Source organism: Euprymna scolopes, chromosome 15 (assembly GCF_053919585.1).
Source record: "Euprymna scolopes isolate OS-2025 chromosome 15, ASM5391958v1, whole genome shotgun sequence".
NCBI lineage: Eukaryota > Metazoa > Mollusca > Cephalopoda > Sepiida > Sepiolidae > Euprymna > Euprymna scolopes.
In genome coordinates, this window is record NC_136496.1 from 111,476,045 (window position 1) to 111,620,223 (window position 144,179).

At 34.3% G+C, this 144,179-nt stretch overlaps 1 protein-coding gene across 1 annotated transcript; it reads right to left on the minus strand.

Annotated features, from left to right (window-relative positions):
- Window positions 1-29,031: 29,031 nt before the first annotated feature.
- Window positions 29,032-113,736, minus strand: LOC145294071 (NPC intracellular cholesterol transporter 1-like). Its single transcript, XM_080141073.1, has 22 exons — window positions 113,410-113,736; window positions 78,720-78,876; window positions 70,161-71,154; window positions 66,538-66,670; window positions 62,374-62,600; window positions 61,485-61,582; window positions 57,764-57,924; window positions 54,042-54,170; window positions 49,505-49,687; window positions 49,280-49,394; window positions 48,915-49,042; window positions 47,751-47,885; window positions 43,940-44,029; window positions 40,944-41,134; window positions 40,734-40,852; window positions 39,445-39,568; window positions 39,259-39,323; window positions 35,433-35,571; window positions 34,916-35,147; window positions 33,665-33,778; window positions 31,507-31,669; window positions 29,032-29,216 (listed from the first exon to the last, which is right to left on the minus strand). The coding sequence occupies exons 1-22, from the start codon at window positions 113,497-113,499 to the stop codon at window positions 29,113-29,115; spliced, it is 3,891 nt and encodes a 1,296-aa protein (XP_079997199.1). The 5' UTR covers window positions 113,500-113,736; the 3' UTR covers window positions 29,032-29,112.
- Window positions 113,737-144,179: the final 30,443 nt, after the last annotated feature.

Consider the following 144,179-nt stretch of genomic DNA (forward strand, 5'->3'; position numbering starts at 1 on the left):
TATCACACACGCAGGCGAATAATATTCTTTCTAGTCTTCTATTACCTCTACCGCGATCCCAACCCTTTCCCATTCATCCCTATATCGAAACACCCCTTAAAATCCCTCCCCTCTATTGGGTCTTATTTACATGCAACCAAATCTTACTTTTCACAACATTTGACCGAAACTCCTGAAATTAATTCTCTGTGACGAGGAAGACCTGATATTTTCATTGCAAAAGATTGCGTTGCTGGAGAGGTCTCTAGTTACTGGTAACTAGCTGACCGAAACATGCTCATGACTGTGTAGCAACATGTTACTGCTTATTCAAACACAAATAAAGAGCATATATATATATATATATATATATATATATATATATATATATATATATATATAAACCCTTAAACAGTTTATCATGGTAAAATAATTAATAGACAATTAATAACTAAAATAAATTAATAGTAAAAATATACATGCATATATACATATATATGCATATATACATACACACACATATATATACATACATATACATATATATGCATATATACATATATATATATATATATATATATATATATATATATATATATATATGCATATATACATATATATTCACACTGAGGAAGATCGAAGGATCAGTCGAAAATATGTGCTTTTGAAGGAAACATTCTTGTTTTTTTTTTCAAAAAACTTTTTGTATTCCTACACGCCAACACACAGGAAATAAATACAGAAAATATATAAACATTCATATATTTTTCGTATTGATTTTTTATTCATACATATTTATATTATTACACATATACATTCGAAGGCAAAAAAAAATGGGCCAAACAAATTTTATACATTTTATTGCACTAAAAGCTATATTGAACAAAGAACAATTGAACAAGGAAACTTAAACGAGACTAATAACACAGAACAAGACATTTACTTTAATAAATGCTTAGGATGGAATCGCATTCCTTTTTTATTGTTTTAAAAGATCAATCCTTTTAGACATGCTCTCAACCAAAGTGGAATACTGTGAAGAGGAGATGGTATTACATTCGCTTTGCACAGCTTCCCACATTTTGTCATTGTTCGAAAAGGTTCTTCCATCCAATGCACAAGATATTATGGACTAAATATTCCCGATTGGGTTTAAATCGGGACTTTGACCTGGCCAAAACATCACATTAATTGAATTATCAGAAAACCATTTTCCTATGACTTTAGCAGCGTGTGCAGGGGCATTACTGTGTTAAAAAATAATGTTCTGAGATATTTCCAGCTTCTGGATACTTGGTAACAGTCCTGTTTCTAATATTCAAATGTATTCCTTTGCATTGACTGACTTCTCACATCTAACAAGTTCCCCAAATCCTGCTGCAGTAAAAGTTCCCCATACCATTATCTCTCCATTCCCGTGTTTAACTGTCGTTTTTTGCGCAAATTGGTGAAAATCTTTCTCCAGTTCTTCAATTGCACCATTCGGGAACATCAGGAGCATCACTAACAAGACAAAATCTTGATTCATCTGACCGTAAAACTTTCCTGAACCAGTCTGTATCTTTCTTGCCATAATACGAGAAAAATCTCTTTCTATCATTGATGTTCTTCTTAGATAAAAATGGCTTCTTTGCACACCTTTCAGAAGAAAATCCCATTTCTATCATTCGTCTAGATATTGTATATCTAGAAAGAGAATTTCCAGTCCCTGTTTTGAATTCTTTGCTAGGGTCAAAGAATTAATATTTATAAAGTTATCTCAACCAGATGTAAAATCTCGATAAAACCAAATAGGAGATAGAGCTTATAATAAGAGCAAATAGTTAATAAAACATGTTAAAAAACACTTTGAAAAAGAGTTAAAAAACATATTTAATTTGAAAAGGAAACACTAAATAAGTGGATAGTCCTTAATCCGCGGAGTTTCGAAAAATACTTTCCTTCTCATCAGAGGGTAGGATTTAGCAAAATGCGGGATCGGATTTTCCTTGCAAAAGTATTTGATGAAACTACAAGTAAGTCAAAAATCTTACTTGATAACAAAAAGTGAAGCAGAGGGAATAGGGTGAAGAAAAAGGTGATTTCACGTGAATGTATAGTCTGGTGAAAGGTAAAGTATCCAATGACGGTAAAATCCAAAAATTCAAATCCAAGAAAGTTAGTTAAATTTCCATTCGCACAAGTAAAATCCAAGGGAATCGCGTAATTGGAAGACGGCCCAAAATAATCCAAAAGGCAGAAATCCGTAGAATAATTCACAAATAGGTACAAGGAAATAGGGAAAGAATTCCAATAGTATTATTAAAAGGAAGATAAGATATACGTTAGACTCGGCTGCCGAGGCAATGCGTAATTAAGAAAAATGAGTGAACAAGAAGAGAAAAAAAAATGAATAGTGATTGAATTTAATTTATAATAGAAAAGCCAATGTCAAAATGACTCAGACAAGATGACGTTAAAAGGCGCCAAAAATATTGAGCAAAAAAGAGGTCAACTGAAATGTACAATTTTTTACTTAAGAAAATATCAGCAGGAGTTATTAAAAGTCACAAAATGAAATTAAAAAAAAAAAAGGGGGAGAGAATGGCTGGTATCAGCAAATTCCGGATAAAGCAAGTAAGTGAATGCATATATTAAAATATAAGTAAATATACATACAGGATATGAAACGTTCTCTACGCTTTTGTAAAGCCCTTATTTTTGTCCACCGGTGACGTGATTTCGGATGCATTTGCATATAGCCGCCTGCGCTATGTCACAGTATTATAAATGAAACTATCGTGATAGATTAGTTGTTTCATTAAAAATAATGTTTTTAGGACGAAAAAAAAACATAAAAATATTAGTTTAAAAAGGGTTTCTTTCTCAAATTCAATATCGGAAAACAGTGTACAAAGAAAGGATTTGACTTACACGATGTCGATGGGTAGTACGAGGAGTAATCTGTAATACAGTTTAATTAAGAAACAGTGTGTGAGTTCTAGTAAAATGGTTGACGCTATACAGTCTTCTGGTGGTCTGGAAACGTTTTTCTTTTCGTGTTAACAGATAATGATGAATTTGTTCGTTCTTGCTCGCGACGGAACTCTATTCAGGCAAGATCCAAATTTATCACACAGAGAAATTATATTTTGCTGTTGTCTTCGATAAATAAAGACATTTTCTTCCTTTTCCTTATTCTCGTGTTCGTTTTAGTTTCTTTTTCTTCCTCATCTACTGCAACCGACATGTTCTCTGGGATCGCTTTCTGTCAATTGACTTCGCCGCGTGAAATAAAAATGGTCAAGAAAGGACCTTCACAGGAAACGATGTGTTTTTCGTCCCGCTCCCTGCACAAAACTTTTTCCCACACCTCCACACACTGTCCGTTAAAAATATATTCGATAAAATATATCTTTCACACGCTTAGATAAAGGCCTTTCCTCATGTTTCTTTGGATGGAAGACGTTAAAACGGCCTTAAATTTCTAACTTGATTACTCGACATTTGTAACTAATATATATATATATATATATATATATATATATATATATATATATATATATATATATAGTCATCCACATACAGTACTGTTTCGCTGTATCACAACTCATCAATGCGGCTAGACAAGCAACTACCCTAAGCCTAACCGTTACACCATTCTCAACCCAGGATAGGGAGCATTTATAGTCATTCACATAGTACTGTTTCGTTGTATCATAACTCATCAGTGCGGCTATGCAAGAACAATATAAAGAAAGGGTTGTAGTCGAGTTTTATATGCATTGATAAAATAATTAAATATTTGCAGATGGCGCATATATTTGATGGCTTTTATAATTGTAATATAATAGCAGTGTACGCATATCATTCAACGCATGTATGCATAACTAATGCATATCCAAATACGTCACAAGAAGGTAGTATTACGCTGACACTTGGAGGAAAAATTAGAAAAGAAGAATTACATGAATATTATACAATTTCATTCGAAACATTTCTAAAATAATAAAATAATAACAAGAAAATCGATTTTTTTATGAAAAAAGAATTGATCGACATTAATTCTGATAATTATCTTCAGTCTGCTTCCAGTCTTTAACCCTTCATGGCCTGTTTTTCTTTGTTTGTTTTTTAGAAGGAAGTCACCACTTATCAAGGCCCGGAGGCCACTCGGGGATAAGGGTTATTGCGTGTACAAAGGGTTATTGCGTTTACAGTAATCAATGGGATAATATCGTAGTAATCGCTAGTAATGGAGATCTGATGAAGTGTCTTGCTTAAGGGGGCGGTTTAGGAACTTGTTTATGTTGGACTTGAAGACATCCAAGTTGTAGTCAGGTGGGAAACAGGCAAACGGAAGAGAGTTCCACGGGCGTGCACTTCTAAGAAAGAAGCTTTGTTCATGGAATCTACGTTTTGATTTAGGCACAGATAAAGACTGGGGTAAATTACTGACAGTGGTTTCAGGTAGACGGGTGTTTTTCGTGAAAGATTGGCGAGGGAGGACCAGAGATTGGAGCTCAGATGAGCACTTGCCATCGAAATAACGATAAAACAAAGACAGGCTCGCAACGTCTCTTCTGTGGGAGAGAGGTTGCAGGGAAGAGAAAAGGGCACCCCCCACTAGGCTACGAAGTCTATTTTATACTCTGTCAAGGCAGGATAGGCTGTTTTAGCAGCTGCTGCTCAGATATGGAAGCAGTACTCCATCCTTGGACGTACTTGGCTTTTATATAGATAGAGAATTGCATCAGCAATGAGATATCTACTGGATCAATTGAAGGATCCCACCATTTTTCCAATGACCTTGGCAACAGATTGGATGTATGTGTTCCATTTCAGATCAGGAGTAAAGGTCAATTCCAGAAGCTTGTCAAAACATGGAGCCTCCCAAAGACGAGAGCGATCCATTTCAATTGATACCAGATGGTGATCAGAGCGTCGATGATGTAAAGATAGAAGCTTGATTTTAGATGCATTAAAAGTAATCAGCCACCTCTTCTCCCATTGTACCACGCGCTCAAGATCAGAGAAGAGAGAATCAGAGAGAAATTTTTCATTTACAGCCTTTGATGTATTGCCATAGATGGTCGTGTCATCAGCCTAGATGGTTGAGCTAATTCTATCGTAAATAAATACATATAACGACATAAATAAAGTGGGAATTGATTCAAACACGCCTTGTACGTATTAGTTCAGTATCTGTGTAGATGCCAGATACCTCCAGATTGCAATTGTCGATTGCTCACATTCAGTATGCCACCATCTGTCTTAGAGAGTGTAGGATTTCGTTTGCTGTCATAAGCAGACTTTTTTCAAGCACTATAAATAATAATCAAGGTAAGTTTATGAAACTTCAAGTATTGAACTTCATAATGTTTCTAGTTTCAAGACAATCACTGTATCATTACCTTTTAAACTAACTAAAATTAACAATAAAAGTTTTTTAATCATCTACATCATAATTTAGGCCATAAAAGTTTAATGATAAGAATATCAGGAATTGGTGAAGTAGTCGTCAAAGAAGGTTTGTTTTTTTTTAATCCCAAATAGTAACCCCTTTCGGTTCCAAATAAACTTTCATGTATTTTCTGCATGAACGCTGGTTCGGTTTGGATCATTGGTATTTGGTCCAGATCGGGTGTTTAGCTATAAAATAATTTCTCGAAAATACGATCAAACGTCGAACCATTTGTTAGGACTTGGATTCAAAGGAGATTTTTTTATTTAAAATGTAGAGATGAGGCAGCATGAGCCTCTGCCTTCGCGCTGTTTCAAGGTTTTCGCATGATTGCTCTTCTCATTTCTTTGGACGAGGCGTATGTTCGAAGATAGGTTTGTACTCATCATCTGAGTGAGGAAGGCTCGGGAATGCAAGGTTTGTCGCAGACATGTCGAATGATTAACTTTTTTAGTCGTTCTTTGATAGAAGATACTTTGTAGATTACTGCAACCGAGAGAGCCTTTTACAACTTCATATCCGATTCCTCGATCGAATGCCCTCAAAGTCCGAAAGGGGAATCGCAGTTCTTAACCTAAAATGATTTGCTTGGAGTGAATAAGAGTACAAAAAATTCAAAAGTTGAAGAGGTTTTTAATTTTTTTAATTTAATGTGCGTTTAATGTGACTATTAAGACTTGACTATATATATATGTACTATTATATAAAAGGAACTTTGTCTGTGTATTTGTGTGTATGTGAGTTCGTTCAGTATGGATTCGCAAACGACTGGGTCGATTTTTATTCAATTTCACACAAAGTTACTTCATGTGCCTGGCAGTGTTCCTAGATAGGTTTTGTGTCGGAATGTATCAGATAAGTATCGACAATTGAAATAATCTGATTGAAGAAAGAAATAGTCGATTTTAAACAAAGTTAACATCTCACACAGCCTAACATCACAAATGCATTTGAGAAGTTTTATTACCACACAAGCCGAAAGGGCCGACATATAAAATCAACAGTAGGCTTTTTGATGAGACAGGGGCGTGTTCAAATGAATGTTTCTGTTTAGAGCACAATTTCACAATGATACTTGACTTTTGCATTTTAAACTTAAATACAAGCCATTATCACCGCACAAGCAGAAAGACCAAGCATAAAAAATCAACAGTAAGTTCTTTGATATGATAAAGGCACGTTTGAAATGAATGTTTCTGTTTAGAGCACAATTTCACAATGATACTTGACTTTTGCATTTTAAACTTTAATTCAAGCTGTTATATATAAAATAATTTTATAAAATCAACAGTAGGTTCTCTACAGTGCAATGTAGACTACAATGCATTGTAAACTTAGTCACTGCAAGGGGCATGTAAAGCTCTCTCAATGTGTATCTCAATGGTTGCCCAATTAGAGCAGGCAATCAATCGATTTGATCGAAAAATGGGCTATTTCATCGATTTCGATGACAATAAAAATATGGGAGTGTGAAACATTTGTTGATCGTCATTCAATCCCGAGCAACGTCGGGTCACCCTGTTAGTAGCATGATAAATAAAATGATTGTGGTAAATTAGTCGTTTCATTAGAAATAATATTTTAGGGTGAAAACAAACAAAAATATTATTTGAAAAAGAAAAAGGCTTCTTCTCAATTAATAGGTTTTCTTAAAGAAACTAATTTGTACAAACATATATAAATTTTTTTAAATATTAACAAAATAACATCTGATCAGAAACAAATGACAATTAACATGTATAGAAATGTTATCTCATCACCAAGCAAGAATGGCCCAAATAATATTTCAAACAGCACCCCACAATAAAAACATACCCAAATCTAAACATCAAACAAAATCAATAACACACTAGCAGTCGTAAAATACGCTCAAATATTATATTTAATTTGTTCAGATTTCGCATATATTATTATAGAGTTGCGACTTCAAAAGTAAAAAAAAAAACAATATTTGGGTGCGATCAGCTAGAATCGAAACCGAAACCCAAACTGTAGCATTCAAAGCGGTTATGGTTACCACTGTACCGACATGACACACATATGAACTAATTAAGAATAAACTAACATGAATGTACAAAATGTATAACGATTTTCTCAATTTTGAAAATTATTTTGACCCCTTAAAACCTATTTTAACCGGCTAAAGACCCATAAAAGAACCGATCCATAAAAAGATCAATCATTTGAGGCCCCTAGCGCCGGTCGGCGACTTTTAGTTCGGAAGAGATAGTTTGAAAATATAGAGAGAGAGAGACAGACAGACAGACATAGGGAGTTTTATAAATCAGATATTAAGAATAGTTAAATTGCATACTCAAAAACCAACTTCATAAACAAGAAACATTGTAAAAACTTTCTTAATCAGTAAAAAAAAGATTGACCTGAAATGACCTTATAATGGTTGAAATGTCGTTAAACACAAACAAACAACACAAATGGGTGACAATAGCTGAATGGTTAACGATATGAGGTGAAAAACCGGTTGTGCCAAATTTGAGCCCAATTCGTTCCACAGAACCATTTTTATCAAACCCACACTTGACCTTGTATTTAACCTCCTGGAAACGATGTAAACAAAATATTTTAAGTGTAACCATAACCATTCAAATGGTGCAAACACTATTTGCACGTAAACTACTTATGGTGGTAAAGATGCAAATAAAATATTTGAAGTGTAACCAAATACCTCTGACAAGTAGTGTATGTGCAAATAGTGTCAGAATTTAACGCACTTGACACCCGCAATTAATAAAGGATGATGAAAAGGCAGGAAATAACAATTGGAATGGTCTTGCTTCAAAGCAAAAAAAAACAAATGCTGTACATGGAAGAGTTCCCACCTCAACCGAATGAGTTTTATTTATACTCGCGCAGACATCACATTTGTATTCAGATTGTTTTCCTCTTCTGAACTGCTGCTTGCAAACCTTCCTGGTTTTCTTATGTGACGTTGGGCAGTCTTAGGGCTCTAGAGAGATCCGTTTCTTCTTTATCCTTCTCCTACTCGCTTTCTCTCATGTACTATACCTTTCTGTCTCCCCTCCTACAAACTTGTCGTCGTAATCTCTTGGCTGTTGGCAAGTTCTGTCTTTAGCAATTCTTTTCATGTGTGATATGTGTTGTAAAATAAGTTTGTCATATCGCATTATAATTGCAGATTTGCCTCTGCGTTTTTTTACTCTCCATGGTGTTGGATGGTAAACTGGTGTTAGCTTATTGTAGTAGTTGTAGTAGTATGACACCCTCGGATTTTATGTTAGCTTTTTTGGCTTTAATCATTTTTCTTAATCTGTGTGATTTTTCAATTTATCTATTTCTTTTTTGTCTTTTTGCCGTGCTATTCTCCAAGCTTGGGTTTCGGACCTCTTTTGTAATCCTGGTGTGTTGATGTTTGTTTCTCTACCTATAAGTAGCTTAGTTGAAGTTTCTCCCGTCATGTAATGTGGATTATTTGGGTAATGCATTAGGAAGTTTCCTAAATGTTTTCTACAGTCCTTTCTTTCTGTGTGTCATTCCCCGAATGGCTTTCAACATGGTTGCAAAGAACCACTCGATCTCTCCATTAGCTTGGGGATGATATGGGGCTACCTTTTGGTGTTGGATACCCCATTCTTTGCAGAAGTGCTTACACTCTGAGGATACAAACTGAGGTTAATTATGTGATACAATAATGACTCAGGCCATCTTGATCTCGCATCAATTATTCTGATTACATAATTCCTGCTAAAAACAGGCTCACAGATGTTTACGTGAAGTATTTCAGAGATGCCTTTAATTTTAGCTATATGCACCGGACGGTAGTTTCTCTCCTGGTCTAATCTTCTGCATGGGATACAATCAGCTTATGCCAGCATCTATGTCTTTTATCAAGAAAAACTGTTACACTTTTATCCTGCCTTGACAGAGTTCAGAATAGACTTCGTAGACTAGTGGGGGAATGCCTGCAACCTCTTTCTCACAGAATAAACGCCACGAGCCTGTCTCAGTTTTATCGTTATTTTCATGGCAAGTGCTCATCTGAGCTCCAATCTAATGTCCTCCATCGCCAAACATTCACGAGAAACACTCATTTGGCTGTAAACACTATCAATAATTCCCCCCCACTCTTTATCTGTGCCTAAACCTAAACGTAGATTCCATGAACCAAGCTTCTTTCTAAGAACTGCACCCTCTTCTGTTTACCTGCTTTCCAGCTGACTTCAATATGGCCATCTTCAAGTCCAATGTAATCAAGTTCTTGATGAGTCGTTCCCCTGTAGTAATCCAATTTACCAAATTTACACTTCTAACGATTACTATGATACTGTCCTTTTGACCACTGTACACTCTTTAACCCTTATCCTCGAATGGCCTCTGGGCCTTGATAAGTGGTGATTCCTTTATAAAAAAAGAGTTTAAATAAATTAATATTATTTTTTACTATTAATTTATTTTAGTTATTAATTGTTTATTAATTATTTTTATCATAAAAAATTGTTTAGAGGTTTAAATAAATATCATCCTGGGCGAGTTCTCGTTGTACACACAGACAAGAAAATTTGCACTAACCCTAAGTCCCGGTGGCTACATTTTTAACTGTCTAGTGGTGAACCCTCCAAGCGTGACTAGACCATCACTGGTCACTGGAAAATACCGCTCAGATGCCCAGAACGCACAAAATGTGCACGACTCTAAGTCTGTGTAGCAACGCTGTTTACTTCGTCCGGCTGTACATCGTTTTGACTTTGTGCTGAGTTCTCTTCTCACAATGGTTTATTCTGTATCTTCATCGTCTGGGCGTCAAAGTAGATATGAAATCAACTGCACCTTCAATTCGGCATGCAATCAACAAATAAAGAAAGCCAAAAAAATTATTATTCACTGAAAGTTACAAGACTGATTGTTCATAAATTGTGACTAAACACAAATGCTCTGGGGATTGGCGGCTTCCATTAGAAAGGTCGGGGCTTGTCTCTTCACAGTGTAGATTCAGGAGTTTAGAATAAGGTGAAACTTAAGTCAGGGATTTCTCTCTGACTGGTGTGAAAACACCAGGCAGCTAGCAGAGTGTGTCTTAAGTCAGGGGTTTCTCTCTGACTGGTGTGAAAACGCCAGGCAGCTAGCAGAGTGTGTCTTCACTCAGGGGTTTTTCTCTGACTGGCGGGAAAGCCCCAGGCAGTCGGGTGAGTGTGTCCTCGAGGCTATTTTTGCCTTTCATTATGTTGAGAATCTCAGAATTTCAATGCACAATTCTCAGAAGACCAATTTCAGCAATTTTTGAAATTCTCAAGCTCTAAAAAAGTTTTTTTTTTCGTCCTTCCTTAAATCTATAATCTCTGGTTGCCACTCTCAACAAGAGGGTTCATTGCTTTCACCCTGCATTGGGTCTCTACCTTTCACCATCACTCACTGCTTTTGCTTCATTTGCATAAGCAAGCGTTTTTCCCAAGAGCCATTTCATATGAGTAAAAAAATGAATAATTTGATTATCTTTTGAGGGTGGTCAAATTCTCCAGACAACAATTAATAGACACTTGACTTTGTATCTACCATCTTGTTTTTCTTTATCCAAAGAAACTCATAACATCTGGCCTATATTTCAGGCGACCCAATAATAAATTTGGACGACCCAGAATTTGGATAACTGCTTTCCTAGCAGGGATAGCCTATTCTGATGAACTTGTCAAATCGCCAAAACGCATATTTAGACATAGGGCAAGAGTTTCAAACTTTTTTAATATATATATATATATATATATATATATATATATATATATATATGTGCACATAAAATGATGAACAATATGTAGGGCCCAAGCAAAGCTGAGCTGAACTGCTAATATATAAAAAAAGATTAAATATAGTTAAAAAGTCATATTTCCACTAGTGATGGGACGATTCCTATATTTTTCCCGATTCTGATACAATTACTGATTCCATATTAAATTTCCGATTCTGATACAATTACCGATCCCGTTTCTTTATGAATCTCTAAATATTTAAATATAGAGTCGTTATTTTTCCAGATTACCATAAAAACATATGCAAAATGTGGAGATATTTTCCCAAATGAAAAAAATACACTTGTGGGAATCATCTATCAATTTTAGTTTTACTATTAGTTGAAAAATAATAAATATTCATTATTTTATAATTATTAACAGCAAAGGTAGATTTTGCTTAAAACATATTCAAATAAAAAAGACAATTAAAAGAATCGTTTTTGTATCGAAAAATATGCACAAATTTTTCTGATTCCCATATGTATTTCAATTTTATTGATTCCAGATTCTGATTCCGATTAATCGTCCCAACACTAATTTCCACACATATGATATAATTTGTTTTAATTTTTAAAAATTAGTCCGTTATCAAGACCCATGGATTGACATACTCCAGCTTGCAGAATTCCACCAGGCAGACCAGAAAAAGAAAAAAAAACAGATTCTCCATTAATAAGGATGTATAGCATCGAAATATATCAAACAAATAAAACAAATAAATTTGTTTATTTAAAAAAAAAACAAATGCGTTGTTTTTAGCCTTCAAAATGTCAAAGACCCATAAAACCTACTAAACTGTAGAAATGAAATAGCAAAAAACTGTATACACTATATAAGCTTTACTTCGGGATTACAATGGATAATATAATAAGAAGAATAAAATAAAATAATTAAATAAAAAACTAAACTAAACCAACATTTAAAATAGTACCCCCAGTATGTGTAAAATATGGTCACCTATTAATTATACAAGTATCATACCAAAAAGAACAAAATACGAGGAAGTAAAATCAGCTGAACTTTTGTTTGAAAAATGTTCTGCTGTGTTGAACACCTTTTGTTTGAAAAAGGTTCTGCTATTGCCTAATGGAAATATTATCCCATGGGAGGGAATAACAATGAATCTGATTGATCAGTTAGCTCAACTAAACACCATGTGTATATATAAAAACACCCAGTAACACGAATTCCATGCATTTCAGCCTGACGATTCCCTATAGATGTAATAGAGCATGGATGCACGTGATGACAGCAGCAGCAACAATCAACATATGCAAATGACCGAGTCGTGTGTGAGCTGACGTCACAGCAAGGAAGACAAATATTGTCTGGCCTTAAATGAACCCAGGGTTGGATGTCAGAATTGACATCTGACCTTGAAAATTGTGAGAATGAGTAATTCAGATTTCAGGTATAGGAATGGTGCCCACCCAGGGACCTGGGGCTTAGGATTTCATGGCAAAATCTTATTGGCTGGGGAGAATTTCCACCCCATCCACATACCTTACTATATATACGACTGTCGTGCGAAAATTAGCCAGAGAGTGGAGAGTGGAGAGTAGAGAGTTTCAGATCAGTTAGAGTTGGGAGTTGAGCAGATTGCTTGTTGAATCCAAGAAGAGACGTGACCCCTCCCCACCTCATCCATCCGTCTGTCGCTGTCTGTGAAGAGATTTGAGACTTTGGAAAAACTTACTACGAATTGAATGAGAATTGTAAAAACATTTTTGTACATAATTTTGTGAAAATTAAGCTTCTGTAGATAGACTACAATTGTTTGTCTTTCTTCCTGTCTGCCGCTTCGATATTCGCTTTCAGCATACCAGATTTCATGTAACAACCTCAGAAGTCTAGATGACATGAGCCAAGAATTCTAGAGAAATAAGAGTCCTTAACCACCTTCTCGAGTGAGGCGTTACACCTGAGCTCGACAAGATACATCTGAATACGTGGTGAAAATACCTGGTGAACCAAGTGCAAGAGAGATCCAGACAATTGCACTTAAGGGAACGGTGAGGATACTAAAAAGAGCTCTAGGTTGGTTTCAATAAAAAGCAGGGGAATGTTGCAGCTGGTTTGGCTGCCCCATACCCAGCATGACAATCTTCAAAGAAAGAAAATGAAAATGAATAAATAAAAACTCAGGATAAAAACAGTAGTCCAAAGAATCCAAATAATATGAATATTTAATCCTCATCGCAAAAATTCAGAAAGGTATTTCAAATTTCTTGTTTGGTTTCTCTTTCTTTTGTTCAAACACAACAAACCTGTTATTCACACGCATCGCAAACATGCAACCGCCTCGTGCATGTTTACACTGTCTCAACATTGGTGACAGCAAGTGCTTTTCAACAATGATCATTAATTTGTTAGCGCCGAAATAGTAAAAGAAACGAAAAGTTCTTGTTGGACGAAACAACCTTAAATGTTTTTTTTTTTTTTTTTTTTTTTTTACATAGGCGTCACCACTTATCAAGGCCAAGAGGCCACTCAAGGATAAGGGTTAAAGAGTGTACAGTAGAAATTGGACAACATAGTAATCATTAGTGTTAATGTAGACATTGGTTACCTCCCTTGCTTGTGGTGATATAAATAGGAGTCGGCCATCTTGGTTTGGTCAGTTCGTTCGTACAGTTTAGACAGACTACAAATGTCAGTCTCCGAACCATCTAATTAGAGAGTGTCCTAGAAATACGCCCAGGTTTACGGAAGCGACAGAACAAATACACATGACGTTGTTCATTCAAGAAAATATTTATTTGAACAGTACAAATGAAAAAATCTCAAATCTTGTAAAGGAAACATTTGGAATGGCAGTCTTGGATTCTGCTTGTACTCGCACACTGGCTGGCGAAGTGTGGCTTGATGTTTATTTGGATACTTTAAATGAAAGTGACCTGCAACTAGTGAAGTATACGAACTCAGACCGGAGTTTTTGTTTTGGTGATGGAGTGGCTGTCACAGCAATTAAAGTTGCTAAATTTCCGGTTACACTCGGAGGTATAAGAGTTTATATCGAAGCAGATATTGTGAAAAACGACTTGCCTCTTCTATTAAGTCACAAATCAATGAAGACAGCAGGAATAATGCTAGATTTCCGGAAAGATATGTGCTGGATTTTTGATAAATGTATTGAACTAAAGACCACAACTTCAGGGCACTATTGTCTCCCCTTAACAAATAAGTTGTTGGATCATAGTGGTACTAAGAACATTGTATTACATGTTCAGAATTTTGGTCAGTGTTCTTTCACAGAAAAAAAAAAAAAAGCAGAAAAACTTCATCGACAGTTTGCTCATGCCTCGAAGGAAAAACTTGTTTCCTTGGTTAAAAAAAGTGGCAAATTCAATGACAAGGAATTTATAAAGACGATTGAGGAGGTTTGTGAAAACTGTCAAATTTGCCTTAGATTTAAAAAAGCTCCACTGCGACCGGTTGTGGGATTGCCTCTTGGCAATAGATTTAATCACACAGTTTGCATGGATTTGAAAGAGTTCATCCACAATGAGGTGTGGATACTACATCTCATTGATGCCGCTACCAGGTATTCAGCGGCAACATTGATCAAAACAAAGAAGAAGGAGGAGATCATCAAAAACATCTTTATGATGTGGATTACCTATTTCGGATCTCCTGTTCGTTTTCTGAGTGATAATGGGGGTGAATTCAACAACGAACACTATAGACAGATGAATGAAAAACTCAACATAGAGACCTGTACTACTGCCGCAGAAAGTCCATTCAGCAACGGTACTGTAGAACGTCATAATTTGATAGTTGCTGAGGCAATGAAAAAAACAATTGACGATGAGAAGTGTGAACCTGAAATTGCCTTGGCATGGGCTATTTGTGCAAAAAATGCCCTCCTCAATTACTCTGGACACAGTCCAAATGAACTTGTATTCGGTTTCAATGTAAATACACCCTCAATTCTGACAGACCAGTTACCTGCTATGGAGTCCTCTACTACAAGTGACATGGTGAGAAAAAATTTAAATGCTCTGCATAGTGCAAGGAGAAACTTTTTGGAAGCTGAGTCCAGTGAGAGAATTAGGAGAGCTCTCAGGTCTAATGTCAGAACTTATGCTGATGAAGATTATGCTACCGGAGACCAAATCTATTATCGGAGGCAGGGTTTTAAAGGATGGCGTGGTCCAGCAAAAGTGTTAGGCAGAGAAGGCCAGTTTGTCTTAATCAGACATGGCGGAGCATTTTATAGGATGCATCCGTGCCAATTGATGAAAGTGAATAAAAACAACGAAAAAAGAACAAAAAAAGCTGAAATGCTGGGAAACACTACAGAAGGGAAGAATGAATACCTTTCAGTTGAGGAGGAGGAGTTGCAGAATCAAGTGGTAGAAAGTGAAGATATAGACAGAGAAGAAGTTGTTGATAGTTCTACCAGTTTAAGGGATAAGACTGAAAAACCTGGCCGAAATAAGACCATAACTTATAAAATAAATGTAAGTGAGGAGTGGAAGAAAGGAAAGGTTATGTCAGTACAGCCTAAATCAACTGGCAAATATAGTCATTAGATCAATATAGAACCTGAGGATGAAAACGAGGATCAAGTTTGTATCAACTGGAATCATATTGATCATTGGAGAGAAGTGCCCCAATATACTGAACAGGAAAATGTAGTCCTGCTCACCGCTGAACAAGAGCAGTCGAAAGCTGTAATGGATGCCAAGCATAAAGAAATAAAAAACATGAACACCTATGAAGTATTTGAATGTGTGCCATACACAGGTCAAAAAACAATATCCACAAGATGGGTGATTACTGAAAAATTCAAGGATAATCAGAAAACAATGAAAGCTCGCCTTGTAGCACGAGGCTATGAAGAAAATAGTAATCTGAAAACGGACTCCCCAACATGTAGCCGTGAAGCTATGCGAATGGTCATGCTAACCGCATCAATAAAGAATTGGATGCTGCAGACCATAGATTTTACCTCAGCCTTTTTGCAAGGTGGTATTTTAGAGAGAGATGTGTACCTGAGGCCACCATCTGATGTTTGTCCTAAATCTCAAGTGTGGAAATTAAAAAGATGCATCTATGGATTGAATGATGCTCCACGGGCATGGTACAAGAGAGTTACTCAGGCTTTGATTGAATTAAAAGGAGTAGCAAGTGCTTATGATAATGCATTGTTTTTGTGGCATGATATTAAAGGAAATTTGACTGGAATTCTTGCTATGCACGTGGATGATTTTGTTTTCTGTGGAAACACAGAGTTTGAAAGGGATGTGATTGCAACATTGAAAGAAAAATTTAAGGTGGGATCTCATGAAAGTGGAACATTCAAATATGTTGGACTGAATGTTAATCAACAGGAAAATGGGATCACTGTAGAACAAGATCTATATGTATCTTCCATATCTCCAATAGAAATAAGCAAAGGGAGGATACTGAGGAAAAATGATGAACTGAATGAAGAAGAAAAGCATGAGTTGAAGAGACTTGCAGGTCAGATGATGTGGGTTTCAACTCAAACACGCCCTGATATAGCTTTTGATGTGTGTAAAATGAGCAACACTGGAAAGCATCCCAAAGTAAAAGCCTTATTTGAGGCGAATAAAGCCTTATCAAAATTGAAATCCAAGAAGGGTTCTATAACATTTCCAAAATTGGGAAAGCCCTCAGATTTACACATTTTGTGTTATAATGATGCCTCTTATGCCAGTCTGGAAGATGGATCTTCACAGGGTGGTTTTGTTGTCTTTATTGGAGGAAGTACTGACAAAATGGCCCCCATGTGTTGGGCGTCAAAGAAATTGGACAGAGTGACAAAAAGCCCATTGGCCTCAGAGACTCTTGCTCTGAATGAGGGAGCTGATGCTGGTGTTTTGACTGCGGTTATGATACAAGAGGTATTTCAGTTATCTAAATTGCCAGACGTTCTCTGCAAGACAGATAATGCATCACTTGTGGAGACATTGAATTCCAACAATCTGGTAAGCGATCGACGATTGAGAATAGATGTAGCAAGGCTGAAGGAAATGAAGAGTAGAGGGGAGATACAGATAGAATGGATCAAGGGTTGTGATCAGGTCTCTGATTGTTTGACCAAGGCAGGAGCTTCGTCTGAGCTTCTAAGGGACTTGTTAAATCAGAAATAAATTATTCACTTGAGGACAGCAGCAATGTTAATGTAGACATTGGTTACCTCCCTTGCTTGTGGTGATATAAATAGGAGTCGGCCATCTTGGTTTGGTCAGTTCGTTCGTACAGTTTAGACAGACTACAAGTGTCTCAACAATTAGTAATGAAAATTTGGTAAATTTGGTAACTTATATAGAACGGCTCATCAAGAACTTATTTACGTTAGACTTGAACACAACCATATTGTAGTCAGCCGGAAAGCAGGAAAACGGAAGACAATTCCACAGGCGTGCAGTTCTAAGAAAGAAGCTTTGTTCATGGAATCTACATTTAGGTTTAGGCACAGATAAAGAGTGGGGGGAATTATTGATAGTGTTTTCAGCTAGACGAGTGTTTCTTGTGAAAGTTTGGCGAGGGGGGACCATAGATTGAAGCTCAGTCGAACACTTTCCATGAAAATAACGAAACATCAGAGACAAACTCGCAACATCTCTTCTGTGAGATAGAGGTTGCAAGGAAGAGAAGAGGATATCCCCTACGAGGCTACAAAGTCTATTTTGAACTCTATCAAGGCAGGACAAGTCCTTTCTAGCAGCTCCTGCCCAGATGTGGCAACAGTATTCCATCCTTGGACATACCTGGCTCTTATATAGATAGAGAATAGCATCAGCAGTGAGATATCTACCGGATCGATAGAAAGATCCCACCATTTTTCCAGCGGCCTTGGCAACAGATTTGATGTACGTGTTCCATTTAAGATCAGGATTAATGGTCAAGCGCAGAAGCTTGTCAAAACTTGAGGCCTCCTGAAGACGAGAGCTATTCATTTCAATTGATGCCAGATGTGGATCAGAATGTTGATGATGTAAAGAGAGAAGCTTGGTTTTAGATGCATTAAAAGTAACCAGCCACTCCTTTCCCCATTGTACTACATGCTCAAGATCAGAGGAGAGAGAATTGGAGAGAACTTGGTCATTTACTGTCTCAGATGTGCTACCATAAATGGTAGTGTCGTCAGCATAAATATCTACAAATGATGTAAGGATGTGATTTGGAGGATCATTAATGTAGATCAGGAAAAGAGTTGGGCCCAGGATGGACCCCTGAGGGACACCGGCATTAATACTGTGAGCTTCTGATTGATTTTTATATAAAATTAATTGATTGATAAAATCTGGGATAATTTTCAAATAGGTTGCTTCTCTAATTTTGTGGATTCTTACGTCATATGTGAACATGATGGGGATAGGAAAGAGAGAAGCAACCTATTTTTAAGACTATTTTTTACTAGCCTGGGTGTCCGGTGTTACCCGGGTGTTTGTAGGTGTGTGTTGAGCAAAAAAAAAAAAAAAAAAAAAAAAAAAAAAGTTGTAGCAGGCAGGCTCGAACCCGTATCGCGAAAGAGGAAAAGAATATGACAAAAATAAAAGAAAAAAATGTCACACGTTAGCTGTTGCGCCCATCGCCAAACCGGAAGTGACGTAGATTTAAATTAAGGCTAGACAATTGGAAAGAGGCGATGACCTTTGAAAATATCTGCGAAAAAAGTGTCCCCTGCCTGTATAAAAGTGCCTAGTTGAGGGCAAAGGAATTAATGTTTTGGGCCAATTTTTCGATATTTTTTGTCCAAAGGGTCGAGCTTCAAAATGATACCAATCTCATGAAAATCCGTCGCCTCTGTCGAAAGATTTTACAAGACATACATACATACATAGTTAAACAGAGAGGTGAGATTTATATTATAGAAGATGTTCTACTTTACAAATACTTTAAAACTTTGTTTTGGTGATGCCACAGCATATATAATTCCTACCTTTGCTTCTGTGTTCACACATTCAATAAACCTCACCTTCTGACCATAACAACTACTTGCCTCGTTCGTTTTCTAAGAATTTCAAGCACATATTAATAACAATTATTTTAAACCAGTTAGAATACCCAACATCCAATAAGTTCCCACACCACTTGAAGTGTGAATATATCTATCTACATAAGTAATTATTTAATAAAAAATCATTTAATTATTATGTTTCATCCATGCAGAAGCTTCAGTGAGGAGATAACTGTTCAGACCCGTCATAATATTCGAACCTTGGAATATGAATCACTTTTATCTATATGTACAGGATAATATCCTAAACTAATGAACCGATCTTTATAAATTTTCGAATATATATTCTTAAAAAAAAAAAAAATAATTATATATATATATATATATATATATATATATATATATATATACTATGGGTAACATGGGCACCCCCCCCTTTTTTTTTTTTGTACATAATATAATGATGCGCATCCATTAAATAAGTTTAACGTCTGTTTTACATGTTGGCATGTGTTAGACGGCTTTTAGAAATTGACTTACAAACTTATATCTAGTCAGATTTTTTTTAGAAGTCAAGATTTTTTAATAGGCTGGAAACCATTTTTTATTCCAACCCAGTGTGGTAATGGGGACCAGTGTTTTATTGGGACACCATCTTTAGGTGATTGCTCATCTTGGCTACAGAGTGCTCCACGTTCCCGTATTAAAGAAAAAAATATTCCCTCACACTCCTTTTTTTCCATTCTTATTCTTTTTTTCTGAACCGATCATCATGAATTTTTAAATATATGAGAGCTGTTACAAAAGTAAAGCTTCCTTTTCTTTTTTTTTTTTCACTCAAAACGTTGAAGAGCTGCAAATACGAGAGTAGTACCATTAAAATTAGTGACCTTTTGTGCAAAATTTATTTTTCTACATAGTCACTATCATTCTCAATGCAGGAATTCAAGGACACATCTCTGCTTCTGATGCACATCCATGACAGATTGCTTTCTTAGAATCTCATTAATATCTGAAACAGAGAGACGAAACTTTCATGTCATGAATACATAAGTTCGGTCATTATAACAATGCAATTTGCAATCCCCTCCGATCCATTTGGGCAGAATAAAAAAAAAAAAATAGGAGGTATTACTTTTGGAATGACCCTCGTATATTCTCAACCTGGTGAATAACATGGGTATATTATTTTTTTTATAAACTTTACTATTCAAAGAGTGCACACCCACTTGCTAAAAAACTTAACGTTAGATACAAAATATTTAATATAGAAAAAAAATTACATCAAATTTTTGTTATATTACATAATACATTTTTAAAATGAATTTAATATGTATGCACTTAGAAAAATTCTAAATTATTGAATTTGTGAATTATCAACATTTTATTTTTTTACTTTCTTCAAGCAAAGCCCACCTCCGACGCTTGCTGCAAGCCTATTACACTAAAATTAAACATGTATTCAATACAAAATATTCACAAAGTAATGTTTTTTTTTTGTTTTTGTTTTTTTTAATTAATTTCAATAAATCTTAATAGTAAGTAAGAAAACCTCTGAGGAGCACTCCGTATGCGATAAGTATTTTCTACGATTTTAGTCCGACAGGCGTACAGCAAGCATTGGGGGGGGACTTTGCTTGAAAGTATTTTTATTTTTTTTCTCAAAACTGATGAAGATGAGATGGGGAGTGAGTGCTATTATATCATACCTCACAGCTAAAAATATTTAAATTAAAAACAAAAAGAAAATAAAAGATAAAACTAATGCTATATTTTTTAGCTTATGGCCAGCCTGGAATTTTACTGAATGACGAGTTGAAACGTGTAAACAGTTTATGTTTCTGATTATTTGAGATGAAGATTGATAATTTGTATTACTTAAACTTACATCTTGAGTGATGTTCTCATGTTTCTGTTAATGTAACCTCCGACCTTCTTCAGATATATCTTGCTAAAAGCAGGAATCTATATAGAATTTTGAACAGAACTCTTTATTTAATACCTGAGGGTAGCATGTTCTCGTTCCCTTAGCCATGACTGGAGTTGTTGCACAACAGTTCATTGCCAAGTTCCACTCAAAAAGTAAATGGCTGTCTCCATCTGTTATATATATATCTCAAATCTTAGTCATTCAATGAATTTAAAAATTTATGGCATGAAATGTTTGAATTTCAAATCAAAAGACTTATTCTATGTAAGACAAAGAATACATTTGAAATGTATTCTTTGTCTTATAGAGAATAATAAAAATCTCTTGATTTGAAATTTAAACATTTATGTCAAATTTTTAAATTCATTGAATGACTAAAATTTGATTTATTTGCTCTATCTTGTATATCGAGCAATTCTTATTTAGGTGGGATAGTACTTATAGAATATTACTGCCAGTAATATCTTGTAAAGTTTATGATCACAGGTTTCCATACCAGTTGATTGTTAGATAATTTTATTCTGAAGTAATATATATATATATATATCTTAAGAGGCAGATAACTCTTATACATGTCTCTTCCCTCATGATCATGGGATGAATTGTCGTGGTCATCTTTGTTTGCACCAAAGAACTTGTGTGATGTCCCATGCATTTGTTTGGGACAAGTTTCTTGGCATTCATATGTGTGGCACGAAGGTTGTCTTCCTGTCTTTGAGAAGGACTCCTTCCTGGCTGTAAAATTCTTCACATAGGCCAGAGAACCAGAGCTATTCACACAACTTCTGTTTTTAATTTACTCACATCTGCCGTGTTTCTGAAACAGGAAGTACAATATTCAGCTTTTGCTGTAACCCATCACCCTAACCTGGATACCTTAATCCTTTTCACTATTACGGAATAGGTGCTCAGATGTTTCGGTCCAATAAAACTTTGTTCTTTGTCATCAATGGTTCTCAAAAGGGGGCCATAATTTCTGCTTGTGAAAAGGTATACAACACCTGACTCACAAATCCAAAACAAGACCTGACCGCAGATTAAATATAATCCCCTCATTTTGTGCAATGACCGATGTAGTCAATTGTGTGCTAGAATGTTGACTATCGCGTCATCCAATAGGAGGCCACAATCTATGCGTTGGGTTTTATGAGCCATACTCCCGATGTATGTCATCAAACCGATAGGTGTATCCATTTGATACATGGACTCCTTGAATGGCCTGTCGGTACCTGTAGAAGCTATAGTTTGATGTAATTTGTTTATCAATGAGGCTACACACCAAAAATGAGGTAATATAAGGCTAGAAGTCAAGATGGCAGACAAGTCGAGTTTGGGAAAACCGGACTGAACTGATCGGAATTTGGAATGTTGTTCAAATGCTGGCAAGAATCCATGTTTAAGTTATTAGCGATTTCAACCTGAAAAATAAAGTCACTGCGACTGAGACGAAATTTGAAAGTGAAAATTAAACGAGTCACTTTATTGACGACTATTATCGTCATCTTTTTTAGTTGTTTCACAATGTTTCGCCCAAATATTCCTCTGGCCTTTGTCGGGTGGTAACTGCGATGGGATAGGAACTCCAAATCTCCTAACTGCATTTTCAGCAATTACTTCCATCCATAGTTGTTGTCGTCTCACCACATTTTGACCAAGTAAGCCTCTGGCCATGTTGTAGTGGGTACAAACGTTAACTCTCTATGGTTCCAGGTGAGAACTGTCTGAAAGTGGTTTCAATCCTACCAAAAGCCGGCCAGAGGCTTACTTGGCCAAAACATGGTGAGACGACAACTATGGATAGCAGTAATTGCTGAGGATGCAGTTAGATTTGGAGTTCTTATCTTGTCACAGTTACCACCTGACGAAGGCCAGAGGAATAGTTGGCCGAAACGTTGTGAAGCAACTAAGATGAGGCTAATAGTCTGCAAAAAATCAATAAAATGATATTCATCTCAATGAATTCAATAAAATGATATTCATCTCAATAATGAATTCAATAAAATGATATTCATCTCAATAATGAATTCCAATTAAATAATAAAAGAGTCATGTCGAGATTCGAAAGCTTCAAGGAAGTGAAAAATTAAAGGAGTTGCATCAAACTGCAAAAATTGAAAGCGTTGAAAGAATGGGAACATTAAATGATACACGTGAAATTTAAAAATTGGAAGTGTTGAAAAAAAAAAAAAAAAAAAAAAAAAAAAAAAAAAAAATGGAAAGATTAAAATGATTCGCGTTGAACTTTTAAAATTTAAAGCGTTGAGAAAGAGAAAACTTAAAAATGTTGTGGTCAGAGAGGTGAAAATACAATGATGATGCGAGTTGGACCTTTTTAGTCTTTTTTGTTTTGTTTGGTATTCCCAGCAAGATTCGTTGGATCTTTTTTTTTTTTTTTTTTTTTTTCTTTCTTTTTTTGATTGTCATCATGAAATGAACATGTTGGAGGCGCATTCGAAAGTCAACGTGAAAATTCTTCACACTATGGATAATTGAAAATATGTGCCTATTTATTTAAACACTTAACTGGCAGTTATTTTATAAAAGTACAATTTGAGTTGGATATTTTTTTTGGGGGGGGGGTCATCGCTTTTAAAAGAACTTACAATGTAATTCAGTCAACTTATATGTATTAAAAAGTCGTGGTTTTTAAAATAAGGAATTTAAAACGAAATTGTATTTGCTGAAAAGAAGAAAAAAGTTGTTTTTAAACGAAGAAGTTAAAAGGGAATTCGGTTGGATTTCCAAGAAAAAGTCATTGATTTAAAATGAAGAATTTTTAAAATGCGATTTTTTTTTTCTGAAAAAGTCTTCGCTTTCAAATGAAGAACTGTCAATGCGATTTGGTTGTGTTGTATAAAGAAGAAGTGATCACTTTAAGTGAGGGCTAGTCGTGCGCTTAGTCAAGTATCATGGGCTAGACAGGTCTAGCTCTGTCTGGCCGATTAGTGTGGGCTAGTAGAGAGACTAACAGGGTTTTAAGTTTATGAGGTGATCTTTAATAATCAGGGAGGGGGGGTTGATGTAATTTGCATATCAATGAGGCTACACACTGGAATGGGGTAATATAAGGCCAGCAGTCAAGATGGCAAGGAGTCGAGTTCGGGAGAACCGGGTTGGAACTTGGAATGTGGTTCGAATGCGGACAAGAATTTTTTTTTTAAGATTATATAAGCCTCACTCAGAGTCCTGTGCAGTTGGGAATGGTGGTAAACTTTAGTATCCATTCCATGTACCCAAGATTGTTTTTCTGGTGTGCTAGTATCATTGAAATCTGGTTGCATAAGGATAGTGTAGAGTTTTTCTCATTCAAATTTTGTATGTCTACCATGTTCCTTGGTCATCAATTCGTTTTTGGCGTAATATCCTTAAACACCAGTACTGGTTCTAATATCCCAGTGCAATGTCCGTCTAGATCCTCCTTCCTCTTCTAGTGATGTTCTCTGTTCCAGTCAAGATGAGGCACATTCGTTGCCTACGTTTTGTTGCACCTGCTGCCTTCTTTTCATAAAAATGCTAGTAAACTTAAATGTGCATGTTTTGGGGTTTTCTGTCCAAATTTTTAGCACTAGCCATGGAAATAGCTTTATCCAAACATTTTTCGATTCAATATATTTCTCATTCCATGGAATTTCCACAAATCATTAATCATTGTTATAAGTTTCATGCTACAAAAACAAAGACTGATTCAAGGTAAATAAGCCAACTGAAAACTACACAATATAAATCTCACCTGTCTGTTTAAATGTATGTATGCCTAAAACTTTCGACAGGCGATGCATTTTCACGAGATGGATATCATCTTGAAGTTTGGCCCTTCAGACGACGAATATAAAAAAATTTGCTAAAAACATCAATTCCTTCACCCTCAACTTGTCACTTTACAAGGAGAGGGGGGGGGTCGCTTTTTTGCCGATATTTTCAAAAGTCATCCCCTCTTTTCGATGGACTAGCCTAATTTAAACTTTGGCTTTTCCAGTTTGGCGATGGACGCAATGGCAAAGACGTCATAATTACCCCATCTTTTCCTCCTTTACGGTGCGGGTTTGAGCTTGCCTGTCTATCACTTTTTTCTTATTTTTGCTCCACACACACCTCCAAACACTCAGACAATGCCGGAACCCAGGCTAGTCTACCCATACACGAAATTGAATACACATATCCATCTCTCTCTATATATATAAAAGTGAAAATGTATGTATGTGTGTTTGTATGTCTGCTAAAAACTTTCGACAGACTGAACAAAAATTCACAAACTTGGTCTCATGAAAGCCCCATTTAAAAAAAAAAAAAAAAAAAAAAAAGCTGGCATTCACTTATTTAAATAAGTTACCTGAACTTACATGGAGAAATACCTTCTTCATGTCAGTTTTGTTCAATGTTCTAGGTCCAGACAATTCGTCAATACATGAAATATCGTGTAGGCTTCCTAGCATTATATGGAAGCTAGATTCACTTACCTCAAGAATATTTGCAGGTCTTGTATGGAGGATTGATAACCTGTTTTTTTTTTTAGCGAGACCATTTAATTTGTTTCTTGCCAATACAAGTCACATTCCTGCTACATATTCGATGGTTTTAAATATGTGATGGGAATTTTATCCATTGTAGGTTCCTATTCTATTTTGCTGCCTGAATGACTGGTTTTTATGAACGGCAATATTGCTAAATATTCAGGAGACAACCCTTCCTTGCTTTTTATCATTTAACATCTATTTCCATGCTGACATGGGTTGGATGCTTTGGCCTGATTGCTCTTCTCCGGGCATCTGTCTTATGCAAGGCCTGGCCGTAATCTCAACTTAAGATCATCCTTAACTGACTCCATGTTTTACATGGCCTACTCCCAGCCTCTTCTCTCTAAATCCATCAACCTCAAGAAACCTGCATCTGCCAACTGGATTTACATTATTCATCCTTTCGATATATCCATAACACTTCAATCTATGCTGGCACAAAACATCTACCATGTTGGAAACGTGTAATCTATTCCTTAACTCTTCTGATGACAACTTCCTATCTCTGAGATTTACACCACCCATCCATCTTACCATCTGCATATCTATTTTAGAAATTATTTTAATGTCTTTGGTGATGGATCATTTCCATTTTCCAGTGTAGTTATTTGAAAACAGCACAATTTGTTACTATGTATTTTATTTTTATTAGTTTCAATTAAATCAAGTGTCAAAGTCAACGGTTGATGTTTCGGCATTATAAACTTTGTCGGTGTTTGAATAATTTATCTTTATCATACACTGCTACACATGTAACCATTTGCAGCTTTGGAGATTATATATATATATATATATATATATATATATAGCTTAATGCGCAAGAGGAGAGAGAGAGAGTTCAATTTCACAAGAGGAGACTTATCTGGATAATGCCAAGCTCAACAATAATTATTGGAGTTTATACAATAGGACAACAATAGTATGAAATGAAGTCACAAAACTATATATTGGTAGATATAGAATAGATCATTTATTGAATAATGGAATACCAACAAAATTTGGGGGATAGAACGGACTCTTTATGCCAGGGCATTTCGAAGCCTAATGCTTTTCATCAGAAGAGTAGAGAAGGTGCTAGGAAGCATAGGGAAGATGTGGCGTCAAGCGTAGATTTTTTGCTTGTATTCCATTATTCAATAAATGATCCATTCTATATCTACCAATATATAGTTTTGTGACTTCATTTCATAATCTTGTCATATATATATATATGTGTGTGTGTGTGTTTTTTTTTTTTGGGGGGGGGGCTACTATTTGGGAACATGCCTAATTGGTTGGTTGTTTTATAGCATATCAACTACTGTGGGTCACTTAACGCCAAATCATTTGAATTGAGAGTTTGTGTTTTTCTTTTTGGCTGCATAAATTTTTAATTATTTTTTTAGACTTGTTTTTAAGGTTTTATTGGTATTGTTTAAAAGTAATTTGCAGAGTTGTATTTTTATTTATTTATTTTTTTATTTTATGGTCTGTTGTGGTGCTACCTTATGTAATAATTCTTTGATTTCATTTGCTGTGTAATATTTATTTCTGATGTTTTTGTATTTCCGACTGTCCGTTAATATGCATTTTGTCATTTGTTGGTCATAGAACGTGCATTTTGGTTTTTCTGTAGTTTCAATTAAGTATGAGTGTTAGTTTAGTGTGTCCAATTCTAATTCTGTTCAGAATAAGGTTTTATTTTTGTTCGTTTATTACCATTTTCTTTTCAATTGTAGGTTAGTATTCATGTAATTTATTACGGGTGCATGCATCCCATTCTGCTTGCCACTTTTGTATTTTATTTTTTTTACCGATGGAATTTTGATGTTTATTTCTGTTTATTACTTCTTTGACTAGTTTGTATAACAGGCAATGAAAAAGTTGACAAACATGACTTGATATCTAGGCTAGGACAATTTCTTTTCCTTTTTATGTCTAATAGGTGACAGAAGGGAGTAGAGTAGCATGTGACGCAATGGGGGGGGGGCCAGACAATGCCGGTAGGACCTTGCTAGTGGATTAAGAAACAGCTTGTCGCCTGGGTGGTCCCATTGACATGAATTCAGGAAATTTCACATGGTTGAATCTAATGAAGATTCAAATAGTGATGGAAAGGAAGGTGTTTTTAAGATAATCGGTTGCATATCTCACCCAAGCCTATGCATCTGAGTCGCCTTGTAGGGGTTCCAGCAAGATCTGTTAACATTCAGACTTTTTTTTTTTTTTTTAAGTAATCTATTCTAAATTACTCATCTGTTTATACAAATAGACAGAAACATCTGCCTAAAACTGCAGAACTTAGGTGATGGGCAAGTTCAATCTCCAGAATTCTTTTAATTAACTTAGATTATAATATATGGGACATGTTCATAGTAAAGCTTTTATTTTTGCTGCTAAAGACGCCTCGTTCTCCACAACCCTTTAAATAAAAATTAATTAAAACGAAGTCTTTGTTTAATAATTTAATTTATTTCAAAATTTATTTTTTTAAGGTCATTGTATCTACAGAGTACGAGTTAAAAAATAAAAATTTATAAAATTTATTTCAACAGATTGTTAAAAACTTTATAAAACTTGTTAATCTGCCTTAACAAAAAAAAAATGTGGAAAATCTTCACAACCAAAAACTATTATATAATACATTATATAAAAGGCATATAATATTTAGTATTTACTTTGGTGCTTAATATGCAAGTAAAGATTAGTAATATGAAATTTATAACTGAAATCCATGTTTCATTCCTGTATGAAATTAGGCTAAATACCTAATGATTTCCTGATGGAATGAAACAGACGCCTTTGTAGCTTACTTGCTATAGATTATGGCAAAATAATCTACCTCCTTGAGGCTTCTATAAGCAGATAATGTTGAATTTTGCTAACTAAAACTTTCAAATAAGTTCTGGTCAGAGCTACCCAACAATTGTTTCTTTTTTTTTTTATACAAGTATTGGTCTGTCAATTATTTTATGCATACAGAATTCAATATTCTTTGATTTTGTTTGAAATTAAGTATCCAAATTGTGCAAAACGTTAGGATAAATGATTTATGCTTTTTGTGTAATTATCAAGGATAACATTTAGTAATGATTAAAATATTAGCAAATTCAAATTGTTTTTAAATTTCTGTTCGGAAAAAAATAATAAAAAAAATAAAAATATATGAAAGTGGCATGGGAGAAGCAAAAATCATTCCAATTTATTTCATTTTAGCTCCAGAGGAGAAAAGCTTCATCCATAAGAGGAATGGCTTTTATAATTTGGTATTTTCTCCAACAAGAATGTTGAAAAATTCAAATCAGCAGAGACAAAAAAAAAAAAAAAAAAAAAAAAAAAAAAAAAAAGAAAAACGGTACAAAGAAAACATTCAAAATACAAGATTTTCATGAAATTTATAAATAAAATTTTTAAAAATTAAAAAAAAAAAAAAAAAAAAAAAGACGATTTGAACAATTTTTTCATTGAGCGAAGTAAAAAAAAAAAAAAAAAAAAATAGTTGTTTAATGCACCCCACCCCCTCAAACATATATACACTTCTATTTATAAATTGCCAATATACACTCGCTTCAGTATCGGTCCTGTGAAGAACTGTTTGCTATTGAGGGGTTATTTTGTGACCTTTCTTCCTCGAATACATTGTAAGAAAGCAGAGATTTCCGTTTCGCTGGACCTAGAAAAAATAAAAAGTTTTTAAATTTTTACTGTAAAAAAAATATTTGCTTAAGCAAGATTTAACTCTTAAGTAAAAGTAGTCATTTATTTCATGGTATATCAACCCTTTTGGGGTATTCATGTTGCATTCAGTTATTTTGTAGAAGGTTTTTATTTTTCAAGTTATTTGTATCTTCATTGTAGGGTTTGGTTGTCTTGTAGATTTTATTGTTTTTGTTCCGTACCCAACAGAACACGAGTTTTGCAATGCAGAGGGGAAAAGGGTTATACTATTAATATTTGGTACAGAAAAAAATCAGTCGGGGGAAGTAGGGGAGAAAAAAAAAAGGAGGAAACAGAGGAAACCAAAAAAAAAAAACAAAAAAAAAAGGGAGGAAACAAAAACAAAAAAAAAAAAAAAAGGGAGGAAACAAAAAACCAAAAAAAAAAAAAAAAAAAAAGGGAGGAAACAAAAACCAAAACAAAAAAAAAAGGGAGGAAACAAAAAAAAAGGGAAACAAAAAAAAAAGGGAGGAAACAAAAAAAAAAGGGAGGAAACAAAAAAAAAAGGGAGGAAACAAAAAAAAAAGGGAGGAAACAAAAAAAAAAGGGAGGAAACAAAAAAAAAAGGGAGGAAACAAAAAAAAAAGGGAGGAAACAAAAAAAAAAGGGAGGAAACAAAAAAAAAAGGAGGAAACAAAAAAAAAAGGGAGGAAACAAAAAAAAAGGGAGGAAACAAAAAAAAGGGAGGAAACAAAAAAAAAAGGGAGAAAACAAAAAAAAAAGGGAGAAAACAAAAAAAAAAGGGAGGAAACAAAAAAAAAAGGGAGGAAACAAAAAAAGGGAGGAAACAAAAAAAGGGAGGAAACAAAAAAAGGGAGGAAACAAAAAAAGGGAGGAAACAAAAAAAGGGAGGAAAAAAGAGGGGCTGTTTTTGTAGAACACAAAAGTTTTGCAAAAGAGAATAGAAAAAACAAAAAACATCAATGTTAGGCGCATTTCATCTCAGGAAGCCAATATCTTCAGACAGCCTGATCTGGCAGCACCAGTTAAGTAAAAGTAAACTAGTCCACTTTTTCCTAAATTTGTTAAAATGCTTAAGTGCATCTGGATTAATTCCAAAAGTCAAAAAATATTAAGGAAATAATTTTTTTGTCCATTGTGAATTGTTCAAAACTAATTGACTTCATTTTTTCATTTCAATACAGCATCTGAAGAGGAACTCTCTAGTGCTCATAATTACTGCAATGCAAGAATTATAAGCGTATAGTATATGACGTTTCTGAATTTGAGATGAGGATTGTTATTTGTATTCTAGTACATGTTTTATTTAAAATTCAATATTAGTATTTCTACCGGCTTTTCAAGCCATCTGGGAAACACATTTTCATAATTTCCTTCGAGTGAGGTTTCTGACAAATAATCAACTGTCTGTATTCATTTCATTAACTCGAGTGATAATTGTTTTTTTATAACTAGTGACTGTTAAAAATAAAATTTGTGAAATCATTTGATACAGTTTCTAAACAGAAAAGCGAGTGATAAATGCTGATGTTTATGTTGAATTCTAGATACAACATATGCTAGGCACTTTCTTATATTCCATTTTCTAAGAATTATATCCCCCCTTATTAAAATCTTATCAAGCAATATGTAAAATTAAAACTTTAATTAACAACTAAGTTTTAAATTTAGTTAAAACTTGCTTCATTCATTCTGAATTCATTTTTAAGAGACGTTAGTCAAATTACCAGGCTTACAAAAGATGGTTTTACCAAGTATTAACAGAGTCAATCAAATGAGGTTTCAGTTAAAAATGATATTAGCACTCATAAGCAAGCATAGGAGTGTGATTGTCTGAGGAATGGTCTCTACCGACTGTCAATTTATGGACTTTATATACAAGGTATTTGGACATGCTCAAAGAGTTAAAGAAGAAAAAAAAAAAAAAAAAAAAAAAAAAAAAATCAAGAGTTTAATCCTCTTAGGACTAGAGGCAAAATTACTGTCAAATATTAAAATAATTTTAACATTTAAGATTTATTGTACATACTGTGCAGGCAGCATTTTTCCAGAGTTCATGTTTAAAAGCATGTCTATGCACCCCCAATATCAAAATAGGTTAGTTCCAATTGAATCCATAAACCCATTTTAAAGGTTATTTGATATTTCTTGATTTTTATTAAAGTTTCACTTTCTAAAGAAATGCCATCTTTATTTATAAAGGTTAAAAATCAACTTCCAATATGCAAATAAGAGTTTACAAATATAGTTATAAATCTTGTGAAGAAATGAAAAGGATAACTCACCAACATAACTCAACAAAACTGGAAGGAACATGAGACCATGAGCAGCGCCAAAGATTACAATTCCAAGATACATTCGGAAGTAAAAGATTTGGAAAATTTGGGATTTAGAAAAAGCAAGAACGATGATTCCACCAAGTTTGGTCAGTGTAATGCCGCTCAATACCTGGATTAAAAATAAAATTTCCAGAAATAAAATTAAAAACTTTATGCAAAAATAAAGATAAAAAATAAATTCATAGTAGCCAAAAAGATTCTAAAATTTAAATCAAAGTTTTCTTAAAAAAGATAAATCAATGGAGTAGAAAATGGTTTTACTTCCAGCAGCCTCATAAATTTCAGAATGAGGATTAAAGGTTAAAAGGAATCAAGTTTCTGACAGGGGGACAAGAATTGCTTTTTTTCTCTGGGTCAGAATCAATTCATGTAACACTTATTGGCTAATTTTGACTGAAATAATTTTTTTTTTTTTTAACTCCTTACAGCAAGTGGCTTCATGCCTTGTGTGAAGCGATTAAAAAAAAAAAAAAAAAAAAAAATTAAAAGCCCAAAACTTAAACTAATAATTTACATCGCCCCCAAAAAGAAGTCGGTTAACGTTGATTGATGACTTGGATATTCAAAGTTAGAATCCAGTTCATCCACAAAATCATTTAAGATGTTGGCAACCTTCAGTCTTTCCTGTAAGTACCCAATGTCTTTCTACAAAGAATTGACCAGAAAAATAAACCAGTGCCAACAACAGAATTATCCAATTCATAGGATATTAAAGAATCCCCTCCAAAATCTGAATGAAAACTTGACAATTCATCCCCATAGCATGTTGAAAAGTGTGCAGCATGGTAAATTCTGCTGGTCTGGTCATGCTTAGGAACTGAGTTTTGGAATTAGAAAAAGAACATCTGAAGTAGCAGTCATGATATGGGAAAGCCAAGTAAACCACGGAAAGGATGGACTTGAAAGACGGATGGAAAACACCTGGCCAAAGATTTGAAGTTAATTTCTAAAAGACTGTCCAGCATGTAAAAGAGTAATTTGTTTAACCAGCATATCGACCTTCTTTGCGCCATTTAATGCATATCGACCTTCTTTGCGCCATTTAATGCATATCAATCTTCTTTCGGTTATTTAATGCTGTATACAAGATTCAAATTTGATACTTTTTGGAGTCGATTTTCGCTGGGTATATTTGGGCAATGTGTTGGCATAGTTTGTTATTTGATGGCATTTATATTTTATGGTAAAGATTTGCTCTTTTTAGGAAATTTGGAATGGTTTTTAAGGTTTTTTTTCAAAGAGTTCTTTAAAGTGTGGCCTTGTGTGAGGTCATAGCAGTCAAGTAAAAAGTGTTTCACTGTATAGGGTTCGTGACATGGAATACATTTGGGAGGTTCTTCACTTTTATGTGGAAGCGAGTTATGTATGCGTGTCCTAATCCAGATACGTGATAAGACTACTTCTTTACATGATTTTCTGGTATCTAGAAGTTTTTTTTTTTTTTTTTTTTTTTTTAAGTAATTTGAAAGTTTGCTGTTTTGGCAATTGTTCCCGTTTTACATAAATTGAGCACCCACACGTTGACGCTTCTCCAACAAAAATTTCGGTAAATGTGTATTTCAACGGCGTAAATTAAAGTTTTTACTTGAGTGGTGGCCATAAAGTGGGTGATCATTATATGTTAAATTATTAACGAAAAGTGATCCCCCCACTTTATTTAAACTAACAATTCTTCATATCTTGGAAACTACTTGTTTGCTGGAATTTTAACTGTTATTTTCGTTTTCAACATTCTCAAAAACTTAGGTCTTAATTTTCCAAGTTTTTTTTCTATAGTGTGGAAAGTCGATTGTCTGCCTCTTTCTGGTCTTATATTCCAAACATTTCCAATAGGTGTTGCTAGCAGTGTATCATTCAAAAACAAGAGGTTGTGAAGTTTTGCTAAAATGTCTCATAATATTTGATTTTCTTAAATAAAAAAAATTAAAAAAAACTACTTGATCGATTTACGTGATTTTTGGAATATGACATTTTCATGCAGTGACAAGTACGTACATTATAAAGATTTTTTTTTCAGATTTTTATAGTAAAAAAGATTACTTGTGGACCATTTATAGACTTGCACCGAAAAGAAACTTCAAAGAAACGCGTCAAACACACTTACCGAGCTGCCCATATAAGCAGTTGCATATCTGGCACGTTCAACTTTGGTTCCTTCCGAAGAGAAAGCAAACTCACGAACGATGTGAGAACAGAACTCCACAGAAATACCTATTGCCTGAAGAATAGAAAAATAATTTTTTAGAATCACAAGAAAACAAAAATAGCATAGGGTTATTTTAGCCTTCAATAATAAAATATAGGAAGGGTGGAGGACAGGAAAAGATTTTAGGAAAGAGGGGGGGGGATTTAAAATCGCAGCATTCAAATATCTGCTCTTGCCAAAATATTTGAAAACTAGTCATCAACATAATTTGTATTAATTTAGATAAAATATCATTTACTGAAATCTAATGCATGCATAATATGTAGACATGTGCGATGCATGACCAAATTGATTTGTTGAATTTAGTATGCATGTGGCTGATGTCTGATCACGTTAAAAAAAAAAAAAAAAAAAGGTTTAAAATAATTCTTAGACGGAGATAGTTTTCATGAGTAATTGTTACCTAACCATGAAAGCTAATCGGGATTCAGTAATGGCTACTCCACACAAGCCCGTCAATAAACCATAACTGTTAAGAGAAAATTCATTTTGAAAAGGAGTTATGTTCGTTTTTTTTGCTGTTATAGTTTTTGATATTTGCTAAAATGGGTTATCCCATAAAAAAAAAAAAAAAAAAAAAAAAAAAAAAATGAAACAAATTAAAATTTTTCTCATTTTTAACTTGATAAAACCAATGTAATTGTTTTTACCTATTTTCTTTAATTTACAAAATAAGCAAGAGTTGTGCCAACTCTTCAAAATGAGATCGAACTACTTAATTCAAGTTAAATTTACTTAAAATAGCAACACCCTATCTTTTTTATACTAAGGTTAACTAGTTTACAATTACTGTCTCAGAGAACAGTTTATTTTTTGTTGCTTTGTTTTTTTAATGATTCTGTTAAGCAATGTTTTTATTTAGTGATCAAATGATCCTTCCCATCCTTTTCTTTAGGAGGCAGACTCAAGTTTCAACATGGTGCAATCAATTTCGATATTGTAACTTAAAAGGAAAAAATGGATCAAAATCAGCATAAACAAATCATTGTACAGGCATACTAGGGAAAAGGCGGGAAGGAAATGGAGATACATAAAGTCTGTAAAAACAAATTAAAAACTTGTTTATAACCCCCCCCCAATTGAATTCAAAACATACGTTCGAAAAGTCTTATGTCGCCGTATTGGATTTAAAGAGTAATATAGACTTACCATGACAAGGTTGACAAGCGAAAGTGCATTAAAAGAAATGTCCCACAGGTACATCATTCCAAAAAGGTCTACAAGAATCATAAAAATGGTAATCACTACAAGGATGGCAGAGTGGATGTCAAATCCAAGAAGGACAAAGGTCATCATGAAGATGGCTGCCAAACAGATGCCAATGTTGATAAGAGAGTCGTGAACGAGGGTCAGATATTGCTCATAAAATACGTAGAATACACTGGAACAAGAAAACAGGTTCAGATTAAAGAACGAAAGAGAAAAGGGGGAACATTCATGTACAATACAGTGGAGAATATTCATCCCAAACTAAAGGTAGATGTTTTTAATTAGGTATAAAAAAAAAAGTTCTGTTAAGTTCATAACTATTAGGTTGATACAAAAATGTTTTTTGACCTCCAACTTCATGTCAAAATAACATTTTTGCACCAACCTAATATCAAGCATATTATACTTGAAACAAAAACAAAAAAAAAAAAAAACTAACACCACTATAAAACTATACCTGTAAGGAAAGACTTTGTATCGGCCACCAGTATCCATGGATTTGGTGATGTTGTCAGCAATTTGTCTGGCATGTTTATAGGCATCGATGTAGTCAGAGGAAGTGTTCAACACTGTATGGTAACTCATAAAATACGAAGCTAAATAAAAAGGAAAAAAAAAAATAGAGTTTTGTCTCATTCAATTTGTAAATATGAAAATTATCTTCCAAGCTTTATAAAAATTTGTGTTTTGCTTCAAATCTAAATGTGCACATTTGCAAAACATTACAAAATGACATTACTTAGGAATAAGATGTTAACATCTACAAATTAAAAGATAACAGCCATATATATATATATAATTGAATATAACTATTTTATATTCATTTATATTGCGATAAGATTATCAATATTGTATTGAGAGTATTAATATAAGGAATATTGAAATGAAAAGATTCAAACTTCAAATGTTTAAGCGAGGGGGAAAGAAAAAAAAAAAAAAAACAAAAAAAAAAAACACCGACTCTTACGCCATGAATTTTCAAAGAAGCTCTTATCAGAGGAAGAAAAGCCAAAAAGACAATTACCGGTTAGCATATATTTAAAAAGCTCCAAGCACAATTTTTTATCCATTTAGGATTTGGTACTTATACAGGATATGAACCATTCTTAACATGGAGAAGCCCTTTGTTTACTTAAAATATTCTTTACTTTCACATAAGAAAAATACTGCAAAACTTGGGAGGGGGGGGGGAGCAGGGTCTGTATTCTGCACAAATACCAAAGTTTCAAAGTTTTTTATTGGCATGAACAGTGTTATATATGACTGGTTTCTTCTGTCGAAAGCAACCATTTACATTGCCTGACAAGGACTTCTGGTTTTAACCTATCATTTTTTTTTTAATTCCATTTTTACCCAAAAAAAGGCACTGTGCTACTTTGATGTAGGGGGCTACTATCAGGGACATAAGTTGCAGGGATAGTATGTAGGGAGTTAACCAGCAAGATGTCTCATATTACACTTGAACTTCTGCATGTCAGTACAGTTAGGAAAGCAGGAACCGGAAGGGAGTTCCAAAGTCTAGCAGGCCTGGGGAAGAAACTATTAAAGTAGAAATCTCTTTATATCTTGGGATTTCGCTGCTTGTCTGGTTTATTTATGTCAAAGGAGTACAAGGGCTTGTAGTTCGTCAGAGTATCCCCTGTTAAAATACTTGTAGAGCAGGCAGAGGAATGCAACATTTCGCCAATGGGGCAAAGGTTGAAGCCTAGATGACAGTTCAGAACCTATAAGGTTGGCGACTCTTTTGAACCCTGTCCAGGAGTGAGACTAGTAGCAGATGCACCAGCCCAAACGTGACAATACTCCATACATGGGCAAGTGGTGGCCTTGTAGAGGTACAGGATACTTTCAGGTGTAACTTTCTAGCATGGTAGAGGGAGCCCAACTTCCTCGCAACGTATCTGTTCCAACTCATGTTCCCTGTGAACGTTAAGCTGAGGAATTTGAAAGTACTCTCAAGTAATATATCTTTAGCCATAGCTATTAGTTGAGAAGGTTTCTTGTAATTATTGAAGGAAACAAGCTTAGTCTTGGCAGCATTAAGTGTGGCCATCCATTTTTGTCCCCATTCCACTACAGATTGGAGGTCTTCCTCTAGGGTTTCTGCTATTTCCTTAGATATGTGTTCATTCGTTCTCCCCTCGTGCCCGTTATAGAGCATGATGTCATCAGCAAATATATCCATTTCAGAGAATTTTATCAGGAAGGTTATTTATGAATATTAATAAAGGTCTAAGGACAGACTCCCGAGGTACACCCACATTTATATCATTGTTTAGATGTATGACCGTCAAGGACAACCTGGATTCTTCTCTCATTTAAGGAGGATTTAATTATGTTAAGTAATCGTCCAGTAATACCATAGGATCTAATTTTCCGAGAAGACCATTGTGTCAGTCTGTAAAATGCCTTAGATATATCTAGAACTACCGCTCTACCATCCCCTGTTTTGTCCAGTGTATGGTATATACATTCATAGATTACAGTGATAATATCTGCTGTAGAACAGGCTTGCCTAAATCCACATTGTTGGTCGGTCAGAAGTTTAGCAGCTGTAAGATGGACTAGCGCTTGGTTATTTATGGACTCAAATGTTTTGGTGAAAAGCGAGAGAATGCTAATGGGGTGATAATTTAATGGGTCAGTTCTTTTGCCAGAATTCTTGAAAATTGGTACCACAGGAGCAGTTTTCCAGCAGTCAAGAAAACAAGATTTGTTAAGGCATTTGTAAAGTTTGGAGAAAACTGGAGCAACCTCAGCGGAGCATTTTTTTTTAATAGCACAGCTGGGATCAGATCTAGTCCACATGCTTTTGAGGTGTCTAGTTTTTTTTATGATATCATGCACCTGAGGAAGGGTTATTTTTAGATCATCTAATGTGGTGTCTGTCCGCAAAAGAAAGTTGGGGTGGGAGTGCTGAGTCCAATGAAGAGTTAGAGGCAAACCAACTGGCAAGCGCTCAAAAATCCAAAATTAAAGAAAATGAAGAAATATTAGTTTTAAAAAGTTGGGGTTTACCATGGCCTTTTTTATTTTTTATTTTTTTTTTTGGGGGGGGGGGGGGCCTGGCAGTATCTTTCCACCCTCAAAAAATCCTTTAAAATTACCACTATCACAGATTTTTTTTTTTAGGGGGGGGGGGGCGAGGGTGCTAAAAAACTAAAATAACGTTTAAAATTCCAAGAAACAAGAAGTTTCCCCAGATATGAATAAATTATAGTTTCACAAAGTGGAGGATCACTGTTCGATATCAATTTAACGCAAAATAAAAACACTCATTGAATGTTTTCGCAGATGCTAATCTTTTTCATGCTGACTGATGGTCATAGTATTGAAAAAAAAAAAAAAAAAAAAAAAAAATAGAAAAAAATGATTATCTGGAGTTCTTCAAATTCTCTTTTAAACAATTTTCATATTAAGGAAAATGATAGTATTAATAAAAATAAATTAAAAAGAAAATTTCAAACATTCAACTAAATTGTATTTGTAGGATTCTGACTATTGCATGCTTATCTCCCAACGATTTGTCTGATGTAACATCTGACCTTCATCAGAAACAGATTCCCGAATTTGACACAATACACCTGATGATGCTCGGAAGTTAAATGGGCCGAAACGTGAAATAAACATGCAAGATGAGAACATTAGTCCGAATAATGCAAATTATCAATCCTCATCTCTAAAGTTCCAAAAGATAACATTCAACCCATGTGATTTTTCTTTAAATTAAAATATATTTCTGCACTAGTAACTTATTGTTTGTTTGTATTTAAATTATTTGTTTGATTTTAATTATTTCGTTATTTTGTATTTTATCCTTTGGTTTTCATTCTTAAAATTATTCATCATTTTTCACTTTTAAAATTATTCATCATTTTATCAGTATTAGATTGTATATCACTTTAAAATCACGTAATTTTACATAGATAATATTTATATTTTATATTGAATAAAATTCAGTTCAGTATTAATCGAACTCTTTAAAAATGTTTTAATGCTCTTTTTCAAAAAGGTCCTCATATAGTATCAACAGTAACAAGTTTTACCTACCTTGCCTGCTTAGCAGTGATATACGATCAAAGGGAAAAAACTAATTTCTGTAAAAATGAGTTATCTCCCCTGCTTTAACTGGTATAGCAGTTTTTACAGTAGAACGGCACAAGATGACATGCAGAAGGCGCCACTTTGAGAACAGCGCAAGACCTCGATGACAGATTTTTCGAACTTAAATTGACATTCACAATAAAATGGTTAAAAAAAAAAAAAAAAAAAAAAAAAATTACCTGTGATGTTAGTCACATTATTTGTGGTTTTGAGATTTACTGCACTACCATAGGCAGCATGACCACTGAAATGGAAAAATAAAAAATTTAATGAAAGTAACGCATGTATACTAAAACTTAAGAAATTGAAGTGATGAACTATTATAACATCTTTTTGATGTGTGCAAGAAAGGACGACAAACTTACCCTTTTGCACAATCGGCAGTTGGATTGTCCTTAAGGAACCATGGCAAATACTTCATGAAGGAGTCTGCATCTGGACGTCCACCTATCATGACTACTTCACATGGGGCACAGTCTGAACTCTTCACTGAAAGAATAGCAATACTAAGGTTTAAGAATTGGAGGTCATGTGATTGCACAGGGGCAAATTTTTTTTTTTTTTTTTAAAGCTTTGAGAAATTTGTGTTTGCATACCATGGGGAAGAAATAAAAGAGGGAAACATTAAAAAAAAAAAAAAAAAAAAAAAATATTGCTGTGAAAATGGCTTTACAAATTCATTTTTTTTTTTAAATCTAAAATAGAAATTTAATATTTAAAAATCTTAAGCAAATTTAGCCTTGCATTCTAATATATCAGTCATTTTATGAACCTAACCCATATTGGCACTAGTAAAAAAAAAAAAAAAATGTCAATGGTATCTTTAATTTCCTTGAAAACCTTGACCCTTATTAGAAAATTTTATTAACAATTTCTAGAATACAACCACTAATATAATTATATATGCACAGAATTCTCAATTTTAGATTTCAAAAATGGTGGCCATGAGCAAGTGGATACTTTCTATTTTACCAATAAATGAATATTAAACAAAGAAAAAAATCGTTCGGATTGTGATTATGGTTCTCATCTTTAGATATTTGCCAAACATCAAAGTTATTTACTTGACCCCCCCCCCCTCAACTAGGGCTGTGTTAGACACCAGGTTGATTTTAAATTTAGAGAAACTAGTTCTCTACAAAAGTAGCTAACTGGATTCGGGGGGGGGGGGGGATTTAATTTCGATGCACAATTATTGTCCAATACCTTTAGGTGTGAACCTAAAAATATTGACAAAAAAAAAAAAAAAAATCTACCGAAAGTTGTTAGTAGTTTTATTTCAATAAAATTTATATTTTGCACCGACCTGCATAAACTACTAAGCCAAAATTGCTTGAATAGCGAATCAGCAATTAATCCTGTCTAATTTAATAAACCGATCAAAAAATCTATTTTGTAAATGAAACTGGATAAAATTATATTTACATTTGTATTCAATATAAAGTCAAAAAATATATTAAATATAAATTTATATTTAATAAATATGCAAATTTGACAGTTTTTTTTTTAAATGTTAGTTTTACTCATAAGCATACAAAATTATATATATATATATATATATATATATGATGTTTTGATATATAGTTTGGCTAAATGAAAATTTTTGCATCTATATGTAGATATAGATCTTTAAGTTAATGAATTTTTATCTTACCTGTTGAATTACAGAATTTGCCAGTGGATTTAAAGTAACGGCAACACGATTTCTGAGAAGGTGTGATCCAATCAAAATAGTCATCAATCCATGAAGATGGATTTTTGGCAATACGAGAACTAAAAAAATTTAAAACAAAAAAAAGTTTAAATTCATCTGGCAGGGAGAAACATTTGCCAATTTCATAAACATTTGAAGCTCAAAACTTACTAGTTCTTTTGCAGAGAGGACAAAAAGACTTGGCCTTCTAAAGAGTCAGTATTGCAACCACTTGTGCCACATATATCGTTCTGTCCTTTTCTGGTGGAATAATCGTGGCCATCTTCAACAACAAAATAAACTGGAGGTCCAATCGATAAGTATTCGGATAAATTATGGAAGTATTGCAGCACATAGGAATCCTGAAAGAAAGTATAAATTAATTTAGTACTATTTTATAAATTTGGAAATTCAGTATGCATGTATTTATAGGATTTATGTAAATTAAGAAAAGTTAGGTTTAACAGTCATGACTGTATATATATATATATATATATATATATAAATGATTCTGATTTGTTTAGATGGCAACTATTTTCCTAGATTTCATTTAGACATTTCAGGTATACAATGAAACCTTGCCTAATTAAGGGTTTTTATGGGTTTTTTTTAGTATGTATTTATTTAAAACTATCAATGGGATGAGAATTTGATTTTGGAAAAATTTTAAACCGTTTCAAATTAGAATTGAATATCTGAGCAACAAAGTAATCACAATTGCTGATCGCATTTTTTTTCTTTCTTAAATGCGATATGAAAAATAATGTACAAACATTATATATACAACACTTAAAAACTTGACTAAAGCAGTATCTTTTTACAGTTCATTTTATGTTTTAAAAATATTTAACATTTTTCATAAAAATAAAGCCAATGAACATTTCCTGTTAACTGAAAAGAAGTGTAAATAGGTGAATATGCATTCAATATTCACTTTAAATTGGTACTCAAGTTTTATTAGTATTCAAAAATGTTAATTCCAGCCCAATGAAACGATTCATTCAAAATGATTAGAAATAAAATTTTCTATCAAGATGAGATTACTGAAAATATTTAAGTTTCAAGATCAAATTAAGCATAAAATATTAGTTTTGTTTTTAAGCAAACAAAAAAATAAAAAATGAAAAATATCTTAAACCCAAAAAACATTTAATCTTGTTACTTATGTAGTTTAGGAATAAAACAGATGGCAATTTTAAGTTTACACCTGAATTATACATATTCTCTTTTTGAACAACTTTAAAATAGGTTCAATCTAAACTGTTAAATGACATCAAATAAGAAATTAAAAATTCTTTCTTTCGATACAATTCAATATTCATTTTAAATTAGCATTCAAGTTTTTGTTATTCAGTATTCAGAAATATTAGCAATTATTCTAATCAAATCAAGATTTAGAGTTATTACAAATAAAATGGTATTTTATTTAAGATAAGATTACTGAATATAAATATTTAAGCTTTGAAATAAAGCATACAATATTAGTTTATTCTTTCAGCAAGGAATGCAGGAGTACCTCAGGGAGTCTATCCTTGGACCTTTATTATTCCTAATATTCATAAATGACCTCCCTGATAAAATTCTGAGATGGGTATATATGCTGATGACACTACACTCTATAACAGGCACAATGGGAAAACAAATGAACACATATCTAAGGAAATGGCAGAAACACTAGAGGAAGATCAATCAGTAGTGGAATGAGGACATAATGGATAGTCACATTCAATGCTGCAAAGACTAAGCTTGTTTCCTGCAATAATTACAAGAAACCTTCTATACCACTAATAGCAATGGCCAAAGACATTACCTGATAGTACTTTTAAACTCCTCTGCCTTACGTTCACAGGGAACATGAGTTTAAATAGATACATTGAGAGCATTGCCAAGACCACTGCGAAGAATGTAGGCTCTCTACCATGCTAGAAAACTAACGCCTGAAAGTTAGTTGTAACTCTATAAGACTACCATTCGCTATGTATGGAGTAGTTGTCACACTTGAGCTGGTGCATCTGCTACTAGTCTCACTCCTAAACAGGGTTCAAAAGAGTCGCCAACCTGATAGGTCCTGAACTGTCATCTAAGCTTCAGCTTCTGTCCCATCGACGAAATTTTGCATCCCTCTGCCTGTTCTACAAGTATTTTAATGTTGAATGCTCTGATGAACTACAAGCACTTATACCCCTTTGACGTAAATACAGACAAACCCAACTAGCAGCTAAATCTCACCCCTACACAGAGATCCCTAGATGTAAGAGCTTTCTACTCCAGTAATTTCTTCCCCGGAACTGCTAGACTTTGGAACTTCTTCCGGGTCCCTGCTTTCCAAACTATGCAAACATGAAAGTCAAATGTCATGTGAACAGACATCTTGCTGCCCAACTCCCTACATAGTAGCCCCCTACATCAAAGTGGCTATGTGCCTTGTTTGGGGTGAAAATGTAATTTTAAAAAAAAGTTAAAAATGTACAATTAAAATTTCATTATAGGGAATTCAAAACAAGCTAAAGCTGTATGATATATGTACACATGAAAAATTAACAAATCACATGAATTGATCACATTTTATTTTTCTAAAAAAATAACTTGAGCGAATTTGAGTTTTTCAATGCCTTTCCTATTAAGAAAAGCTTTAAAATCTTGCAAGGTTAAATTACTTGGAGTTGTCTCCCTTTTTGTTTTCAAGCTGGGATGAAAGTCTCAGTTTGGCTATAAATCTGATTCTTATTTAACTGATTAGTTTCTGATTTTCGATATATAATATTTTCTTTCCATCATAGGTACATTCATTATACAGATTTCTATCTTTGTTGCTTGTCCAGAATTCTCCCTATATTAACAAATTCTGGTTTCAGAATTTTTGTTCATAGTATTTTCTATATTAATATTGTAGTAATAAAATGTTTACAAACGTTCAATTTGTAAGATATCAGCCTCATTTACTGCCGAAATAAGGCCGTAAAAGATTAATTGAACAAAATTATTTCATCCATAGCTGGAATGTATGGGAGAATTATAACTTAATTTCAACAGTATTCAAGCTTAAGTAAACAAGACATTCTACAGAATTCGAATTGCTTGATGACTCCAGAACCTACATCTGTTCATTCTCCCAATTAAGCCCCCATAACCTTTTCAAAATGGTAAAATAAATCTTAAACATTTACCTGAGGCATTGACAAACTTTGATCAAGTCCAATGTCGACATGCATCATGAATGAACCAGACAAACAGAACCAGAAAGAAAATACAACAATCTGAAATATAAAACGAATACAATTAATACAGAAACTAAGTATCCCGGCATTGCTTGGGGAAAAATATACTTTTAATTTAAAGAAAATCAGAATATTAAAAAAAAAAAAAAAAAAAAAAAGTGACGCGTTTGCTGTTGCGTTCATCACAAAACCGGAAGTGACATAGGTTTAAATTAATGCTAGACAATCTAAAAGAGAGGATGACTAAGATATCAGCAAAAAAAGCGACCCTTCCCTATAGAAAAGTGCTCAGTTGAGGGTGAAGGAATTAATGTTTTAGGCCAATTTTTCGATATTTGTCTTCCGAAGGATAGAGCTTCATAATGATAGCGATTTTGTGAAAATCCGTTGTCTTTGTCAAAAGTTTTAGGCAAACATACAAACATACAGATGGGTTTATATTATACCTATTTACTATGCCTCCCCACGGGACAGAGTTAGACACTAGGGTCGTTTTTTAACGTGGAGAAAAGGTACAAAAATAAAAATTGTCTCAGTCGTGAAGGATTTCTCCTTCACCGAAAGAGAACAAGAAATAGAAGTGCAGCACCTGAACAGATACTACACTTTGATCTTGTCCCGAAGGCCAAGCAATAGTAACAGATTTATCCAACTTAAAAAAAAAAAAAAGTGTAATTTGTTTATAAATTTAAAGAATGGGTTAATAAAAAAATAAGTCATTTCTTTCAACATCTGATAACATCCCAAAACTGAACAGGGTAATAAATAGGTTCTTGACAGTTAAAGATTTTTTTTTTTTTTAGTCATGTTCACCCCCAAAGGCATACAGCCACTTGGACATAATGGGCTACTATTTGGGACCATGCTTACGGGAGATTAGAAAGATGAAAATTTACATTTAAATTTCTGCATTTCAATACAGTCAGGGAAGCAGACAACTAAGAGGGAATTCCAAAGTCAAATAGGAAACAAAGCTTTTCATCATCTAAGAACATCTACAGTGAAGGAGTGGGATTTTGTTGCTAAACAGGTTTTTCGGAGAGGGGGGGGTATACATTAAAGGGACTACGAATGCAAAGAGTTCAAGCATATTCCATTAAAATACTTGTAAAACAGATACAGGTATGCAACACTGCAGTGATGGGACAGAGGTTGGAGTTTAGTTGACAGTGTGGGATCTATTAGAGGGAGAGACTAGTGATAAATACACCAGCTCAGATGTAGCAATAATACTCCATAAATGAGGGAAGTGGCTTTGTAGAGGTACAGGATGCTTTCGGGTGAGTAATTTTCTAGTACAGTAAAGGAAATCCATCTTTGCAACGTCTGTTCGAGTTCATGTCTGTGAATGCTAAGCCGAGGAGTTTGAAGGAAGAGTTCTCAAGTGTTATTAGTCATAGCTATTGGTAGTTGAGATAGTTTGTAATTGTTAAAGCAAAGTTTAGTCTTAGTAGCATTAAACGTTACCATTCATTTACTGACCCATTCCACTACAGACAGGAAGTAATTTTCTAGAGATTCTGCCACTGCCTTAGGGGTTATTAAGGGGAATGTACCCTTTCAAACACTGAAAGTGCAGCCTCACAACTAGATGCAAACATAAGGGTGAAGTTCTAGAAAAAACAATTCACGTCATTTATCAGGATTGCAGTCAAAATAAAAACCTGTATTACAAGTAATTTGAGTAAAGAAATTTTTCAAATGCTACAAAGAGTTAATATACAGAGGACTTGTTCAAGCTTGCTGAAAAATAGTGGATAGAACTGCAAATTTGGCATTGAACACTCAAGATATCTGAAAGGTCATTTGGTGCAACTCAGACTGTACCGAGGACTATGTGTACTTTGTAGTCATATACAGATTTATTATTGGCGTTAAACTTATTTTAGAAAAAATTGATTTGCACTGTAATTTCCTTTTGGAAAATTTTTAAAAACTTACGGTGCCCCCTTTTCAGGGGCTAGATTTTTCCCCCATTAAACTGGCTGTGGCAAAATGACTAAGGTCCTGAATAATGTTTTTGATCAAACAGTCTAACAAATATCGATGCCCTTCAGTAACAAGCCAGGTTTTTTGTGCATGCTAATATATAAGACTTTGCCTATCCACTTTTTACAGCCAATGAAAACCTAAAACCCATGCCAATTATTAATCACAACACAAAATTATAAAACAAGACTTGTCCAGAATCCCATGGAGAAAAAAAAAAAAAAAAAAAAAAAATCTATGTTCATACTTGTGACAGAAATTATTGTACACTAAAAATCATGTAAATTTATCAATTAGTTTTATTTTTTTATAAAGAAAATCATTCAGTGAATTTTAGTTTTTTCCTATGCTCCCCTCCCATGTTAAGAATGGCTTTCTAGAATCTAAAATTATCTGAAGTTTTCTCCCTTGTTCTTTCAAACTTTTTTCAAGCTGGTGTCACATGACCGCTCATCCTTTAGCCATAAAATTTGGTTTTCTTATTCAAAATAAATCTACTTGATAGAGTTACGTGATTTTTGGTGTACAATTTCTTTCCGTCATAGATATATAATACATCATACAGATTGTTATTTTCGTTTTATTCATGGAGGGAATTGTGAACAATACCAAACAAAATTAGGTTTAACAAATCCAGACATCATATCGATACTTTCAAATCTAAACAAAAAGAATTTAATATTTTACATATGCTATTTTATTTAAAAAAACCAAAAAAAAACCGATAAACCTGAACTCGATAAGTTATTTTATCTTCAATGTGCACCATAACTTGGATTTAAATTTCATTTCTGGTGCTTATTAAGCTATAGTCAAATCTTTTTTTTAATATATATCGTTTTAAGCAAAAACAATATGGTGTACTTAATTATATTGAAAATAGCAATATATCCAAAAATTATGAAAATTCATTGAGTAGAACTGATAGTGTTTTTAATAAAAGAAAAAAAAAAGTATCACTATAGACATATATTGCAGCCATGACAATCTAAAATATTTTTTTCCATTGTTATGTCTCCAGCATGTACTTCCTACTTTATAACATCGAAAATGTGACTACCCAATTTTCCATAAAAATCACTTTTAATTATAAATATCTACTTGAATTTACGTAATTTGTCAGAACAAATATGTACGTAATATTTTTTTTTTCTGCTTATAAAAAAAAAAAAAAAAAAAAAAAAAGTCAATCTGTCGACCAAGCACCAAATTTTTAATCCTTTGTAAACTTGTACTTCCGCTAAAGTAATACGGAAACAAAAAGTATCTTATGTAATTTGTACAGCCAATTTTAAATTCAGTATTGACAGATTAATGCACAAGTCTAATCAGCTCAGTAAAGATTAAAATTAATCCTAGTCGTCTTCATACCTGCATGCAAAACCTGACAATATTGACATTATGCAGCCATTTTAGTTTTATTCTTTAGCTTCAGATTTAACAGTCAATTTATCAATAAAAATTGATAATCTCCAAATCTATTGAAGAGAATTGATTGGTTTAAATAAAATGATTTGAAATGGAAAGATGGAAGAGGGGAGGATTAAAAACCTGAAGGGTTAACATTATCCTATAATAGTATTAATTTTGTATTAAGTGTTTGTGTTAATATTAGACATCTTTTTACTTAAAGTAAAAAGGTAAGGCCTAAATTTACTTATAAAAATAGTGAAACTTCGATAAATCCACCACATACTTCAACTTGTCTATAATGGATGCTCATTTGCAAGAGAAGTGTAAAAAAGTTTGAAATAAAACTTAATATACTTACCACAATAGGTCGAACCCAGTTCTTGGTGATAAATCTGGCATAATAGTTTTTGACAAGAGAGAACAAACAACCTTCATGCATCTCTTTATTCTTGTTTTTAAATTTGATGCAGCAGAGAACGTCAGATCTGTTGCTCTGTGGGAGGGAAAATAAAATGCATCAGATTTATGAAAGATCAGCTTTAGTCAGGAAAATTTTGAGGCAAGGAATTTTAATTTATATCCGAGTTGAGTGATAACTACTTCCAGGCTATTAAACTTAGGAACGTGAAAATTGGTAGGAATAATACCAGACTTGGTGGGCACAAGTCTGCAACTCCTAAAAGCCTCACCTCCTCTCGAAAGAGGAGATGTGAAGAAAACTAAAGTTATTTGATTTGGCATTTTTTTTTTTAATGGGATAGGTAACAAATGATTAGGGTAAATCATTGGATTGGAGGGTAAAAAAAAAGAAAATTAATATACATATGCCAGGGTCTCTTCGTTTTAACAGACTAAGTGGTTATTATCGAGAAGTCCCGCTATATTAAAAAGCAAAAATCTGTACAATATACATAACTGAACAAAAACATATTCCAAAATTCAAATCGTTTTATTTTTTAAAGATAATCAAATTTTATGAGTAACCAAATTGTGTCTATCTTGTCCACCATTTTGAAAGTAAAAAGGAGACAACCTGATTCAAAGTTGAAAGATGTAATGCTTACAAATTCCCATTAATCACTTAAAATGGTTTTCTTTATGAAAAAACAAAACAAAAAAAACTAATCAAATTATATGATTTTTGGAATATATTTGTTTCATCAAGAGTATGTACACCAGATTTGTTTTTTTAATATAGGGGAAATTCTGGATAAGAACCGACTGGGCTAGAGTTTAGGAGAACATTAGGAATGTATACGATTAGGACTTACTATAGTTGAAAATGTTGATTTTAATGTGTGTGCGCGAGTGTGTACAGGAAGAAATAGATACAAATGTAACCTTTTGTATGCAAAAATTTTTTTCGTAATCAAAACTAGAAAATAAAGGGGAGGCGACCAATCAAGACAGGGTAAGAGAGGCTTCATTAAAAAATTTTTTTTGATACACTTTAATACTCTTGCAGAATTTAGAACTTGGAAGGATGGTGAGGGGACATTAAGGTAAGGAGTTGAATATTCACCTCTTGTCGTTTAGCATCCAGAGTCAAGAGCCCTACAAAGCAAGTAATTTGTAACAAAAAGTCACAAAGCACAGCCATTCCAGCATAGAGAGAGAATATCTTCACAGCAGGCATTGGAGTCAAAGCACCTAAAAGATAATACACGATCAATCATTACCTGTTCGAAATGAGACATAGCAAGATCATTGAAGTAGTATTTTAAGAATAGAAAAGGAGACCTAGCGAGATCATTGAAATACTATTTTAAAAACAGAAAAATTAATTTTTCACAGAAACTAGAAATTTACCTCAAATTGGAGTACAAATAACCTTTCATATTAAGTTTTATTTCAAAATAAAGCAGTTTACATTTTAAAAATTATTACCGAGAAAGAAAGCTACAGATTCAGACAAGCTGGTCAGAAGCATGCTGGGTCCAATTTTGCCTACGATCCGTCCAACTTGTTCTTCCAGTGTTTCATCTGGGTTGCGGGTATCTCTCTGCAAAAGGAATTTACATTTAAAAAAAGAAAAAAAATGGCAAATAAAAAAGGAGAGGCAAACAAATACCAGCTGATAAATCAAAGTAAATTTTCAATTATAATACTTACTTGGAATGTTTGTACAAGAATAAAAATATTGTCAACACCAACAGCCAATACAAGAAATGGAACCACTTCTATGATAATTAGTGTAGCTGGCTGCCCAATATAACTGAAGATTCCTAGTGACATCATCACAGACAGAAGTACAATCACAACACCACCCAATCCAAGAGTGATTTTAGAATCCACCTTTGAAAAGAAGTGAAAATAGAATTGAATAGTTGAAATGGAATATTGAAAACGTTAGAAAACTAAACCATACAAAGGAGATTAAGACTTAAAATTCACTTCAAATTGTTTTTTTACTTTTCTACTACTTCGATTTATCCTCCCCTCCACTTAATAGATGGGAAGGAGAGTACCCAAATAAAAAAAAAAAAAAAAAAAAATCATAAGAGATGTGTGTGTGTGTATATATATATATATATATATATATATATATATATATTTCCATGACCGAACCAACGTCGCAGCCCACAAACTGGAAGTTCAAGACTCGAGTTTCACCCTCATTTGGGCTCATCAGTTAGACACATCTGAACTAGATTCTAAACCCAAGCCTCTTGGATGTGTGTGTGTATATATATATATATATATATATATATATATACACACACACATACATGCACATCCAAGAGGCTTGGGTTTCGAATCTAGAGTTCAGATGTGTAACTGATGAGCCCAAAACTCTAGTCTTGGACTTCCAGTTTGTTGGCTCTTGTGGGTTGCGACGTTGGTTCGGTCGTGGAAATTATACATACATACATACATACACACACACACACAGGTTAAAAGGTATTCAAGAGTGATAACTAAGGCTATGAAGACAATATTCTTGTTTTGACTCAAGTATATATCCGACACAGACAGTTAATCAATTGAGAACCACATCACTATATAAAAGCATACAAGATATTAACAGATACACACTCAAGAGTCAAAACAATGAGAAGAATATGCTGTTGTCCTAGCCCTAACTTATGAATTTAATGAGGTTATTAAGAGTGCTCAATAAAAGAAAAGTAAGATATATTTTTATTATAAACAAATCTACATGGTTGTGACACTGGACATGGTAATGTTTCGGACAAATGGTCGGTTAAAACCAAAAGTTCTCTCCAGGCGACTTAAGGCTACTTTCTACAGAAAGTAGTCCACCTGTGGAAAGCAACCATTTATTAAGTCACCTGAAGAACAGGACTTCTGGTTTTAAATGACCATTTGTCCAAAACACGAGCATGTCCAGTGTTGCAACCATGTAAATTCCGGCTTCCATACTCCTTTGCCTATTAGCCAGGCATAGAAGTCGAATTACAGAGATTCGGCAGAAACACTCAGTGGTCGATCTTGTTTCCTGACTAGGGCAATGAACGCTGTTTTCCCCATTCTCGACACATCCCATCCGTCTAAACTGGGCATTTGGGATTGCTCGAATGCCATAATGCCAGTGCAAGTAGATTAGGCTGACCATCGTCTGATGGATTGAGGGTACCGGATTTACAGTTCCTGGCTACTATTTCTGACTGGTAGTACAGGAGCCCTAACTCTTTGGTAGCACTTAGAGCAGCTGCTCCATCAACAGTTGTATAATATCGGGATGTTTGTAGTGCCATGTCACGCATGGAAAGGGACCCTGCACCTCATCCCCGGTGGGCTTTCCTGAGACCACAATCCTAGTAGATGGAAGGTCAGCTGATCTATTTGTGTTGCATGTCTGGTATTCTGCATAACTTGTTCAACACCCCTTACCTAAACTGAAACTTAAGTGACTACAATTAAAAATTCTCCGACGAACTGCAAGCACTTGTATCCCCCCCCCGACATAAATACCCCCCCCCGGCAAACCCGACAAGCAGCTAAATCCCACCCCTTCACAGTAGAGATCTCTAGATGTCTTCTACTCCAGTAGTTTCTTCCTCAGAACCGCTAAACTTTGGAATTCCCTTCTGGCCCCTGTTTCCCAACTGTACTGACATGCAGAAATTCAAGTGTAACATGAACAGACATCTTGCTGCCCAACTCCCTATATAGTACTCCTGTAACTTATGTCCCTGATAGTAGCTCCCTACATCAAAGTGGCAATGTGCCTTGTTTGGGGTGAAAGTAATAAAAACAATTATAGGTATTCAAGCGAGAAACTCGTGAATTTAACGAGGTTATTAAGAGTGCTCAATAAAAGAGCAACATATACAAGTAGCACATCTACAAACAATGTATAAGGCTCCTATATTCATATTAGAATTTTCCGCAAGTCATGTATAAAGCACTTGGAAAAATTCAGTTTTAAAATTACATTTCATTAGGTGGAAGGTTCAATCCCCAGTGAGGGTGATAACACAATTTCGAATTGCTTAAGACTTCTACATGACTGATGGAACAAGAGCCTGCTACCCCCTGGATTAAATAAAGGGTTCATTTAAAATGATTCGAGTTTAACAAAGACTTAAATAAGGTCATAGTTACATCAACTAAAACTTTGAGGAGAACAGTATTCTGAAGGATCCAAATATGAATAATCCTTTTTCGCTTAAAATACCTTTATGAATTATTCTCCTGTCCACTTGAAAGTAAATACAAACAGGTGGGAAGGAGGGCAATTCATACTAAAGTACCCACATCGAGCAAGAAAAAAAAAAATGTACATGGTTATATTAAATAGTCTGGTTCGATAAAGAATCTGGTTTAAGAATACTTCATAAGATTAAAATCTCAAAGGCGCTTCTACACTATTGGGATGAAATTTGTGAAATGTAACTCCTCGTTCGAGGAGGTGGCTAGGACTCTTTCACTGGATCTCTGCACGTGGTCGTCTAGGCTCCTCGGAGGTTGTTACATAATCTGGTATGCTGAAAGCGAATATCGAAGCGGCAGGCAGGAAGAAAGACAACGATTGTAGTCTATCTACAAAAGCTTAATTCTCATAAAATTATGTACAAATGTTTTTACAATTCTCATTCAGATTTTGTAAGTTCTTTTCAAAGTCTCAACTGTCTTCAGAGACAGCGACCGACGGATGGATGAGGTGGGGAGGGGTCATGTCTCTTCTCTGGTCTGAACTCTGTTCGACTTAACTCTTCTCGCTCTTATTAATTTTCGCACGACAGTCGTATTTATAGTAAAGTAAGTGGATAGGGTAGTACTGCTCCCTAGCCAATAAGATTTCACCACGAATCTCCACGAAATCCTAAGCCCCAGGGTTTTGCGTGGGTACAATTCCCACACTGAAATCTAAGTATGATTTTCAAGGACAGATGTCAATTCTGACCTCCGACCCTGGGTTCATCTAAGGCCAGACAAGGTTCTAAATGAAATTTCCTGTCGTCAACTTTTAGCCACAAAAATACATTTCTGTGATTTTCAAACAATATCCATTTTGACATGAAATAAAATATGTATATTTATCTTCTCTATCTTAAATCCTTGGGTTATCTGGCATCACCCGGGAATACAAAGCTACCTCAGCATAGTTCTAACGCTTCTCAATGGGGGATTACGTTACAGAAATGATAAAACTGAATTTCACATGAAAACAATGGTATGTACGTATTCCTCGTATTTTTAAGATGATTATATCCAAAAATTATAAAAATCGATAAGATAGAAAATTTAAAAATAGAATTTGATGAAAACGATTAAGATATAGGAGAGTTCAAAAGGGAGGTAATTTTCCATTTTGATTAAAAAAGATGGCGGCAATTTTTCACCTGTTAACATGATTAACATGGTTTTGTTTAATAATTCAGTAATATTCAGGTAATTTCGATTGGTGATAGCTTCCAAATTATGCAATTTATTAGAGTTGACACAAAAAAAAATCAGTTGAAACCATTGTATCTTAAAACTCCATTTATTGATTACAAAATCTCATCCCAATTCTGCAGAAGCACGGTCTCAAAATACGTATTTCAAATTGAAATTTGTGCTTTTATTGAAGGGGGGGATAGATTTTATTTTACACCCAATTTTAAATGCAGTTTTAAACCTATAAGAAAATTATTTAAATTAGTTTTTATAAAGAAAAATTGAAAAAAAAAAAAGTTAAAATCATAACTTAACTAGTTATGGATTAAATAAGTCTTTATGAGGTTTGAAATTTTATTACTTTAATTTCAATTTCATTTGCTATTTTGAAATCAATGTCTTTATTTGAAATTTTTAAATCAAGTTAATTATTTTCTTTATTGTATACTTTTCAATAATGTCCCTTTATCTTATTTCAAGAAATCATTTCACAATAGAAGTACTGAAGAACAATGCAAATGAAGGAACTGATTAGCCTTATCACCGCTTCCGGTAGTGCCACACGAAGTTAGGAAGTACATTAGCCGACTATAACCTAATAATGGTATCTTAAATTATACTGCTTTTTGACAAGGCAGGTTTGCAATATTAAATTACCTCGTTAATAAAAATGGATATAAATTATACACATCTAAACTTTTTCTTCAATGAAAAAGTATTTTGTTGGAAGCTAAAATGAAAAAACAAAAAAAAAAAAAAAAAATTTAAGCATGAAACATGTAAAATGAGCAAAACAACTTACCATAATTGTGTCAATGTTCTGAACTTGTCCCAATGCCAGAGAGATGTAAGCAAACATAGTCAGGTAACTGATAAGAATAGTGAGAATGTCAGATTCACTTTCTCGATTCAACTCATCTTGGATGGACCGCTGTCAAGAAAGAATTTTTTTTTTAAAACTATTAACAGAATTTAACCTTTCTAAATATCTAACTTTAATTGTTCAAGCTCCATTTTTAAAACTTACTCCTTGAAATGTATTAAAAAGGTTTTAAAAATAAAACCCATTTTTTTTTAGCTATTAAGTAGATTGCAAAAGTAGCAATTTTATTCAAAATTTATAATCATTTTACAATTACAAAAATGTAATCCTTGAATTAACATTGCAAATTTTTCGAATTTTATTCTAAAATATAGCTTATAGTATGACCAAGAATTTTTTTTTAAAAAATGCAGTAATAAAGTTAAACGTTTCATGCATTTAAATTAAGATTATAATTTTAGTTACATGAAAACTGCCAAATTCTGCAGATATTTACAAAACCATGTTACAGAGTTAAATACTTTTATTCAATTTATGATTACTTTTTAAAAATGTTCAAATTAAACTTCCAAAATTAAATTACTTTTATTCAATTAATTTTTATGAATTGAAATTCTATTTTAATGAAAAAGAAATTTCAAATTGATTTTATTCCTTTTGATTTAATAGTTTTAAATTTTAAACCTTTTTTTTTTTTTAAATGTCAAATAAAAAAAAAATGTTCCCATGGATTTGTAGGTGTAGTATCTCTTCTGCTGGCATAAGGCAATCTTTCCAGGAAGATCCTTTTTTTTGGGGGGGAGGGGGTATACAACCCAAGGGAGCATAGGTTTTCTACTACATAAATTTTAGAAAAAAAATTGTTAAGTTTCGTCCAATGTTCAAGAGAAACAAAATATGATAATTGTACAACATAATCACATTGACATGCCAACTCACACTAGATCACCGAATAGATGTTGAACTTTGTCAGTAAAAATTCCCATTAGGGAATAACAGGTTACTTGAAAGGATGTCAACACTTCCTGCAAACTTAGCATTTTCCCTGACTGGGAACCACCTATATACACACAGGAATTCACTGTTTAAAACACTCAATAAATTAAGATTTAACAGAAAGACCAGACGAGTGAATTATTTTTTAATAAATACTAGCAGTTCAGCCTGGTTTTGCTCGGACCCTATGTACTCTTCATAACACACACAATTATATTATATTATATATTAAAAAAGTTTGACTCATGTCCAGGTAACCTACATCTAAAATTTCAAGTGTATGGATCCAAAATTGACGGAGGAGTTTGGTAGATCAACTGGTAGGTCAACACTTTCAACTTTGACCTCTTGGCAACCAAATTTTCGCCAAAAACCGATTAAAAAACTTGCCCTATGTTTGAATACACTTTATGTAAAATTTCAAATGTTTAGACCAAAACTTGGCCGAGTAACTTGGTAGAGACTGCAGAGGTCAAATTTTTTAAAACTTTGGCCCCAATTTTGACCCCCAAACATTGTTTTGGGCTCAAATCAAAAAGTTTGATCCATGTCCAAGTAACTTATATCTAAAATTTCAAGTGTTTAGCCCCAAAATTGGTGGAGGAGTTTGGTAGAGTTTTCAAAAGGTCAAATCGTTGAACTTTGACCTCTTGAATGCCAAATTTCTGCCCGAAAACCTGATTAAAAAGATTTTCCCAAATCTCAATACCCCTTATGTCAAATCTCTAGTCTGGAGACTGAAAATTGACAGTAGTTTGGTGGGGAAATGTACACAGACAATTTCACTTCTATAAATATATAGATATCTATTAAAAATAAAATTCAGGAAATTGGACAGTTCTTTTTCTTCCTCTTGTATGCTATGGTGGTGGTGACAAGTCCTGGTATAATTTGAGATGTTTGGAGTTAAGTCAAAATGCTTATATGTCCTATTACAGTTGTTGGTGTCTGTTGAACATGTGTGCAATAATATATTACTAGGGCTATGACAAGAGAATATTCTTTTAATTTAAAAAATTTTTTTATTAAATTTTAACACACAAGGCACAGTGCCACTTTGTAGTAAGAGGCTACTATCGGGGACATTATGAAGGGAGAGGAGTAGCAAGATGTCTGGTCACATTACACGTCAGTACAGTTGGGAAAGCAGAATCCCATGTAGGGGTGGAATTTAGCTGCTTGTCAGGTTTGTTGAGGGTATTTACGTCAAGAGGGTACAAGTGCTTGTAATTCGTCAGAGCATTCACCATTAAAATACTTGTAGAACAGGCAGAAGAGGGATGCAACATTTCGTAAATGGGACAGAGGCTGAAGCCTAAATGACAGTTCAGGACCTATCAAGTTGGCGACTCTTGAACTGTCCAGGAGTGAAACAAGTAGCAGATGCACTAGCCCAAATGTGACAACAGTACTCCACAAACGGGTGAATGGTGGCCTTAGAGGTACAGGATACTTTCAGGTGTAACTTTCTAGCACAGTAGAGAAAGCCCACCTCCTTTGCAGCAGCCTTGGCAATGCTCTCAATGTATCTGTTCCAATTCATGTTCCTGTGAACGTTAGGCCAAGGAGTTTAAAGGAAGTACTTTCAGCTGCGTTTTGGGCCATTGCTATTGGTGGTAGAGAAGGTTTCTTATAATTAATTGAAGGAAACAAGCTTATTCTTGGCAGCATTGAATGTGACCATACATTTATGACCCCATTCCATTTCAGATTGGAGGTCTTCATCTAGTGTTTCCACCATTTCCTTAGATATGTGTTCATTTGTTTTCCCATTGGGCCAGTTATAGAAAAAAAAAACTGATTTCATTAAGATGAATGCATAATTCGAAAATTTGAAATAAAATTTCAATTTTATTTTTAATAAATAGCAATATTTATGAAAAACAATTTCACCCTCATCTGGTTTTTCTCACTGGTTAAATTTTTTTTATGCATATATAAGGAAAGTAGATTGTAGGTTTACTTTCGTCAGGCTTGTAACTCACTTTATTTTGTTCTTTAGTTCTCACATTCTTGAGTGAGGTTTCTGACAAAAAGACTTGTCATTTTCTGAGTCAAAATATTCCATCTAATACTTATCGTCGGCAAGTTTTTGATATTAGTATTTTTTTTTTTTTTAACTCCTTACATCAAGTGGCTTCAGGTCTCATCTGGAGGGATTTAAAAAAAAAAATTAAAAAAAAAAAAAAAAAAATTCCTTCTTTGGAGAAAACCGCCTAAACCCACTCAAGTGAATATTGCTTAGTTTTTGATAATCACGTTCACCCAGAGTAATGTACATTAGTTGGATGGCTATCATACCAATTATAAATACCTGCTTCTATATTTTTTTATTCTCAAAATAATTTCTTATAAAAGTGTGACCCGTCCTCTATATTTGAATCTTCATATTTCAACCAATTGTTTGTACACAAAAAACTAGCAAAATGAAAACAATGGGGGAAATCTATAGTAGTTGTGTAAACAATCATAAGACCTTCAATTAGTTGCTAAGTTGATCTGAAACAAATCACTAATAAACTAACTTTAATATTCCTCACCTGATCAGATTTAATATAAGCTAAATCTAACAGTTATCGTTAATCCGGGCAGCAGCAGGCGTTCAGAGATTATCTGAGAGACAACACTTAAGATAAATACTCAAGTCTAGCTGATAAAGTATAATTGCACTGCTGCCAGACAATGTTATAGGTTTGGTTTCTTACCTCTGCTGAGAAAGAAAGTGTCATGTTGGGATTTGAATAGTTTTTCAGAAATTTGATGAATTCTGCTTCCCAAGCTTCAGCCATTTTGTTGCCCTTTGGGTCACGATGATTATTGACCATGTAAGAAATGACAAAGGCAGTGGCGTTATTTATATTGTCATCTGTAAAAGAATGTAGTGAAAGTTACAAACTAGAGAAAAGAAAAAAAAGAAAAAAAAAAAAATCAGGTACTTATGCATTGTACGACCAGATTTTTAAAATTAAATCGCATTGCCTGGCAACTAACATAAATAATTAGAAAGGACAGATTGCAAAGTTAGGAATGCTTAAGCAATAGTAAAAAAAAAAAAAAAAAAAAAATTTTTTTTTTAAATTTAAAAAATTAAAATAAGAAAGCGGTAAGGTTTTAGCTAATAAGAATCTAAGCTGGCAACTTATAAATTAGAAACAAGTGAAGCATGGTCTCCCATGAGTAAACAGTGAATGAAACAAAAAAAAAAAAAAAAAAATGACTAAGTTCAGCATTTGAAAGAGTGATCCCTCAGACACAATGTGAGAATAAAAAAAAAATTATTTCATATAGAAATAGTTCTAAACGAAAAGAGGGTCATGTGCATGCGTCAAGTATTATGTTTGGAATTGGTTTAATAAAAGAATTTCCATTAATTTGCAATTAGCGTTGTGGGCCAGTGGATTAGGAGGTAGCCTCAAGCTTTAGTTTTGACGTTCTTGTATTCTTGTACACGTATCAGTTGTTCTATATAAACAGGGTTGTTTTGTGGTTTTATATTAAAACTATTTCCTTATTTCAATTTTTATCAGAAGTCTAAGTAAACTGAAGGTTGGGTTTTTATTTAAAAGAAAAACTTCTGATCCAATGACAAAAAAAAAACTTTCTATCATCTATATTTTTAACATTTGAGGGTTACGTAATATGATTTTGACATCGTAACTTCTAATTGTTATAAAAATGATTAGTTATGACTTAATGTGTTTTTAAAAGAAAACAGTTATTTCAGTTAAAACAAATTCTTTGTTACTTTTAAAACTGAATTATTTTGAGTTTTGTTGCAACAGACTAATGAGAAATTTTTCAAGACCAAGGCAGCATTAAAGGAGTTCGCCTAAACTGGTATATAGTCATCAAAAGTGCTTAATATCCGGAGAATAGCTTTTTATCTTTGTATCCATTCTGCCGAAATATCTAGTGTGGAGGTTTTTACATACTTTTTTTTTTTTTTTGGGGGGGGGGGGATTACATCTGTGTTTTTATCAGTTTTTCATTTTAAATTGTGGGGTTAACAATGGAGTAAGCAGTTGTGTCCAAACCAAAGTTCATGTCCACCTGGGCAACGCCAGGTATCCATGCTAGTATAATTTTTTTTTTTTTTTTTTTTTTTTAACTTAAAACTAAAACAGAATTTCACATGTGAAAGATTGTTCGGTTTGCAGGCTCAATTGTGTTGTAGAGAAATATGTATGGAACAACACCTTGAACGACAATATTTAAGGGCAAGTCATTAGAGGTGAAGTTTTAGATTAATATTCATTTTTATTTATACAAATATTTGGTGCAACTCCATAACCCCCTCTTTTCTGGCTAAGCAATTATGCCATCATTGGAAGATGATTCCAAATAGTTCAAACTTCAACAAGATTTTTTTGAACAGTCATTTTTAATGTGGGGGTGGGGTCATTGGAAAAACTAGAATCCACTTTAAAGTATTGATTTTGATATTCTTTCTATCACCATAAAGATTTTTTTTTTTGTTTTCGGGGAGGAGAGGGGGTATGGACAAGCACCAAATTTGCTTTCAACTTTCTGTAAATTGCAATTATCTTACCAAGTGATCCATCTTTTTTTTAGTGTGTATCACTTTCTTGTTTGACCTCTACCCACCCCTCATGTTGTATCTACCACTATTTACAGTTGAAAAAGTTTCGTTGGATTTTACCGCATATCAACCCTTTGGGTTATTTTATGCCGATTATAGGTTTAAGAGGTTTTTTACTCCCTGCTGATGAGCAATATGTTCTTTAGAAAAAATTTTTTTTATAAAGGATAAACTTTCAGGTATAAAACTAAAGCGAGAGTTTTTTTTTTTTTTTAAATATATCCTTAATATTTTTCTTTACATAAAGTGTTTTGTTACAAAATCAGTGCAATGGATTAAAATTTATTTGATTTTAAATCGAGTTTGACATAGTATACATATGGGTTGATTTCAATTTCTCAAAAGATGAGGTCAAATGAGCCTAGTGTGACTTGTTTAGAGTGTTGTTTCTTTTTAAATTTTTCACATTTTGTATAATTTATTGTTGGAAAATTTATTCCAGTACATTTGCCGTTTTTCCATTGTATGCATGATTTTTTAAGAACCAAGTAAGGGATTTTAAAATTTGGATCAGTCAAGATGCGAAAGGCAGCAAATTCATTTCACTGAGATATCAGTGTGGCTTGGTATCCAATAAAGTTGATGGGACAGGGATGTGACGCGATTCAATAACAGACAATTTTTCAGAGGACAGTGCAAGGTGGAAGGAGAAGAGAGAGAGAGGAGATGGATGAACAACACTTGAGTGCACATGACTGCCACACAACACAGGCCTTTGTCTACAACGGATGGAGGCAACTGATGTAGTACTCCCACAACTCTGGAATCATAAGGGGACACACATTCTCATAAAAAAAAAAAAAAGAGCACAACATTTTATGACAAAGCTAATAGTAAAATTAACTCTTTCTCCTGTTGCCTGGGATACACTAAGCTATTTCAGAGAAATTACCTTCATTTAATATCATTTCTGTATTTTAAATGATTGGAGGGAGGACTTCTGCATTAAATGTTTCAGCATCCAAAATCACAGGGTAATGCTAATAAGCTACATACACATTACAGTCCTGAATGTTTGAAGTGAGGATTGATTATTTGGACTACTGTATCACTATCTTGTTGAACTTGGCAATCTGAATAAATGGTTTCAGTTCAAAATTCCATACACACTTGAGTTTGACAAAAATACACCTGAAGACATTGTGCAAATTCAAGATGAGAACAGTAGCACGAAGAATCCAAATATGGACTACATACACATAATTTATATATTACATACATTATGTATGTCTGTACAGATTAGATATTTCAAGGAATCCTATTATACTTATATAAATGTAAAGTAGAGTTGTTTCCATTCATCATCGAATATTTTGACCTGATGAAGCTTCAGTATGGCTTGGGCTTTTTAGCAGAGACATGTACGCACATAAAATTTCTTCATGGTCCAGTTTTGGTATTTAGTGAGCTGCAAGTTTCGCTCCAGGCACTATGTTGGGCAATACTTGCCAAGCATCAACACGCGTTGGGCAATACTTGCCAAGCATCAACACGCGTTGGGCAATCCAGAACGTTGACCATCAGATTGATAAAACAAAGGTGGTAGGGGATATCAAATAGATATTGTTTCTATTTAAGAGACATCAGAAAGGAGCCCCCCCCCCTCCACTTCTGGGCAGTATATACAACCATAAGAATTTCAGTTGTAGGATTTAATAAATATAGGTTTATTTTTCACTGTTAATATGGCCAAAAGAAACGGGGGTATGTAAACAAGTGACAGTGTATAATTTTTTAAGTATTTATGTACCAGAGTCCAAAGTTAAGCAGGGATGGAATTTCTTTTATGCAACCATATCTACCTCTTTAACAAAGACATGACAAACCTTTCAAACCACCCAAAGCCACATTGGCATCCACTGGTCCTCCAAAGGTAGCCATGCATTGCAAGTATACTTTGGTTTCATTAAAAGAGGCTGGATTTCTGAAATTCAAGAGAAAAAAAATATTTAAAGAGTCTTTATTAAAATGTATTTATAAATAAAGAAAATATATTAATGAGAGTTGCTTAACACTTCCCAAGGTTATTTTCCTATATACTTTAAAACAATACGTTAAGAATTGTGGTTAGGATTCAAGAATATTTTAATGCACAGTAAGAAATTTTCAAAATTAAAGTTATATGAAAATGGACTTAAACTTTCATAATAAGCATTAAAATTTATAGGTAGTTTGGCACTAGTTTGAAACTCAATTTTCGCTAATTGAGTTTGAAAACGGTTAAAAAAAAATTTTTTTTTTTAAATCAAAATATTAAATGCTAAGTAAAAACTAATGGTATCTACTTAATTGTCATGTTGCAATAATTAAAATATCTAAAAATTACCAAAAATAAGGTTGAAATTTAAAAATTTTTAACAATTAGTGAAAATTGAGTTTTTAGTTATCTCCCTGGATAAAAAAAAATTGTGATTCAAACTAGTGCTAGTAGTTTTGAATTATTATTTGAAATAATTCGAGAACTTCTTGCATTACTCCCCTATTCTATATATAAAAAAACCCCAAAGACTAAACTGCACAAGTACCAATTTAAACTAATATTTGTTTAAACCTACTTATACAATTCTATATTATTCTTATGGATAAAAGAATCCATGCAGATTAAAAACAGGAAATCCTAGATTAGTTTTACTCTTTAGACTCAAGAATTTGATAGCTGTAGGTAGGTTGTAGTCTGATTATAGAAAAAAATAAAAAATAAAAATAAAAACTTACTGAGCACATGCGAGTAAGTGGTCGAGATAGTCTCCACGCACAAAGAAAAAGTCTTTATTGATCTTGTCGAGATTCTCATGACTGTTTTGGAAGTATTGAAAGATACTCATAATTGTACAGTTGTCATTTTCAGGTGACATGGGTGAAAAGCAGATGTCTTTCAGACCTATTGTCCGATTTTCAAATGTGGCTGTAATATTTGATACTTCATTCTGGAGCGAGAGAACCTTTATGAGAAAAAAAAAAAAAAAATGTATATGAACTAAAAATATAAAGACATGCCCAATGAGCAAATAACTGAGTTTTGGTAAAATTTAAGCTCTTGTACCAACAGATTATTGCAGCTTAAAAATTCTCACTAATATACACTGATGGGATGTGCAGAGATTATATATGTTGTACAAGAAAAAATTTTAAGGATTTTCTTGTACAAGACAAGTGAAAGAAGCCGAGCATGCAAGGTCCCCCTCCACAAGTGTATAAAAAAAAAAAAAAAAAATTACTTTCACCATGATTAATGTTTGTGCAAAATTAAAAAAAAAATCCAAGGCATGGTTATTGAGAAAAGTGAGAAGACATGAATTGGGGGCAATTTTACCCCTATAATGGTTCGTAGGGGAGGCAAAAGTTATCCCAGAAAATCCGTTCTGGCAAAAAATTTATTTTCACGAGGACTAATGTTTGTGCAAAATTTAAAATTCAAGAGTGGTCATTGAGAAAAGTGCGAACAGACAAATGGGAGTGAATTACTAGAACCAATCCCTCCTTTGTCAGGAGGACCAAAAACAAAATTCACTTTAAAGATGTGAATATGAACCCCCTCCCCAGAGGGAAAGAAAAATGTTGAAAGGTTCTGAAGCTGCCACCTTAGATATTTAACAGTATTAAGTTTTTTTTTTTTGTTTTTTTTTTTTTTCATCACCTTTCTTTTGGAACAATTGTTTAACTTTAGTAAAATAAAGTTTTGTATCAGTCATGGAACAGAAATGACATTCCAAAAATTACAGAAAATGATCAAAGTTTTCATTTTAACTAAGGAGATAATTTTTAAACGATTTTAAAGCAATTTTTTTTTTTTTTTTTTTTTTACAAAAGGGGGTTACCACTTAACACCCGGAGACCATTCGAGGATAAGGGTTGAGTGTGCAGTAGTCAGGGAGATAATTTCTTAGTAATCATTAGTAGTAGAAATTTGGTAAATTGGATTATTTAATGGGACAGTTCATCAAGAATCTGTTTACGTTAGACTTGAAGACAACTAAATGGTAGTCAGCTGGAAAACTGACTAACGGAAAAGAGTTCTACAGACGTGCAGTTCTTAGAAGCTTTGTTCATGGAATCTATGCTTCGGCTTAGGCACAGATAAAGAGTGGTGAAAATTATTGACAGATTTCAGCTAGAGGAGGGTTTTTCATAAAAGATTGGCAATGGGGGGGGACCATAGATTGGAGATCAGATGAGCACTTGCCTTGGAAATAATGATAAAGCAGAGACAGGCTCGCAAAATCTCTATGAGAAAAAGGTTGCAGGGAATAGAAGAGAGAATCCCCACTAAGCTACAAAATCTACTTTGAACTCTGTCAAGGCAGGATAAGCTGCTTCCAGCAGCTCCTGCCCAGATGTGGCAACAGTATTCCATCATTGGACATACTTGGCTCTTATATAGATAGAGAATTGCATCAGACCAATTTTGCAACTGAATTATTGTGGACTTATTTGTCTTTAAAAAATAAAGCGAGTCATTGGTTACTCATGAAATTTGATCTAAAAATTAATAGTTGATAAAGTCGTGATTTTTGGAATATTACATATTCATTCTACAATAGGCACATACAAAGATCTTTCTGTATTTTTTTTTTTTTTTTTTTTAATTAGGTTGAATTCTAAATAAAGTAGAAATAAAAAATAGGAACAGAAGAAAATGTACCAGGGCTGATAAAATTAATCCAAACTGCCATGAACAGAATTTTTGCTCTTAAAAATTAAAATTCAATTTTAAATTTTAATCCTAGAATCTGTACTCTAATTTTGTTATGAATCCATTTTAGTTCTAGAAAATAGATACAATTTAGAATTTAAAATGTTAAAGTTTCAGGGTCTTAATTGAAATCTTAATTGGTATTTAATGACCATGGATCCAATAGAGATTGGATATTCATAAATTTATGTGAATTTATACAGGACTAATAAGCAAAGGGCAAGGTAGCATTAAACATTTAACCAGTAAAGAGTGGATTCTTTTGCATATAGACAAAGTTAGTGAAAGTGAATTTAGTTCCAGAGAAACAATTCAACTATTTGTTAGTAATATTTAAGATTTCACTTTTTACCTCAGTAAAAAAAAAAAAAATGGGTTTGTTTTAGAGATTTGAAAAAATAGTCTTGACAATGAATTAAAAATAAATTCAAGTTTCACGATATCTTTTTTTCTTTAATTGTTAAGTAAAAGTACAGAATAGTTAAAAACACCCTTCCTTCCCCATGTTAAGAATGGGTTTCTAAATAATAACGTTATTACTTCAGCATGGTAGCATAAGTGCACAAGTACCTTTTATTTGTTATGCTTTTTTGTTCTTTTGACCACTAAAAAAACAATTCTACCTTAAGTACAAATAAGTAGTCAAACACATGTACTTAGTACATTTTGTTTTTTTAACGCTTTTAGTGCACGTGTACTGAAAGCGTTAAAAACAAAATAGTATTGTTTGGAAATCAAATTTGAAAAACTTGAAAATAATATTTTTAAATTGACGAACTCAGAATAAAAAATGACTAGTCTAGTAAGATGAAAGCAGAAACGGTTTTCTATTTTTAAGAGAATGCTTTAGTCAGCTCAGCGCATGACGTGCTTAGCGACCGTTTTTCCGTAAGCAAATTTGATTTCTATAAAAAGATAACATTTGAAATAAAATTCTGTGCAATTAATTATCAAATATTTACATATACATAAAAATAATTCTGAAACTATTATTTATATGAAAATGGATGATATATGCAGATTTATCTCATCAATTTTGAAATATTCGTCAACTTTGCTCGGTCATAACTTTGCTTCCTATCGGCGTAAAAATAAAAATCAAACACCAGTAGAGATGGACTTCTTTGTTTATATAGCCCGTAAAATTTCAGCCATATCCAATCAAATTTAACCCAGCGCATGTGTCTCCAAACGTAACGTATAAAATAAAAACATTGAAAAACGTTTCCCTTTTTGTCATTTTTTTTTTTACCAATTTTTCTTTTAACTTGGAGCATAAAAACATTGAACACATAAAAGAAAAATAAATTAACATCATTGGAATGCTCATTTTATTCTCTTTCCATCAATATAATTCTTTTAAAAACTGACCAACAAATAAAAAATATTTGTTGAAGCACATTAGGTATGTAATATTGCTGATGTCCACGAAAATACAGCATACGTTTGTAATGCTAAGATGAGGAACTATTTGATGCCAGATATTCACCTGCTGTCTCAGACATTGCAGATATTAAGATTCTAACTGCCCCTTCAAGTGCAGTTGTTTGTATCTCTTGCACTTTAACTCGATATATTTTCCAGAAGTGCATGTAAATATGAACTGGCAATAGTTAATGCCATTGTATTTATGGAAAAGATGAGCAGAAGTCATGCAGAATTTTCTCCAATGTTTTTTTTAGAAGCATTTAACAAAAGTAAACCATTAATCTGAAAAAAAAAAAAAAAAAAGGATTTTGCACAGCCAATCAAAAGAAAACTAACATTTCAAGTGAAAGGTAGCAATGATTTGTATTGGGAAATCATAGAAGATAATTTAATGAAATGATAGTCTTTTTTGCAAAAATGAATACAATGAAGTACACATCCTGGTGCAGTATTAGATTTTTTATAACCAATATAAATCTAATACTGCCTCTAAGTAGGACTTGTTTGGGAGAGTCAGTTTAGTTGGAAAAAAATTATAAAATTTAACAAAAAAAAACAGACTGGCAGGAAGAGTGACTATATTGGAAATGTGTTGCATCTGTGTTTATAGTTTTATAATGTCCGACTAGAGGGGAAAAAAAAAAAAAAAGCAAATACTTTAATATAGATTAAGTGTAAAGATTTGCAGAAAAAGTGCATGTATAATATAAATAGAAAATTTTCTAAGAAACTCGAGTAAAAATTTTAAAAATCGTTACCTGGTGCATAAAATCCAAGTCAAATATAGGATTAAATGTTATGACATCTGCAGAAGGGGGTGGCAAATTATGTTCAACATCAGAATTGTTACCAGGTCTTGTCACAATTATCATTTCAGTTCGGTAGAAGGGCCTAAAAAACAAGTTTACAATTTCAAGCACAAAAAGTAATTTTATTGGTCTTTGCAAAATTTGAATTTCGGATTAGGCGGTAGCAACCTTATGCAAAGACTGGAAGGAGGGATTATGTCTAATTGGATATGCAGTATCTCTCAAGAATCATGTATTAAATAATTTTTATTAACTAGTTGCTCCGTCCAGGGTTAAAAAAATAAAAATAAATAAATATTACAGGAATAGAAAAGTATTAACACTAAAAATTGCAATCTTTATTTTTCCTGTAACAAAATACTGTTGAAATGAGCAAATGATTTAATCTAAGTGGTTGACTATAGTTGAGGGTAACCCAAAAGCTCCCTTTTCATCAGTTGCTATATAGGTGGAAAGGTGGACACCGCTCGATTGCCAGGGTTCCACTGTCCGTTATTCTCCTTTATAATGTCAAGTGTTTAGAAAACTGGCATGAAATACCCTCCTTTTTTTCTTCAAGTTTTTAATATGATTCACCTGATTGAACCTTGGTCTCCAGGCTCATTAGCGAACACTTAACATTATGCTAAATTAGCTGGTTTGAGACTCCCGTTTCTGATTGTGCAATAACTGCCATATGAGGTGAAATATTTGTCAATGGTTGAAGCAAACCATCCAATAAATTACTATATTAGATTTGGATTTAAAAAAAAAAAAGTTTTAAAACAAAATGTCATAAAAACCAGATTACTCTTAGTAGCAATACCAGACACCATAACGTTCAGCACTGGACAAGGCGCACACTGCTACTTAATTTGACACTGTCTTTAAATTGGTAATAAGTACATTTCTTCTACCTTCATCAAAATAAAACTTATATAACTGGATTCACAATAAAACTTACTTAAAAATAGTATTTTAATATTTTTGTTGCGATTTGTATATTTAAAGAAATCACCATTTAAATCAGACTTTTAACGACGAAACCTGTCAGCATAGCATGCCCACTGGCGGTAGATCACGTTTTGCAAATAAGTGGTCGGGGTGTGTCCACAAATACTCAAAGCAGAAGTTGTACCTGTCAAAGCTTCTTGTTTTAGCTAATCAGAGAAAAGAATCGTCTTTGCTACAGAATTTGAACACACGTACATCTTTCCAGTCAAAAATTAGATTATCTGAAAGTTGACACTTTGTAGTACAAAGATAAGTAAAGATAGAAACTGTTCAAACGCTATTTAATAGCAAATAAAACAATTTCTTTGGTCCTAAAATGTTAAAAGAATTTGATAAAATCTTTATGCACAAGTCAATAGAAGTCATGACAAGTGCATATAAGAATTTTTGTGTTGTGGCACACAGAAAGAAAAATCTGTAAACAAGTGTTCATCAACTAACTTACGATAATAAAATATTCATTTTATTTTTATTTAGAAAAAAAAAGTTTTTTAATTATGGAAAGGAATATTTACAAAAAAAAAAAACAAAAGAAAAAAAAAAAAAGTTTGAAAAAGAATGACCGACAATGACCATGCTTTTAAAGGAGTTAAAAACACAAACCACTTATCCAGTTAAGTAAAAGAATAACTTATTGGGTTGGTTTTACAATCTACAGAGACATGAAAAAGCGGCCAAAAAAAAAAAAAAAAAACATACAAATAAATGTTACCAAATCTTTGCGATGTTCGCCCAACATAGTGCGCACTGCAACTACATTTAAATAAATAAATAATAGAATTATTATGGTGTGTGTGTGTGTGTGTGGGGGGGGGGGGGAAGAACATCTTTGCGAATAGACGGCGGCAACATAGGCCTAGTTGATATATATATATATATATAGCATCCCTCTTCCTGTTCTACAAGTATTTTAATGGTGAATGCTCTGATGAACTGCAGACGTAGACACCCTCGACAGGCAGCTAAATCCCACCCCCACACAGTAAAGATCCCTAGATGTAAAAGATCTTTCTACTCCAGTAGCTTCTTCCCCAGAACCGCTAGACTCTGGAATTCCATTCCAAGTTCCTGCTTCCCTAACTGTACTGACATGCAGAAGTTCAAGTGCAATGTGAACCGACATCTTGCTGCCCAAATCCCAACAGTACCCCAGTAGTTGCTGCCCCTGATAGTAGCCCCCTACACCAAAGTGGCAATGCGCCTTGTTTGGGGTGAAAAAAAAAAAAAAAAAAAAAAAAAAAAATTGTCTGGATTTCTTTTGCATTTGGTTCACCAGGACTACTAGTTAGATAGGACTTCAGGTTCTTCATAAGCCTTGTGGCACCTATAATAACTAGTATGATTGATATCTCTAAGATTCCAGTTTCTTTTCATATCATACACGAGACCTTGACATTTGGTCCGTTTCTCCCTTTCAGCTCTGTTCAGATCATCATTAGGGACACTCATTTTAACCAAGGTTGCAACTAACTTATTCCATACATAGGAATCTTGTGAGTGATGGGCATTGAAACTAGTTGATGAGTGCTCCCAAGTCACCTCCCCTTTAATACACCTAACATGGTTTACTAAATATAAACTAGCTAATCCAGGTCTTGGCATTGACTGGAAAAGTAGATTAACTCAATTCTACTGGCCTCAACCTAGAATTATTTGCTTCTTATGGTTGTCCAAACAGACCAACACAATGTTAACTATATTAGCATTAATAATAACACAACTACAGACTTGAAGCTTTTGTTGGGGGGGGGGGGTCTAAAAGGAAAAACTATCTGAAGTAGCTTAATTTCACAAGAATGACAGTGATATCTTTTGTTGAAATGTAGAATGTTAAAAATGCAAAATGACATGGACATTAATCTATATTGGCATCAATATTCACGCAACTACCAGACTTAATGTTGGGGGGGGGGGCATCAATTTCGCCACAAGGAAGAAAAAAATTGGAGAAAATTATTATAGTGATTACTATTCTAATCTACTTTATATATATATATAAAAAAAGCACCATATGTGTGTGTGGGGGGGGCATGGAGTGATACGGCTGGGTTTATTTTTTAATTTCACACAAATGTATTTTGTTTGAAAATGTTCTTAGGTCTAATATCGGAGTGTCTGATAGGTATTGATAATCCAAAAGTCCGATTAAAGAAACTATTAGAGTTTCAAAGTTAACACCTTTATACAGCCTAACAAGTGCATTTGACAAGTTTTCACTGCACAAGCAGAAGGGTCCCCGTGTATAAAAATCAACAATAAGTGATTTGATAACAGGGTTGTATTCCCAAATGAAGGTTTCTGTTTAGAGCACAATTGAACCATTTTAAACTTTTATTCAAGCCATTATATAAAGATAATTTTATAAAATCCACAGTAGGTTTTCTACAGTACAATGTAAACTACAATGTATTGTGGACTAAGTCACTGTAGGGAGGCATGTGTAAACACCTGAAGTCTACTGTGTCTTGTGGCAACCATTGCACTGAGATTCATCAATCCAGATCAATAAAATTAGAGAAAAAGTATTTGAAAGAAGTATTGAAAGAATTAAAATAGAAGAGGAAAAAAAAAAAACTCACCTGAATTTTTCGTCAAAATAATTCTTCTCTAAACGTGCTTGGCTGTTAGGGGCTGACCAAAGCTCGACAGGGTCAGTAATAACATTGAACAACACAACCCCACTGGAGAGGATGATAGATATTATCACTCCAAGAACAAGAACCAATATTGGTCGCTTGGCACAGTAGGTACCCCATTTTGCAAAAGCACCATCAAGGCTCTTTGTAAAAGTATCCCCTAACCGTGTCAGGCAGCCAGTCTTCATTCGATTTTTTGCCACGACGGCATAATTTGAGGTCACCGGTATAGGACCCCCTTTCAGACCAAGGCTATTCTGGAACACGATATTCTCACAGATGACATAAGCCATGAAGAAAAGGAAAAAGACGATGAAGGCAGATCCCCAAATAAATGCATAGGCATCTACGTGGAGAATTTTCCAAGGACCTCGGGGTTTTGGAATTGGTGGAACTGGTGGGCAGGCATCCATGCAATCCTGGCAACTGCACGATGATGTATTCACATTGTAAGATTGGTTACACGGTACAATTTTGTAAGCCATGGGTGTTAAAGTGCTCTTTCCTGTATCCCATGGACTGTTAGTGATATTGAAGTTTATCTGTAATGGAGTAACTCCATTCTGAATGGAACCCATGAAATCCAGCCAGTCTTTAATGGTACAGTCTTCCCCCGCAGCACCACACATCATAGCCAGGGCTCTTTTGTTGGCGCTGGGCATCTTCACATTCTTACAAGAGCGAAATAATCCATTGGCAAAGTTTTCAGAGACAGCATAATCAATATTCATCACTTTCATCTTATTTGGAGGAAAGGGAAGGGCAAGGGCGACATCAACAAAGTTGCTCTGCTCAGGATCACAAGTGAAGGCACAGTAAAGGTTTCGGAAGTTGTGGTAACAGGAAGGGCATCGTCCCAACATATGTTCAGCAACACTTAAACTAGCGGTGAAGTTCTTCAGCGTATGTTTGTTGCAGCATGTAACCGTGTTTGGGCCTGTTAAAAGTGAAAGATTAAAAATATATAAAATTAAAATCAGTTGACAAAGTTACAATTTTTTTTTTTTTTGCCTGTTTTAGTTTTGGAATCCTTAAAATTCTATTTTAAAATTTTTTTGTAATCTTGTCATTTTAAATTAATTTATTTAATTTAAAAATTAAAAACATTTAAAGTATTTAATATTTTTGGATGAATAAAAGTCTTGAAGAATTTAACCCAATTAAAAATACAAACTTTTATGCACCTGTAACAGAAAGATTGCATTTTCTAAAAGTCACTTAAATTGATCTAGTAGTTTTATTTTTAACTTAGAAAAATTTTATAAGTAAAAAGGGAGTGTCATCTTGAAAAAAAAAAAAGAAAAAAAGGCAAATAACTCTTGTAGCAACTTCCCATTAATCGATTAAAATTGTTAAAAAATTGCTGATCAATTTACATAGTTTTTGGAATATAACGTTTTCATTCCATTACCATTACATACATTATGAACTGTGGACTAGCATCAAATCTAATTTTTTTTTTTGTTCAGAGACTCAGTGTAATAAACATTTACAAGGCTGTTTTTTTTTTTTGGGGGGGGGGGTCTTTTTTTATCCTCTTTAATTTTCTAGGAGTAAAAAAAAAAAAAAAAAAAAAAAAATCATTTGATAAAATATTTCATAACATTTTTGGTTTTCTAATATTTCAAATTATTCTTATAAAATGCTTTAAAAACTGACGAAACAGCAGTGTTTCAGATCATTAAAATGAAACGTCAAGAAGAAAAAAAAATGACTATTTCAAAACTTGGTTTTCTAGCAATGATAGATTGAAAAATCAATAACATTGGTAAGAAATGAGAATAACTACATTCTCTAGTTATTTAAGCAAACTTAATTACTGCCTTTTTGATAATTAAGTTGCTGATGTAATAAGTAAACAAATTAAAATTAATTTGATACTATTAGAATACAGGAAGGAGATGGTGTGATGGTAAGAGTTAAGAATGGAACAAGTTCAGTGGAACTTTTGCCATTACTAACCAGCAGAGAGTTACCACTCTTGACCAAGAGAAAAGTTTACCAGGTATATCTATACTGATTATGTAAGAAAATGAAACCAAGCACATGGGAGTTGAAGGTGTGTTGCATTGACAGATGGGATACGAGAGCCTGATGACCCCAGGAAAATCAATACTGGATGATGCAAGATATATATATATATATATATATATATATATACATACATACATACATACAGAACAGGAAACTTTGATGGTATGGTCACACTGAAAGAATGGAGAGTTCTTGAGTTATTAGATGTAGGACAATTGAGGTAGCAGGGTCAGTTAGCAAAGAAAAAAAATATGAAATAGCAAATTTAAGAGGGATGAAGAGGTTAGTTTGGAAGTTAATTTTTAAAAGCTGTCAAACAGGTCAGCTTGTAAAAATATTAAATCTGCTAATATCATGAAGTCTACAGGGAGCCAACAATGGCAGTTTAAGTATGTGCAGGCACAAACTTCAGAATTAAAAATAGTCTACACATCTGTATTTAATTGCTTCCCCACAACATGTAACACAAGGTCATTTTTAATCTGGGAGAAAACCAGCTCCAAAAGGAGCACTCTGGAAGTAGGCAAAAATAAAAATTGCCATGGTATAAAAGCCCCCCCCCCACTCCATTGACCAAGGACAAATTAACCCAAGTGTAGCATCAGAACAGTTATCACACTGCAATCCCAGATACTTTTTCTCTAGTTTACAGGATGAGACTGATGGTATGGTCACATTGAAAGAGAGTTCCAGTTGATAGATGTAGAAAAATTGAGGTAACAGGGTCAGTTGGTAGGTGGGGGGGGGGAAGATATATATATATATATATATATATATATATATATATTAGTTTGGAAGTCAATTTCTAAAAGCTGTAAAATACATGCCAACAAATAAAAACATTAAACAGAATTAGACAATCTAATTTATTATGAAATCTACAGGGAGCCAGCCATAACCTTAAGTATGTGCAGACAGACTTCAAAATCCGAACAAATACAGTCTATATACAGTGGGTATCAAAAGTATTTGGTACATTAGCATTTTTTGTATTTTTGACCATTACTCCTGATCTTAAATGGAACACGTACATCAAATCTGTTGCCAAGGCCGCTGGAAAAATGGTGGGATCTTTCTATCGATCCAGTAGATATCTCACTGCTGATGCTATTCTCTACCTATATAAGAGCCAGGTACGTCCAAGGATGGAATACTGTTGCCACATCTGGGCAGGAGCTGCTAGAAAGGACTTGTCCTGCCTTGATAGAGTTCAAAATAGACTTCGTAGCCTCGTAGGAGATGTCCTTTTCTCCTCCTTGCAACCTCTATCTCATAGAAGAGATGTTGCGAGTTTGTCTCTGATGTATCGTTATTTTCATGGAAAGTGTTCAACTGAGCTTCAATCTATGGTCCCCCCTCGCCAAACTTTCACAAGAAACACTCGTCTAGCTGTAAACACTATCAATAATTTCCCCCACTCTTTATCTGTACCTAAACCTAAACGTAGATTCCATGAACAAAGCTTCTTTCTTAGAACTGCACGCCTGTGGAATTGTCTTCCGTTTTCCTGCTTTCCGGCTGACTACAATATGGATGTGTTCAAGTCTAAAGTAAGTTCTTGATGAGCCGTTCCATATAAGTTATTAAATTTACCAAATTTTCATTACTAATGATTACTATATTGACCAATTTCTACTGTACACTCTTTAACCCTTATCCTTGAGTGGCCTCTGGGCCTTGATAATGTGGTGATGCCTTTGTAAAAAAAAAAAAAAAAAAAAATATCAAGTCAATTTGAATGAAGTTTACACTCAATCTTTGAACACATTATATATATCATATATATATATATATATATATATATATATATATGGCAAAATGTGTGACCATTTCGTGTATGTCTCGCAAAGGCTTCTTTCACACACACTCCCGGGGGGGGGGGTCGTTACTATCGCTTAAAACTGTTTATATTAGGTCCTATATAATAATATCTAGGATTTAGGAAAGCGCGTAGCGTATAGATTTATTGGCATCGACTTTTACAAAAAAAATTGCTATTTTGGCTTCTCGCGTGTTGATTGGGCTTTTTCGTATAAAAAGCGAAACTAATTCAAAGTTAACACAATGTTCTTGGCATCACGTCGGGAAACGTCCAGAAGCAATCAGCTTTGATCAATATTGTATATCAGACAGTTGCTATTCAATCTGGACTGCTTTCCCCTCCAACATGTTGGGGGAAAAAAAAAAGTCAAATTTGGGTAAACAAACCCAAACGCTACGTGACTTCTATTTGACCGTCTTAATTAGGTCAAATGGAAGCAGCAGAGTTAACTTTTATTGCACACGCCTGTTTTTATAATTAAATAAATTCAAACACGTCTGCGCTGTATGTTGTGGTGGCCCAATGGTTAACGTCGCACCGTTTTGTTTTTTTTTTTCACACATTAATTTCCAACTCAAGGGTACGGGTTCGATCCTCATACTCACCTTTCACACAGATTTTCGATAAGATTTAGGTTGGGTGACTGGCTAGACCACTGTAGAACACCAGAATCCCCATTATCCTTAAACCATTTCATAGTTATTTTAGCCTTGTGCTTGGGATCTTTTTCTTGCTGGAATATAAAGTCAAGGCCCAATCTGTGGCACTCTTGAATAGATGTGTTGACAAAATCCTCGTGTATTTTGCTGCATTCATTTCCCTTTCTATGATTTCCATTCCTCCAACACTATTGGCAGAAAAGCAAATATCACACTTCCACCTCCAAATTTTACAGTGAGAATCGCATTAGATGCTTTAAATCATGTGCTCTTTTTCCTCCATACACGGGTGCGCATATTTCTTCCAAAAAAGCTGATTTTGTTTCATTTGACCAAATAACTTTGTTCCAGTCATCCAATTCACATTGATATTTATAAACAAATTTCAAACGATCTTTCACATATCTAAGACTCAACAATGGAGTCTTTCTCAGTGATCTAGAATACATGCCTGTACGATTCAATGATCTCTTGATTGTATCCTTGCTTACTTCAATACCTGCTTCCTGCAAATCCTTCTGAATAAGTCAGAAATGGTTCTTCACGTTATGAGCAATGTAAGGATCAGTAACATTAAATTTATGTGGCTGATCACGTCTTAGATGATTTTTAGTATTATCACCCATTATTTTCCACTTATGACAGCCCCAACTGTAGTCACCACTAAATTTAGTTCTAAAGCTATTTTCCTGTACACCTTTTCATCTTTATACCTTGCTATTATTTCCTGGCCTATATCATCAGTTGATCAACATCAACCCTATTGACCTTGAATCCTATGCTGCAGACCGTGACTCCTGGAGGGTCACAGTCAAGAAATGTGTCCGGCTGAGCGAGGAGAGAGGAGATGAACAGTGGGAGGAGGAGAAGAGGCAGGCGCAAAAAGACAGCATCGGCAGAGCATGACAGAGGGTATCCCTGTGGGAAGTGCAACAGAATCTGCCGCTCTCACATCGGTCTGCTCAGTCACAGCAGCAGTTGCCATGACTCCTGACAACCTCCAGGTGCAGTTCTCCATCGTCTATCTGGATGGAAGGACGCCAACAATAATATCAATAGTCAATTCCTGTTTTAACCATTTTAAAACTAATGAAAGAGGCAACCTGCGCAGGGTAATGAGAGCCGTTATCAACTGACCCTTAAGGAGCCAGAACCCTGCGGTGCCTTCTCATTGATTGAAATATTGTAGCAAGATGAAATGACTGCTTAAGAATGGAATTTGACAAAGTGTTAAATACTTTTGCATATGGGTAATTTGACTTTTTTTGTTAATAAATATTTGTCAAATAAGCATATCTTCATTTCTATTTTATTTTTAAATAGATAATATCTGTTCAAAGATTGAGTGTAAGTTTCATTCAAATTAACTTATTTTTGAGAAATACGAAAAAGCCAATGTACCAAATAATTTTGCTACCCACTGTACATCAATAAAATACATTTTCTAAATGTATCAAGAGTGGTCTTCAGTCATTCACTGTCGATTTTGGGTTCCACTTCAGACAATTCAGACAAGACACAACACAATAAGGAAGAAAATTATTAATTAAAATAGATTTTGAAGGCAATTAGTGAAAATTGAGTTTTGCTAAAAATGAAACCAGATAGTTTGAATCCTAACAAGGGAGGTAATTATTTTCCAAAAACTGAAAATCTTCGGCTAATTTAGCAAAACTGTCTTTGAAAACTTCATTTTCACCAGCCCGCGGAAGGGAGGGGGGGGCTTATAAGGTTGTAAAAACGCACTCCAGCATATTTTAATTCCTGCAGATTTCATATTTATTATTAGAGCCACTTCTCTATAAGTACCCATTTCAAAATTGACTAGGGTGCCATCTGCTAGAATTGAAGTCAAAACATTTAGCACTCCAAATGTGTTCCTTACCATTTGAGCAAACGTAACAAAGACTTTAAACTATTCTAGCTATGACTGAATTTACGCATGTGTAAAACTAGTATGTCGGCAAGTTGAAATGAACATTTGAACTGGTCAAGATTTCGGTACACATTCATCCAAAGATTTTACTCATCAACCATCCTTTGTGTACGATTACAATTTCCTGTTAATTTCAGCATTATCTGACCAGTAGTTTAAGAGTTTATCAGTTAAACATTTTCAGACAACCACACGTTTTATAAATTTTCTAGCTTCCTGTTTTTCAATACTGTGACATGAGCAGTAGATATCAGATTTTACCCCTCGTTACATTTCTAATATTGAACAAACAAATTTCACTGGTCAACAAATTTGCATTTATTCAGCTGATTAGGATGAATCTGATGTGCCGAATCCAAAAATCACATTCGTTCCATTCAATCAGGTCAAGTTTTTGAGCTATGGCCACTTTTTTTTTTTTACATTTTTATCCATATGATGGGGGATAAAATGCCATGTCGAATAATTGTTTTGATGGAAAAAAAAAAGTGATTATTTTAATAAGTATTCAGATCCGATAGTTCCGGGTGATAATGTCAAAATGGGATCATAAAACCTCAAAATCTAAACTGGTGTAGTACCATACTCAACATTACATGTAAAATGACTGACCTGTGTGTGAAGAATTAGTGCCACACAAAGACAGGAACATAATCAATGACCCTCTGGTGGACAAAGATGGTGACTGCTTTGCTTTACTTGTGCCAGGCTTTTCCAGGATTGACCATTAAATTGAAAGCTGGAATCTTTGACAGTCTTCAGATCTGGCAGCTCAAAATCTCAATGAACAAAGTGTAACTGAAAGGGATTTGTTTTGCATTGAAGAACTTTCTGAATGGACAAGTATGACTTCTCCTTTTCAACAATACCCTCCGTTCCCAAATACTGGCTAGGAGCAGCTCTTTCCCTGTGACATGTTCCGGCCGTGCTAACGTACTGAGGCTTGCTTCACCCTACAAACAGTAACACCCTTCGCGCTCCGAGTCTCTCGGCTCTCTGAAATGTTATACGTACATGCGTGGTACCTAAATAGCCGACTATCAGTCCAAAACAGGACACTAGCTGGGGAGTGTGTTCGTCAGTCGCGAGGTCAAATGTCGCTGACTGAGCATCTTGGTGCCCCCTTCTGTGGCTGGTCAATCGCACACATAATGGCCTTTGTGCGCGTGGAACAGTGGACTCGGAATAGGAGTGATTTGAGTGGTACCATAGATGAGGTTGGTGGCGGGTACCCAGCTCACGTCTGTCACAGAGTGGACTTTCCAACTCAATGAGTGTCGTTGTCCCACTAGTGGTAACTGTTGACCAGCCACAGAAAAGATACAACAGCCAGAAACTAGGTGGAACAGAACATGCCAACTTTCAGAAAGCTGGGCTGCAACACTAATCAAGATAGACTACTTATTTTCACATATGGACTGCTTTCCCCGAGAAACTGGGTTTAACAAGTTACAAGGGGGGGGGGTAGCCCACCTCCACTTTGTCTTTAGCTACTAACCTCAATATATGAATAACCTTATGCCTAAGGACTGAACAGAATTGAAGCCTGTAATACCAGAAGTAAAAGGACTACGAACTAAATTGAAATAACAGGAATTGGAATAAATTGGCACTATGCAAAACAGCGCTGATAAAACTGAAATATTAAGCAAAAACTCACGAGTGCCAATGCCAACTCGTGCAGTCAGATTACATTGACCAATCAAATTTGAATAACACTGCACAAGCATAACTAGTCACACGGTGCCTCTTTCGACACTTGGAACTTTTCTTCAGTATTCCATTTCCTGGTCGATTTTATCCCCATTATTAATTTAAGTAGTGTAGGTGTAGACATTTTCAGAAGAAAAATAGCGTATATGTATTACAGAAACAAAACATTTTAAGTAGAGCAAGACATTTTTAATGTCAGAAATCAGTGTTAAAGTCTAGCATTTACAGTATCGACTGCCCTGATAATATGGTACACCATTCATGAATGACAAATAGCTATACTGCATGTGTGGAAGTCACGTACACAAGAAAACTTGGTAATAGATCAATTTACTTACCTTTGTAAAGCTCTGGACAATTTTTCTGTAATATTTGTAATGCTTCTGGATCGTTTAGTGGTTTTGCTGTTCCATTATAAACACAATTGGTTGGTTTATTATTGTAACCATCTCCACATTGTCCATACCAGATACACTGACCGGCAGCTGAACAGTCCTAATAAAAAAATTTTTAGAAAAATTAAATTTAAATAAAAAACAGTTGATATATTTACTGAATGTCAAGTAATCATTAGATGACTGATAGGACAAAGGTTCATCTCCATAAAGTCTTGCATGTACTATATACTTGTCCTTCGAATTTGTGAAATTTTAGCAAGTAATAAATATTCCCTTTGGAAGTATTTGGAGTTAAAAGATCAAATATCAGATTTACATTAAATTTGATCCATAGTCATCAATTAAGCAAGACTGAATTTCAATTTCAGAAGCTATAAATTTTAGACATTTTCTAGAATTAAAGTCATGTTATGGATTTTGATCAAAATTGGAATAAAGATTCTAGGTACAATACTATTAAAACTTTATAGGTGGATTTTAATTTTTATAAGGAGAGGTGGGAGAGGGCATGAGGAGATGCAAAACCGTTTAGGGAATTTTAGTCATCTTGGGACAGGCATTCTAGACCTGTCAATCAAATTTCTCTAGTTACATTTGTAAATAACTTGCAGCATTCAGAGCTCAAAGATCACATCACCTACAGTTGACATCTACTGATGGCAGCTACGAGCTTTTGGCAAGGAAATGCACAAATCAGTGAGTAAACTACTATGAGTTACTTTCTGTTCCCTTTGGTGACCTTTCTTTAACTCATGAGAGCGTTTACATTCACATACAGGATGGCTATTTTTGCTCAGTACCAATAATTAGTTTTGTGATTTTCAAAATGCTGTTAGAATTATATTTTCATACAAAACTTTTCCAATTTATCCAGCTGTTATGGTCCCCCTTTTCTAAAGGGAAGGACCCTCTGCAAAGAATGAGTAATGCTTAATGTGATTGTTTATTACCCATTTGGCTAGGCAGCAGGCCACATGCTTTCTAGGATCTAAAATGTGAACTCAAGATAGCCAAACAACGCTCTAATCAATGATGTGACCATCGCACTACAGGAGCTGGTAGCCCTGAACTAAATTTCACCTTAGGAAATCTGTTGGTGCAACTAATCAGTGGGCCATGATAGTACTACATTTGGTACATCAAACCAAAAGTCAACCCGGGATTAATCTTGACTACAAAAAAAATTTTTTTTTTTTTTAATCTTTATTTACCTTAAGTTTAAAGCAAATTTATTTTCAAGAAAAAATTTTTTTGCTTAAATTTCAAACAATATCACAAAGTGCCAATATTTTAAAGTATCCTTTCATTTTTAATAGACAAAAAAAAAAAAAAAAAAAAAAAAAAAAAAAATTATTTAATTTGGAGATTTTTATTTTTAATTAAATAAAATTTTATCTTGTTTAATTTATTTCAAGTAGTGAATAGGAATTAAATTGTAAAGTCATTGCAAGTGAAACCAGTTAACATTAATCTCAAATCTCTCCTTCAATGTATCAATTAACTATCATACCATATCAAGGTTTGTAATACTTTGCATGACAAAAATGATTTGTCAATTGTCTCCGGATTAAATTGGAAAGGATTTTTTTTTTTTTTTTGACTCGACTGTTGAGACATTCTATTCTCACCACTTACTGTTCAGTGAAAAAAAAAAAAAGTCTAAAAAGCTGTAGCTCCTATATCAACACAGCGATCCCAATGTATTTAATATACACTTAAAGACACTTTACGGATTTTTTTCTTCATTTAAAGTCTACATTGCACGCAAGAATTTTTGGGAACCTAGAGAAAAGCTATTTTATCATTACTTACTGTCCAGGTCTATCATTTATGTTCACTTTGATCGGTTATATTACGTCTGGTTGTCCTTATACTAAAAATCTTCAAGGATCACAATCGCAAGAATCAACTATATCCATCTGCCTTCAGCTCCATGTTCATTGGGAAATTAGTTTTTTTTTTAAACAACCGATTGACTTCTATCGCCAGCACTTACAAAGATCTACATTTATCAATGTAGCTGGTAGGTAGTTATCTTCAACCTTGTGCATTTTTTGCTGCAGTATGGAGCAGTGGTACACAAAGACATGCCAAACATCTGGCATCTCATGGAAGGTACTATTATGAGGGATATCTCCTCCGGAAAGAGTACCAGAGCATATTCACATGCCAGTAGGTCATGCATATCCTAGACTAAGGATTTTGCATCTCCGAGCACAGCTGTATCAACTTCTACTGACCATTAGGTCAGATTCCACACGGAGACTGAACTAAAACTTGTGCTGTGCACTTTTAGCAATCTATAAAAATTTGGGCTCCACATCCCCAAGATGAAAAGTGTCAGAGCCAGAAGTGACAAGTGTCTGACACTATTAAGTAACCCATGGCAGGTTAAGAAAAATGAGGTACATTGGATTAGGATTAAAAAAAATTGCCTCACTCTAGAAGGATTTCTAGATTGTAAAGAGAAGAGATGAAGTATCAGAATAAATTCTACATTTTGTATCTGTGTGCAGGATAAGAAATTTGAGTCCAATTTCCATGCCTTGGAAGATCTGAAGCCATGCGTGTAATATATCTTCAGTTTAATGCTCATTTTTACATGTAAAAATTTCTACAAATCAACTTCCAAACCAACCTAGATCTTTATTTAGTCCCTTTTTCTAAAGCTCATCCTCATCACTTCTTCCCATGTTTTCCTTGGCTTTCCTGTTTTGCACACATCTGTATATTGTACAGAGTTAAATCTGGATCCACAGATCTTAGCTTGTCTTTAACACTCGCAATTAAATGTGCATCATAAGATGTTCACGTAACTCCATGTATTTCCCATACAAAAAAAATTACATAGGAATGGATGTATTACAGGGTATACATACAATTTCTTAATGTTTTTTTTTGGGGGGGGGGACTCAGAAATCCAATACACGATATCTGGTTAGGATGCTGCATTTGTAGAAGCAAAACCTACAAAGAAAAAAATTTTTTTAATTTAAGTATTAATATTTTGTTTTATTTTACTTTGAAAAAGTTCTCAGAAATCAAGGGGGTCCTCCCTTCTCAAGGCTAACATTTGATCTGTTAGAAACATTCCATTAAAGTTCGCCTTTACCTTTTATGGGGTCAAAATTAATTTGAAACTTGGCAAGCATATATCTACTTAAGTGCTTCTTCTGTATATATGTGCAAATAGATATGTTAATATCAGCTTATTTTTAGAGCTTTAATATCCATTTGTTCCATGGTTCAGATGGTAACAAATAAGGCTGGAGGATTAGACTTAAGGTTTTTGATTCTAGCTGATGGTATCCAAATCAACTTTTTTTTTTTTTTTTTACTTTTGAAGTCCCTATACATTAGGTACAATATAATAGAGTATTAGCTCCAAAATATAAAACTTGCATAAATTAAGATGCAATAAAGCGTATTTTACAACTAGAAAATCGGAAATCTGCTAGTAATATACACATACATGGACACAATTTCTTCCAATATTTTAGGTTCAGAGAAACTTCAGTGTTATAATCAAGTTGTACAAGTTGAATCTGGAAATGTCACAGGGGACTCATATGTAATATATTGATGTTGGCATTCTGTAGATGTTCAGTGTAAAGGGAGACACTGATATCAAGTCTTGTTAAAACTGCATAAGTATTTATGTAAGCTAGCAGGGACGCCTGGCGTAGCCTGGTCGTAAAGTACACTTAAAAGATAATTATTGCAGATGTCAGAGAATGTTCTATCGATTTTTATATATTGTAAAGTTGTGATTTAAAAAATAAATATATCCATATGACTTGGGTGCATCAGCTTGAATCAAAACAAACCAAAACTAAAAAAAAAAAGTATATATAACTTGAGTTTCTTCAGCCATAACCCGAAACTTATGTAGAATTCTTGGTAAAATTATTACAAGAAATGGAAGCCTATAACAATTAAATGACTGATGTAAGCATGACAACACACGCCATCGTATTAATATAAATATGCAAGGAAATACAGTATAGGATATCTGGTAAGGCTGTTTTCATTTTAGAAGTAAAAAAATAAAAATAAAAAAATAAAAAATAAAAATAGCAACAATGTGGAAGAGGAAAATACGAAAATTAGAAGAGAAAAAATGCTAGGTATTAACACCAGTAACAAAGGTTGTGACAATAGAAATTCCGGCATCTCCCCACTCACCAAAATGGATTAACAAAGTCGGGCTAATAGGCTTTGAGTAAATAACATTGAGATGAGAGAGAAGCCGATCCATTTATTTATATATTTAAGATGAAGACAAAAATATCCAGTGATGTTAAATTCAGAGCCGATTAAAAAGGTTCTTATGGAGGGAGAATAGCATAATAGTATATTTGAGGAAACAAAAGTGATAAATCTTTTTAATTATCCAGAAAGGATAAAATAAAAAAAACAAGCATTATAATATAAAGTCACATGATAGATGAAAGCCAAAAATCTGTATGAAAGCGGATTAAAGTGTGTATGATCGTCATGTTACTGGAAGCAATTAATAAATTGATGAAAATCTTTTTAAATGTGCTTACAAATAAAGCAGTAATGATTATCATCTTTAATTTAGGGAGTCCCAAGACCCAGATTCGATTTTAACAAGTCACTGGGAAATTGTAAGCACTCCCTCACCCAAGAAATTCTTTATAATTTCCAGACTAAGAGAAAAATGAAAATTTAATACAAGAAAAATTTTCCTTTTATGGCATAAGCCATTTTGGGGTTATTTAATGCCAAATCCACTAATTTTAAAAAAGATTTTATTCTTCAAGTTTTTTATGTTTTTAAATATTTATTCATAGTTTTTCGTTTGGTTTTGTGGATTTTTTTTTTTTTTTTTTTTTTTTTACTTGGCAGAACACGAGTTTTGTAAAAGACAAAAATGTTTGGTACATTTTTGTGCAGGAAGCCAGCATTTTCAAATGGCCCAATCCGACAGAACCATTGGCCCTAACAGGTATTACCACTTTAAGCCAAAGTGGATCAAGAAGCAATGGTAACTAAGGAGCAACTCTACATTCCTTACAGTCCTCAATTGGGATCTTACCACTGGAGGACTTTTAAAGTCATACACAAGATTTACAGGATCACGTGAACACTATTCAAGAATGCACAGCAAGAAAATTTTCTTGAGGTTCCAAGGAGAACCTTCTGGCGAGAATTAGATTCTGAACTGAGAATCCTGGTTGACAGCCAACCGTATTTCGGGTTAGGAAATGCATTTCCTTCATCCTAGTTACAAAATTAAATTGATCAGTTACAAACTCACTAATTAGGTCAGACTTCATATTAACAATTTGGCTCATCAAACTAAGAATCCTTATTTGATTCATATAATACTTTAAAAAAAAAATCTACAAATTTGATCAAAGGACACATTTAAGATGAATGTGAAATTCATTGAAAATGACTTAAAAGAAAAAACAATTTTTTTAGAAGTGTACAAGCTTCCAACATCCAAGAATTTTTTCTCAAAAAAAAATAAAACAAAAATAAAATAAAAAAATAAAAAAAACTCCACATTTTCAAAAAAATTGCATCAGTTCTTAGTCTTTAAGTAAATAACTCAAAATTAATCAAATTTAAATGGAATAAAGTCTAATTCTTTCCATCAAAATTCTAGAATTCTTTATTTAGCAATTGTAGAATTTAATATTCAGAATACTTTTATAGACATCACAAAATGACCAATTCTGAAGAAATTGGTTCTTCTGAACAGAAGCAGACTAGAAAGGAACATTAGATTCAACCAGATGCCAGATTTCAGTTAAAGCTTCTATTTTAGTGCTTTTTTGGCTACTGATTTAGGGATGTATATATTTTATGGCATGGACAAACTTTTTTTTTTTTTTTACTGTTGCATGCTCACATCACAAGTTTTTAGGATGAAAAGGAGAGGGAAGTGAAAAAAAATAAATTGATCTGTTAAAAGCGTTGTACCCATTAGGTATATGAAACTAGTCAAAGAAAATTACTTATACTTGCAAAAAACATACTCCACTGGTCACATTTTTGTTAGCTTGGGAGGATGGTCTCATAACAGATACTAGGGCAACAGCTGAACCATGTCACATCGGTTTGTTTTTTAAAACTTGTGAATTCAGAGCTGTATTTCAAGCTAAGATGATCCTTAATAGTTTGCATTGAAGATGGACGCTTTTAGTAAATAAGTTTTGAATTTGCGATATTTTTTATTAGATGCCAATGCTAAATATTAGATTTCAGTTTTAGATTTATAGAGATTTTTTTGATTGCTTTATTAAGTGTATAATAGGTTTTAATATAGCATAAATAGATCCAGCAATTCTATTTTCAGTTAGTGAGAGGGGGAATCTATCACCATACTTTCCTCATTTTTTTAATGAAGAGTAGACAATGCATTGTGGATGCGTTCTTAGTACCTCTGGTAACTTCTAATTTTCCCTCATTTCTCATTTACAAAGAGTGATTTTTCTGACAAAAAGAAAAAGCTGTATTCTAGGTTGGCAGTATTTTTGTGTGAACAGTTGCCCGAGATGTCGGAAATTTTCTATTTCTATGTCTATCCTTGTGGCCATGTCAACAATAAGGGTGCTAGAGGTAAACATTTTAACTGGGCTGACATTATCCGCCTGAGTCAGGGACTCGAACCTTGGATTAATCACTAAGGAGCCTGTCCTATCAGCAGGTGCAAAGTACTGGAGCTGCTGTATTGCCATTTGGTGAATGGATTCTGGACCATGCAGCAGCTCCTGGTGGGGCTCCTTGAGCCTATCTGTCATCGTTATTTTCATAGCAAGTGCTTGTCCGAGCTCCAATCTATGCCCCCCCCCCCCACCAAACTTTCATGAAAAACACTGGTCCAGCTGAAAACTCAATTTCCCCCCCACTCTTTATCCATGTCTAAATCTAGATTCCATAAACAAAGCTTGCTTCTTAGAACTGCACACCTGTCGAACTGTTCCGTTTCCAGCTGACTACAATTTAGTAGTCTTCAAGTCCAACGTAAACAAATTCTTGAACCGACCCTTAAGTAATCCAATTTACCAAATTTCCACTAACAATTACGATATTATCCCATTAACTATCGTACGCTCATTAACTCTTATCCTCGAGTGGCCTGAGCCTTGACAAGTGGTAATTCTTATGTAAAAAAAAAAAAAACTTCACCTCCCAAATTGCAGATTGAAAGCTAGTATAACAGAAGCAATAGCATAGTTTTAGACAGATACTAACTATTAGTATCCGATTTCAGCCATTGCTTATTTTTAAATCAAATGAGCTAGATTATGCGGTTAGTTGGCCTATTTATAAAAAGGCTGTTAATGAATCAAAGTCCTGATTTTCTTGCAAGAAGTTTAGCATTTACATAATGCTTACATAACAGGTCAACCACAGTAGCACTAGTTTATTTTTTTCTGGATCACTACACAACCAAGACAGTTTGGTGGTATCAGTTTCGACATTCAGACAGTTTATACATTGGATTAAAAGAGTAATTTTAAAAACAAAAATGTTTTAAGTGCATATATAGCTAAAAATTGACTCCATATGTGTGCACCTACAAAAACAATTAGAAAGTTAAATGAAAAATTGGAAAATCAACTGAAATCAAGTTAAAACAAGACCGAGGGAGGTATCCATTGGTTGGGACTTTCCTTTAGCAGACATCATTCAATACAACTAACATCCTTTGTTTATGTCAAGTGATACTTAGTTTTGTCAGGAAAGATTTTTCCATGCAAAGCAAGATCTATCTACCTGGATAAGTTGTGTTAATTTTAAAGCGTTTTTAGTATATATTTTAAAATACACCACATATGGAGACTAGAGAATAATTAAACAAAATCATTTTAATTTTGAGCGATTGAGCGGCCATTATTTTCGTTATAGACTTGAATATGCTATATAAAAAAAAAAAAATTTTTTTAAATAAAAACTTAAAACAAACTTCTCTAGGTAGGTAGAAGACAAACTTATCTTGCCTTTGGTAAGATTTGTTACCTATTTGTTTCGTTTTCTTTCACTTTTATATTATATATAGCAAAAAAAATAAATAAATAAAAGGCACAAGTTCAAACAAAAAACGATCAGCAACACCTTAAAAAGTGTAGTATCTGTTCTGATGCTACATATCTATTCTATCCTTAGGTAGTTCAAGAAAGGCAATTTTAGTTTTCGAATCCAGAGTGACCCCCTTTTTGGAAGAAATGGATTTTCCCCCACATTAATATCATGCCTTGTGCCCAACTGCCTCGCAGAAAAGCCAGTAAATAAATAGGAACTTAACCCATTTTAATTTTCAAGATTTAAGAAAGTTAAAAGCAAAGGAAATCTGTCAATAGCAATAAGAAATATAAATTTTGCATGTTGAAAAACTGGCACATGGCCGACATTTTTTGTATAGCGTAAAAAAAAAAGAAAAAAAAAAAGAAAAAGTCAAATGTGCTCATTTTTTTTTTAAGGCATCACCATTTATCAAAGCCTAAAGGCCACTCAAGAATGGGGGGGGGGAAGGGTGCAAGATTTTTGGTCAGAGATGAACACTTTCACAGGATTGTAAATAAGCAAAATGATCAGATCTGATTAAGCAGATGGCTCAAGAATTTAATATTAGACTTGAAATTGACTTGTCAGCTGGAAAGGAGTCTCCTGGTATCGTATGCCAAAGAAGTTCTTGAAAAGAAACTGTTCATGGAACTTCCATTTGGTTTATGTACAGAGGAAAGAAAATTCTTTAGTGATTGTAGCTAGAGCTTTTCTGTCAATGTTTTATATTTTGTAAACCATAAAAATAACGATACAGTAGAGAAATAGGCCGCAGGAAACATTATCTCGCAGACTTCAAAGTCGATTTTGTCAAGGCAAGAATTTGTACCATCGAGTGTATATTTATATTTTCAGGATTCGGATTTTCATTTTCTAGTAATTATAGGAGCAACTGAAAGAATTTTCAAAACCTACCTGGCAAATATACCCAGTGAAACAAGTGCAAAAGAGTATCAAACAATTGCACTTAAAGCAGTTAGAATCTTAAGGTCTCAGTTGGTGCAAGATAGTGGGTGAATGTCTGACATCTGGTAGGATGCCTCATCCAAACTAAAAAAAGCCTAAAAATTGAACCTGTATCCATTACACAATTAAGTTATTGAAGTTTACATTAAATGTTTTCCCTAGATTTATCAATTTATCCTACATGATTTATTCACTTTTATAAAAACGTGAACAATTTAATCCAAAATAAAAAAAAACTCAAGATTTTCTGATAATTTAAAGTAAATTCCTAAGGATTATAGTTTAAATTATATTCAAGTTAATTATGACTAGTTGGGATAAAGTTTAACCTGGATAACATTGATTCTTAGCAAAGAAAAAAATTTGAAAAACTCAAATAGCTTTTAAATCTTAACTACTAGCCTGTGTACCCGGGTTTTTGGAGGCATGTTGAGCGAGCAAAAAAAGTGGTAGTAGTGAGGCAGGCTCGAACCTGTACCGCTAAGGAGGAAAAGAATGTGTTAAACAAAAAACCTGTGCCATCTTTGCCGTTGTGTCCATTACCAAACTGGAAGTGGCGAAGGTTTAAATTAAGGCTAATCAATCAAAAAGAGGAGTTTCGAAAATATTGGTGAAAAAAGCGACCCCTCATTGTAGAAAAGTGCCCAGTTGAGGGTGAAGGAATTAATGTTTTTAGCCAACTTTTTGATATTTGTCGTCCGAAGGGTCTAGCTTCAAAATGATACCGACCGTGAAAATCGGTCGCCTCTGTCAAAAGTTTTGGGCAGACAAAACAGACAGGTGAGATTTATATTATAGATTAAACTGTTATAAATTTCTGGAAAAAAAAAAAAAAAAAAAAATTTTTAAAAAGAACATGCCATATAAGATCTGTTTTTGGTTAAGAAAAATATCCACATTAAATCTGACCTTTATTTCTCTAGATTATGCACAAATTTCCATGTACTTTGTAATTATTATCGGTTATGAATGAAAACTACAGAATTGTCAGTTTCAACATTTGTCCTCTTAACCCTCTTAACCCTCTTCCATTTTTATATTTCAGCAGTAGTCTGCCAAGTGGAGGTTCCATTTTACTTTTTAAGAGTTTCTGTCACTGAAATATTCTGACAGTCTCTTCACATGAGATTCTCTGCAGAGTTTTAAAAACTGAAAATTTTGTAAGAAAAAAAAAAAAAAAAAAAAAACTACCTAATTCCACAAAAAAGGCCAGAAATAGATTTTCTATGTCATTGTGCATATAAAAAAAAACATGGCCACAGATGTTCTGTATTTTGAGTGTTGCAGTTAGGAATGAAAGCCTTAAAGGAATTTGACAACCAAGTGAGCATTTAGATTTTTTTTGGATCTTAAAATAATGGTCTACCTTTGTCGTACTTCGATACAGAGGGTTGTGGTTATAGATTAAAAAAAAAAAAAAAAAAAAAAAAAAAATCTGCATTTGCTCAAGTACAAAGATTCATTTTCATTGCAACACAGTACATTTAAAACCATAGACATCCAAAAGTAATGTTCAATCCCCGCCCCCTCCCAAATTCATTAGTGAACGATTACAAAACTTGGCCAAAAGAGGAATCTTGGCATAGAATAAACCATTTTCTACATCAAGTGATTTATTTTTAGACATTTATGAAAAATTATGCTAATAGTGAAGTTGGTATATTATCTTGATATTAGGGTACAACATTTAAACTTGTCCTAAAAAGCTTCACTACAGAATTCAAATATCTTCGAGAATATTCTCTTTAACATCCTGGCAGCTGTTTGGTGGGTTTTAGAAATAGATTTTAGTTCTAATCATGTATTTGTCTTTCTTTCAAAGACATCAAAATTTTTCTGAACTCTACAGGCATTTAAAATTGTCATAGACTCTTGAAAATTCAGTATGTTATTGTTACATATAGTATAAGATGACCAACCAATTTTTATTTAAGGTTCTAATGAACAGCTTCAGCAGGAATTGGAATGCACCCTACTAAAGCCCGATTGCCACAGTTGGTGAATTTCAAAAATGCAATCTGGACATAAGGACACTTTAGAAGAACGATATGCAATGAAATTTGTTTCAAACTTAGAAAAAAATGCTGCAGAAATGTAGAGAATGCTTCAGGCTGCTTTTGGGCGATTTTTCATAAATAGAGCATCAGTTTGAGTGGCATAAGAAATCTAAGGCAGGGCTTCTCTGAGGGAGGAGTAAGGAAGTCAGAACACTGAAATTGACTGGCCAAATTAAGGTTTGGTTATTTTGTTTTACGGCATATCAACCCTTTTCGAATTATTTAATACTGAATCTAGTTATTTTGGAAATAATATTCATGTTGCATTCAGTTATTTCGTAGAAAATTTATTTTTTCAAGCTCTTTGTATCTTCAATCGCTAGTTTGTAGTGTTTGGTTTGGTTGTTTTATAGTGGATGTTTTAGTTTTTGTTCCCTGCAGAACATGAAGGAGTTTTGCAGTAGGAAAACTCAAGGGTTACAGTATTAATGTTTGGTACATTTTAAGTTAATCCTGCCTTGACAGAGTACAAGATAGACTTGGTAGCCTAGTAAGGGATGCCCTTTTCTTTTCCCTGCAACCTCTCTCCCACAGAGGAGGCATTGCGAGCCTGCCATTTTATCATTATTTCCATGGGAAGTGCTCGTCTAAGCTCCAATCTCTGCCCCCCCTCGCCAATCTTTCATGAAAAACACCCATCTAGCTGAAACCACTGTCAGTAATTTTCCCCACTCTTTATTTGTGCCTAAATCAAAACGTAGATTCCATGAACAAAGCTTCTTTCTTAGAAGTGTACTCCTGTTTCCCCACCCGATTACAACTTAAGATGTCTTCAAGTCCAACATAAACAAATTCCTGATGAACCGTCCTCTTTAGTAAGACACTTTATCAGATCTCCATTACTAGCGATTACAATGATATTGTCCCATTGATTACTGTACATGCAATAACCCTTATCCCCGAGTGGCCTCCGGGCCTTGATAAGTGGTGATTTCCTTGTAAAAAAAAACTGGGGGGGGGGGTCGAAAAGGAAAGGGAGAGGGAGAAATGGGAAGAGGGAAAAGGTGAGTTGTTCCTGCTTTTGCAGAACATAAGTTTTGCAAAAGGAAGTAGAAAAACAAAGTATCAATGTTAGGTGTATTTCATCTCAGGACGCCAATATCTTCAGACAGCCTGATCTGGTAGCACGAGGCCAAATTAAGGATTTCATGGATTATTCACGACGAACTAAGAATACAGTAAATTTGTGCGAATGCACCAGTTCGCAACTCCATCCTTGTCACAGACTATTTGACCAAGATGGGCATCAAGACAGTTCCTCACCCTCCCTATAGTTCAGACCTTGCTCCCTGTGACTTGATTATTCCCAAGCTCAAGTAAAACCTTAAAGGCTGCCGTTATGAAACAATTGAGATGAAAGAGGCTATGATGATGATTGACACGTTCACACAGGACTTCCAGGGGTGGGGGTCCTCCAGAAGTTGTTGGAACAGTACAAGTGCACTACGATCGCAGATTATTTCAGAAAAGTCTAGAGTTTCATATCTGTACTATCAATGAAAGTGCTCGTACAAAAAAGTCTGGAAACTTGTTGAAAACACCTTGTATCACTACCTATGTTTTAAGTGTCACCTCAATTGTTCTATCGCTTAAGCCAACTATCATCCACTCTTTCATTGCGACCAAAACAAAGTTTCCTGTTCACATCCTACCTAGATTTGATTTTGCCAGAGGGTCATCAGATTTAAGGCTTGATTTAAGATTCACATTACACATTGTATCATTTCTCTCAATGCAACACATTCATGACCCTCACTGGTCAGGTTTCACTTCCATATTTCACACTGTGCACAATAGAGTATTGTTTTGGTTAACAGCAATAACATCGTTAATAGAAGTTCCCACTCTACCAGCCACTCCTATTTATTATAACACTCCAGTTAAAAAAAAAAAAAAAAAAAAAATCCTTATACTCCAATGATATCAATTCAGTTTTACGAATACTAGTCCAAATGTTCTTTCCTGAACTCCTACCATTTCAGACATTGCAATTATTGTTATATCTTTACGGACATTAGGATTTGGTGTCATCAATCCTGCATGAAGAACATGTTGCAATTGTCAAGTGGTGTAAGGACCAAAGCCTAACCAGACATCCAAACTATTTCCTGACCTTATTTCAAATCTTAAGAGTGAAACTGTCGCATTTGCAAAAGAATTTTTCAAAATGGTGACTAGAAATAAAATGCTTATCTTACCGATCATTTATTTTTTTTTTTAACCAACAATTTTCCAAGTGAAAAATGTTTTTCTTTTTTAATAAAACAAGCAAAATCAAATTAAATTTTTTTTTTTTTTTTTTTTTTTTTTACACAGTGATCACCACTTATCAAGGCCCGGAAGCCACTCAGGGATAAGGGTTATTGTAAGTACATCACGTTAGTGAGGAGATTTTATGAAGTGTTTAATTAGGGGGGCGGTTCATTAGGAATTTGTTAACATTAGACTTGAAGACATCCAAGTTGTAGTCCGGACGGAAGCAGGCAGATGGAACAGAGTTCCACAGGCGTGCAGTTCTAAGAAAGAAGCTTTGCTCATGAAATCCGCGTTTTGATTTAGGCACAGATATAGAGTGGGGGAAATTTTTCACAGTGGATTCAGCTAGACGGGTGTTTTTCGTGAAAGATTGGCGAGGGGGGACCAGGGATTGGAGTTCAGACGAGCACCTGCCATGAAAATAACGATAAAACAAGGATAGGCTCGCAACGTCTCTTCTGTGGGAGAGGGGTTGCAGGGTAGAGAAAAGGGCATCCCCCACTAAACCACGAAGTCTATTTTGTACTCTGTCAAGGCATGATAGGCTGTTTTTGGCAGCTCCTGCCCAGATATGGCAACAGTATTCCATCCTTGGCCGTACTTGGCTTTTATATAGATAGAGAATTGCATCAGTAGTGAGATATCTTCTGGAGCGGTAGAAGGATCCCACCATCTTTCCTGCGACCTTGGCAACAGACTTGACGTGTTCCATTTCAGATCAGGAGTAAAGGTCAAACCCAGAAGCTTGTCAAAACACGGGGCCTCACCCAGACGAGAGCCATCCATCACAATTGATGCCAGCTGGGGATCAGAGCATTGATGATGTAAGGATAGGAGTTTGGTTTTGGATGCAAATGTTTAAAACAATGCTTTTTTTTTCTTAACGAAGGCTGTCTAAAAAACATCTGAAGAAATTTGAGTGTTTATACCTTCAAAGCTTTACATAAAATCCAGTGCCTATTCAGAATTACAAAAAAAAAAAAAAAAAAAAAAAAAAAAAAAAAAAAAAATGCATGTACTCGTCATGCACAAATGTCATATTCCAAAAACCACATGGGTTTGGCTAGTACAGGGTGGAACAATAAAATTGTTGCTATAGAAAAGATGGCATGATTCTATTTGTTTGAAAGATTTTTTTTTGTCGACTATCTACTAGTTAACCAGTTGTGTATAAATCCCAAGAGCAATAAGCCTTCTATCATGTCTGAAAATGACAATACTTAACAAGTGAGATTGAAGGTGCACCACTGTACAACTCATGCTCTCTACTGATTCAAGTTATGACAACAGGACCATTGCCAGCACCCTCAAAATGCATTTTTGGATTGCCACAAATAACAGGGACATGTCTAGGGTGATGAAAAGGTTTCCGGCCACAGTTATGGTCTTTGGTGTAGTTTCAAGTGAGGGCCACTTCAAGTCACCTCACATCTTCAAAGTCGGACCAGAGTGTACCTGATGTGCTGAAGAGCGTTATGATCCCCTAGTGCAATCAGGTGGCTTTATATATAATTTCTCAAACAGAGCGTCGTCATTGCTAAGAGACAGATCTTTCTTGCAGTAACATGTAGAATGATTATACTCGTTGCAATGTTTGCAGAATAGCTGAGCTTGCAGTCGGATGTTGTCTACTTTATGATCTGAGCCTAACCACAATCGGTTACTACGTCTTCCAAATTGTCAGCTTGAGGTTTTCCGTGCCAACTTGAGGTGGATAGAATGAAGAATTTTGTTGGCTTCCAAATCAGATTTGTCAAAACACTTCGCCTCATGACCATTGTTCAGGTCAAGGAGTTCCTAAGAGTGGGCGAGTAGTTTGTGTAGAGTTGATGGAACACTAATCCACATCAAATCTACTGGCTGAGGAGATTGGATAGGGAAACTTTCTAAATACAAGAGGTAAAGGGTGGTGCAAACTTTCTTGTACTCTTGGATGTTGATGTTCTGACAATGAAAACTGCAGGATGATCAAGAGATATTGTCCAATCTGCGTCAGGACACCTTGAAATCAGTCAGGTAACATCTGAATTACAATGTCTGCCACCATGATGCAAGATGCAACCGGTGGTGTTACCAGTTGTTGACGTTCCTCCTTTACCAATACTATCTGGGAAGTCCCATCTTTCTCCTAATACCTCTAGTTATTTTTGGATCTCTTTGGCAGCCACAAGAAATTAATGGCAGTAGGATCCATCAGACTGTCCATTCAAACACGTCTGCTTTCAGATGAACTGCAATCTCCATGCAATGATCGAATGTTCGAAGCAGTGCATGAAGAACCTGAACCGAGACGACTTCATTTTAAGTAACTTGGAGTTACTTCCCTTTGTTTTTCTCGTTACGATATAAAGTTGTGATTACTTGTATTTCTCTCTCCCCAGAATGTAAATAAAAGCAGATGTGTCTCTTCATGTGTTAAATGAAAGACATGTTTACATATTAATTTTATTTACATCAGTTGCTTTCTACAGTCTGAATTCTATTTAAAATAATGTTTTATTTGATGCTTAACTTTCATAATTAACCATCAAAAGAAACTCAAAAATGTCATATCAAATTGGTACAGAGCCAGATTAACATGAAAATGCAACAGAGACTACCTCATGGTTCGGTATTGACTTGTTAGTCAAACCTTTCCGTGTACCGTAGTCGTTTTGATGTTTGAGGAACCCACCATCATCGTTGACCATTTCCTTGAACAAGGTGTGTACATCAGCGACAGTTCTCTTGATTTCAAAGCCTGCTCGCACAACATCCGGATTGTGACAGTCAGCTCTGGAGTGGTTGCATAGATCACAGTATGCCCCACCAAGATCCAAATACACATGTGCAGTCCATGTGTGATGATACACTCACTTCCACAGACACTGCCTTCTCCCCAACCATAGTTGTGAATCCATTTTTAATACTGTTAAGGTTATCAAACACTTTAAGCGATTGGAGTGTTTCTGTTGGCTCCTTAATGTTAAGAGTTGATTTGGGGGTAAATCTGATAGTTTTGGATTTCCTAGGTCAAAAACATTTTCCATGTGAAATTTCAGCATCAGAACTTAATTTGATCAAAATATTCAAGAAAGTGTTAAATCAGAAATTGACGCTCCAGAAATGGCCTGCATTAGATATTTGAGAATTAGCGTCTATATTTTCAGAAAATATACACGGGAGAAAATCTGGCTTGTGGCATTTTAAACTTATTTTTATCAAAAATAAATCGGCAAAAATTTTTCAGAAACCTAGATTTTTTTTTTTTTTTTTTTTGTCATTTGAGGACAATACAATATAATTGTTAATTAAATTCAAACTTGGGGGAATTTCTAGTTTACTACGAAAAAATTAGGCTTACTGGGTATCTTTTTGTCTAAGCCATTCAGTGATTTAGTAGTAAAATACAGTTTCCATGAAACAAGTGAGATAATGTTATCGCAAAATTGAAAAATTGCCAATTTTCAAACATTCACCATTTTCTTGAAGTTGAGTGTTCGAGTTGATTTTTTTTTTTTTTTTTGTTGAACTGGATTTTTCTTCTCTAGTTTCTGAAACACTAAGAGTCATTGATGTCCGAGAAGAGTTCATTCTTGCTAATACCTCCGCCGTGTCAAATCCGACAAGCAGCAAAGTCCCACCCCCTACAGAGATCCCTAGATGTAAGAAAGCCTTCTACTCTAATAGTTTCTTCCCCAGAACTGCTAGACTCCAGAATTCCCTTCCTGGTTCATCCTTCTAATTGTACTCACATGTACTTTCAAGTGTAAAATGTGAACAGACATCTTATTGTTAAACTCCCTATATAGTATCCCTACAACTTATGTTCCTGATATTAGCCGCTTACAAAGTGGCACTGTGCCTTGTTTGGGATGAGAATGTAATTTTTTTTTTAATTAATTCTCAGGAGGAGGCAATTTAAACTACAAAGATATATAAAGCAGGAGTTTAAAAAGGATGACCGATTCTCACCCTCTATCTTTCCAGTTAACTAACAACACTTCAATAAAGCAGTTCATAAAAAAAAAAAAAAAAAGCTCACATGCACATCAAGAATCAATTTCCTTTTTCATGAAAGTCTTGCTTTAATTTCAAGTATCAAACTTGAAAGCATTAGTGAACTGACTTTACTACCTAGTTTGAAATAAAACCAATCTTAAATTCTAAGATTCAAAAATATTCTGATGTAATTTTAAAAATTTAAACTCTTGATAGTTTCCATTCTTTTTTTATGATTAAAAAGAAAAAAAAAAATGGGCTCTAAACGGCTTCCCAATCTGCCACAAAATTAATGAGGTAGGGTACTTCCCTAGTGGTATAGGTTTCCCTTTTTTGCAACATTTAAAGCAACTGGCCCTGATGGCATCCCAATTATAGTGTTAAAAAAGCTTCAACCAGAACTTGCTCCCATACTTACGAAACTATTTAAGCGCTGCCTTAAGGAGAAGTGCTTTCCGACCCCCTGGAAGACCTCATCAGTTTGCCCTGTATTTAAGAATTCAGGTGATAAGTCCTCTCCCTCTCAGTACAGACCAATAAGTCTGTGTGTTATGAGTAAGTTGCTGGAATCCATATTAAATAGAGAAATAGTCAACCACCTCAGCAGGAATAACCTTAGTGACACACAATATGGTTTCCGCTCTTCAAGATCTACCGCAGATGTGCTGACGGTTATATCCCACAGGATTAGTGAATCTCTTGACAAAGGCTTCCTTTCTAGGGCAATTGCTCTTGACATATCAAAGGCCTTTGACAAGGTATGGCATAAGGGTCTACTTCACAAGATTTCCAGCTACGGTATAACTGGAAATGTTTTCTCAATCATTAAATCATTTCTCTCCGATAGGCTCATAAGAGTAGTGGTAGATGGACAAAAATCGGAGGCCTGCAATATAAATGCTGGAGTCCCTCAGGGGTCAATTCTGGGCCCAACTCTTCCTGATCTACATCAATGACCTCCCTAAACACATACTTAAATCATTTGTTGACATCTATGCTGATGACACGACCATCTACGGCAACACATCAAAGGCTGTAAATGACAAAGTTCTCTCGGATTCTCTCTTCTCTGATCTCGAGCACATGGTTCAGTGGGGGAAGATGTGGCTGGTTACCTTTAATGCATCCAAAACCAAACTCCTATCCTTACATCATCAACGCTTTGATCCCCAGCTGGCATCAATTGTGATGGATGGCTCTCGTCTGGGTGAGGCCCCGTGTTTTGACAAGCTTCTGGGTTTGACTTTTACTCCTAATCTGAAATGGAACACGTACATCAAGTCTGTTGTCAAGGTCGTTGGAAAGATGGTGGGATCCTTCTACCACTCCAGAAGATATCTCACTACTGATGCAATTCTCTATATAAAAGCCAAGTACGTCCAAGGATGGAATACTGTTGCCATATCTGGGCAGGAGCTGCCAAAAACAGCCTATCATGCCTTGACAGAGTACAAAATAGACTTCGTGGTTTAGTGGGGGATGCCCTTTTCTCTACCCTGCAACCCCTCTCCCACAGAAGAGACGTTGCGAGCCTATCCTTGTTTTATCGTTATTTTCATGGCAGGTGCTCGTCTGAACTCCAATCCCTGGTCCCCCCTCGCCAATCTTTCACAAAAAACACCCGTCTAGCTGAATCCACTGAAAAATTTCCCCCACTCTATATCTGTGCCTAAATCAAAATGCGGATTCCATGAACAAAGCTTTCTTAGAACTGCCCGCCTGTGGAACTGTTCCGTCTGCCTGCTTCCCTCCAGACTACAACTTGGATGTCTTCAAGTCCAATGTTAACAAATTCCTAATGAACCGCCCCCTTAAGTAAATACTTCAAATCTCCACACTAACGTAATGTACTTGCAATAACCCTTATCCCCGAGTGGCTTCCGGGCCTTGATAAGTGGTGATCACCGTGTAAAAAACATTTACATGTAAATATTTTTAAAATATCTACAATGACTTGAGTCATATTTAAATAACTTAGGGTTAAAATGAACAAGTCATTTCTAATTCCAAGCAGCATTTAAGATTCCTCTAAATTATGATTTTTTTTCTTTATAAGAACGAGACAAGTTTACAGAGTGATTCATATCTCCCCCCCCCAAAAAAAAAAACTAAAAATAACCTAAAAATTTTAATCCTTAATCAAATTTATTAAAGCAAAATTTTAGGAAATAGTGCCCTATCGTTTTGCCATTTTGATGATAAATGGCAAAGAATAAGCTTATCGATATTTCTGTTCAAAGTTCAAGCAGCAATACAATAGTTTTGATACAAGTTTTGAATTGTAAAAAAAAAAAAAAAAAAAAGTTCTATTTTTCTGACATTGGATTTATGAGTACAAATAAACTTTAATTTTGAAGAAAATTGTAAAGTTTCACCATTAAAAGGGGAAATGACAAGTGAACACATCAACCAAGACAAATTGCCTACTCCTTTATGGCAACACATTAAAATTTAATTTCAAGCTTTTTAAGTTGACAAATAGAAAAAGTCGTCTAATTAAAGTTTAAAATAGGATGTCTAGTATTATGGTAAATTTGTGCTTATAAATAAAAAGGCAAAAAAAATCATTAATTTTATCAAATCTCAACTCAAATGTATTTTCAGAGTCAATTTTTGTATATACCGCAATAGCAGTAAAATTTTAAATTAAAATAGTTACACCCCCGCCTGCAAAGTTAGATAAGGTTTACTTAGGAATAAGCCCCCCCCCCAAAAAAAACTTGATAATCAGCAATAATTCAACCCCTTTCCAAATGAGAGCAATGCCCAAGAATACAACCTAAAAACGACTTTAACAGATATCAACTTTGATCCGACTAAGCGTCCGATGGCCTCCTGTGTCAGAAAATAAGTTTTTCAATTTTGGTAATTTCCGTGTTTCTTCAGCACTAATTCAAAACTTAAATCTGGACTTAATATTCTAAATTAACAATGCTGCTTTACTCTAAGAGCAACGTAAGTGTGTATAGCCCCCCCCCCCCCATCCAGTAACAGGAAAGTTAAAACTCCTAATACTTAGGGGTGTTTAATAAAATTATTTTACTAAAAGATCTTTTAATACCAGTTTACGATTTTTTTTTTTTTTTTACTTTTAAGAATCCTAGTTTGAACCCAAGTTCACTCATACGTTATTTTTTATATGAAAAAGTGTAAACACTGGCAAGGTTTTTTTTTTTTTTTAAATTTTTTTTTTTAATTTCTTTCCTACCAGTTTTGATTAAGAGTACATTCATTTGACATAAATTATTTTATCAAGCATTTTGAAGTAATCCTGGCATAATAGCTGTAAAATGTTCTAGTAATTAAAATGACAGCTTTGAATTAAAGCTTACTATTTCATAATGTTCAGGGGGGGGGATTGAGCAAAGTTTAATGGTGTTGTATTTTCCCCAGCTGCCATACTAACAACTACCTATAATGTAACAGGATTAATCTAGCAGATGGAGAAATACAAGAATGGCTATTTTGTTTATATATATATATATATATATATATATATATATAAATAATGTTGCTACTTAAATTTTTTTTTTTTTTTTTTTTTAATTTGTTTTCGTTTCAGATAATGGCATTAACACAAATGAGGATAAAATTGAATTATGAGTTGAGCTTATCTTCATAATCAAAATTGGGTAATAGCAAACAAATAGATAACTTCTTTTCTAGATCATTGGCTGCAATAAATGTTGGTTATCTTTAGGTGAAGTAAAATGAACCATAATACTCGACTTTGGCCAATAAACTTTAATTCTAGTTCGAGGAGGGGGGAAATAGTTCCATATCTAAATGCATCAACGCGTGCAAAACATGAAGGGAGATAATTCAAGCAAAACCACAGTACCAATTTATGGTTCAACAATGGAATAAAAAAAAAATTCAAAATTAAAATATAATTGAATAAAATAAAATTTTTTCATTCTAGTTTTGTTTATAGCAAGTAATTTGTGCAATGATTGAATTTCCCAAATATATGGATGCTTATAAAATTGTTCCCCTTACAAAGAGGACATGGGCCTTCGGGCCAAGATCAAAGTGTAGTATTTGTTCTGATGCCGCACTTTACTTTTTCACTTCACTTTTTTGGTCTTGGAGAAATCTTCCATGACTGCTACATTTTTTTTATTTTTGTTATTAACAAGAGTGCCCCTTTTTTTTGGGGGGGGGGGGCTGCCCCAAACAGATCTTGTGTCTAACTTCCCTCACGGGGAGGCAAGTAAAAAAAAAAAAAAAAAAAAAAAAAAAAAAAAAAAAAAAAAAAAAAAAAAGCATCTATATAAGATTTTATATAAAAAGACCATTGCCCCCTGCTTAACTTTGCTATTGTTGATAATTTCAAAATTTGAAAAATTTTTAAACAAATCTACTCATTTACGACTTATTTACATTAAAAGAAAGGGTGCTTATTTAGATAGACACTTATGGCAGCAATTAAAAGTAAGAATACAGAAAAATCTGCATGATGTATGTATCAGTCACGGAATAAAGATGAAATATTCCAAAAATCCTATTTGATCAAATAGTTTTGTTTTTTTTATTCAAGCAAATTAAATTTTACCACCAAGTGAGTCATGTTTTTGTCTGCCATCATAAAATTCAACAGAGATATAGAAAAAAAAAGTAAATTGATTTTTTTTTAAAGTTTGACTACAACTACTTGATCGATTTACATAATTTTTGGAATATGACATTTTAGTTCTGTGACAGATATGTACATCATACAAACTTCTGTATTTTCTTTTAATTGCTGCCATAAGTGCGAAAAAGGTTAATATTTGATATATATTTACCGTAAATATTGGTTGCGAGTACAGTAATCAGTGACATCTTGCTCTTTAAAAGGAGGAGTCCCTGGAACTGAGGGTCAAGTACTATAATACTATTAAAAAGGTAATTGTGAAGTTTCCCAACCCAATATTTTATTGGAAAGGCAGGATGCAATAGCTAAAATTGTTTAAGATTATGACATGCTGAGTGAATTAGAGTTAAAATATTACTATTAGGTATGAAATACAAAAAAAAAAAAAAAATTATTAACTGACATATTGGCATAGATGAACAGGACAATAGTAGATATAAAATGTGGAATAGAAGAGGTCAAGTGAAATGTTTAAAACAAGTAGTCGCTTAGTTAGAATAACAAAATGGCCAACATGAGGTTCTCACCCCCAATAATGGCTCAGATCAAAAATACTGATAGAAACTCATCCAATAACTGCCACAGTGATACTGGGTTGATATCTTTCAGCATTTCATTTTCTACCAATATTTGGCCAGGTTACTAATTTAAAGTAGTAAGACACTATTTTCATACATAATACTAATAATAGTGGAATTGTTTTCATAAAAATCGAGAATATGTTCTTGACAACCAGCTGGATACAGTTTGATCATTTCAATTAGGTGTCTTTCTGATTTGCTGAACTCGGTTCTATACAGTTCTAGAAAGAACACCTTTCCCCAGATGTTAAAAGATTATTTTATTACTAATCGTTAGAGACGCCCTTAGTGGAAAACATCAATGGGGCTGCTCAGGAACTTTGAGGTCAGAGTTCTCCGTCTTGAGCACTAGATTTTCAATGCACTTCTCACAACCTTGTCTCATCTCCTGCAGCAAGAAGGCGGTAAATACAAACTAATTAGAGCGTCAATTTTATTCCCCACCCCAGGATCTTACCTCCTGGGGTGGGGGGAAAAAAAAAGGGAAAAAGATGGATACCACCGATTATTTTAATCTACAATTTCAGGCAAATAACAGTTTTTAATGTAAATATCAAAGAAATAAATAAACCAAAATTTTTAACAAACTCCTCAACTGTATTTCTGATGTGTAGGCACTTTTGTTACCGTGCTATTTTTGAGTAATTTTTTTTTCAGGTTAAATTCAAGTTTCACAATATCTTATTAAATTGTTAGGTTGGAGCAGAGCACAATGATTACAAAACACCTTCCCATGTTAAGGTCTTTCAAAATAACATTTCAGCATGGTAAAAGTGCATAAGTACCATATTTCCTTTAAATTAATTTGAATCACCAATAATGAAGCGACTGTTTAATGATAATCAGGTTTGAAGCAAACGGTGGTAGAGTTCTCTGGAACGGAATAGAAACGCTGAATATGCCTCGAAGGGGTGGAGAAATAAGTCCAACTTCCGAAATTAGTATGTATTTACACCCCACGCCACCTTCCAGATAATGCAGAGGATTATGTACTTATGTCACAATATTTTTTATTGCTTTAGGTATTCCGGAAGAGATGGGCAGTCAGCATGCAAGTTTAACCTTTTTGAAACTGCTAAAAAAAAAAAAAAAAAAAAAAAAAAAAAAAAAAAAAAAAACTTTTTACATGGTAGTCACCACTTATCAAGGCCTGGAAGCCACTCAGGGATAAGGGTTATTACGTGTACAGTAATCAATGGAATAGTATCATAGTAATCGTTAGTATTGGAGATTTGATAAAGTGTCTTAATGGGGTGGTTCATCAGTAATTTGTTTATGTTGGACTTGAAGACATCCAAGTTGTAGTCAGGTGGGAAACAAGCAGATGGAAGAGTTCCACAAGCGTGCACTTCTAAGAAGCTTTGTTCATGGAATCTACGTTTTGATTTAGGCACAGATAAAGAGTGGGGAAAATTATTGACAGTGGTTTCAGCCAGACGGGTGTTTATCATGAAAGACTGGTGAGGGGGACCAGAGATTAGAGCTCAGACGAGCACTTGCCATGGAAATAACGATAAAACAAAGACAGGCTCGCAATGTCCGTGGGAGAGGTTGCAGGAAAGAGAAAAGGGCATCCCCCACTAGACTACAAAGTGTATTTTGTACTCTGTCAAGGCAGGATAGGCTGTTTTTTAGCAGCTCCTTCCAATATGTGGCAGCAGTACTCTATCCTTGGACGTACTTGGCTTTTATATAGATAGAGAATTACATCAGCAGAAGGATCCCACCATTTTCCCAGTAACCTTGGCAACAGACTTGATGTATGTGTTCTAGGAGTAAAGGTCAAATCCAGAAGCTTGTCAAAACATGGAGCCTCCTCAAGACGAGAGCCATCCATTTCAATTGATGCCAGATGGGGGATCAGAGCATTGATGATGTAAAGATAGGAGCTTGGTTTTAGATGCATTAAAAGTAACCAGCCACCTCTTCCCCCACTACAACACGCTCAAGATCAAAGGAAAGAGAATCAGGGAATTGTCATTTACGGCCTTTGATGTGTTGCCATAGATGGTTGTGTCATCAGCATAGATGTCAACGAATGATTTAAGTATGTGTTTTGGGAGATCATTGATGTAGATCAGGAAAAGAGTTTTGGGTCCAGGATGAACCCCTGAGGGACTCCAGCATAAATACTGTGGGCCTCTGATTTCTGCCCATCAACCACTACTCTTATGAGCCTATCAGAGAGAAATGATTTAATAATTGAGAAAACGTTTACAGTTATACCGTAGCTGGAAATCTTGTAAAGTAGGCTTTATGCCATATCTTATCGAAGGCATTTGATACGTCAAGAGCAATTGCCCTAGAAAGGAAGCCTTTGTCGAGAGATTCACTAATCCTATGAGATATAACCGTTAGCACATCTGCTGTAGATCTAGCAGAACGGAAACCATATTGCATGTCACTAAGAAGGTTATTTCTGCTGAGGTGGTTGACTAGTTTTTGTTTGTTTTGTTTTTTTTTATTTAATATGGGTTCGAGCAACTTACTCAGGACACACAGAAGACTTATTGGTCTGTACTGAGAGGAAGATTACTTATCACCCGAATTCTTAAATAAAGGGCATACTGAGGTTTTCCAGGGTGTTGAGAAGCATTTCTCCTTAAGGCAATGCTTAAACAGTTGTAAGCATGGGGGCAAGTTCTGGTTGAAGCTTTTTCAACACTAATTGGAATGCCGTCAGAGCCAGTTTCTTTACTGGAATCAAGATTTTTGATTAGCTTGGCAACCACACGCACAGATATTTGCATGTTGCATAGCATGTTGTCTGTTATAGGAGGAAATACGGGGAGTTGATGGCCTTCGTTGCATGGGGTAGAATTAGCTGCAAAGTTATTGGCAAATAGTTTGGCCTTGTCTGATGCGGTTCATGTTTCTGTAAATAAATATATTTTTAAAATATCTAAATAGTTTGACAATATATAAAATTAACTTAAAGTTATTTAAAAAGATGTGATAATTTTTTTTTTAATTGTTTGAAGTTTACATATTTATTATAAACGGGGGTGAAAACTGAAAATATATTTTTCAATTTTATCTATACCTCGATTCACAGACACGGGCGCCACCTGCCGACATGTTTGAAAGTTAGAGTCTCCCCCTTTATGCGCAATTACCGATTTTAGTGCTTATTTAGATTGGCACTTATGGCGGCAATTAAAAGTAAAAATACAGAAAAGTCTATGTACGTGCTAGTCACAGAATTAAATACATAAATAAATCGCAATTTGATGAAGTAATTTCTTCATTCAAGAAAATTAAATTTTTACTGTGTACATGAAGGGTAAAGTAGCAATGATAAAATCAAGGGCACACAACCGATTTTCATCTTTTTTTGCATAATGTTGAAAGACAACCAAAAGATAAGATTTAAAACCAAACAATGTATTTAAACTTTCAAGAAAAAAAAAAAAAAACTAATCTAGCTGGAAGCACTGTCAATAATTCCCCCTCCACTATCTGTGCCTAGATTCCATGAACAGTGCTTTCTTAGAATTGCACACCTGTCAAACTTCCATTTTCCTTCTTTTCAGCTGACTACAATATGGTTGTCAGCAAGTCCAACGTAAACAAGTTCTTGATGAGGCGTCCCCCTTAAGTAATCCAATTTACCAAATGTACACTACTAACGATTACTATATTGTCCCATTGACTATGGTTCACTTTAACCCTTATCCTCGAGTGGTCTCTGGGCCTTGATAACTGTCGACTCCTTGGTAAAGAAAACAATATTGATATCACTATTTGACTATGACAATTAAGTATGTAATATTGTACTTTAGGCACTACCATTTTTATGTGAACTTTCCAAAATGTACACCTGATCTGGTGACATCAATTGATATGCTTGAGAGCCACGGCGAACGATTTTTTTTCTTTTTTAACTATTATTTAATACTGTAATTTAATAGGAATTTATTTTACATTCAAATAGTTTAAAGATTAAATTATCGAAATGTAAAAAATGATTCACTATTATCGTTAGAAATAAGCAAAATCTGTTTTTCAGTGGGGGGGGGGGGGTGTAGAAAACAATGTTACATTACTTTTTTGACATCTACGGAAGAGCAGAAGTGACAATAAAATTGTTTGTTCACTATACGTTATTTGTTTAGGAACGATTTAAATTTATACAAAAGCATTTTCAAATGGAATTTTAATCGTTTAAAAATCAGTTAATTTTTAAGTTACTTTTTTAGCAATTCAACTGATTATAATATATATATTAATTATAAAAAACGCTATTTACCCCCACCTCCAAAAAGCATTAAACTTCTACCAATTTTTTAATTGCAACTTCAAGGTAAGTTTTTGTGTGTTTAAACTTTTAAAAAATAAGTATTTTTTACTTATTTGAACTCTTACGTTTAATAATAAATAGAAATTTCAATAGATTTAAATATATTTTGTTCTAATTTCAAAGAAATAAATAGGGGTGGGAGAACACTCACTAAAAAATATTCCCTCATTTTATGGAAAGTGCATTTTATATGTAACTAGCATTTCAGCCCGGCGTTACCCGGGTGTTTGGAAGTGTATATTGAGGAAAAAAAAAAAAAAAAAAAAAAAAAAAAAAGTGGTAGTAGGAAGGCAGGCTCGAACCCATACCGCGAAGGAGGAAGAGAATGGGAAAAAAAATGTGACGTCTTTGCTGTTACGACCACCGCCAAACCGGATATGACGTAGGTTTAAATTAAGGCTAGACAATCTAAAAGAGGGGATTACTTTTGACAATATCGACGAAAAAAGTGACACCTCCCTGTAGAAAAGTGCCCAGTTGAAGGTGAAGATATTAATGTTTTTAGCCAATTTTTCGATATTTGTCGTATGAAAGGTTGAGCTTAAAAACGATACTGATCTTGTGAAATCTGTCGCCTCTGTCGAAAGTTTTAGGCAGACATGCAAACACACATATTTATATATTAGTAGCTCAAATTTTCGACCCAAACCGATTAAAAAGCTTGCCCTATCTCGGAATACCCTTTATGTAAAATTTCAAATGTTTACACCAGAAATTGTCCGAGTAGAGACCGCAGGGCGCAGGCAGCAGTCAATTCTTTTTTTTTTTTTTTTTTTTTTTTTTTTTAACTTTGACCCCTATTATGACCCCTTAACATTTGTTTTGGGCTAAAATCAAGTTAGATCCATGTCCAAGGAACTAAAATTTCAATTGTTTAGACCCACAATTGACGGAGGAGTTTGATAGAGTTCTCAAAGGTCAAATCGCTGAACTTTGACCCCTTAACAGCCAAATTTCAGGCCGAAAACAGATTACAAAGATTTTCCCAAATCTCAGTACCCTGTATATTAAATTTCGAGTCTGTAGGCTGAAAATCGACAAATATTGTGTAGGGAAATGTACAGACAGATACACACTTTCACTTTTATAGATATATAGAAGTCATTCTAAAATGGATAAGTATCGAAAATTTCACCATTAGTTGATTTTTGCTAGATTTATTAAACACGTGTATGTTTTCACACTCTGAATGTCTACTACATGGGAACGTTATTTTAAAGCGCCAATTATGTAAACAAGATTCGTCTCGCAATTTCATTATTTTCATACGATGAAAATGTTAATTACTAGTTTGTTTTGCCCTTTTAAATGGTACAAAAGTTATACTGATAATATCAATTTATAAAGTTGCAGTGTTACGTTACATATGGGGGGGGTAATTCTGGGGTAAATTTTGGCAGTCCCTATTGTACTTGTTTATATAAAAAAAAAAAAAAAAAAAAAAATTGATCCGTCGATTATCTTAAGAATCAGCTATTTTGAAGAAAAACATTAATGGCCGAAATCACCCGGTAAAATCAAAAATTGCAAAATATGAAACCTCGGGCATATGAAATTAGACGTGTTCCAGCTATTGAAAGAATTTTTCATTTAACTGGAATTTGAATAAAATAATCGACTTTTGGCGGACCTGTATGAGAGTGCTAAAAACAATCTATAAAGGTTTCATGTTTTTAACATTTTATTTTCACTTATAAATCACTTCTTTAAAAGAAATAATATTAAAACATCAAGATTATATTTTTTTTTTATACAATAAATGTTTCGCTTTCCCTATATTTGTGTTATTTCGTTATATATTTTTGCGTCCTCGGAGACACTTGTTTATAATTGAGGTTCACAGAACGGCCGGTAGAGGGCGTTTCTCATTCAAAGAACAGGGTCGATAACTCGTCTCAGTCGCTTCATGGCACTATCATGCAGAAGTGCCGATTAGTGTGTACGTAATTCTCGTGTCTATGTAACTGATAATAAAAATTAAGAAAATGGCCTATTGGTCCCGTATTAAAAGACGTTTAAAATGTATTTCGGGGAGATCAGTAGGGGGACTTTTTTAAATATAATATTTGTTGGTAAAACTTGCGGAAAATGTTTTATGGCTGTTATTAAAATGGTGTACCTATTTACTATGCCTCCCCACGGGACAGAGTTAGACACCAGGGACCAGGGTCGTTTTTTAACGTGGAGAAAAGGTACAAAAATAAAAATGTCTCAGTCGTGAAGGATTTCTCCTCCACCAAAATGGTGTAGCGCGGACCTGAATACCCTACCCGCCTCGTAAAATTCATTTTTTTTTTTTCACGTTTTATTTTTTCTGTGAATTATCGATCCGAGACTTAACTTCCATAATAACAGGAAATTTTTTGGTACTTCTACAGTTTATTGCCGAAAATGGAGTATTTAAAAGTGAAGTAGGAAATAAAATTACAAAATGGTAAATATCCAGATCCGCTACTACAGAACACCGTCCACTCTAATTTTTTTTTTTTTTTTATAGGTAATTGAGGTCGCTGACAACGAATCTGATAGTCAAACTTCGGGCAAATTTACCGTTTGCATGGTATTTACCCCTGAACCCACGAACTACTTTCCACCATTTTGCAGCTTCCGTTTACGCTACGCGCATGCACGCTGTAGCATAAACGACGGCTTCACCAAGCAAACTACGTTGGGGGGAGGGGATTTTTTTTTCCAGGGCATAGAATTTTCTAAAAAACGTTTAACTAAACTGCAAAAGCCCCTAAGCCACATAAGTTCTATAATTGAATCCCCCTCCTGCAAAAAAAAGAATGAAAAACATAGATGTTTGGTGCTTATGTTTTTGTAAACCACATTAAAAACTACGTGAGACAAACAACAACAAAAAAAGTCCCAATTTGTTGTACTTTTCTTTAACTGTAAGTCATTAAAAAATGTCAGTCCGTAATTTTTTGATTGGTACGCCATGTGAGAAGGCAGTTTGCTAGGTGAAGCATTGAAGCAAGCCATCGTTCATGCTGCAGCGCGCACGCGCAGCGTAAACGGAAGCTGAAAAATGGTAGAAAGTTATTCGGGGGTTAATACCATGCAAACGGTGAATTTGCCCTAAGTTTGATTATCAGATTCGTTGTCAGCGACCTCAATTACCTAAAAAATTGAAAAAACAAATTAGAGTGGTCGGTGTTCTGTAGTAGCGGATCTGGACAATGTTTACGTTTTCAAATGGCGCTCGCGCTCGCCCAGTTTAAACAATTATGAATACGACATTCTGTTTTTAATAAAAAATATATACGTTTTCATGAAAAAAAAAAAAAAAAAAAAAAATTCCCATTTTCATTAAATAGAAACAAATAAACAATTACAGATATGTAATTTATTTTATTTACTTTTCATAGTTCTTTCCGGAAGTAATTAATAACTAGTTTAATTGGGTTTGTATTACTGTACATAGATTCGAAAAAGTTGTCAAACAAATATAACAAATGTTATCAAAAGGCAAGATAAGTTACTTTTCTACCTAACTGGATAATTTTTTAGTGTTTTTATTTAATATAACATGTTTATTCAGCTCGAAAAACAGTGTTTACCGATGTATTCGAACATTGCAAATGGCGGGGCAGAGGGCACTCTCTGGTAAACACGGTCAGCTTTTCTTTTTTTTTTTTTTTTAATTCAATTTTCACCCCAAACAAGGCACAGTGCCACTTTGAAGCAGGGGGCGGTACTGGTCGCGATTAGAGTTCCCTGCCGAACACCCTAAAAAAAACACTGACTTCTCCCCACCGTTTAGTTACTATGGCAACTAAAACATGTCCTTTCCTTTGCTCATGCGTGGGGAGAAGTCAGTGTTTTTTTTAGGGTGTTCGGCAGGGAACTCTAATCGCGACCAGTACCCAGGGGGGCTACTATCAGGGACTTAATTAGCAGGGGGCATTATGAAGAGAGATGAGTAGAAAGATGTTTGTTCACATTACACTTGAACTTCTGCATATCAGTACAGTTGGGAAAGCAGAATCCCGGAAGGGAGTTCCAAAGACCTGCAGTTCTGGGGGAAGAAACTATTGGAGTAAAAGGCTTTCTTGTACCTAAGGATCTCTACTGTAAAGGGATGAGACTTAGTAGCTTGTCGGATTTGTCGGGGGTAGTTACGTCGAGGAAGTACAAGTGTTTGCAGTTCGTCAGAGCATTCACCATTTAAGTATTTGTAGAACAGGCAGAGGGATGCAACATCTCGTCGATGGGACAGAGGCTGAAGCCTAGATGACAGTTCAGGACCTATCAGGTTGGCGACTCTTTTGAACCCTGTCCAGGAGCGAGAGACAAAAGCAGCAGATGCACCAACCCAGATGTGACAACAGTACTCCATGCATGGGCGAATGGTGGCCTTATACTGTCAGGCGTAAGTAGCTTGGGAAAAATGAATTAAAACTAAAAAATATTCTTAGAAACTCGCTCAATATGTTACCATTCGGTGAGTTTTTAAAAGTATTGTGTATTTTTTTTTTTTTTTTTTTTAGTTTTAACTCGTTTTCCCAAGCTTATCGTGTTTACCAGCGAGTGCCCACTACCCCGCCATTTGCAATTTTCAGATTGCATCGGTAAACATTGTATGTTTTTCGAGCTAATAAACATGTTACATTAAATAAAAACACTAAAAAAATGATCCATTTTTGGTAGAAAAGTAACTTATCTTGCCTTTGATAATATTTGTTATATATTTGTTTTGACAACTTTTTCGGATCTATGTGTACAGAGTAATACAACCCCGTTTAATTTTTTTTTTTTTTTTTTTTTGTTATTTCCTACTTTAGCCATATTTTAAAATATGGATATTCCCTCCGATTCTAAAGACAGGTGCTCCCCTCCAAAATGGCTTCTCCATTTTCAGCGATAAACTGTAGAAGTACCAATTTTTTGGTAAGTTTATTTATGGCTTTTAAAGTGGGAGATCACTTTTCGGTAAATTATAACGTTTGAATTGAACCTGAAACTTTAATAGCGGTGCCAAAAATGCATAAGCACCTTTGGGTTTTTTTCTTTTTTTTTACATTTGAATTGACACCTTAGTTGCAATGTGACCCCCCTCGTTAAAAGTCATTTAATAAACTTTACCAAATTATTTCCTGCTAATAAGTTTGTTATCGACGGTGATCCGCAAAAAATAAGAAAGCGTGAAAAGGAATTAATTTTACGGCATGGGAGGGAAAGCTCGTTCAGGTCCACCAAAAATGTTTAATCGTGGCTATATCTAGGTAGCACTGGTAGCAGTTGTTTAATACGAAAAAAAAAAAAATATGATGCTTGCTCAATACAATTAAGGGTGGATATTTGGAATATGTCATTTCATTTTGCGTTTTTGAGGAGGTGCGTTGTACACCTAGTTGTATGTACCCGCGGATAATTGTACTTCCACAAGTATTAAAGGGTTTCAGAAAGTCATGGTCAAACAAACTAGTTATATATATATATATATATATATATATATAAAATATTGCAACCGGTTTGTTGTGGGTGGAGCATTGTAGCGTATGAGGTGATTATATGATGGTCACAAACTGGGGGGGGGGGGTTTCGTTGCAGAATAAAGAGACAAGCGTTTTGTTTTTTTTTTTGTTTTTTAATGTGGGGAGTAATTATTTAGTTTTAAAAAGGAGTTTGCAAGTGCATGCAGAAGCATAGGCCTAATATTTTACTGAAAAACAGATGATTAAAAATAAAGGCAAGACTGTAGTTTAGGTGGGAAAATAATCTCGAACCCTTTATCACATAAAAGGAACTAATTTCCCTAATCACCGATACATTACTATGTCAATAATATAGGTATTTCAGAAGTTGTTTTTGAAAACAACTTAAAGAAGCCCAACTTTTTACTTATTTTAAAACGTTTCACGATCTTTTTTTCACGATATCTTTCTTTTCTCATTTTTTACTTCTTTATTTTAACATTTTTTAATTTTAAACAGAACGTTCCACGATATCTTAAGCACCTTTTTTTAGCACGGTAACAAAAATACATAAGTACCGAAGGTTTTATAATTAATAAATTTAAATTTGAAATAGAGAAATAATAAATTGCAAGAGATTACGCGTGTTTAATATTAATTTGTATCGTTTATAACTACTCACGTAATTTAATAATAATCACGCGATTCAATTTTTAATTAAAAAAATACTGTTTAAACTTAAAAAAGTCTGATAATTTATTATTTCTATTTATGTATTGTTTATCAATAAGGTACTAGTGCACTGCATAGTCTAGAGCGATCCGGACGTAAATAACGTTATATTTAAAAGGCCATTCTTAATATGGGGAGGGGAGAGTGTTTTGTACATATTCAACCTTACAATTGAATAAAAAACATATAAAACTTGAATTAAACTTGGAAATACGATTTAAAAAATAGCGTGGATAGGTATTCATTGTGTAAAAAAAAAAAAAAAAAAAAAAAAAAACTGAACATATAAGACATTTAAATATGAATAGAACTTTTCATAATTGTAACCTACGAAAACCTTTTTTATTTTAATTAAAAGCAATATAAAAAGAATTTTTTTTTTTTAAATTGTTTTCAAAAACAACTTCTGAAATACCAATATTGTTTATATATTATTGACATAGTAACGTACCGGTGATTAGGGAAATTAGTTCCTTTTATGTGATAAAGGGTTCGAGATTATTTTTCCACCTAAACTCCAGTCTTGCCAAAATAAATGTTTATGAGATAGTTTTAGAATAAACTTTCTGAGAAAAAGTTCATAAATGGAAGGGTAAGTTAATGCGTAACTGCCCAGTAACAAACACCGTGACAGCGAATTAACCCTAACCCTAACCCCAACCCTAACCCTAACCCTAACCCTAAACCCTAACGCTGTCACGGTGTTTGTATAATAATACCGAAATAAACAGGTTCTTTTAATACATTATTTACATTGCAAATGCTTAATTTTTGGTACTTGTCCAGTATTCAACCTCGTTAAAAATACAGAAAATTCTGTATTTGTTAATTAAATTCAGAGGAAAACAAAAAAAAAGCTTTCATGTACGTCCCTGTCACTGAACGATTTCATTTTTTTTTTTTTTTTTTTTTTTTCCTTAGTCATGTGAAAAAAATGACTGTGCAATTTCAGCATGGTAGAAGGGGTATATGTAATAATAAAAAAAAAATAAATAAATAAAAAATAAAAAAAAAAATACAAATAACAAACTAGATGTGATAAAGTTTCCGTCGTTTTTTAAGGACCCGGTTTCAATATTGTACCCTTTATCGGATTCTATAAAGACAATATTAGCAATTGAGGGGGGGGGTCATATAAGTACAAAATAAGTTTACTTCTGTTATTGCACTATTTTTTTTATTTTAATAGTAATAAAAAAAGTTTTACGATATCTTTTATATTAAATTGTTAAGTAGAGAATTAGAAAACACCCGTGTTAAGAATGGCTTTCTAAACAAGATTAGTATTAGTTAATAACAAATTTATTGGTATAAAAAAAAAGTTACATTAAATTACAGTTACATAGAGTGGGGGGGGATCTCGCGTCGGAGGCACCTATAGTATTATTTACCACCCAAAACCAACTTTAAAAGTAAAACATTTGAAACAAGTATTTAAAGATGTTAAGCTTAATTGATACTTATGCACTTATTGTACCGTGCTAAAACATTTAGAAAGCCATTTTTAATATGGGGGGGTACTTTTCACCTAATAAGATATTGCAAAACTTAAATACTATTTTTTTTTTAAATAGCGCGATGCATAAGCATCGTTAAATTAACTAAATTTAAAAGCAAAAGAATTAATTTCAAAAATAAAAAATAAATTTTTTTACCTTAATTATGACCAATAATAGCAATAGTAAAAAAACATAGGATTTTTGTGTTGGTAATAAACATACACTCCTCCGCCGAAAATTCATCATGATCTTCTTGTTTTTCAATTGATGTCGATTTTCTTTTTTATTAATTTTTACGTCAATGGAAAAATAATCTTCTGAAAAATATTTCCTCAATATTTCCAGTCATTTAGTCGAGGGGTCGTCGTGTTTATGGAGGGAGCTTTCCACCATGAAGGCAACGGAAGAACTGAAGGAATAAAGTACAAAACAGTCATTGTCACGTGACCGCGTTACGTTTCGTCAGGCCACCGGCTTCGGATCATTACAAAACACGGATTGGCTACTGGAACTACTGTATCACCAATGATAAGGGAATAGAATTATCTCCGTTTGCGTTTTATTTTAATCTCCTCTCTATCTATAAAGTTAGATATGTTTTTATGTTCATATTTTGCTGTGTACAAGATTTAACCCTGTACTAATTAACCGATCATTATGATTTTTTGGAACACAGCTGTTAGATGTAACAGGTCTAAGTGTGCTATATTTAGTTTAATGTAGTTCTATGCTATAAGCGTAAAAAGGGGAGGGGAGTATGAAAAATCAGATGTTTTCGATTTGTGAAATTTTAACACTAAATTAATAAATATTCCTCAAATGTCAGTTTCTTTGGGACATTTTAAATGATTTTTAGAGGGAGGGGCATAATATTAGCACACACTCTCATCTGAAAATTCCAATATTTCAAATTTGAATTTATCTATAGTTATTAGGCATCAATTAAGCCAGATTACAATATATATATATATATATATATATATATATATATATATATATATATATATATAGAGAGAGAGAGAGAGAGAGAGAGAGAGAGACAAAGTTGAAGTGAAAAAGTGGAAGATCTAAAGTTCAACCTTTCATCAAGTTGTTGTGCAGGCTTTATCAAGTGAGAAAAGGCTAAAAGTGACACAGAACAAGAGGATCTGCTGAGGTAAACAAGTCAATAAAGGTTGCAGAAAGGGGGATAAGGGAGAAACCTCTTCAGCCCATGACATTTCGAAGCTTAATGCTTCTCGTCAGAGAGGAGAAAAGGCCGGCATTTTACAAATACAAGGGTAAAAAAAAAACAACACTGACTTTATAAATATTCAAATAAGAAATGGAAAAAAAATTTGTGGGGAGGATAATATGATGGAGAGAGAAGAGCAAGAAGGAAGCAATAAATATCAAACGGATTTTAAAGAGATGCAGTATTAGTCCAAAAGGATCGCGCACAAATCAGCTATTTTAAATTGTAGAAAAATTTAAACTATTATATAAAAGGAATTTGTGTGTGTGTGTGTGTGTGTGTGTGTGTGTGTGTGTGTGTGTGTGTGTGTGTGTGTGAATTCGTTGCCTATGAACTTGAAAACAACTAGGTCGATTTTTATCAAATTTCACACTAAGGTACTCTATGTACCTGGCAGTGTTCTTAAATAGTTTTTTTTTTTTTACATGGAGTCACAACTTATCAAATCAGAGGAGCCACTTGAGGATAAGGGTTAATGAGTGCACGGTAGTCAATGGAGCAATATGTTAGTAATCATATTGGAATGTTTTCAATAAGTGTCAATAATCGATAATCAAAATAATCCGATGAAAGAAAGAACAGTCAATTTTGACCAACGTTAACACCTTACACAGCCTAATATCACAAATGCATCAACAGTAGGTTAAAATCCGAAAATTGGAAGAGAAGCTGCAAATAGCTTATAATATGTTTCCATTACGCCATTTTGAATTTTAGAATTTAGACTTCTATATTCAAAATGGTGTAATGGAAACATATTATAAGGTTGTCTTCCAATTGTCGGATTTTAATCATGTCAAAACGCACTTTATTTCCGGTACTCATGCAGAAAGTGATCCGTGCTGAAATAATAACGTTATTATTTAAAAAGCCATTCTTAACATAGAGAGGGGAAGGTGTTTTGTACCTATTCTGTACTTTAACCTTGCAACTGAATAAAAAACATATCATAAAACTTTAATTAAACATGGAAATACAATTTGAAAAATAGCGCGGATCACTCTCTGCATTAGCACCTTATTTCCTTTTAATGGATTGATTGTTTCTATGTCTGCTGATGAGTTAAGGGCATAATAGATTCACTGATTGATATAATAATTAACTGATTGATTTTGTGCTATGAAATAGATACTGTCAGGAATTGTAAATGTCAACTGGGGGCTTCTTCCTCAATTTTATCATCCTGAAGAAGTCCCCTGAAAATGGGACGAAACGTTAATATTTTTCCTATTTCTTTTTCCTTTCTTTTTTACCCATAACCTCAAATCATCATATTTATTATAAGAGAGAGATAGCCACAGCCAAGAGAAGGTATTCCAAAGTCATCAGAAAACACATTGAGTCACAGAAATTAGGAACTCGTGATTTCTGGAAAATTTATACAGTGTAGTAAATCATAGGCCATCAACAATTCCCCCACTATTCAATAACATTGAGATTGTTTGCACAGCAACCAAAAAGGCAAATCTGCTTGCCCAACATTTTGCCTCCAACTCCACTTTATACCCAACAGGCCACCCCTTCCTAAATTACCCTATGCAGACAGTAGCCACACTCAAAGATCTGAAAATCACCCCTTCCCTTGTTCATGATGCCATAATAAATCTAGATGCCTCTAAGACATGTGAGCCTTATCTTATCCCTACTGTACTGTTAAAAGAAAAAAAAATGCTCCGCTAAAGTTGCTCTGGTTCTCTCCAAGCTCTACAATAAATGCCTTAATGAATCTTGCTTTCCCGGCTGCTGTAAAATTGCTTCTGTCGTATCAGTTTACAAGAATTCTGGTGAAAGAACTGACCAACTCCTCCTTCTTTTCACCAAAATCTTGGAGTTTTTAATCAATCGAGCACTAGTTCACCATCTCACAGAAAATAAAATTTTATCCCGCTGACAGTATAGATTTAGACTGTTCTACTGTGGATATCCTAACTGTAATCTCTGAACATATATACCAACTCCTGCATATGGTAGGAGAAGCTAGGTCAGTAGTCCTAGACACATCTAAGGCATTTGACAGGGTTTGGCACTATGGTCTTCTCATGAAAATCAAATCCTATTGTATTGCTGGACGTATACTTAATATAATCAAATCCTTCTTAGATAAGAGAAAAATCCAGTTTGTCCTTGATGGTCGTACATCAAAACAACATGATATAAATTCGGGTGTGCCACAGGGGTCAATTCTTGGATCTTTATTATTCTTTATATTCATAAATGAGTTCCCTGATGAAATTTTTTCTGAGATATAGATATTTGCTGATGACACCACGCTCTATAACAGACATGAGGGTAAAACTAATGAACATGTATCTAAAGAAATTGCTAAAACTCTAGAAGAAGACTTTTAGTCTGTAGTGGAATGAGGCTGTATCTGGTTGGTGACGTTCAATGCTGCCAAGACGAAGCTTATTCCCTTTAATAATTTCAAGAAAACATTCTCAACCACTGATTGCTATGGCTAATGATAAACTGCCTGAAAATACTTCCCTCAAGCTCCTAGGGTTAACATTCACAGGTAACATGAATTGGAACAAATGCATTGAGGCAATTGCCAAGGCTGCTGCGAAGAAGGTAGACTCTCCACTCCACCCTGCTAAAAGGCTACTCATACCTGAGAGTATCCTGTATCTCTACAAGGCCACAAATCACCCATGCATGGAGTATTTTTGCCGCATCCGGGCTGGTACATCTGCCACTACTTTCTCGCTTTTAGACAAGGTTCAAAAAAGTGTCACCAACCTAATAGGTCCTGAATTATCAACTAAACTCCAACCTCTGTGCCATCGCCGGAACATGGCATCCTTGTGTCTGTTTTACAAGTGTTTCAATGGCAAGTGCTCTGATGAACTCAAAGCACTAGTACCCCCTTGATGACAATACCGTTGACAAACCCAACAAGCAGCAAATCCTACCCCTATACTGTAGCGATCCCTAGATGCCGTAAAGCCTTTTACTCGAATAGCCTTTTCCCTCAGACTGCTGAAATTTGGAATTCCTTCCCAGGCCCCTGCTTCCTTGACTGTACTGACATGCAGAAATTCAAGCATAATGTAAACAGACATATTGCTGCCCAACTCCCTAAATAGTATCCCTGTAAATCTGGTCCAAATAGTAGCCCCTCACAATTAAGTGGCTCTGTGTCTTGTTTGGAGTGAATTGACAATAAAAAAAAGAACGACAAAATCATAAAGGACAAAAATCTCTCAAGGAGATGAAATAGATGAAGAATATGAGAAGGCAGTAAACGGTGATAGAATTAGCAAAGTTTGATTACATTTTGTTTATGGAAATCACTCCAGACAAGGCATGAAGCCACTTGATGCAAGAAGCTATAAAAAATTAACTAAAAAAATGAAATACTACTTCAAGCTCAAAAACTAGTCAACAATAAATATTGGCTGGATAGATTTTGACTCAGAAAACAGCTACTCTTTCCTCGTTGTCAGAAACATTGCCCATAGAATGTGAGGACTAAAGGACAAAAACTTACGAGGCTGCCAAAAGTAAAACGAAAATCCACTTTCTACTCTTCTTTTATGATTACTAACCATCAGAGTGTTACCACTGTTAATTAAAGGAAGAGTTTATCAGGCATGCATATTCAGTGTGATGTAAGTGAAACCTGGACAGTGAGGGTTGAGGACATGCGTTGCATGGAGAAAAATAATATGAGAATGATATGATGGATGTGCACTATTAGTCTTCAAGATAGGCTTCTAAGATATCTCTTAGATTGTAACATGACCGTTACGTCGCAAATAAACAAACAAAACAGGAATAGAAATAAATAATATCCGGGCCGGCATTTTCTCTTTTTTAACACAAGCATTTATTACGGTTACTTTTGGCACCGCTTAAAAGTCTCTCACCACCGTTCATCTCGCCCGGCGTACACTTTTCCTCTTTGACACTATGTCGACCGCAGCCAGCCATTAGTCTCCTTCGCCATTTCCTTTTACATTGAGTTTCTTTCTCGCCGAGCACATGTTGCATATTTTTCTCTTTTTGTTTCTTCTTCTTCGCACACTTCCCAAAGTGTATATGCGTGTTTTTTTACTACTGTTGCTGCTACTGCTAATCTGCTTGCAAGCCAGCCATCCTTTGCTGCCGTCAACATCTTCCCACATGCTCATATGCACTATGCTCCAGGATGACCCCAGAAGGAAATCAAATCTTGATGCTAACAGGTCAACTGATCTTAACAATATTCTAATCATTGTACTTAGGAATATAGTGTCGGAAATTGCTCCTATTCTTACAAAACTCTTCAATTATTGCTTAGAAGAGAAATGCTTTTCATCCCCTTTGAAAAATTTTGTCAGTCTGACCAGTATTTAAATGCTTTTCATCCCCTTTGAAAAATTTTGTCAGTCTGACCAGTATTTAAACGCTTTTCATCCCCTTTGAAAAATTTTGTCAGTCTGACCAGTATTTAAACGCTTTTCATCCCCTTTGAAAAATTTTGTCAGTCTGACCAGTATTTAAACGCTTTTCATCCCCTTTGAAAAATTTTGTCAGTCTGACCAGCATTTAAACGCTTTTCATCCCCTTTGAAAAATTTTGTCAGTCTGACCAGCATTTAAACGCTTTTCATCCCCTTTGAAAAATTTTGTCAGTCTGACCAGCATTTAAACGCTTTTCATCCCCTTTGAAAAATTTTGTCAGTCTGACCAGCATTTAAACGCTTTTCATCCCCTTTGAAAAATTTTGTCAGTCTGACCAGCATTTAAACGCTTTTCATCCCCTTTGAAAAATTTTGTCAGTCTGACCAATATTTAAAGCTTTTCATTCCCCTTGAAAAATTTTGTCAGTCTGACCAGCATTTAAACGCTTTTCATCCCCTTTGAAAAATTTTGTCAGTCTGACCAGCATTTAAACGCTTTTCATTCCCCTTGAAAAATTTTGTCAGTCTGACCAGCATTTAAACGCTTTTCATTCCCCTTGAAAAATTTTGTCAGTCTGACCAGCATTTAAACGCTTTTCATCCCCTTTGAAAAATTTTGTCAGTCTGACCAGCATTTAAACGCTTTTCATCCCCTTTGAAAAATTTTGTCAGTCTGACCAGTATTTAAACGCTTTTCATCCCCTTTGAAAAATTTTGTCAGTCTGACCAGTATTTAAACGCTTTTTATCCCCTTTGAAAAATTTTGTCAGTCTGACCAGCATTTAAACGCTTTTCATCCCCTTTGAAAAATTTTGTCAGTCTGACCAGCATTTAAACGCTTTTCATCCCCTTTGAAAAATTTTGTCAGTCTGACCAGCATTTAAACGCTTTTCATCCCCTTTGAAAAATTTTGTCAGTCTGACCAGCATTTAAACGCTTTTCATCCCCTTTGAAAAATTTTGTCAGTCTGACCAGCATTTAAACGCTTTTCATCCCCTTTGAAAAATTTTGTCAGTCTGACCAGTATTTAAACGCTTTTTATCCCCTTTGAAAAATTTTGTCAGTCTGACCAGTATTTAAACGCTTTTTATCCCCTTTGAAAAATTTTGTCAGTCTGACCAGTACAGACCAATCAGTTTCCTGTGCATCTTGAGTAAGATATTTTAATCTGTGTGTTGCAATATTTTTTATATATTAAGAGGATATGATTAAGGAAGTTAGAAGGTTCTACTCATAGACAGTGGGCGATAGCACCTGATCAATTAAATGTACCCCTAAAGGGGTTGTTGCAATATTTTTGATATAATGGGAGGGTATTATTAAACAAAATTGGAGGGTTCTACTTATAGGTACTGACGGCAGAAACTGACCAATCAAATGGAGCCACGTTCTACTAGCAACCAATCAGAAACCAGAATTGCTCCATAAAAATATTGAATCTTTTGCATTCCTGCACATAATTTTTTTGTGTCCACATGAGAAAGATATTTACTCTTTACCTGCAAAACTTTAAAGTTCAAGATTTGTACAGAACAGCTACCCATTAAAAACTCTTCATCTCCAAGACTTGTACAGTGAAATGTGAAAATGTTTTAGCGGGACGAACTAGATTTTGGTACTCAGTTGAGCATTTTTACAAACTTACTAGCTATGGAATATCTGGCAATATCTTCTCAACCATTAAATTCTTTCTCTTGATTGGTTTATAAAAGTAGTTGTCGATAAGCGAAAATTTGAAGCACATAGTATGAATGCCGGCATATCTCAAGGATCCATTCTGATTCAACCCTTTTCCCAATCTTTATTAATGATTTCCTAAATAATATTCTGAGATCATTGTTGACATCTATGCAGTTGACACATTTCTCTATGGCAACACTTTGAAGATCACTGGAGACCAAGATCCTGCTAATTCTCTCTTTTCCAACGTGGAGCATGGGTTCAATGGGGAAAAAAGTGGTTGATTTTTTCAGCACCTCTAAAATCAAGCTTCTCTCCTTTCCCAACCAAAGCTTAGATCATTGTTTTGCCTGTTGAATCTCTCTCTCTCTCTCTCTCTCTCTCTCTCTCTTTCTCTCTCTCTCTCTATTTGAGAAAGCTTCAATGGTTTACTATCTCTCCAATCTTTTGCTTTTTGCTTGTCATTGGAAAAATGGTTGGATCATTCTATCACTCCACATCCTTGATGCAATTCTCTACGTATATAAAATAAAAAAGCTGTTCGTCGATTGAAACAATGAAGACCATCTGATCATCATAGGAATGATTGATAACTCGCAGTAAATGTTTGTTTAAAGTGAAGTTTGTCTATGCAGAGCCAACCTCACTTTTTCATCCCAATCACTTTGATCCAGCGGCAGGACAGGGTTGAGACAGTAGGAGGCCAGATGAGATGCAATAGTTGCCAGAAGTGTCAGCGTCCTCCTACATACAGTGCCTGGCATTTCTAAATGGTCACCCATCTGATACTGGCCAGGTTCAGTGTTGCTTAACTTTTGTGATTTACCGAGAACCGATTTGCCACCAAATATATCATCATTATAAATGCATAAAATGCTATCACTGATTTATCTACAAGTTTATGAATGTGTATTGTTTGTTTTAATTTATCAGTGAGATATAAAAAAATTAACTCATCCAGATTTGGTTCCAACACAAAATTATGTGTGTGTGTGTGTGTGTGTGTGTGTGTGTGTGTGTGTGTGTGTGTGTGTGTGTGTGTGTGTGTGTGTGTGTGTGTGAACTGACGCAAACTAATTGTTAGTTGATTTAAAAAAAATAGCTTAGGTATATTCACATTTTAATCTCATGTTAGGAAAAGATTTCTGATAAGAAAAGTTCCAAATATCGGGAATTTTTTATACAAACAAACTTAAATCGATGCTGTTTAATGAACTCTTTTCAATAAGAGGTCTATAGTTTGCACAATTATTTTCATTCTGTGGCTGTGTTTTTTTTTGCTTTTTTTTTGTTTTGTTTTTTTCAGATGCTTTTGTTATTGGAATCAGAATCTGTAATTGTATCGGATTCAGCAATTTAGAACAGAATCAGTAATTGTGTTGGAATCGGGGAAAAATATAGTAATTGTTCCATCACTACTGTGTATAAACGCTTTTTTGTGATATTTTGTTTGTTTTTTGTTGCTTTAAATGGCTAATTAGACCATTTCTGTAATGACCCGGTCCCTGTTAATTTTTCGGGGGGGGGGAGTTTAAAAGATCTGTGAGCTATTTTGACTCATCACATTCTCATGAAACATTTGAATATAATTTTGGTCAGTCCCTAACATCTTTTGGAAGACACACCCATGAAAAAACAAAAATAAAAAACGCTCTGTTTACTTCTGAATGATGTCCTTTGAAATAAATTTGGTTAAGATTTTGTGACCCGCTCACACATTCACATTCCAGTGTGTGGAAAGACAATCAGTGCATTTCTCTTCACCTTTTCTTCATCTCCATCCATCATTCACCAGATGGGGGCGGGTATTTTTCTAACTTAGTGAACCTTCACTTTTAATTGCAGAGGCACAGTAGTTTGTCCTTATTTGATTTTTAAATAAATAAATAAATAAATATATCTATTGTAGTGGAGTGATATTTTGCCTGCGAGATTTCAACCTCACTGGCGAGAACAAACGAGAGTTCCTACCTACAAAAAGAAACCTAACTCACTACAAACTCGTTTGTCGTTAAGACTCATTTCGACGCTACAGCCTGCAAGTTCGCAGTCGACATGACACACTCCACTTGACTTCTCACAAAGAAAACATAATGAACAGATACAAACTTATCTCTACTATTATATGAAAGTCACTTTGTGTGTGTGTGTGTATGTGTGTGTGTGCCTTCCTCATAGGTTCCGAAACGGTTGAGTCTATCTTTTGCAAGTTTCCCATAAAGGTAATTTATATTTCTGGCAGTGTTCTTAGATATGTTTTATACAGAAATTCATCAAATAAGTATCGAGAATCGAAAAATCTGATCTTAAAAATAGTCTTTCTTCTGTTATAGATAAAAAGAATTTTTACAGGGGAATAGCTTACATTACATCGGTGTAACCTTGGCCGGTGTAAGAAAAAATATTCCCCACGAAAATTCTTTTTTTTTTATCTATAAGAGAAGAAAGACTATTTTTAAGATCGTTAAGCGCACATACCAAATTTCTTTTTGCGAATTAGTCCACCGGGCGAATTAGTCCTTGTGATATATAATATTTAATAGACGATCTGCAATAAATTAAATCTGCATAAATTAAAATATCATGTTTGTATGACCAAGCAACGGCAGGCGTCCAGCTAGTTACAGTAGATACCTATAAAGTTAAGTTTTTTTTTCTTGCTCTGACATTGATATTAAAAGCCTATTTATGTTTTTGAAAAGGGGCACTCTGAAAGTAGGCAAAAATAAAAATCGCCTTAATATAGAAGGGTTTCCTCTACATTGACTAAGGACAAATAAAATTAAGTGTAGCAACATAACAGGTACTACACTCTGAAAAATTTATTTATTTCTGAAAAATACAAAAATAAATTAGGCACTAGGCCATTCCAAAGTGTTGGGGCGGAGGAAGGGGGGGGGGCTTTGGTCATCCTTGTCACTTTACCATATATGTGTCTATTATTTTCCTAGCTAGAATCTTCAATCACCATAATACCACATTCAATCTAGGGGTCGTCATTTGTTTGTACCGGGTCCATGTGTCGATGAATAGTGCCCAGTCCTTGTCCATGTAACCATCCACGATCACAGATCTGTCTGTTGTTTTAGTATGGGGTCGGTTTGATACATTTTCCTGGTCGGCTCATTGTTTTTTTTCTTTAAATTTATCAACTGTTGAACTAGTTGCAAGTATGTTTGTCATCGCGTTGTCCTGATGCCATTACTTTTCCAATTTCAGAAAAAAAAAAGAAAGAAAAAATCATGTAGAAATGGATCCTGTTCATAGCACCATGTAAAGTGGACTTAAAATGTCTACTGAGTCTGAGACTAGCGCTGAATTTATAATTCCGCATAACGACTGGTGTTCCACTTTTTTCTGATCCGTTTCATTGGTCATTCCCATTCTCTACAACTTGTAAAGGAATAACATGGAGACTGCAATTATTTATTCAAACTAGTTGTGGCTGCCTCGCATGCATAATTAAAACTATATTGTGTCAGCTATTGCTCTTGTGAAGAGTAGTGGCAGGTGCAATCGCTCCAAGTCAAAAGAGAGCTTCTTTCTTGAAACTTTTTGAACATGCCTTGAATTTTGAAATAAAATCATTGTTTTTCCTTTTGTTGTTTATTCCACTTTAAATTAAATACAATTGCTTTGTAAACATACTATTATAGTAACTTACATGCATAATCACATTAACATACCGGTTCTCGTCAGATCACCGAAGTTAAGCAACGTTGAGCATGGCCAGTACCAGATGGGTGACCATTTGGGAAGGCAAGGCGCTGTATGTACCGCGCGATAAAATACCAGGTTGAGAAACTGGCGCAATCTATCTTTCTCTCGAGGCTAGATGGGACTCTCTTAAGCCATGATAGGCACCCCATCTAGTGATGGCGTCATGATAAAAAATACCCTTGATCGCCCTGGCAAAGCATCAAGTATTCAGCTACCGACAAGATTTTAATTACAATACAAAAACTCGTGTAGTGAGTTCAATCTTAGCTGCAGCCGCACTGGATGGATATGCATTGCAACTAACTTGAAATATCAGGCCGATGTAAAAAAAATTTTGCCAGTTTGTAGAAAGGGCATTTTAAATTATCGTAATTTATTTTCATGCATATTGTTATTACTTAAACGTATCAGCATGATTAATTTATAACGTTTTTCTTTAAGATTATTAAAGCATGGTAATTGTCTGTATTTTTGAGATGAGGTGTTTTCATTGATTGAGATTGTCAGACTGACTTCTTCATCTTGGTTGTTATAGTTACAACGTTTCGGCCGTTTTGCCCTCCGGCCTTCATCAGGTGTTTTATATCAAACTGGGGAACCGTTTGTTAGGAGTCCTAGTGACATATGGCCGAGTGGTCCTAGACGTTGTATCAAAGTTTACAGTTACCCAAAGGTGCTGAGTTAAATCCTGAACGAAGGCAGTGAAAAGTAACATTCAAAACAGAGAATCAGCAACTATGTCCCAGAGCCTAGCTGGAGTCCGAACACGGTACCCCCGTAATAATAATAAAGGGTTGGGTTCGAGACTCCTAACAAATGGTTCCCCAGTTCGATACAAAACACCTGATGAAGGACGGAGAGCAAAACGGCCGAAACGTTGTGACTATAACAACCAAAATGAGGAAGTCAGACCGACAATCTCAATCTATTAAAGCATTTCATATCTTTCTGCAATATTCCCCCCCCCCATGTTGATCTGAAAACGACATTCTTTAGCCAACAGCAAGGGAGTCATCTTCTATCATGATAATACTCGTCCTCACACAGCACTACTAAACAAAGATCTCTGCGGGCAATTTGGTTGGGTAATCTTCATATTCTCCTGACCTAGCTCCATCAGTTAGCTCCCCTTATTTTGAGCATTACAAAACCATTTAGATGTTCTTACGTCAACATCACGAGAAGTGACTGAACATGAGTTCGATTCATATTTCACCTAAAAGCGTAAAGAATTTAACAAGCGATGTATTTATATGCTTTTTGGAATGATGGAATTAAGTTATAGAGAGCAAAGTTCGTTAATGTTATAAATAAGGATTTTCAAAAATAGTTTTTCATTTTCAAGATGAAATTTTAAATCATCGAAAACTTTTGCACCGACCTAATATCATAAGAATTCAAACAATTCTATACGTTCAGGGCTGCCAAGAATGTAATGTATTAAAAAAATAATAATAAAATAATAAAAATATAAAAAATTATATTGTATGTTTTTTTTTATTTTTTATTTATCTCTGTTGTAAATATGATTTTATCCATGACATATGTGCAGCAACAACCAATATATTGACCTCTTGTGAAAAAGAAAATTCTTAAAGAAAACCAAAATCTGCTGAAGAAAGCATATTAACTGTGTCACAAGTATTGTTTGGTTATTTAGCCTTTTTGTTTTTTGTGATTCAGTTGTTTTTTTTTGTTGTTTTTTTTTGTGCTTTATTGTTTATGCATTGTCTATAGTTTATATTGACTGATCAGGGCAATTCTATAATCAGGTGATTGTCAGTTGATAACGAGAAAAAGGAGAGAGAGGAAAGAAAGAAAGAAAGAAAGAAAGAAAGAAAGGTGAAAACAGGAAAATGAAAGCAGACTGTGAGCCAAAAACGAAAAAAATGACAGAGAAAAAGAAAAATGGAGAGAGAAAAGAAGAAAAATAAGAGATAGATAGGAATGAATATAGAAAGAACAAAGAAATAAAAGAAGACATAGAAAGAAAAAAGAAGACAGAAAGAAAGGAAAACAAGAACAAATGAAACTAGAGAGTAAGAAAAAGGAAAGAAAGAATAAAAGAGAAACGAAAAGAAAAGACAAAAACAAGAAAGAAAAAACGAAATTCCTCTCTTTTTATTTTACACTTTCATTCTTTCTTTTCTTTATTTTTATAAAGAAATAAAAAGGAAAAAATTAAATAAATACGAGGTGCGTGCATTAAGTAATGCCCCTGGCCCACTTCCCATAGCAGTAGAGCAACGGAACTTGGCACAGTTATTAGTCTTTCTCTACATAGGAACCACCCAGAGTTATGCATTTCTTCCATCGTTTGATGCAGCTCTGGAGACCGTTTTTGTAGAACACCCCAGATTGGTCTTCCAACCACGACGTGACTTCAGAAATCAAGGCTGCATCATCTGGGAAACGCTTTACTTTCAAAAACAACTTCATGGCTGGGAAGAGGTGAAAGTCAGAGGGTGCAAGGTTAGAAGATAAGGGAGGATGGGGCAGGATTTCGTAACCACACGCCCATGCTTCTGATCTGGCGACATGCGAGTTGTAGACCGGAGCATTGTCCTGCAGGAGGAGAGTACCTTTGCTGATCTTGCCCCACCTCTTGATTTTGATAGCTTCCCTTAAGTTCCTTAAAAGTGAAGCATAATAGGCTCCTGTAATTGTGGTACCCTTTGCCAGGAAATCTGTCATCACTACTCCGTCCTGGTCCCAGAAGACTGTAAGCATGACCTTGCCAGTGGAGAGCTGCACCCTTGCTTTCTTTGGAGGTGGTGAGTCCAAGTGCTTCCACTGCATTGACTGGGCTTTGGTCTCTGGATCATAGTGATGAACCCAGGTTTCATCCTGTGTAATCAGTCTTTTGAAAAACTTTGACTCATCTTCTTGGCACATCTCCAAATTCATCCTCGAGCACTCGACACGTTCTCGCTTCTGGAATGGTGTGAGCAACCTAGGAATCCATCTGGCAGATACCTTATGCATATGCAAATGGTCATGAATGATAGTTTCCACAGACCCTGTACTAATCTTGACATCTTGGGCTATTTGGTGAATAGTAATGTGCCGATCTTCCAAAATGGCAGCCTTAACTTGATGGACAAATGCCTCATCAATGGTAGAAGGGGGGGGACCAGGTCTGGGAGCTGTTTCCACAGACTTCCGGCCATGTTTGAATTCACGATGCTAGCGTTTTACAAGGTCATATGATGAGGCATTATCACCATAAGTTTCTTTCATTTCATCAAAAGTCTCCTGTGGTGTGCGTCCTTTCAAATACAAAAACCGGATCACTGCTTAACATTCAACAGGCTCCATTTCACACCTGACTCAGTTCAAACACCTGTAAAACAAAAACCACAATTAGTTCAGAGCTGTAATTTTCCACATAACCCGTCGAGATACATACAAAATTTCAGCTAGATCAAATAACTGGAAGTGGGTCAGGGACATTACTTATTGCACACTTCTCGTACAAAGAAAAGAGAAAGGAAAAATAATAGATAGAGAAATAAAAAGAGAAGTAAACAGAATGAAGAAAGAAATAGAAAGAATATATAAAGGGGAAAAAAAGAAAGAAAAAGTCCAATTTTTATCCTAAAATTGATAAACATTTTTTTTCAGTTAATCAAAAACAAACAAATATATAAGAAAAAGATAAAAATAATTGTAAAATAAAATATATAATCAAAATAATAGGAATAACAGGATTGTTATTTACACCAAATTAATTAAACAAAAAGGGAAAATTATTTGGAAATTCAGAATTATAATATGATTTTGTTTTGGGCAACAAAGGTTAAACGTCGTCGCTCATTAGAGATACCCTCAGACACATATATATGTGCATGAGGTAGCATCCAGAAAAATAATATTTGTCAAGAAATCCAAAGTCTTGATGTAAACATGTGCAATACTGCATATTTAGTGTGTTGCATAGTTGCAATGTATGCAAATAACAGAGTTGTTGTAGGATATATATATATATATATATATATATATATATATATATATATATATATATATATATATATATAGTACAAAATTTTGTTGAAAATTCAAAGAGTCACGTTTTCTTTTTTATAACCTTCGTTCATTTCCTGGATTTTTCCATTACAGCTGTTTCATTAATGAGTTGGCAATTTATATATATATATATATATAAGAGCAGTTCAGCCCGGCTTTGCTTGGGCCCTATGTACTGTTCATAACTTTAATTTTTAGATATAGGTTACCTGGATATGAGTCAACTTTTTAATGTATATATATATATATAAAGTGCTTAGACCCAAAATTGGCGGAAGAGTTTGGTAGTTTTCAAAGGTGAAATCGTTGATCTTTGACCTCTTGACAGCCAAATTTCTGGCCGAAAATCGATTAAAAAGGTTTTCCCAAATCTCAATACCCCTTATGTCAAATCTCGAGTCTGTAGACTGAAAATTAACGGAGTAATTTGTTAGGGAAATGTGCACAGACAAGCAATTTCCACTCTTATATATATATATATATATATATTATATTTTATAAAGCCCCCCTCTTGGGTAGAGCACTATCGTAAATTATCTTACTCGCTACTTAATTTAGCTGAAAAATGTGAAGCTCGCGGTTTGTTTACAAACAAACGTTTGAGCCCTCTGCGAGTGGCGGACGGATGTTTATTTAAATGGACATTCGGACAGATTAATTTCAGCAACCGATTCCGTAGTCAGGGGGTTAGAACTGCCGACTGTCATCACGACGGTTCTAGGTTCGATCCTCGGCTTGGGATAGGTGTTAGTCTAGCGGCACTGATGAGTTGTGAAACAACGAAACAGGTCTGTATGTCGATGACTAAAATATATTTTATATTTTATATATACATATATATATATATATATATATATATATATATATATATATATATATATATATATATATATATATAACCAAAAGAAGAGGGACCATCTAAGAAGTGGAGATATACATCTGCCTTGGGGATTTGACCACCCAGAATTTAATTTTTCCATTTGGAAGCGTTAATGTCTCTTTAAATAGAGTTTTATGCTGAGAGTAAAAAAGTACCTGAAAAAACAATGTCCACTCAGATAAGAACGTTTCCCTCCAGACAGTATTTTATGTGCATAGATTGGCAGCAGATTAGTCTTTTCAAGTAGATGGTTGGGTAGTCTACCACAAAGGAGGAATATCCATATATTAGTGATGGGATGATTTCAATATCTTTCCCAATTCCGATCTAATTAACGATTTTCTTCCTAATTTTCTACCCTGATACAATTACCGATTCTGATTCTTTTCAAACTTCTAAATATTTATCTATAGGGTTGTTATTTATTTATTTATTTATTTCAGATTACCGTAAAAAATGTGTAATGTATGCATGTATTTTGGCAAATGTGAAAAACACACTTGGAGGGGGGAGTACATACATTATAGTTGTATTAGTAGTTTAAAACTAATAAATATTTATCTATCTATTATTAGTACCAGCAATGGAAAATTAAGTTTTAAAAAAAGACAAAGAAATAATACAATTATTTTGGGCATTGGAAAATAAACAGAAATTGTTCTGATTTCAATATTCCGATATCCTAAAACGTTTTGATTTTTTTTAATTCTTGGTTCCAATTTCAAATAATCGTCCCAACACTACTATATATATTCCAGCTGAGGAACAGGAAAGTTCATTTGCTTACACAGTCAGTTTTTTGGATGTCCCTCTCACTGAGAAATGGGTTCTTTAGCTCTGTGTTAATGGATTGTACTCTGTTGGATGATATGTTTGTCTTGATTTGCAAGTGTATTGTTAAGTAATGAAAGATATATCTTCTTTTTTTTCCTTTTTTTTTTTTGATTATTCCATTTTCTCCCCAAATAAAGCACAGTGCCACTATCAGAGACATAAGTTGTAGAGATATTATGAAGGGAGATGAGTAACAAGATGTTTGTTCACATTACATTTGAACTTCTACATGTCAGTACAGTTGGAAAAGCAGGATTCCGGAAGGGAGTTCCAAAGTCTAGCAGTTCTGGGAAAGAAACTATTGGAGTATAAGGCTTTCTTACACCTAGGAATCTCTACTGTGTAGGGGTGGGATTTTGTTGCTTGCTGGGTTTGTCGGGAGTATTTACGTCGAGGGGGTACAAGTGCTTGTAGTTCTTCATAGCATTCACCATTAAAATACTTAGAGAGCTGGTCGAGGGATGCAACATTTCGTTGATGGGACAGAGGCTGAAGTTTAGATGATAGTTCAGGACCTATCAGACTGGTGACTCTCTTTTGAACCCTGTCCAGGAGTGAGATACTAATAGCAGATGCACCAGCCCAAATGTGACAACAGTACTCCATACATGGGCGAATGGTGGCCTTATAGAGATACAGGATACTTTCAGGCATAAGTAGCTTTCTAGCATGGTAGAGAGAGCCCACCTTCTTCACAGCAGTCTTGACAATGCTCTCAATGTATCTATTCCAATTCATGTTCTCTGTAAACATTAGGTTGAGGAGTTTAAAGGAAGTACTTTCAGATAATGTGTTTTTGACCATTGCTATTGGTGGTAGGAAGGTTTCTTGTAATTATTAAAGGAAACAAGTTTAGTCTTGTCAGCATTGAATGTTATCCATTTTTGTCCCCCATTCCACTACAGATTAGAGGTTTTCCTCTAGTGTTTCTGCCATTTCCTTAGATATGTGTTCATTTGTTTTCCCCTCATACCTGTTATAGAGTGTGATGTCATCTGCAAATATGCCCATCTCAGAGACAATTTTATCAGGGAGGTCATTTATGAATATTAGGAATAATAAATGTCCTAAGATAGACCCCTTAAGTACTCCCACATTTATATCATATTGTTTAGATTTATGACCGAAGGATTGAATTACGTTATGTATTCTTCCAGTGATACCATATGATCTGATTTTCTTATAAGACCATCGTGCCATGCCCTGTCAAAAGCCTTAGATATATCGAGGGCTACCACTCTATCCTCCTCTGCTTTGTCTATAGTTTATGCGTCTGTATTCAGGTAATTAATTCCTATTTCAGTCATGTAAATTATTTTGAGTTGAAAGTACGCACACTTGAACCGGATTATTTTGTTCTCTTCATTATCGACAAAGCTGTTTGCTTTTTGCATAAACAGCTGCAACCATCCTTCTTTCTTCTTCTTTCACTAATTAAAACACACACACACACACATGTGCGGTAAACAGGTGACATCCAAAACAAAATTTCTTTTAAGCAAAAAATCTGTTTTTTTTTTTTTGTTCAGCCACTTTGGGCTCCCAACAGCACTTAAAATTGCATAATCGCCCTTGTCTCATACTCAAAGGGTTCTGTCACTATTTCCTTACAACAAACACATGTTAATCGTGGCCACCTATTTTTATGTCTCCCCACAATTAAAAGAAAGTTAGTATTATTGTAACGTCTCCTTAAAATAAAGTTCTCTCCTTTTTACTTGCTTTAATCTTTTGGGGAGAGATAATCCTTCAGTTTCAACACAAGACTACACAATTGACACTGTGAATGGTGTTGTAATCGAACAATGACCTTTGACTAGCACAACGAGTGGACGATCATGGCCTGTTCGCATTGATACTTTCTGAATATATCTTGAATTTAAAAAAAAAAAAAAAATTCTTTTGTAGATCATTATTAAAATACATTAACTATTTTGTACTTTCATCTAACAATTTTGTGGTTGATTTCACCACACCTCAGTACTGAATGTGTACATGCTGCAGTCCAAACTCATGACTCCAAATCTTGCACCTACTTTGAAAATAGGCTTTTTATTCAAATCGGCACCATCATATTTGCATCTGAGTAACGAGACTTCACGTTATTTTGTAAGACCTGCCAGCATATAAGCAAGCATTGCTGCCATTTTGTGTTTTATTTTGCCCATAACCGGACCTTACACACTACACAAATTCAAAAAATTAAGGTAAGTTCCTTCCAAACTCTTATTACTTGCTTCATTATTAATATGCATCTAGTCAATTACAGCTTCGGTCTTGATAGTTTTTGAATATGAACTTTGAAAAAATATTGTTTTTTTTTCATTGTGTTATTCCTTTGGCTGTTAAGTTATCTGCCTCTTACAAAAGTATGAAATAAGAAATCGACTCCTATGAAATTAGTGAAAATCTAATGCATCATTTTGAAGAATAGGAATCTGTGGTGAATTTTTCATGAGTTGAAAAACAAAGTTCCCGAGGAACCATGCTGAACAGTTTTAAATAATCTTCCTTATATTGAGAGTTCTAATCTATTGTGTTAATCACAATAGATTAGTTTTTCGAGTGATTTCCCTTGTATATCATCCTTGTTGGTTATTGGCTGGGAAAACAAAGATGGCGGTTTGGACAAATGGATTTATGTAACGAGTAAACTAACATGCTACATGTTGATTTCTTATTTATGGTCTATCTTAGCATCTGATGGGTGATTAACACGGCTTGCATCTTTCTATGTTAAATTGTATATTTTTTTTTTGCTCCTAGAAGGCTGTAAGTTATCAGTCTTGATTGGTTCGTTACTGGGATTGTTCCCAACTATAGATGGTAACAAAATGATGTGACGTCGACAAGAAGAAAAGAACACAAGCACAAATAAAAATTGTTATGAAAGCTTGTATTGATAGGAAAGCGGAGAAAGAAAGAATGTTTCCTTGCAAAAACAGTCACATTTGCGGAACTTATCTGAAGGATTCGTTCTGTTAACGATGAATGTTTCCTATGGAGTTTTGGCTGGGTTGATGAAAAAATGGGAGCCTCGAGTTTTTGTGTTGCAATTGCTGTGGAAAATCCTCATACGTGTTTGGTATTGAATAACAGAGAGAGCTGACGTACACATGTTGTCTCCGAGGCCCCGATAAGCAAAAGAGGTAGAGAATTCGAAAAAAAAAAAAAAAAAAAAAAAACGCTCCCGTGATGTTGGTGAGGATCTAAAAGGGAAGTCTGTGATTGGTTGTTTTTCGTCCAATCATAGGGCACCCCGTTAGTGACTCCTTAATAATTCCAATATCATGTCAGCTACCTGATGTAAAAGATTTCAAAATGAAAATGTATGAACACAATTTTAATGTAACACTTGATTAGAAAATCAAGATGCTTACATTTATGAACACTTTTAATTAATCGATATGTGAATTTAATTGATGATTTATAATTTTTGGAAAATCTATTAAGCAAAGATATAGTATCCTGGAGTAGAGATAAAATCTATCATGAGTATAACTATTCTAACGTGATACTGGTGAAATAAATAAATCCTAACGTAATTTTCTGTGTACAGATTTAAACAAATTTTACTTCAGATCGTTTAGAAAATAAAAATCAAGCAATGAAAATAAAATATGAAATTCAGGGGTGATATAGAATAAAAATTAGTTATATTTATTTCAAAATAAAAATAAAATAATTCCCTGGACAATGTGTGTTGGCACTGAAAGTTTCATTAAATTCTCTCCTGCTTTATTAGAGAGTCAATATTTGAAATGGTTCAGTGATTAACAACACGAACTGACACCTTGAGTGCCCCAAGTTCGAATCCAGTTCGTTCCACAAAATTCACTTTTACTTAGGATATTGGCAACCTTCTCATAGTCCCTCCCATAACTACCTGATGTCTTTCTAGAAATAATTCTGACTAGAAAAATATCAGGGAAACCAATGCCAACAATAGAATCTTCAGATTCATACAATATGATGATGAGTATTTGGAATAGCAACTCTGATTCATAGTTTTAGTTCAAGAGGTTTCTCTCAGATGTGTGGGCTTCAGTAACACCGGGGAATTGTCTGTGAAAAAAGTCTTTGGCTTATATCGAAAACGCCCTCAAATTGGCATGGAGCCAAAGTGACAAAAGGTTTAGTCTATTTAAAAGTTCCGCCACCTAAATCACATTTATTTACTCTTATTGCAACCCAACTAATACAGAGCATCCAAAAAGTCACTGAAGGGTTTTGAACTTAAATGTATTCCTTATTTTTCATGATATCTTTCTGTAATTTTAACACAATCTTTTTTTTTTTCATGATATCTTTCTGTAATTTTAACACAACTGTGGTAATTGAAATTCCCAGCTAACGGACACACAGACACAACGGTACTCCAAAGCTAAACTCGATTATCGCCCTTTAACTCTGTTGATACCTGCCTGGCCACTAGAGAACAAAGGCAGATACGTCACTTCCTGTTTTATAGACCTCTCTCTCTTTTTCACTGGACCTTCAACCAGTCAACATGTGATGATATAGCACTCCTGGTTGACATGGCCACCCAACCAGCTCTCCTGACTAACTCGTCAGCCTATCATCAAATACTAACCGCAAGTAACATTACTCTCTTCTCGGTGAACTCTTACTCTTACTATCTATATCCTTATTGTTTCTCATGTATATTTATGTAAATAAATTTACATTCTTTCACTAATATATATCGGTATGTTTTGCCTCTTCCTTATGCGACCTTTTCAATCACCTACCATTCAATTCATTAAACAACATGGAGGATGGGATCGTCAATTACATAAGCAGACCATTCTGTCCTCTACACCACTACATTGGGAAATTTAAAAAATAAATACAAAATTCAAGCAATCTTTATTTATGAAAAATAATGTCTTTTAAATGTTGCCGATTTTCAGCTTTACATATTTGTGCTCTTTCCAAAACGTTATTCATGACAGATTGTAGAATCTTTGGATTGCGATGTAACTCCCTTATTTCGTTCCTGATGTGTTCCTTCAATTCTTGCAGGGTTTTGGGTTTGTTAACATAGACTCTTTCTTTAAGCTATCCTCACAAGAAAAAATTAGGGCTAGTCAAGTCGGGGGAACATTGTGGCCATTTGACATTGCCATAGCGAGAGATAATGTTGTCACTAAAGCATTGTCTGAGAAGCTCCATGGTGTCTCTCACCGTATGTGCTGTTGCCCCATCTTGTTGGAACCATAATTCGCGCCTATTTTGAATTTGTGGGCACAGGAAGTCTGTAATCATATTCCAGTATCTCTCTCCAGTAACAGTGACAACATTTTCGTCTTGATCTACAAAAAAATAAGGTCCAATAATCTTCTCCTTCGTTACTGCACACTATACAGCACACTTTGTGGGATGCAACTGCTTTTGATGAATTGCTCTTGGATTTTCAGAATCCCAAAATCTTTAATTTTGTTTGTTAACGAATCTATTCAAATGAAAATAGGCTTAATCTGACATAATAAACTTTTGCAAAAAATTGGGATCATTTCAGACAAGTTCTCGCATTTGAACTGCATGTTGCACCCTTGTTTGGAAATCTTCAGCCTTCAAGTGTTGAACAAGGTGCACTTTATAAAGAAAGATTTTTAAACTGTGCAGAATATTGTGTAGTGAGCTTCGACATATCCCAATTTGTGTGGAACGTTGTCAAATCGATGTTTCAGGAAGCTGCTCTACGCTCTCTCACAGTCTTTCCCTATTTTCATTTGTGATGACGTTTGAGGGCTGCCAGCTCACGGAAGATCAGGTAAATCTCCTTGTGTCTTCAAATCGGTGCACAATGTTTCGAATTGTGTTGTGACTTCGGCTATCTCTTACACAAAAATGCTGTTGATAAGTTCTTTGAGTCAAAACAATTGACCCTTGATTTTGGTAAAACAATTTCACAACTTACATACGTTGTTCAATACTATACTTATCCATAATTAATTTCCAAAATATTATTTGTAAAATATCTGAAACAGAGAAAAAAAATATCATTAATGGTAAAATGACACAGATTCAGTGACTTTTTGGATACGCTGTATTAACCTCTACCAGTACTCATTCAAGCCGCTACTTTCCATTTTAGTAAGGAAACTTCTGATTCTCCTCGTTTTCTTTATTCCCAACCCAACTACGAAGCTACTTGTGGTGAATAGTGCCCTACTAATTTGACAATCTATTTCTTTAGGGTGTGAACAATGAATATTTTCTTCATCAATTTTTCTTTCCAGATCTCAATCAGCTCGTAAAATTAACTCAACTAGCTTTCTAAACGTTCATTTCGTCTCCAACTTCTGTTTCCTCAAATAAAAAAAATTGAATTATTCTTATCATTGAGTGTCATTTTTCACAAAGTTTCGCTCGATGTAACCTACGAACTTCTTCATATGTATCTTGTCAAACTTGGAAACCTTTCTATCAAACTCAGAATTCTTTCTATCGAAGTCGGGAATCTGCATGGAACTTCAAACGAAACCCTTTATCTAATCCACAAGGGTAGCATGTCTCGTTTCGTCAGTTGTTGACAAGAAATTCTGACCATTTTATTTTTATTAACATTGACCTCTACCAGCTCTTCTCATCCAAGCAGCTACTAATTTGTAACTGTATTCTTAGTATCGCCCACACTGAGGATTGAATCTTCAACCTACAGAAGAAATTTACTTAGAACTGAATTTTATCTAGTACTTTATCTTTTTACAGATAAAATACTAAGTAAAATTCAGTTCTTCTATCAGATCATGGCTGACAAGACAAGAGTGTGCTACTGTGTATTAATAATGAGTTCCATTCCAAATTTCGTGCAGATTCTTGAGTTTGGCAGAAAGATTCCTGAGTTTGACAACATACACTTGAAGAAGGTCGGCGGTTACATCATTCGAAACGTTGTGGAAATAACACTCACTATGAGAAAAGTAGTCCGAATAATCCAAATAATACGAATAATCAATCTTTATCTCAAAAATTAAAAATAAAAATGTAAAATAATTTGTCTTATGGCCACAAATTAGCAGCACAGACAAGAAACAATTTGATTTTGGGTGGCAACTTTTCTTATCTATGCTTCAGCCGTTTCTGATTGTCTAAAGACATGAATAACACTTTTGAAAGAAGTAATCTTTTACCATTAGCATCCAACGGTCAAACACAGCTATTTTGAATGACTATCTTATTAACACCAACCTTTCTTTGAATTCTTAGTTGTCTTTGTCAGGTCGAGGGTGAGTGAAGGAACCGGGAAGACTAAATGACCTTCGTTTTTAATTAAATTCAGCTGCTCAACTTTCTGCATTTATATGTAACTAGAATCACGGGTCGTACAGGCCGATATTCTAGTATATTGTAATGAAAAAGATACTTACGCCTGAGAGTATCCTGTAGCTCTACAAAGCCACTATTCGCCTATGTATGGAGTATTGTAGCCACATTTGGGCTGGTGCATCTGCTACTAGTCTCTCAATCTTAGACAGAGATAAAAAGAGAATCGCCAACCTAATAGGTTCCACATTGTCAACTAGGCTTCAACCTTTGCCCCATCGACGCAATGTTGTATCCCTCTGCCTGTTTTACAAGTATTTTAATGGTAGGTGCTCTGAAAAACTACAAACCCTTGTACCCCATCGATGTAACCCCCCCCCCAACAAACCCAACAAGCAGCAAATTCCCACCCCTACACAGTAGAGATCCCCAGATGCCAATAAGCCTTCTACTCTAATAGTTTCTTCCCTAGGACTGCTAGACTTTGGAATTCCCTTCCGGGTTCCTGCTTCTCTGGCTGTACTGACATGCAGAAGTTCAAATGTAATGTAAACAGACATCTTGCTGCTCAACTCCCTACATAGTAAACTTACAGATCATGACTGAGATAGTAGCCCCTTACATCAAAATGCCACTGTGTTTTGTTTGGGGTGAAAATGCAATAAAAAAAAAAAATTTTAATGGCCAGAACTTTTTAACAACGCCACAATTTGTACCAACTTCTCTTAACTTAAACCATAATCTACAGCACTAACTCTCAACGTCTGTATTCTCTCTCGGTTGTAAAAAATTCGATTGGCTGTCCCTTCTAATTCGTCCTTCTTATAGCCGCTATTCCCCTCATATAGTAGCTTCTTTCCAAGAACTACAGGCTTGTGGAACTCTCTTACTGCTATTTTTTATTTTAACCTTGGTCTTTTCAAGACTAAGGTCAATAGGCATTTCCTGTTTTTGCTATAATCATCTTTTGTTCATATTAGCTCTTTACATTAAGTGGCTTGACGTATTGTCTGGAGCGATTTTCATATATATATATATATATATATATATATATATATATATATATATATACTAGTAAAAGTACCTGTCGTTGACTGGGTTCAAAAACAGCCTACAGAAAATGGACTCTGATTTATGAAAGTATGATAGGTTATGAAAAGGAAGGGTTGTAAATTTGGGTTGAATTTGGGGGTATCAAAACCAAAGCAAAATATGAAAGTAAAAATAAAATAGATAAACCCCATAATTTATTATACCATACATGTTCACACTGAAACACTTATCATAATATTCTATGGAGCTATATTAAAAACCTTGTTAAACTTTGTGACATATTTCCATTCTATGGAGGTCAGGCGCGAACGAACACCCCATAATTTTATTATACTATATTTCTTCAAACTGAAACATAATTATCAAAGTATACTGATGCAGATAGATATGAAAAGTCTTTATTAAAGTTTGTGCCTATTTCGATTCTATGGAGGCCAGGCGCGAACACAGACCCAACAATTTTATTATACCATCCCTATTTAAGTTAAAACATACTTATCAAAGTATTATTATGTACATCTGTATCAAAAACACTTGTAAACGTTTTTTTTTAATTTTAAAATTTTTTATTTCCATACTTTGTGGACCAGGCGCGTATGCAGACCCCACAATTTTAATGAATCATCATTATGCCAGATCAAACATACCCATTCCTGTGTCTCGATACATCTTCTATCATTATATGTGATCAGTTTTCTATAATAGTCAACCATATAGGAGCCTATTCGTGACCAGACACACACACACAGACGTTCAGCTTTATATTATAGAAGATATATATATATATATATATATATATATATATATATATATATATATATATTCTGTTTATTGTACAGACATTATTGGTTACATATACCAGCTCTGTTCTGCATTGAACACTCTTTAATAATCACGCAAGTTTCATTGGATTTACATCTAGGAAACCAATCGATACGACCTATATATATATATATATATATATATATATATATATATATATATATATATATATATGTGTGTGTGTGTGTGTGTGTGTGTGTGTGTGTGTGTGTGTGTGTGTGTAAATTAATGCTACACATATATAAAGTTTTCTACTTTTTCGTTTCCAGATCCCGTCACCTGAGAGACTAAACAGAGGTTCTGTCGCTTGTGTGAGTAGTATTTTCTATTACAGAATGTCGCCATGCAAATTCTTTTGGCGATTGGCAAGTGAAATGTCCTCTTAGTATCTTTGCCACATATATATTAAATGATTTTTAACGCGAATATCTAATTAAAGCAAAATCAATTGTTTCGGATAAAACTAAAATATTTCCAACGCTGTTGATAATGTTTACCCATTCATTCATTCATTTTTTTTATTACCGTTTATGTTTGGATTCATGACATCGCAGTTCTGTCTCTGATCTATTGTTATTTTCATGGCAGGTGTTCGACTTATCTTCAATCTATGGCCTCATGTAAAACATTCGAAACAAACACTCGTCTCTCTACAACCACTGTTAACAATTTTCGTTACTCTCTATCTGTACCTAAAATTAAAGGAAAATTCCACAAAAATGTCTCTTTCCTATAACTGCCCGCATATAGAACACAATACTGCAGGGCTGCTTCCCAGCTAACTATAACACGGTAGTTTTCAAGCCTAATGCAAGCAAGTTCTTGTTGAGCTGTCCTCTTAAATAATCAAATTCTAACCAATGTCTATTATTACCGATTATCACAGTGTTGTCTTACCGGCTACCTGACACTCATTAACCACTGTTACGCGCAAATCGATAGATTATTTATTTATTTATTTTCCTTTGATAACAATTATTTATTAACTATTTTTTTTTTTTTTTTTGTATTTATTCTGCGCACGTAGGGGTAAAAAAAAAAAAAAAAAAAAAAACTACCCCTAATTTCTGTTGTCAATCCTTAAGAATCACTCGATAGTAATCTGCCAACGCCAACAAGTATATAATTATGAAAAAAATGCTCGATTCCAGACCATACCCCTCCTCTATATCTCCGCTCCTTCATGCATTTTTCTCAACCACAAATAATGGAATTTAACCTTCAGACGAATATGTAAATATGCATATATTCTTGTATCACGCCTTCTAAGACACCCTACTTTAACCCTAACCCTAACCCTAACACCCTACTTTATCGGCGTTCGGGCTAAGATAAAAAATGTAGTATTTGTTCTGTCCTTGCTCAGAGAAGGATAAATCCTTCTTGATCAGAGTATCTTTATTTTTAGCTGGATATACTCCACAAAAAAAAAAAAAATCTTATGACTAACTTTACCTTGGGGAGAAGGCAATTAAATAGAGACTTCCTATTTCTGTAAACTCACTTATTATTACGTAATAGTTGCTGGATGTCTTATGCTAACACGTATCCGGGAGGGGGTGGATAGTTCAAGTCTTTTCCGACTTACATCGAAGAGCAGTGAGGTCAGAGAAGTTGTCACAAGACCTATCCTATATTTTAGCTTGCGTGTTTTTATTTACATTTTTTTTTGTGTGCTTAAATTCCAGGAAAAAAGTCATCTGAATAATATCTGAATAACATTTAAAATACTAGGCTGTTTAGGTCGTTAAAAACGGGGAAAAGTTATTAACCGTTGGCATAGAATGGGTACTTTATGACAAATTGATGGTTGAATATGGACAAATTTGTGCTCATTTTTGCATTAAATATTGATCCCTATTAATCGCTAACTGTGTCGCGAATGAATACCATAATATTTAGTTCGCTGCACCTTATCATAATAAAAGTCCATACAAAATTTCAGTCAGATCGGCCCAGAAGTTAGAGAGAAGAAGTGGAACTTAAATATTAATCCCTATTAATCTCTAACTGCATCAAATGGATACCATAATACTGAGATGGCTGCACCTTATCATAACAAAGATTCGTGCAAAATGTCAGCTAGATCATCACAGAGGTCCCGAGAAAAAGTGGAATGGGCAGGCAAACAGACAAATATAATTTTTAGAAGTATAATACAGATATATATATTTTTCATGGAAAGAATTAACATTTTCGGTTATTTTTATCAATTAAAATGTGATTACATTTGAGAGGTAACTAAAAAAAAAAAATAATCTGTGACCTATTGAGTCAACCGCCGAATTCTGGTTAGATTGAATCAGGGAAAAGCATGTTTGCAAAGTCAGTTAAATTTACAAAAATAAAAAGACAAAATCCAAAATTATTCTCTTTCTGCTCGCTATATTTCTCTTCTGTCTCTTTCTACTTCACTTTTATTTATAACTAGAATACCCGTGACCCGTTGGGTCAGTATGTTATATTAGCTATGGAATTCATGTATGAGCGTGACACTTGTGAAATAAAGAAAATAGTTTTCTTTTTGACATAACAGAAACATTTCTATGAAAGCATATTAAAATGAAAAATCACGGACGGATCACTGATCATGAAAAAAAAAATCCTCCCTTTTCGTGTAAAGTTACCTATTTTTCCGAATAATCGCTTAAAAATCGAAAATTAAACATGATTTTCCTACAAATCGAACGCAGACGAAAGACATTTAGCAGCAAAAACGCACATGCACCTACTGATGAGAAATATAAAAATGAAAAACCCATATTGGAATCCTTCAACCAAGTTATAGAAACTTAAAATCTAAAAAAAAAAATAATTAATAAAACCTGAAGCAAAAAAATAAAACCTAAATAAATAAAATAAAACTAATATTGAAACAGATTAGTAAATGTGTCAACAAATTCACCGTTCTCACACAACTATTTTGTATCCAGAAATGTAAACAAAAAATAAAAAAAGAAGGAAGGAAGGAAGGGACGGATAGAGAGTAGTAGTAGTAGTAGTAGTAGTAGTAGTAGTAGTAGTCTTGCCTTTACTACAATTGTTCTTATGTTTGTCAATGGGTTAAAGCTGTTTAGTTGTAAGAAAATAGCGACAGTATAATTGTAATTAAGAATAGTTGCAAAACACCCCCTTTCTTCCCATGTTAAATAATAATTTCCAAATAATAACGTTAATATTTCAGTGCGCAGGTCAAAATCTGCAAAAGAAGCGATTTGTGTTTATTTGTTTACGTTGTTATGGGTTAATATTTATGCGGGGAAAGTGGGTTACATCACTCGTTACAAGGTCATTTGAGTCTTATAATTATACTAGTGGGGTACCCGGCGTTGCCCGGGTGTTTAGAGGTGTGTGTGCTCGGGCGGGGGGGGGGGGCTAATCAAAACATAAGAATAAGCGAAGCAAATATTTAAAAAAAAAATGTTAAAACTTTAAAAAATCGAAAAAAACACAAAAAAAACTAACGTAAGGCAAACGAACGATGTTAAATGTAAAAATCGGAAAAACAAAAAAGAAAACGCAAATGTGATGGAAAAAGAAAACAGAAAAATGAACGTTAAAACTTCTTTAAAAAATCTTAAAAATAAAAACCAAAAAAAAAAACATGTGAAAAATGGCTTAAATAACCCTGCTTCAATATTAAAATTTAAAAAATCGAAAAAAAAAGACACCTCACACCACGATTTGAACCCAAAGCATTTAGATAATGAGGCAGCACTTTAAGCAACTGAGCTAAGACGACGTCGACGAAATTGGATCGTTTTTTTTTTTAATTTAAAGTAAATCATGTTCCGACGTCATTTGTGCATGTGTAGAAGCGAACTTGTCATGAAAGGACGGTTTTTGCTGACCCGTCCCTGTAGAAAACTGATGATTTTAGGGTGAAGAAATTAATGTTTTTTGGCCAATTTTTCGATATTTGTCGGGCGAAGGTTGGAACTTTAAAATGATATCGATCTCGTAAAAATCTGTGACCCATGTCGAAAGTTTTTGCGAGACATACAAACACACATACATACATACAAACATACACACATTTTCGCTTTTATATATATAGATAGATGGACTCTAGAAGTGTAAGCCATGTTTAGTTTCAGAAACGTTTCAGATGGTTCGTTGTTCTAAACAAGTTTTAAGAGGTGACTGGTTTACAGTAGACAGAACAGTTTCCGATGGTTCGTTGTTACACACAAGTCCTGAGAGGTCACTTGTTTGCAGTAGACAGTTCTACAGAGAAAAATATTCTTACCATGTCGAGACGGAAAAAAACATGTGAAATTGCTCCAGAAAAGGTTTAATATTTATGAAGCAATTCTGGTTACAGATTGGTTGGTAGCAGAACGTGAATTAATTTGATTCGTCAGTTCCAAGCAGCATCGTTTATAAATAGAATCGTCCGACTGTGTGGGATCATACCTCATTCTTCGTCGTCAGAATGGGATGTATCTCCTAGCGGCTTCGGCTGTAGGGAGACAGGGTAGTAGTACTCGTCAAGGATCTGTTCTTGACACTCAGCCCAACAGGTGAGAGGCCGGGAACCGGCCCAGCACCTGTTGGGCTGAGGTACGCCGCCTGGGTAATACCTAGGAGGTCTACCCTCCCAAGCCTTGCCACTGGGCTTTCCGGTGGAGTAAGTTAATTGCTTACTGCCTGAGGCGCCCCTACCGGGGAATGCCGATGGGGTTACTCAGGCAATTTTTAAAATTGTAGGAATGTCCTTCCCTTAGGGGAGCCTGCTGAATCCCCACTTTCCGGTCTTGTGCCACATTTTGCCAAGGTGGGCGGCAAATAAATAACTACCCCATTCTTCGTCCAAAATATTGCAACAGCCTCCCTATTTTTTGTAATGGGGAAGTCCTTTGTGTTCCTTCTGCTCAAAAATAAATATATTTTTTATATTCAATTATACATGACAAAAATTAGAAATCATTTGGATCTTAGAATTTTAGCATGTAAAAAGATGCCATTTTTAATTGTGTTCAAATGTCAAAACAAATATATGTGTACAGAGAAGAGAAATA

What these genes read in the sequence shown, in the direction of transcription:
- LOC145294071 (XM_080141073.1), bottom strand. Translation starts at nt 113,499, where the DNA reads ATGATGAATTTTCGGCGGAGGAGTGTATGTTTATTACCAACACAAAAA. An exon ending in TATTATTGGTCATAATTAAG is followed by an intron (nt 78,877 to 113,409) that starts GTAAAAAAATTT and finishes TTTTTTTATTAG; the next exon opens with GACTGTTCAGCTGCCGGTCA. An exon ending in GGCTTTGGGTGGTTTGAAAG is followed by an intron (nt 57,925 to 61,484) that starts GTTTGTCATGTC and finishes ATTCTTTTACAG; the next exon opens with ATGACAATATAAATAACGCC.